Source organism: Dama dama, chromosome 2 (genome assembly GCF_033118175.1).
Source record: "Dama dama isolate Ldn47 chromosome 2, ASM3311817v1, whole genome shotgun sequence".
In the NCBI taxonomy this organism is placed as follows: Eukaryota; Metazoa; Chordata; class Mammalia; order Artiodactyla; family Cervidae; genus Dama; species Dama dama.
In genome coordinates, this window is record NC_083682.1 from 4788752 (window position 1) to 4904118 (window position 115367).

The 115367-nt window shown below is 48.2% G+C and overlaps 3 protein-coding genes, 1 non-coding gene and 1 pseudogene across 4 annotated transcripts in view; 2 read left to right on the top strand and 3 right to left on the bottom strand.

Annotated features, from left to right (window-relative positions):
- Positions 1–942: 942 nt before the first annotated feature.
- On the top strand, positions 943–59277 carry CPT1A (carnitine palmitoyltransferase 1A). Its single transcript, XM_061161901.1, has 19 exons — positions 943–1060; positions 18729–18882; positions 21935–22074; positions 26701–26872; positions 29391–29492; positions 30464–30601; positions 31863–31940; positions 33404–33511; positions 35222–35309; positions 36090–36285; positions 37906–38094; positions 40336–40441; positions 43504–43620; positions 45266–45430; positions 51359–51493; positions 53138–53290; positions 54778–54891; positions 55225–55317; positions 57210–59277. Exons 2-19 carry the CDS (start codon positions 18742–18744, stop codon positions 57294–57296), a joined length of 2322 nt encoding a protein of 773 aa, XP_061017884.1. The 5' UTR covers positions 943–1060; positions 18729–18741; the 3' UTR covers positions 57297–59277.
- LOC133041059 (U6 spliceosomal RNA) lies at positions 25993–26099 on the bottom strand. The gene has a single exon (XR_009689119.1). It is a non-coding gene; the product is annotated as a U6 spliceosomal RNA (small nuclear RNA).
- A 940-nt stretch (positions 59278–60217) lies between the features above and the next one.
- On the bottom strand, positions 60218–60519 carry LOC133065803 (cytochrome c oxidase subunit 7B, mitochondrial-like; annotated as a pseudogene).
- Positions 60520–62548: 2029 nt separating this feature from the next.
- On the top strand, positions 62549–101553 carry TESMIN (testis expressed metallothionein like protein). The gene is made up of 9 exons (XM_061156359.1): positions 62549–63025; positions 68988–69146; positions 71360–71480; positions 73379–73455; positions 76248–76342; positions 94854–94956; positions 97538–97675; positions 99443–99618; positions 101361–101553. Exons 1-9 carry the CDS (start codon positions 62549–62551, stop codon positions 101551–101553), a joined length of 1539 nt encoding a protein of 512 aa, XP_061012342.1.
- Positions 101554–110884: 9331 nt separating this feature from the next.
- Positions 110885–115367, bottom strand: part of GAL (galanin and GMAP prepropeptide) — a 5829-nt gene continuing 1346 nt past the window's right edge. Inside the window, exons 3-6 of the mRNA XM_061156360.1 lie at positions 115250–115304; positions 112484–112570; positions 112120–112197; positions 110885–111118 (exon numbers count right to left, since the gene is read on the bottom strand). Coding sequence (XP_061012343.1) covers positions 111048–111118; positions 112120–112197; positions 112484–112570; positions 115250–115304 — 291 coding nt within the window. The 3' untranslated portion in view covers positions 110885–111047. The remainder of the gene's footprint in view (positions 111119–112119; positions 112198–112483; positions 112571–115249; positions 115305–115367) is intronic.

Below are 115367 nucleotides of genomic sequence, written 5' to 3' on the forward strand. Positions count from 1 at the left end.
GAAGTGGTTGACCTTTAGGAAAGCCTGGTCTTTGTTCATTAAACGGGTTCTTTTACGGAGCACTTGCTGTATGCGGGACCACGAGCTGGGGCCTGGGGAGCAGTTCCGGCAAAGACAGGGAAGGGGCGGCTGACCCCGCGGGAAGCGCGGACCCCACGATGTAGCCGCCCGGTGGCAGCTGCCCTCGGCCTAGACTTAGACCCTGAGACCGGCCAGTGCGAGCTCAGAACCCATACAAAGTATACCGGTCACTTCGTCTCCACCCCCAGCCAGTTCTTTCCTGGTATCTACTATGCTTTCGGCATCTGAATAGTTTCCTAAATCTTACCAAAGCCTCGCAGTGGAGGAATTTTTATCCCAGTTATATGAAGAGGAGGCTCAGAAAGCTCACTGGAATAAGCATTAAGGTTTCGGCGCCAGGAGTCACGCGGCCCAAAGATCCTCTCAGCTCTCACTCCGGGTATAGGGTCCAGTTTGAGGTGTGGGCTCTAGGATCATACCCGGGCCCACAGTCGGATTCACCTTCTTAGTGTGATCTTAGTGGGCAGGTTAGTGATCCCTTCTCCAGCCCGGGCTAGGATCAGCTATTTATAAGAGTGCCCTGAGGATTATACGGGGCAATGCCTGTAAAGGTCGAGCACGAGCTAGGCACTGCGCTGAGCGCGTTTATGGGCATGGCCCTAATGAGCTGACCCATTTTTCAGATGAGGAAACTGAGGTTCACAGGGCGAGAAATCTCCCCCTAGGCCCCAGGCTTGCAGAAGCGGAGGTGGCGTGACTCACTCCCATCTCCGCACCCCCGCCAGCCTCAGTTTCCTCACGGGCCCAGCTGTCCAGGGCGCCCCGCCCCTGCGGATGCCCCGCCCCGTCCAGGCCCCGCCTCCGGGCGCCGGGAGTCGCCGCCCGCCGGGCCGCAGCCCCGCGCGCCTCAGCCAATCGGCCTTGGCCGGCGCCGGGTGCATTCAGCCTCGCCCGCGGTCCTCCCGCCCCCGGCTCCCGCTCGCCGCTCGCTCACTCGGCCGCCGCTGTCGCTGCCGCTGCATCTCTGTCCGCACACTCGGTAAGGCCGGGCTGAGTCCGCGCGCAGCGGGGAGGGCGGGCGGGCGCAGAGCACTGGCTGCGGCGGGGCCCGGGGCCGGGGGCGGACGGGGATGGCAGGGGCCCCGATCGAGGCGGGGCGCGGGGGAGGGGGGCACTTCTTGGGCTGGGGCCGCAGAGGGACTCGGGGTTCGTGGAGAGCTCGAAACTGGAGCGAGGAGGAACGCCACATCCCCCGCAGTGGACCGGGTATAGGGGGTCCGCGCCGGGGTCGCGATGCAGGAGAGCAGTCCGGTGCGGCTGCAGGTTAGGGATGCTCTCAGCCCTTCGAACTTAGCAGGACGTCTCCGGCCGGGGGCCCTTAAGGCCACCGGCTCCCTTTCTCTTCCTATTTCACCCTCACTTCCAAGGAGTGGGTAGTTTGGGTCTGGGGGTCAGTCCGAGAGTCGGTCGGCCTGGGGACAGGTACCGTGCGGGAGCTGGCGGGGTGCTTAACTCTCCGGACTTGGCACGATGCCCCTGGCCGGGGGCCACCAGGACCGCCGCCTCCCTCTCCCCTCCCTGTACCCCACTCCCCTCGCCGAAGGGGTTTGGGTCTGGGGATCCGCACGCAGTAGGGCAGCGGGAGTGATGCTTAGCCCTCCGGACCTGGCAGGGGACTTGAGCAGGGCGCTGCGGATCCTTTCTCGATCTCGCCCCATCCCTCCCCCTACTGGGGTGGATTGGGTCTGGGGTGCAGTCGCCGGATCGCAGGCCGGTCCTAAGCGGGAGCCAGAGGGACGCTAGGGACCCAGAAGGACGCCGCGGACCCCCCTCCAGGCGTCCGCCCCCGCAGTGCAGCCGTGGGGACACGCCCTTGGCGCTGGGACTCAGGCGCAGTCCGAGCGCCCTAGGTGCATGCGGAACGGGGCGCTGGGCCTGGGTCCCCGCTCGCGAGTGTCGTCCATCCCCGCGTGCGGCGCGCGGTCTTAGGGCAGGTGGGCGCGGAGGCTGCCCAAGGTCGTATCGGGGCAGGGAACTGTCTTGCGGGGGGGTGGGAGGGCGTGGGGGCCTCACGTGACCAGGCCCAGGCGAACCTGGCCTGCGAGCCCGGACGGCGTGGTCAGGGCGGTGGAGCATCCTGGGCTCCGTCAGTCCCTAACCCCAACTCCCTAGGCGAGCCGACAGCCAGTCCCTTTCGTTTTGTTTGGAAAGACCGTGGGTCAGCGTCTTTATTTTGTAAATCGGTGGTTGACTTTCATTAAAGCCAAAGAGAAGGATGATCATACTCTTCACTCCAAGAGTTAAAAATCTCGACTCTTCAGGTTAAATACAGAGCAAGCTTAATATTCCCAACTCGGAACTACTCCCGGTTCCTCTGCGTTCCACGTGATATTAAAATATTGAAGGGCAGATTTTAGTAGGAAACTGATAACTTTGTAAGCTACTTAGTAAAATGAAATTCAGTTTAACCTCTTGAAACGTGTATTTTGTTACACCTTTTGTTGTTGTTGTTACACCATTTTCTCACACAGGCGTCCGGTTTCTGGTCATTCCAGATATTCAAGCATGTTTACTTCTAAACCCCAAGCCAAATGAATAAAAAATGGTCGAGCACACTGGTCTTTTTTTTCCCCTTAATGCCAACAAGCATCAGCCCCCCCCCCCCCCCCCACCTTCCAAATTATTTAAGGTGATACTGTTTATCGCGGAGGCAGGGGAGTGTTCAGCTGTGATAGGAACTGGAGGCTGCGTTCTTGCCGAGTTTGGGGTGGTTCTGCCTCTGCGGGTCCCAGGGCTCCTTTTCGTATGTAAATGACCGGTTTCCTTCCGAAGATGTGTGGAGAGATCTGATCTTGAATGCTGAACTCCATCCGAACAGCTGTGAGAATCGGGAGAAGGGCCACCTTGAGCCGTGCACATACTCTGTATCAGACTGGCAGAAACGGGGCGTCATGCACCGGCCCAAATAACCTTTCGAGTCTGTACTGAAAACAAGAATTGAAGGGAATGCACCTGGCGTCGCTGCCGCCCTTAGCCCCAGGCCCGTGGTCACCGAGCGGTCAAGCCTGGGTGTCCGGGGAGTCCTGGGGCGAGGGCGCGGACTTACGCAACCCTGGCCCCGCGCGCCGGTTCATGGAAGCACCGTTAATTGTTCTCGGGCTTCGCGGTGAGCCCCTTCCGGAGGCGCCGTGCGCTCGCGGGGCGCGGTGCCGCCCTTCCTACGTGGGTTGTCTTGGGGGACACCAGGCTCCTCACTGTCCCCAAGGCTGACCACGCAGGCCTTCCCACCCAAAGGCGCTTTTTGTCGCCTGCTGCCTCCGGGGTGACCGCGCTGGCGACGCGCGCCAGCTCGTTCCGGAAGCTCTCCGGGCCGGGCCGGTGGAACAGGATCTGCGCGCGGCGGACGCGCCAGGCCGGGGGCGGGGCTCGCCGTAACCTTTCCCCTACTTTTCTCAGCCGTCACGTGACGCCCGCGGGAGGGGCGGGGCGCGCCGACCGCAGTTGCTGGCGGCCGCGGCGAGGACGCCTTCCAAGCAAGCAATTAAAGCCGCAGCCTGGAGTCTGAAGGCGGTGGGAAGGTGGGAGGCGGAAACGCGCTCCCGCTCCGGGCCCCGGGCTGTTTCTGCACTTTGATCGGATGCATTTTTTCCTTTGTTGGAAAAAAGTGTTTAGTCACTCCGCATGGTTGTTGTTGGCAGACCCGACCGAGTGCTGCTGCCGCTGGAAGCCTGCACTTTGAATTCCGGAAAAAATTGCTGCTTTTAAGAATAAAATTGTTGTTCCAGCTGGTCTGTTTCAAGTGTGTTTCGGAGATTCTCTGTCTCCCAACTTCAACGAGGCCTCTGCTCCAGCCCCTCTTTTGAGCGTTTCCTGCGAGGACGTTTCTGTTTAAAAAAATAGGTAATACAAGCCCAGGATGCAAAACGAAGTGGGTACCAATGGGAATTCAGCACACAGCTGACTGCCTCTCTCGTGCCCCTCCCGAGAAGCCATCCCTATTGTTCCTTTGACAACTGCAGAGATAGTCTAGGCGGTACAGGGCATTTAAAAGAAAATCTGCTAGTTAACACAAATAAGGAATATTTTCTGCTTGTTGATTTCTGATTATTTTGCTGCCTTTTGTGAACTTCACCTTTTGCCCCCAAGCAAATATTAGGTGGACACTGCGTTCCCAGCAGGCCCTGGACTGAGGCCAACTTGACCTCCTTGGATAAGGTGACTGGAATGCCCTTTACTTTTTTTTTTTTTTTGCATGTGAGTTGTTTTTATGTCCAACAATGTTTCGGGAAGTTAATAATTGAAAGTAGCTGCGGTACAGTAGGGCAATGGCCCCATGGAGGGGTGGGAAGCAGGGCAGCCAGGCTCAGCTTCTGAGGGCTTATCAGCTGACTGTTGGACACCAAGTTCTGTAGGTAGAAGGCAAAGGAATTGTTCCTACTCTGGATGTGGTGGTTCACTCCCATGTCCCAGGAGGTCAGGATCCTCCTAGATTCTTCCCAGCCGGCCCCTAAGCTGCACCTGCTGCTTCTGCTTCCTAAATGGCTCTTGAACTTGCCTTCCTCCCTATTTGCATGAGCCAGAGCAGGCATTCAGGTATTTGTTGTATGAGCAGGGAAAATTTGAGTCCCTTTCTTCCCTGGATTCTTGTGGAGTTTTCTTTTCTTCTTCTTTTTTTTATATTTGTTTGGGTGCACCAGGTCTTAGTTGTGGCACATGAGAGCTTCGATTTCCATTGCATAATTCGGGATCTTTCTTTGCAGCCTGTGAACTCTTAGTTGCGTCCTGTGGGATCTAGTTCCTTGACCAGGGATCGAACCTGGGCCCCCTGCATTTGAAGCACTCGAAGTGTTAGCCACTGGACCACCAGCGAAGGCCCTCCCCTGGATTGCTGCACCCTCCTAAGATGGTGAGGGACCTTTGGCACAGTTGGGTCTCCCTTGGGAAGCCTTGCTTCACCTCGTTATTACCAGGGTCGGGGACTCCTGCCAGCTCTGTCCTTCCCCACATCAAGGGGTCAGGATCCCCATCTCCCACCAGTATACTGGCTTCCTCTGGGCTCCCAAGGCTCTTGACCCCCAACACGCACACAGCATTCAGCAGGATATGTTAGGTTGTGTTCCAGCATCCTGGTAGGGAGGGGAGTCAGCTCCTTAAGGACAGGCAGTGACTTTCTAAGGAGTCACTCTGTCCCACACAATTAAACAAGTAGTACATGTTTGTACTGAAAGCAAACACAAAATAACCTTGCCTTTAAAAAAATTGTTTTATACCGTAGCTTGGACTTTGTTTTTTCTGAAATACTTCATTTGTAAGATTATGCCTGTATCACTGATTTTTCCCCAAGTGTCAGCTCATCTGTGCCCTTTTTAAAAGATTTCAGTTCAGTTCAGTCGCTCAGTCATGCCCAACTCTTCGTGACCCTATGGACTGCCGCACGCCAGGTTTCCCTGTCCGTCACCAGCTCTTGGAGCTTACTCAAACTCATGTCCATTGAGTCGGTGATGCTCAGAATTTTGGTTTCTTTCGACTATCACCAGCATACATTGTTGTGCAGAGTGAAGTATAGCAATGATGCTGTTAAATGTCAAAGACGTTTAGTGGCGGTATCAAGTACAGTAGCAAGAGGTGGGATGGGACCCACGTGGCGACCTACACTCTTAGAGGACTGCCGCTGGCCTGCGACTGCAGTTGGGAAGGTACAAAGTGTGTTCCCGCGCTGGAGGCCTGATGTGAGTTATGGGCAATGTGCATACTTTATTTGCCAGGAAACAGATCTTATGAATGATGATGACATTTGCTCTGGGCCACACACACACACACACACACATCTGAGTATGTGGCGGAGCTGGAATCTGAACCTCCGTCTGTGTTCTCCGAAGCTTGTGCCCCCTCCTCTGACAGGCTGCTTCCCAGACCCCTGTGCAGGTCGAGGGCCTGGGTGTTGGTGCTCCCCCACCTCTGGGCCCACTGGACATGACACCAAATCAGCTGTGTGTGTTTCTGGGTTTCCATTTCCTCCTCTCTAAGGCGGTACTTCCAACACCTGTCATCCTGTCTCACGGGGGTTTTATGAGGCTCCCTAAGGGACCAGATGTGAGAGTAGTTTCCAGCGTGTGAATCCCTTGGCTATAGGCAGGTTTTATGGGTACAGCTGCCTTCTGCAGTCCCCAGATGGGAACATGTGGTTTGACCAGTTCAATTGCCCTTTTGGGTGCAAAGGAGAAGTACACAGGTGGCAAATACAGGGCCCCCCTCCCCCTGCCAGGGTTTTGGAGGGAACCACTCCCTGGTGGGGAGGAGAGGTTCTGCAAACTCTCTTGGGTGGATGCGTGCCCCACCCAGCTGTCGTCACTCAGGCCCTTGTGCTAATGTTGGCCAGTCTGGAGGGGGTCCTTCTGGGTGGGCATCCAGAGAAAAACACCTGAGCAGGTAGCACAGTTAACTGGGGCCTGCCAAATTCTGTGTTTTCTTTCTTTCTTTTCTGTTGGCCACGCCTCATGGCTTGCTGTCGTTCGGTCGCTCAGTGGCGCCTGATTCTTTGGGACCCCGTGGACTGCAGCACGCCAGGCTTCCCCGTCCTTCTCTGTCTCCCTGAGCTTGCTCACACTCGTGTGCATTGAGTTGGTGATGCCATCCAAACATCTCATCCTCTGTCGTCCCCTTTTCCTCCTGCCCTCAGTCTTTCCCAGAATCAGGGTCTTTTCCAGTGAGTGGGCTTTTCGAATCAGGTGGCTAAAGGGTTGGAGTTTCAGCTTCAGCATCAGTCCTTCCAATGAAGGACTCTAGGATATTATTCCAGTGCCTGAATGCGTGCTAAGTCACTTCAGTCATGCCTGACTCCGTGCGACCCTGTGGACTGTAGCCCGCCAGGCTCCTCTGTCCGTGGGAATTCTCCAAGCAAGAATACTGGAGCGGGTTACCATTTTCTACTCCAGTGGATCTTCCCGACCCAGGGATTGAACCCGAGTCTCTTTTGTCTCCTGCATTCACAGGCGGGTTCTTTACCACTAGCGCCACCTAACAGTTCCCAGATCAGGGATCCAACCTGTGCCCCCTGCAGTGGAAGCACAGAGTCTTAACCCCTGGGCCACCAGGAAGTCCCCAAGACATTCTGTATTTTCCTTGTACAGATATGGCCCTCAATTCTTTTTCTTGCGAAGATTTATCTGATCAATCATCACTTGTGGATGTGGCACAGTATAAGGCTTACATTTGAATTTGCTTTATTTTCACAGCAGCTCTGTAGGCAAAAGCTGTTGTTTATCAAGAGCCACAGAAAAAAGGATAATGATGCAGAATTCCCCTGTAACCTGCCTTGACTCAGCATCTTTACCCTGTAAACGTGAATGGTTTATTATGATATACTTCACTGTGAGAAATGAACCATGTGGCCAGTTTAAATAAAGCGGTTATTAAATAATGCGGTTGTTCAGCGCTCAGTCATGAATTCAAGACGTAGCCCTTCATGAACGAAAACACCTGCCCCCTTCCTGTGCATGGAGCCCTCCCCAGAATTTACAGGGAGGTTCTGCGTTCTGAGTCTCACGTTCTTTTTTAAGTAATTGTATGTATTTATCTATGGCCATGCTGGGTCTTCGTTGCTGCCTGGGCTTTTCTCTAATTATGGTTATCGGGGGCTACTCTCTAGTTGTTGGCGTGCAGGCTTCTTGCTGCGATGGCATCCCTTGTTGCAGAGCACAGACTTAATTGCTCCACGGCTTGTGGGATCTTCCCGCATCAGGGCTCGAACCCTTGTCTCCTGCACTGGGAGGTGGATTCTTTACCTCTGAGCCATCTGAGAATCTCCCCTGAGTCCCATTCTTACCTCCATCAGATTAGGGAAAGAGTAATTTGTGTGTGTTTGTGTATACACTTACTGAAAAAACACAATAGCACAATTACAGCCAATCACGTCTGCAAGGGAACAAGGACGTGGCTCGTGACCGCACAGGGATCGGGTGCCTGCACTCAGGTGGAGAGGAGCCCTTTCATTCTGTCTTTCCATTACTGCTAAGTTTTGCCCGCACCTAAACTCTCACTCTTATCATCAGCCAAATGGCTGAATACTAGAGAGTAAGCAGGAATGGAAGAGTCGTGAACCCCCTAGGCTGGAGAAGCCTTCCTGAACCTTCCTGGCGCTTTCCTTGAAGTGCTCTGGGTCGCAGTGCTGAGGTCAGCCTGGAGACCGCCTTGGCCATCAAGCACAGCAGGAACACGCTTTCCCCAAGTCGGAGCCAGTCCTGGGGGGCAGAACCAGCTTTCAGGAGCCAAGCAGAACCCTCCCAGGCACTGGTTACCAGAGAACAGAATATGTTGTTGATGACAAAATAATTGCTCTGCTTTCAGCTAAAGATGATGCTACACATTCTCCACTTGCAGTAGCTTCTCTCAAGAGGGTTTCCAGGGATGTCCCTGGTGATCCGGTGGTTAAGAATCTGCCTTCCAGTGCAGGAGACACAGGTTTGACTCCTCATTGGGGAACTTAGATCCCACATGCCAAAACTAAGACCCAGGGCAGCCATAAATGTTGTTTAGTCGAAAAGTCGTGTCTGACTGTTTGTGACCCCATGGACTGTAGCATGTCAGACTTTTCTGTCCACGAGGTTTCCCAGCCAAGATCGTTGGAGTGAGTTGCCATTTCCTTTTCCAGGGTATCTTCCCAACCCAGGGGTCGAACCCATGTCTCCTGCACCAGCAGGCGAATTCTTTACCACTGAGCCACCAGGGAAGCCAGGGATAACTAAATTTTATTTTAATTTTTTTTAAAAAGGGGATGGGATGTCCTTCAGCCTCCCCCTGGTGAGGGATACCGGCTGTGCCCCTGGAGACCCTGCCTTGTATTCATGCTGCGCTCAGCTATCGCTTCCTGGGGGTGACCTCTTCTCAAAGGAGTCCCAGCTCATTTGTTTGCTGCTGGATGAGATGGGTTTTAACAGAAGGCAGGGCCTGCTTCTTTGGGCTTGTGAATTGTGCAATTCTAGCAGGAAGACTGGAGCATGGGAATAACTTGACAGTTGGCACCCGCCACATTTGCAGTTACTGTCCTTTTACTTCGGGTTGCAATCACCTCATTTTGGTTATGATAGAGTGACCTAATTTTTCTGTGTCATAACTCTAGGAATCTTAAGTGGAACTTTGTACGGAGTGCTTACCACTTAACTTGGAGTTGGACCTGGGCCTGATTCCCAGCTTTGCTATTTGCTAGCTGTGACCTTGGGCTAGTTTCTTGACATCCAAGACTTGTAGTAAATGAGATGGCATCAGTAAATCCTAGGATTCTAGTGGGAGTTAAATGGGTTAATGCAGATAAAATATGCATCACATTGTCTGGCATATGCCAAACGCTTTGGTAGAAAAAATGTTTTGTATCTTCATTGTTAATAGCAAAAAATTAGTCTGTATGCCCTATTTATCTCTCTCTCTACCCGTGAGCTACCTCTCTCCTTATCTGTTGATTTCAAGACTATATTGAAAGACTTCTTTGTTGTTCAGTCGCTAAGTCCTGTCCAACTTTTTACAGTCCCATGGATTGCAGCACGCCAGGCCTCCCTGTCCATCACCAACTCCCAGAGCTTGCTCAAGCTCACGTCCATTGAGTCAGTGATGCCAGCCAACCATCTCATCCTCTGTCACCCCATTCTCCTCCTGCCCTCAATCTTTTCCAGCACTGGGTCTTTTCCAATGAGTCATCTCTTTGCATCAGGTGGCCAAAGTATTGGAGCTTCAGCATCTGTTAATTTCAAGACTGTATTGAAAAACTTCTGACAACACATAATTTATTGTGTGTTGCCATTGCTATAAAGTTTTCTTGGACGTCTGCTGTCACAAGGCCAGTTTTTATTGTTTGCTTTGTATTATAGAGGTGATTTCACATCTCAGTTTGCCCCAGGCCTTTTTGAAGTCTTGACCTGCACTTTGCATTGGATGACCTTTCACCTCCTTTCCTGCCGCCTGTTGCAGAACCACAGTGGGGGGATGAGGGGGGGTTGGGGACTGGGACCGGCTCTGAAGGAAGCCAGATACCCTTGAGGGAAATAGAAAGTCTTATGAATGACTTCTTGATTACAAAACCAGTGTTAGGATTTGCAGGCCACTGGCTTCCGAGGTGAAAGGCTTTTGTTTGAAGGATTGGCTGCAGAGAAAGAGGCAAAGTGAACACATTTGGAAAACAAAGTACAGACCAACTCATAGGCTAAGAATCTTGGGGGCTGGCTTTGGGCAACACTGTTAAAATGAACGTAATTTTACCAAAATTGAATGGGACATGCAGCATTTTCCCCCAGATTGGAGAACTGTCTGTGGACTTGTTGTTTGTTCAGAGAATTCAGCAAGAATTTGTGTCCTGGGGAGCTTTACAGCTTATGATGAGAGATTAAATGAACAATTGACAAGTGAAAGTCATTTTCGCAGCAAGTACCACTGAAATTGCTGGATGTAACTGATAGAATTTCCTGTGCTTCCAGAATGTGGATTCCAAGGCAGGCACTTGGGAGAGGGAGCTGTGAGCCAGGTGTGAAGCAGGGAAAGAGAAATTAAAAAAAAAAAAAAAAACGGGCAGAAGTCACCCCAGCTGTAAATCAGAGTTCCCAGGCTGCAGAGCAGGACCTGTGGGTGGGCCTGGCCAAAGAGGAGGTGACCGGGGGCCTGAGCTTGGGAGGGAATTTAAGACCAGAGGTGTGAATTTTTAAAATGGCAATAAATAGGTTGTTATGCTCAACCGGGGCATCTTATTCTGGATCTTGGTGTTTTCGTGGAGCAGATTAGCGTAAGATGCTTAAGTGCCCTGGTACAGACCTTCGTGCCAGTCTCTCTCCTCTAGTGGCCCTCCTGGTTTCTAAGGTGGCACCGTCCCAGGGTTCCCATGTTCAGCCAAGGTGGGCGGGGCTGGCAGCAGCACCCAGGAGTGTCCCAGGTGGAGCTCCTGGTGGGCGCTCTCCACGTGATGCACCTGAAAGCGACTTCTGTCCTGCCAGGGAGAACAAACGGGTCTGTAGCCCCACTACACTAGTGGTAAGGAATCTACCTGCCATTCAGGAGACCTGGGTTCTATCCCTGGGTCAGGAAGATCCCCTGGAGGAAGGCACGGTGACCCACTCCAGTATTCTTGCCTGGAGAATCCCATGGACAGAGGAGCCTGGCGGGCTACAGTCCATGGGGTCGCAGAAGCGTCGGACATGACTGAAGTGACTTAGCATGCATGCATGGACAGCCCCCCTGCAGACAGGCACACACAGAGAGGGCTTTGTTTTCAGTGCGTCGGATCAGTCACTGGATGACTCCCTGCAGCTGAGGGCTTGCTGCCATCAGCAGCCACTTCCGCTTTACCCCTGAGCTGTCTGGGCACACATGGCAAGCAGTGACCTCGCATCAGGAATAGTCCCCAAGGGGCTTCTCCCGTCACCCAGCCAGACCTTGGGGGGAGGAGCAGCCAGCCTGTGCTCCCAGGCGGTGCTCCCGCTGTCCCTCTCTCTCTGTCCCCTCCAGCTCAGGGTTCTAGTCAGAGGGCCTCCAGTCTTTGCCCAGTGATGGTTTGCAGGAACAAGGGAATGACAGAAAAGGAGACTGTGCTCATGTCTTCTCCTCTCCTCCAGCCTCCCGGGACCCCGGGGCACAGCTGCACGTTCTGTGCGTGGGTCCCAGCGGTCATGCCGGAGTATACCTTGTCCCCAGGGAAGGCGCCTCTCTCCACCCAGGGGTGGGGCTGGGAGTGATCCTGGGGGGGCGGGGCATCCTGCCGCCCCCATATCAGCAGGTGGGGGATGGAGTGAGGACCACCCCAACACGTTCGTGCCCGGGCATGGCAGGCAGTGAGGTGTTTCAAGGAGTGATGGCAGGGAGGGTGTGGGAAGGATGCAAGATGGGTTTTCAGTTGACTTGTTCTGGCATCAGCGGGGCTTGAAGCGAGTCGTCCGCACAGATACAAGTCCAGGCCCCAGGCAGGGCCCTGTAGGTGACCAACTCCCGGTGCAAGGGGGCTGGAAGAGGACCCCCAGGGGATGAACCGGTAAGACAGTCTTCGTGCCCGGTGATCTTACTCAGGAGGGAGAGGAAGCTGGAGGTTGGGCTGGCACATGGGGTAGGCTGCACAAGGTGTGACCTGCTCACCTGACCCTGGGGCCCTGGAGTGCCTTTTGACTTCATCCTGGAAGGTTGAAGGGATCCAGAGAAGGAGCTGTGCAGCGTAAGTGGCCCGGATCCAGACACAGGCCCGGCCTGCCAGCTGGCCCCAGGGCCTTCCCTCTCGCGGCGTGTTGGGGTTCCCCGCTGTGCTCACAGAGACAGCAGGGCCGTGCCAGCCGGGTCGGGGGTGCCTCGGGGCTCCAAGGAAGCGGACCAGGCAGACAGGGCTGGGGACAAGGCGGTCTCTGATAAGCATGGCAAAGGATTAGTATCTGTTCCTTCCAGGAAGAGGGTGTGTAGGGGTGATTTCTTGCTCTAGTGTGTTGGCAGTCTCTCCTGCTTCAAGATAGAAAACATCCTGCTGTGTTAATATAGTAAAGTTGCTGCTTCAGTTCAGTTCAGTCGCTCAGTCTCCTCTGACTCTTTGCGACCCCGTGGACTGCAGCAGGCCAGGCTACCCTGTCCATCACCAGCTCCTGGAGCTTGCTCAAACTCATGTCCATCGAGTTGGTGATGCCATCCAACCATCTCGTCCTCTGTTGTCCCTTTCTTTTCCCATTCACTGGGGCTCCTCATAATTCCTGAGTGTCCAAGAGTTTATTTCAGCCTGCCTCCTTGCCCTGGAGCAGATCTTGCCTCCCCACCCCCACCCAGCCTCACCTGGAGGCAGTTTGCTCCCAAGGCAAGTGGAGTCATCAGTGTGGGGAGGGCACTCCTAGGTGACCCTGCCCCGGTTCAACTCCAGGCCCCTTTACCTTCATGGCAGGGCTGCTCACCTGATTGACTCTAGGTAAACATCCTGAGGGGCAGCTCAGCAATCTGTTGGCAAAGTCCCCACCACTCTGGTGTGTTCTTGTTTGGTTGCTAAGTCATGTCCAACTCTTTGCGACCCTGTGAACTATAGCCCCGCCAGGGCCCTCTCTGTCCATGGGATTCTCTAGGCAAGAATATTGGAGTGCGCTGCCATTTCCCTCTCCAGGGGATCCTCCTGACCCAGGGATTGAACTCACGTCTCCTGCATTGGCAGGCAGATTCTTTACCACTGGGCCACCAGGGAAGCCCCTCCTTAACCACTGGACCGCCTGGGAATTCCCAAGTCTTTATAGGAGGTGATTTCCATCCCATCGCATCCACCCATGTAACATGTACACATCAGTGATTTTTAGTATATTCACAAATGTGTGCAGCTGTGACCCCAGTCAATTTGGGAACATTTCATCACCCCCAAAAGATGTCCTCCCTGCCTTTACCCCCCACTTTCCCCTGGCCCTAGGCAGCCACTGCTTTCTGTCTCTGTAGACTGTGCCTGTTCTGGACATTTAACATACCGGGGATCATCCAACATGTGGTCTGGTGTGCTGCAGTCCATGGGGTTGCAAAGAGTCGGACACAACTGAGCGACTGAACAGCAGTGTCTGGCTGCTTTCACTCGGCATCAAGTTTTCAAGGTTCGTCCGCACAGGGGGCCGTGTCAGTGCTTCATCCCTTTGTGTTGCCTGTGAACAGCATCCCGCTGTATGGATAGAGCGCGTTTTGTTTACGCATTGTCAGTGGGAGGATGCTTGAGTTGCTTCCACTTTTTGCTTATTGTGAATAATGCTACTGTGAACATCCATGTGCAGGTTTGGGTGTGGGCATACGTTTTCACTTTGCTGGGCATGTGCCTGGGAGCGGAATTGCTGGGTCCCATGGTGACTACGTTTGGCCATCCGAGGAGCTGCCAGACTGACATTCCCCCCAGCCAGGCACAAGGGTTTTGATTTCTTTGCATCTTAATGACTGCCATCCTGGTGGGTGTGAAGTGGTCCTTTGCTGCATCTCTGCTTTGCATTGCCCTCACGGCTGCAGGGGGCAGTATTTACAATTCTAAATGTCTCCAACTTCAAGACTGTGAATGCCTGGATCCAGGATGGATTTTTCACTCATTAGATTTGCAGAGGGAACGTCTCAAGTCCTTGACATCTGATTCGCTAATTCCTGCTTGGCACCTAAGACACAGAGTTAGTTTTTAGCCTGAACCAAGCAACTCTCTAGTTAAATTCAGGGAGTTTTGTTTTGTTTTGTCTTTTTAATAATTTTTATTGGAGTATAGTTGATTTACAATGTTAGTTTCAGGTGTACGGCAGAATCAGTTATACACATATATATGTCCACTTTTTTTAAATTCTTTTCCCATATAAGCCATAATAACAGAGTATTGAGTAGAGTTCCCTGTACTATACAGTAGGTCTTTTTTTTTTTTTTTTTTTTTTGATTCATCTATTTATTTGGCTGCACTGGGTCTTAATTGCCATCATGCGAACTTTTAGTTGCAGTACCTGGAACCTGGGCCACCGGTATTGGGAGTGTGGAGTCGTAGCTACTGGACCACCAGGGAAGCCCCCAGTAAGTCCTTATTAGGTATTTGTTTTCAGAGAGTTCTGCTAATGCCACTGACTTCAGAAAACGAGGCTGCAAATACAGTCAGTCTGCCCCTGTCTAGCAGGGGTTAGGTCCACGAACAAACAGTGGGCACACCTTTGGGGAGAATTGACTATAAACACTAGACACTGTATTTAACTTACTGCCTTTAATAATCCCTTCTTGTTATGTGTAAAGCCCTTGAGAGCTCCAATAAATCATTGACAGGGTAGCCACAATTGTATTTGCTGTGATGCATGCCATGTAGAATTCTTATCTCTTGTAAGACTTGTGTTCACCCCAAGGCTTTGATGGGAGGACGGGCTGAGTTAACCTTCAGGCTCTGGAAGCATCTTCGAGCCCCCTTGGGTAGCTTTTTGAGAAATGGATTTGAGCTGTTGGTTGGAGTGCCCTCTTGGATGGTTTAAACTGGCTTGTAGCAAGCTTTTGCTTAGAGATCTTGGTGCTCTCAAAAATGGGACTTATGTCTTCAAAATTGGCCGGGCTGTGGACGTTTGCTCCATGCCAGGTAAACAGTGTGCAAAGGGTCATGTTTTGTGGGATGTGCCATGTGGCTTGTGGGATCTTAGTTCCACAACCAGGGATTGAACCCTCGGCAGTGAAAGCCCGGAGCCCTAACCACTGGACTGCCAGGAAATTGCCACGTGTAAATATCCTTGAATGCTAGGCAGGTGGCACCAGGCTAAGGTTACATGGGTGGATGCAGTTTTACTGACTTGCTCTTTTCTTTCAAGATCATCCAGGCAGAGCTCTCAGCTGCCCATCCCAGCCTCTCCTTTGGCCCTGACGTCCCCACCTGGGTGCCCCCCGTCCACTGCCCCCGGGGTGAATGCTCCACTCCCAGTCCCCGCCTCGCCCATCCTGCTCTGTGGCTCTTCTGTGTTGGGGAGGTTGGTGGAGCCCACACAGTCCAGGCCTCAGCCCCAGGGTGCATCTGAGACCTGTCTACAGGGGGTCCTACCCCCATTCCCACTGTGGGCCATGCTTTCCTTGGAAACCTGCCCCAGCTTCTTACTGGTTTCACTGCTCCTCCCAGTCCCCCTGCTCTCCATATAGCAGCCAGAGTGGTCTTCTTTGGGCTTCCCAGGTGGCACTAGTGGTGAAGCCCCCCGCTTCCCAGTGCGGGTAGATGTTAACAGACCCCGGGTTTGGTCCCTGGGTTGGGAAGATCCCCTGGAGGAGGGCTCAGCAACCCACTCTGGTATTCTTGCCAGAATTGGTGATGGACAGACAAGCCTGGCGGGCTACAGTCCACGGGATCGCAAAGAGTCAGACACGACTGAGCGACTTGGCATATATACCCGTGTCTTCTTTGGAACAGACACAGGAACTGACACCCCAAATCATGGCCCTTTATACTTTTCCATCACCCTAATCGTGAATCCCGGCTGCCTCTGGGCCTTCCTGTCTGAATTCAGCCCTGCCCTGATCCTGGCCAGCCTGCATCTCCAGCCCTTTCACAGGTCTGCCTTCGATCCTGAAAATCTTGCCTTCTGTCCGATCCTTCCTCTGGGCTTCCATGTCACTTGAGGGGTCCTCTCTGTCACTCCCGCTTCTTCCTGCCCCCCGTCTGAGCTGCGGGGTGACCCTTCCTGCCAGCATCTCCATCCTCTCCACGGCTGGCTGGCACGTAGGAGGCAGTCAACACACACTTGTTGAATAGACGAGTGAGTGACAGCCGGGATCACTTGTTCTGATTTCCTGAAGAAAAAGCAAGGGAATTCCAGAAAAACATCTACTTCTGCTTCATGGACTACACTAAAGCCTTTGACTGTGTGGATCACAACAAACTGTGGAAAATTCTTAAAGAGATGGGAATCCCAGGCCACCTTACCTGCCTCCTGAGAAACTTGTATGTAGGCCAAGAAACATTGGTTAGAACCAGACACGGAACAAGAAACTGGTTCAGAATTGGAAAGGAGTATGACAAGGCTGTATATTGTCTGCTTATTTAACTTCTGTGCAGAATAACTCATTCTAAATGCCAGGCTGGATGAAGCACAAGCTGGAATCAAGATTTTGGGAGAAATATCAATAACCTCAGATATGTAGATGACACCAGCCTAATAGCAGAAAGTGAAAAGAAACTGAAGAGCCTCTTGATGAAAGAGAAGAGTGAAAAAGCTGGCTTAAAACTCAACATTCAGAAAACTAAGATCATGGCATTCAGTCCCATCACTTCATGGTAAATAGATGGGAAGAAAATGGAAACAGTGACAGATTTCATTTTCTTGAGCTCCAAAATCACTGCGAACGGTGACTGCAGCCATGAAATTAAAAGATGCTTGCTCCTTGGAAGAAAAGCTATGACAAATGTAAATAGTGTATTAAAAAGCAGAGCCATCACTTGCCAAGAAAAGTCTGTATAATCAAAGCTGTGGTTTTTTCCAGTCATGTACCAATGTGAGAGTTGGACCACAAAGAAGGCTGAGCGCCAAAGAATTAATGATTTTGCACTGTGGTGTTGGAAAAGACTCTTGAGAGTCCCTTGGACTGCAAGGAGATCCAACCAGTCCATCCTAAAGGAAATCAGTCCTGAATATTCATGGAAGGACTGTTGCTGAAGTTGAAGCTCCAGTACTTTGGCCACCTGATGCAAAGAGCCAACTCAATTGGAAAAGACCCTGATGCTGGGAAAGATTGAAGGCAGAAGGAGAAGGGAGGGGCAGAGGATGAGATGGTAGATAGCATCACTGACTCAATGGACATGATTCTGAGCAAACTCCAGGGAGATACTGAAGGAGAAGGAAGACTGGCGTGCTGCAGTCCATGGGGTCGCATAGTCGGACACAGCTTAGCAACTGAACAACAACAAATCTTTGAAACCGCATTGCCCTTGATTTTGATGGGTTTGATGTCTGCGCCCAAGAGGCTTGCATGATGAGAAAAGGAAAAATAGCATGCGCTAGGGATGCACACACTCACAGTTCTGGGGTTTTATTCTGCTTTACTACAAACTTTGGCATCACTGACTCGATGAACATGAGTTTGAGGATGCTCCGGGAGTTGGTGATAGACAGGGAAGCCTGGCGTGCTGCAGTCAATGGAGTCACAAAGAATTGGACACAACTGAGCGACTGAACTTAACTGGTGAACTTTTAGCTCCTTTGTATGCAGCTGTGCTTGCTGGCAGAGGGTTTAGGGGGAGGTGGTGCCATCAGGCACTTTCAGCAGGTCGGGGGAGGGCTGATGTCGGGGAGGGTGAGAGGGAAGAGGTGAGTCAGGAGCTGATCAAGGAAGAAGGTGAAAGGAGGCAAATATTTACAGCAAGAAAACGAAATGCGCTCGCCTGGCAGAGGCTGGAAACCAGCCGGGAGGGCCAAGCCTGCAGGGGATGAGGGTGGCAGCTGTCTGATTTCCCAAGTCTCCAGGAGGGAGGCCTGCCCCAGGGTTCTGTGCATTGGGTTTTCCTGGAGTCTTCTGGAACCTGAAGTGGTTTGTGGAGTGGCTACCGCGCAGCCAAGGTGTGTGGTGTTGACTCCGGTTCCCACCTGAGATAAAGCATCAAGGCTTTTATGGATGTGTTTGAGGACTTTCTGTGCCAGCCTCCAGGCTGCCTGGTGGGTAGGGATGGGATTTGCCCCGGCACGGCAAGTTGCTAAACTGCCCTGGGATTCGGGATTCCGGTTGGGTGAGGCTCCGGCTGCCTGTTGCCCGGAGGCAGGGTTGGTGGGATGGCCAGGGGCCTGGGGGTGAGGGGTTCCAGCTCCTGGACTCTGCTGGCCACCCAGCGCCTCCAAGCAGAGGCAGCGATGGCTTGTCTGTATCCCGCTGGAGCAAGGGGGGGAGAGGTGAGGGGGCAATTACAACCAGGTGTGTTAATGAGTAACATTCAATTTATCAAATGGGAGGAAATGGCCAAATTCAGAATGGATCACACGTCTATATAGGGGCTTCCCCAGTGGCTGATCCATAAAGACCCCGCCTGCCAACGCAACAGAGACTGGTTCGATCCCTCAGTCGGGAAGATTCCCTCTAGGAGGAAGTGGCAACCCACTCCAGTATGCTTGCCTGGGAAATCCTGTGGACAGAGGAGGCGGGCAGGCCACAGTCCTTGGGGTCGCCAAGAGTCAGACAGGACTTAGTGACTAAGCAGCGACAACAACAAGGGATTTTCTAATGTCTGGTCAACACTCACCACGTTCTGTTCACCCTTGTCTTTCCAGGAGCTCACTGACCATGGCGGAGGCCCACCAAGCCGTGGCCTTCCAGTTCACAGTCACTCCGGATGGGATCGACCTCCGAATGAGCCATGAGGCCCTCAGGCAGATCTATCTGTCTGGACTTCATTCCTGGAAGAAGAAGTTCATCAGATTCAAGGTTTCCAGATCCTTGCTTCAATCTGTACAGTATTTGCTTTCCTATTTGAGAAGTCCAGGTTCTATTGAAGTTTCAGTGCGTCCGTGGTAATTGGCACCTTATGTATGTTTCCTGGTCCGTAAGGCCTGTGAGACAATTTTATATGTGTTGACTCACTGAATTCCTGGAGAAATTCTGTAAGGCAGGCGGGGTGAATTGGGACCCTTTGGGCAGATGAGGAAATCGGGGTTCAGAGAGGGTAAGTGACCTTTGGGGTAGAAGGAGAATAAATGTCTCTAGCTCCGAGTCTGGATCCCTCTACACTTCACAGGAAACCACAGAGAGTTTATTTAACAGACATCTCACCAATGAAATGGTCCACCACTGAAAAAGATGCACGTAAATGCAGATGCAGGCTTCTGAGCTGGCTCGGTGGTAGAGAATCTGTCTACCCATGCAGGAGATACGGATTTGTTTCCTCTGTCTGGAAGATCCCCTGGAGAAGGGAATTGGCTACCCACTCCAGTATTCCTGTCTGGAAAATCCCATAGATAGAGGAGCCTGGCAGGCTCCAGTCCATGGGGTCGCAAAGAGTTGGACGTGACACAACTGAGTGGCTGAGCAAATGCAAAGTTCTCAGTTCTGTTTACTGGCAAGAGTGGACCTTTATTCACTGTTTTAACCATGTGTCTTGTTTTCTTTAAATTTTACTGGAGTATAGTTGATTTATAGTGTTGTGTTGTTTCAAGTGTATAGCAAAGTGAGTCAGTTATACACATACAAATATCCACTCTTTTTAAGATTGTTTTCCCATATAGGTCAGCAGAGTGACATTTTTCTTAAGTCTTTATTGAAATAATTTGTTCCAACATTGCTTCTGTTTTATGTCTTTGGGTTTTTGACTGGCGGCATCTGGGGGATCTTGATTCCCTGACCAGGGATGAAACCCACACCTACTGCATTGGAAGGCGATGTCTTAACCACTGGATGGCCGGGGAAGTCTGATGTGCCTTGTTTTTAATTCATCTTATTTTAAAAATCACAGAAGTCGTGAATATGCACATACTCTTCGCTTGAAACTTCCTCAATTTTGCTGTTGAGAGAGATAGTGCTGGGAAAAGTCTCCAGGGTTCTCTTTTCTCACTGCCAGTAATGAAAAAATGAAAGTCACAGAAGGACAAATGCATGTTTAAAAAAATTCAAACAAGTTGAAAGTGTATCAAAAGTGTCCACTCCCCATTCCCCAACGAAACTGGGTTTGATGTCCTTTTCCTTTCAGAGGGCAGCTCAGAGGAGGGCTGTTGAGAAAGGCCCCCGAACTGGAGTGGGTGGGAGCAAGGACCAGGGAGACCTGGCCTGGCTGGACAGGTGTCCCCTGGCTCTGTTGGAGGGTCCTGGGGCCCAGGTTCACTTCAGTTCAGTTCAGTCGCCCAGTCATGTCCAACTCTTTGTGACCCCATGGACTGCAGCATGCCAGGCCTCCCTGTCCATCGCCAACTCCCAGAGCTTGCTCAAACTCATGTCCATTGAGTCGGTGATGCCATCCAACCATCTCATCCTCTGTCATCCCCTTCTCCTCCCGCCTTCAGTCTTTCCCAGCATCAGGGTCTTTTCCAATGAGTCAGTTCTTGGCATCAGGTACAGTCTTTTGCCTGAGGCCCCAGCTGCTGTGACCCTTTCAAAGTGAAGGAGGGCGCCACCTGCAGGGAGACGTGCCCTCTGCGCCCCTGACCTTGGGAGCTCCTTGTACCTTCCTAACCACGTGGTTTCCTCAGGGACCTAGGGGCAGGGGTAGGGGGCGGGGGGCAAGGCTGGCAGAGCTGCTGCAGGGTGGGGAGTGTGGAGAGTGGAGACCATTTATCTAGAAACTGCTTTCCCCCATTACCATTTAATGTGTCTTTATTTTATAAGAACATTTCAGAGAACTTCAGAGAACACCAGAAGGCCCCCCCTCCCTGCCCCTGCCCCTCACCCCCAACTGCTTTGTTTAAAATCTTCCATACCTCTCAATAATGGGAATAACATGGTAGTCTCTCCTAAGAAAATTCAGTAAAGATCTGAGAATGTTTTTAATCCGTTGTCTTGGTCAAACCAATCTCTTATTAACATGACTTCGGTATGATTTTTTTTTTAATTGGAAGTCTTGAAACATACACAAAAGTAAATAATAAAGGCACACCGCTGTAATAAAGTCACATTGCTCATTTCCACAACTGTCAACATTTTGCATTTTGAGGTCTTATTTCTTCCTACCCCTTCTCCCCGGCTACATTGTTTTTTTTTTAAGGGGCTGTTGCAGGGCTTTGGCTGAAGCATCTTTTGGGAGATTCTGGCCATGGAGTGAGGTCTTGTAAAATATTAATACCTCGGGTTAAGCAGTGTCTGATTCAGAAGCAGCAAGAGGGCTGATCTGAGAGTGAGGGTCTCGGGGCATCCTGGATGCAGCAGGTTGGGGAGAGGATGTCATGGTGGGCAGTGTCCTGAGTCAGTCTCAGGGGAGCTAAGGAATGGGTATGTTAACTTAAGGCTTCCAACCTAGAGTGATGTTCATGTCCTGGAGTCGTTCTCCAGGGAGACGATTTTCGAGAAGGTTTTGACTCACGTGCTTCCCCGGTAGCTCAGTGGTAAAGACTCTGCCTGCCACAGTAGGAGACCCAGATTTGATCCCTGGGTCAGGAGAATCCCCTGGCAAAGGGAATGGCCACCGCTCCAATATTCTTGCCAGGAGAATTCCATGGACAGAGGAGCTTGGCGGGCTACAGTCCATGGGGTCACAGAGTCAGACACAACCAAGTGACTAACACTTTGCTTCAGGTGATTCTAACGTCCTGGGGTTGCTCTTCAGGGAGACTGTTTCAGGGAGAGTTTTGGCCCAGAAGTAGAGGAAGGGAAGGAGCTGGGCAGAAGTTGAGCCGCTGAGCCTGGAGGCCCTGGGAAGCGTCGCCAGTAGCAACAGCGTGGTTGTTTAGCCGTCAGTGTGTGCATCCCCCACCCTCTCCACCGCCTGCCAGCTCACACCCCACCCCCCGCCAGCAGGAGGGGCACGGCTCATGGCGCTTGTGTCTGTTTCCAGAATGGCATCATCACTGGCGTGTACCCGGCGAGTCCCTCCAGTTGGCTCATCGTGGTTGTGGGCGTGATGTCGACAATGTATGCCAAGATCGACCCCTCTTTGGGAATAATCGCTAAGATCAATCGGACCCTGGACACGACGTGAGTAAGCCTCTCAAATCTCAAAGGGTCTAGGGAGTGACTCACTTTTTTGTTGCTGCCATTTTTCTGTCTTTTCAAACGTCATGACGGTCTGTTCTGGATATTCTCTTTGAGGCTTTTGCTATGATTCTCACGACAGCTTTCTCCCCATGTCCTGGACTGGTATGAAGGTCCCCTGGGGAGTTTGGGGTCCCTTGTCACTCTTTCTCAGAATCCCAGGTGTGTGAAGAGCAGCCTCTGCCCTTAGCCTGGCCAGGGGGTCCTCAGAACAAATTTTGTCCCAGGCACTGGTTCCAGACATGCTGTCTTCCTTGTACGGGGGGCCATCCTGGAGTTCTGGGACTCCGAGAGCTGACTGCTATGGAGGGTTCTGGAGAGACTTCAGCCGCTCAACTCCTTGTCTGAGTGACTTAGAAGCTGGGGAGGGACTCTCATCACTCTATCCTAGTGACTGTAGATTTCTAAGAGCTTGAAAATAGGCTTTTTTTTTTTTTTTTAATATCGTGAGATTTGGCCTGGAGACGCCTTTGGGTGACACTTTTCCTTCAAGGCGTGCGGCGCCTGGGTCCTCATGCGGGAGTGCTGGCCGTGCCCGCGAGGGTCTCTGTGGAGCACCTCTGATGTCCTTTCTTCCCTCCGGCCCTGGGGGTGACCCTGGCTCCCATAATCATCTCCTGCCCCGTGGCCCCTGCGCTGCCCTGACCTCTCTCACTGGGCTCTCTGATGTAAAGTGAGGAAATGCTCAAACTTGCAGCTTCCTGGGACTTCCCTGTGGGTCCAGTGGCTAAGACTCAATGCAGGGGGCCCAGGTTCAATCCCCGGTCAGGGAACTAGATCCCGCATGTCACAACCAAGACCTGGTGCAGCCAAATAAATTCACAAATAAATAGTGAGAAAAAAAAGACGTGGATTCCTGCCCAGAGTCATGGAGAGGAAATGGGGAGGTTGGGCTCCAGACCCAGCTCTGTGTGGTACCTCAGACCCCCGTGCTCCCTTCAGCAGGCCCTGAGCCTCCCCGAAGAGAACCTTCCTGCCAAACAAAGGTGGGAACAGCACCTCTGCATCATTGGCGTTTGAGGGACCCAGTGATGGGATCCACACGGTGCTAAGCCTACCCCACCCCCCTCCATTACACTCTTTGTGATTGCAGCTCTGAAAGACACATTTTTATTCTTTGGGCCATGCCGTAAGGCTTGTGAGATCTTAGTTCCCCGACCAGGGACAGAACCGAGGCCCTCAGCAGTGAAGTGCTGAGTCCTAAGCACTGGACTGCAAGAGAATTCCCCTGGGACACCTGTTTCTGTTTTCTGGTTGAAAAGGACTCCACCTTGGCTGTGGCTTGTCCCAAGCCAGACCTTTGATCCTGTTTGTGTGTTGCTTGTTTGCACTGGTGAACATTTTAGGTCTGTGACTAGAGAAATGATAATCCCCAAGTCCTCGTCCCATGTTTGGGCTTTCGCTTTTTGTTTTTAGTTTTTAAAAATTTTCTTCATTTTTTGACCGTGCCTTGGAGCAGGTGGGATCTTAGTTCCCTGACCAGGGATCAAACCTGCACCCTCTGCGGTGGAAGGGCAGAGTGTTAACCACTGGACCACGAGGGGATTCCTGAGCTTTGCTTTTGGAGTCAGGAGTTGTGAGGAAGGTGGGGGACGGATTGTAGCCCAGGTGTGTCCACCGAGTCTCTGGGCAGTAGCTTCAATGTTGGGGTTGGGCCCAAGATAAACAGATGAATTTCTGGGCCCTTTACTAAGTCAGTTGTTTGGATTTCAATGTTGCCTTCAGAAAAGGACAGGGAAATAAAGTGGCAAAATGTGACATAAAAGAAAGCTCACGGCGCAGGGCCGAGTTTGATTCTGATGACAGTAAAGAAAGGATTAAGCACTTTTCACGGAAAGGTCTGAATCTTCCCTTGTCTGGGCTAGTGCCCCTCACTGCCAACAGCTGCTCCTGTTCACCAGGCCCTGGGATGCTTGACAGCCAGTGTGATGCGCTGAGTCACCCACAGCCCCCAGCTGCCTCGGAACCCTGGCTCACACCTTTATCAGCATCTTCGAGGCCCTGGGTACAAACCCGTCCCCGTGGGGAACGCACACCTGGGCTTCGCACCTGCCAGACTCCTTGGTCTGCCTGGCCGCCCCCCCACTCCGGGAGTCCCAGCAGGGTCCCCGAGCAGGGACTCCGTCTCTCTCTCATCACCCTGCACATGTCTCTGCCCTCTATTTCCGGAGAGCCACAGGCCTACCCCCACCATAGACAGCTCATCTCTGCATCCCTGCTTGCTTGGGTTTAACACACTTTTTAATTTACTCCGGACCTTGGGTCATTTCTTTACACTGGATTATATTTAGAAGTGTTGGCTATTTAAAGCCCTTTCTAATCTGAGTCTTTATAAGATTTGTTTCTTCATCATTCTAAGCCAATTGCAGTAAACTGGGCCATCCCTGACCCAGATTTAGAAAGACCAGGTTAAGGGACCAGCAGCTCCCAGGGTCAAGGGTCAAGGGCTGTTCTGCATATTCTTGCTGGAGAGGATCCCCAACACCCTGAAGTCTCGGCCTCCCCCCAACCTCTGGGTGGCCCACCCCCTGCAGCCTTAGAAGGGGCACAATGTATAACAGAAAGCTTTTTTTGCTAATGCTTTCAGTTGAAGTGCCTGTAGGTGTACATATAGAAAATGCCAAATCCATCATTTGCTCGTTGCTGTTCAGTTGCTCAGTCATGTCCAGGCTTCCCTGTCCTTCACTGTTTCCCGGAATTTGCTCAAACTCATGTCTACTGAGTCAGTGATGCCATCCAACCATCTCATTCTCTGCCGCCCCCTTCTCTTCTGGCCTTCAGTCTTTCCCAGCATCAGGGTCTTTTCTAATGAGTCGGCTCTTCGCATCAGGTGGCCAAGGTATTGGAGCTTCAGCATCAGTTCTTCCAATGAATATTCAGGACTGATTTCCTTTAGGATTGACTGCTTTGATCTCCTTGCAATCCAACGGACCCTCAAGAGTCTTCTCCAGCACCACAGTTTGAAAACATCAGTTCTTAGGTGTACAACATAATGATTTGATACATATATTCTGCAAAATGATTACCACAAGTTTTGTTAACATCCATCACCCAATATAGTTACAAATTTAAAAAATATATATTTTTTTAGATTTCACATGTGAGACCATACAGTATATGCCTTTCTTTTTTTAACTTTTTTTTTAATTGAAGTATAGTTAATATTCCATGTTGTGTTAGTTTCCGGTGTATAGCACCATGATTCAGGAATGTGTATATGTATTAGTTTTCTATGTCTGTGAGTCTGTTTCTGTTTCATTTTTAAAAAGTTCATTTGTGTCCTATTTTAAATTCCACATGTGAGTGATATCATCTGGTATTTGTCTTTCTCTGTCTGACTTATTTCACTTGCTATAATGTCCTTAAGGTCCATCCATATTGTCACAAATGGCAGGATTTATTCTTTTTTTTTGCTGAATAATATTCCATTGTATCACTCCATATTAGTACCATCTCTTGTTTATCCATTCATTTGTCCATGGACACTTAAGTTTCCATGTCTGGTCTGTTGTGAATAATGCTGTAGTGAACACGGAGTGATTTCATTTCCTTCAGATAAATACTCAGAAGTGAAATTGTTGGATCATATGGTAGTTCTATTTTTAATTTCTTTGAGGAATCTCCATATTGTTTTCCATAGTGACTGCATCAGTTTCCATTCCCACCAACAGTGCATAAATGTTGCCTTTTTTCTCCACATCCTCATCAACATTTGTTATTTAAGTTATTTTTATTTTGTGAATATTTTGTGGTTTTTCAAAACAACTAAAACTACAGCCCACAAAGGTGTATGAGTGGCTATATTTCTTCTCATTTTTTAAGTCCTATCTTTTTTTTTTTTTTAACCAAATGATCAAACTTAAAAATATGGAACACTTCACGAATTTGCGTGTCATCCTTGCGCAGGGGCCATACTGATCTTCTCTGTATCGTTCCAGTTTTAGTATATGTGCTGCCGAAGCGAGCACTAAGTCCCATCTTCATCAGATCACTTTCCTATCTACATCCCTTTCCCTAGCAAATAAAAATATTTTCTAAGTTTTTGAGTGATCATTTTACAGCATCAGTTTCTACCTGTGTTCATGATAAATGTTCCTGCCCAGATCAAAAACAAGCTCTTTTGATATAAATAGTTGAAGTAATAGTTTTGTCAAGTGACCTGCATTTCTTATTTGTCATGATGAAATGCAAAGGTATGTTTAGGGGAAAAACATCTTGAGTAGCAGGAATGGAAGGCGCAGAATTGCAGCCAGCTCCCAGCCGAGAACACAGGTCAGTCGTCAGTCTGGGGCGTAGCTCCCATCATGGGCGAGCCAGTGCCTCACCCCTGACTTCCTCATCCTACTTGGACCTGGAGGAAGCTGTTTTCCCTGATTATGCCCGTTAGCCTGGGTTTGTTTTGAGGACCAGCAAAGCAGATGGGGCTGGTTCCTCTCACATCCAGAAGAAAGATGGCTGAGTCTTGGGAGAATCAGGTTAACACGGGTGGCCCCCTCTCTCTGATCAGGCTTGGGGTCCGTGGCTTCCTTCGCTGATGAACCCGTGGCTTGTCTGGTCTTGTCTCGGCAGTGGCTGCATGTCCAGCCAGACCAAGAAGGTGGTGAGCGGCGTCATCTTCGGCACGGGCCTGTGGGTGGCCCTCATTGTCACCATGCGTTACTCCCTGAAAGTGCTGCTGTCCTACCACGGCTGGATGTTCGGCCAGCACGGCAGGCTGAGCCGCACCACCAAGATCTGGATGGTAATGCTGCCCCAGCACGCAGCTGGTGGGGAGGGTTCTGTTTCTTTCTGCCGTGGCTCGAGGCTTGTAGGACCTTAGTTCCCAACCAGGGGTCAAACCTGAGTCCATGGCAGTGAAAAACCCACGTCTTAACCGCTGAACTGCCGGGGAGCTCCCTGGTAGATGATTCTAAAACTGCCTAACATAGTCACAGCCGTGGGTGTTTCACAGCTTGATGTGTTTGGAGATAAATATACACTTGTGAAACCCTCATCTCTACCAAAGTCACTAATATATCCACCCCGCCCTCCTTGAACCCTGGGCCCCACCCATGCCTTTTGCCTTTGAATGTAAGAGCATTTAACCTAAGCTTCACCCTCTCAGCAAATGTGTAAGGTCTGACGAAGGACTGTTTGTTCCATTCTCAGTGTCTAGCACATACTTTTTTCCGGAGTTCCCTGGACAGTCCAGTGGTTGAGACTCCACACTTCCACTGCAGGGGCTGTGGGCTCCATCCCTGGTCAAGGAACTGAGACTCCACATGCCCAGTGGTATGGCCCGAAAAGGAAAACAGAAAAAGAAAAGCAAAAAAACCCTAACCAAACAGAACATAGTTATGTCCTGTAACTGAAACCTTGTCCCTTTTAAGGGACACACCCACACATATATATGGGTGACTGATTCACTATGCCGAACTCCTGAAACTAACGCAGAAGTGTAAGTCAACTTGATTTACAACCCCCACCCTGTGTCCCCCAGCCCCTGGCAGCCCCCCTCCCTCCTTGCTGCTTCTGCGGTTCCACGGACCCCTGAGACTACCCAGGATATGTCCTTCTGAGTCTTGTTCACCCACTCAGCCTGGTGTCTGGTGTGGGAGACTTTCTCTTCTGCAAGAAGGGTCCTCACTGGGCCTTTTCCCCTTGGTGAATTTTTTAGAATTAATTTTTATTGAAGTCTAGTTGATTTACACTGTTGTGTTAGTTTCAGGTATATAACAGAGTGAATCAGTTATGCATACACGTGTGTGTGTGGGCTCAGTCATTTCAGTCATGTCTGACTCCTTGCAACCCTATGGACCATAGCCCACCAGGCTCCTCTGTCCATGGGATTCTCCAGACAAGAGTAGTTACTAGAGTGGGTTGCCATTTCCTCCTCCGGAGGATCCTCCCAACCCAGGGATTGAACCTGCATCTCCTGCGTTGCAGGTGTATTCTTTACCCACTGAGCCACCTGGAAAGCCTGTGCATATCCATATATCCACTCTTTTTTTAGGTTCTGTTCCCAAATAGGTCACTACAGAGTATTGCGTAGAGTTCCCTGTGCTATACAGTCCCCTTGGTACTTGAGCGTCGCCCTGTAATTGCCAGAGAAGTCTGACCCACTGTGACTCATGAGCTTGGGCCGGGGACTCGTCTCCTTTAATTAGTGTATCCTGAATATCTGGTGTTGATGTCTGCTGGGTTTGTCATCTAGGGCACCCGTCAAACACAAGTACCTTCCATCTACTTCTTTGTAGCCTTTCTGACTAACTCGGGCAGTAAATGGTTTCCCTAGCTGAGACCAGGACACCCTGACTCGCCCTTAGCTTCTGGTACGTTTCACCAGCTCACCTTGGTCCTTAGTCCAGCAGTCACTGACCTGCCGTGTGCATGGATATTTGTCCTTATCTCACCCAGTGATACCTCTACCTGTGGCTGACTGCCACCCCCTGGGGCTCCTGAAAGGGGTGGGCATCCCCATGCCAGAGCCCACCATACCACACCTTTCCTCTTTCCCAGACTTCCTGCTGTTGCTTGCATGTACGATTTCTGATTTCCAGAGAAATAGAATTTAACTCCCAGGAGAGATTCTGAGGTGATATCCACACTTTATTAAGCAAGAGAAATGACCTGCACCAGGGTGACCATCATAGCTGGTGTTCAGTTGAATCCCACCTGCTCTTCAGCATCAAGAATCACAGCACCCCCCCTCCCCTGCCCCAGAAATTCTCTGAAGCCAGGTCAGCATGAGGTGACCTGAGCCCCAGAAATTCTCTGAAGTCAGGTCAGCATGAGGTGACCAATTGCTAGACCATATTTAGATCATTCCAGACTTAAGCAGGGGCAAGTGTGTGCCCTTCACCAGACTTGTCAATGACCAGAGGGTCCCACTGCCTCTCCTGAGCTTGCTTCTGGGTCCAGGCCCCTCACCCAGCCCCCAGTGCCAATCTGGAAACCGAGGGCCTTGCAGAAGTAGGCACATGGAACTTAATCCCCTTGTGCAGAAGTGCAATCAGACCCCGTGTCAGGGTACCCAGGGAAAGGCACCTCCTGGACAGGGCAGGACTATCTCAGACACAGAGCTTCATTCACCCTGGGTTTTATTTGGGGTTTGCTGTTTGCTGAGGCCTGCGAGGGTTGGGGCAAAAAATGGACTGGAGGAGATGAACTGCAGTGGAGAATCAGTCACCAGTTGGCAAGTCATGTACCCTGAAAAACTGGTTTTGGGTCTTTGACACAATGTCGTCTTTCAGAACATACCTTTTTTCTTTTTTTTTTAGTTTATGGTCAAGATCTTCTCAGGCCGAAAGCCCATGTTGTACAGCTTCCAGACGTCTCTGCCGCGCCTGCCCGTCCCAGCTGTCCAGGACACCGTCAGCAGGGTAGGTCAGCTTCACGCTCCCTCCAGAACACCTGCCCTGAACCCCGGCATCTTTGCGATCAAGGCTTATGACTTGATGAGACTTCCCTGGTGGTCCCGTGGTTAAGACTCTGAGCTTCCACAGCAAGGGGTTTGGATTCTATCCCTGCTCGGGGAACTAAGATCCCTCATGCCCCCTGGTGCAGCCAAAAAATACACTGTTGATGCTGTTGAGGTCCATGAACTGCTACCTGCCTCCTCCTACCTGCAAGGACCAGAGCGAATCAAAGTGGGGGCCCTGAAAATTCTCAACTGGTGGCCTGGCCTCAGCTTGGTGATATGACATTCCCCGTCCCTGTCATTTTTCCGGCTCCTCCTTCCCGTCCTGGGGTCCTAAGCACCAGCCTTTAGTCCCACCCTAGGCTCTCAGAGCGCCGCCCCCCCCCCCCCCGACCCATCTCATTGGCACCTTCATAGCCTAGGTGAGAACAAAGCTCTTACGAAGGATCAGATGATGGAGAAAAACCCCACACATTACAAGCTCATTGTTGACCGAATCTTGATCTTGTCAGTCTAGAGTCCACTTTGGTGATTTTGTGCTGATTCAAGATCTGAGGAGCGTGCATGCCAGTAAAAGGACAAAAAAGTTTGTCTTTTTAAAATATAGTTAATTAATTAATTTGGCTGCTCCAGGTCTTAATTACAGCCTGTGGGGTCTTATAGTTGTAGCATGCACACTCTTAGTTGCAGTAGGTGAGACCTAGTTCCCTGACGAGGAGTCGAACCCAGGCCCCTGACACTGGGAGCTCGGAACCTTAGCCACTGGACCGCTGGCGATGTCCCCCCAAAAGTTTAGTTGTTGAGTTATCCCTGATGTAAAACATCCTTTAGTATTGAAGTTAGCTAACTTGAGTGAAGACTAGCCTTTTTCTAAGGCATAAGGAAAGAAACCTTCTATTTTAGCTGGGCTCATGTTTTCTCACTTAACCCCAGTACTTGGAATCTGTGAAGCCTCTCATGAAGGAAGGAGAATTTACACGGATGACGGCTCTGGCACAAGATTTTGCCGTCAATCTGGGACCGAGATTGCAGTGGTATTTGAAGCTAAAATCCTGGTGGGCTACCAATTATGTGAGTATACAAACATGCTGTTTTTCTTGGTGGAATTCTGTGTAGGAATATAATTTGTTCCTGAGCCAATTGAGCTTCCCTACGTATGGCGAGTGGAAGGAGACACAAGTGGTGGATGAAACAGGCAGAGGAGTTGAGGTTTGAGGAACAGCTAGTGTGGAAGACTCAGACCATAAAGAAGGCTAAGCGCCAAAAAATTGATGCTTTCGAATTGTGGTGCTAGAGAAGACTCTTGGGGGTCCCCTGGACAGCACAGAGATCAAGCCAGTCAATCCTAAAGGAAGTCAGCCCTGAATATTCATTGGAAGGACTGATGCTGAAGCTGATGCTCTAATACTTTGGCACCTTGATGCAAAGAGCCGATTCATTGGAAAAGACTGATGTTGGGCAAGATTGAGGGCAGGAGGAGAAGGGGGTGGGTGACAGAGTATGAGATGGTTGGATGGCATCACCAACTCAATGGACATGAGTTTGAGCAAGCTTTAGGAGACAGTGGAGGACAGGGAAGCCTGGAGGGTTGCAGACCATGGGGTCACAAAGAGTCGGACACGACTTGGTGACTAAAGAACAAGAGGGTGGAAGAGAAGGTGTGATCCAGACAGAGCTGGTGGGTGGGGCACACCAGGGGCGTGGCCTTGGGGCGAGTCCCGACCAGAGAGAGCAGTCAGAGTCCAGGGTGGGTGAGGCAGGTCACGTCAGGTTGTGATCCTGCGCTGGTTACACGGTATGTTGAGTTTGTGAACGTTTTCACAGGTACTTAGATTCTTAGGTGGGCACCGTTCTGTGTGTTTATGTACTTTCTTACACAAAGTGGAAGGATGGTGGTCCTCGGGTCCCGAAGGCTGTGGGTGTGGTTAGGACGAGACCGCTGGCCTCCTGGGGGATGCTGGGAAGACAGGACACGTGGCCCTGGGGGGGCTCCAAGCAGGGAGCAGAAGGGGAGAGGCAGTCTGTGGACAGTTACTGGTGGTGTTGACTGTTAAGAAATGTTAGAGCAGCCAGACATTTATCATTTCTTTCCCATTTGGTGTTTCTTTTTTTTTAAACCGTCTATGAAATGAAGGTGATGTACCCTGTAGCTGATGCTTGACTTGAATAAAACCATCTTCCGGCGCCCACTGTTTTGCATGTGGTCTCACCGGGGCTGACTTGACCCTGAGAGAGAGAAATGCTGTAAATGTGCCCTCCCTCAACCCTCGGCGCCCACGCCCGTCCCAGGCAGCCTGGTTAAGTCTTGGTCTCTCTTGCTTGCACCTGACAGGTGAGCGACTGGTGGGAGGAGTACATCTACCTCCGAGGACGAGGGCCGCTGATGGTCAACAGCAACTACTTTGCGATGGTGAGTCCCGCGGGCCCACGGCATCCGGTGGAGACCAGGCCCCAGGGTGGCCCGTCCCGGCCCCGCAGGCTGCCTGGGGATGCGCTGGGCCTCCCCTGGCCCTGCTTCCCCCACCCAAGGCCTCACCCCCCCCAGGACCTGCCGTCCACAGCGGAGGGCCCCCTGGAGGTCCTTTTGTATTTCCAATGAGGTTCCAGGGTGCCCACCGAGCTGCTGCAGAGGAATCTGGATTGCAGAAATGGTCTCGTGGCGAGTGGGACTCCTCACGCTGCAAACCTCTCCCTCTGTTTTCCTAACTGAGCCTGAGTCATGCTGAAGGCCCACATCCCTGCCCGCTCCCGACCTGTGGGTCAGCTGAGAGCTCGTCCACATACTGGGCTTGTCCTTCTGGGTCCTGGGGTGACGTGGGTCCCACCCCGAGTGTCATTTTCACATCTCTTTGGTCTTTCTTGCCTTTTGAGACATGGGTGTTCTGGAGAGCACACCCCATTGTTTTGTTAGAAGCACCTCATTGGGCTTCCCTGATGACTCAGCAGGTAAAGAATCTGCCTGCAATGCAGGGGATGTGCGTTCAATCCCTGGTTCGGGAAGATCCCTTGGAGGAGGGCATGGCAACCCACTCCAGTATTCTTGCCTGGGAAATCCATGGACAGAGGAGCCTGAAGGGCTATTGTCCATAGGGTCGCAAAAGTCAGACATAAGTGAGCAACTAACCACCACCATTGGTGTCTGACAACTGGCCTTAAATAACTGCTGAATCTCTCTTTCTCTTTCTTTCTCCTTGCCTTCTCTTATATTTTTTGCCTTCTCCTTTATATCTATCTTATTGTTTGCTTTTTCTGTTTTTCTCCTTTAAAATTTCTTTCCTTTAAAAATAATTGTTCTTGTCCTTTGGAAACAAGGTCAGACTTAGAGAAAAACTGTTGACATGGCCCAGAAAAATACTTTTTAGAGTGAACTGTCCACCTGATCCCCTTTTGTTCCCAAAGACTTTGGTGTCTATTTCCCACGTAATCGGGGGGCAACCCCACACATATAACTTCTCTCGAAGTAGAGTTGAGGCAAGCAACCCTTGGACTTGGAAAATACAGACACTTAGAAATGTGTTTCTAAAAAGTTGCCAGCACTTCTCTATATAGACGATTATCTTAACCTTTGGTTACTTCTCACTCAGAAAACGTCCTAATTATCTAATTGCTGCTTTTAATTTCCGCTTTCCTTTTATGCATTATATGAGGATATTTAGGATATAGTACTGTTATCTTTTTTTTAGACTTGAATTTATTTATTTACCATTTAATTTTAAAATATACTGTTACCTTTCGTAGCCCGAGAATTGCTTGGAGGCTTGAAACAACAGAGCAGTTGTCGTGAACACATGTGTAGGAATACATGAGCTGTGTATTGAAGTTCGCTCGTCTTTCCTGTGAACATTCCCCCTAACGCTGTGCATTTTGTGTCAGGACTTGCTGTACATCAAACCGACTCACATCCAGGCGGCAAGAGCTGGCAACGGGATCCACGCCATCCTGCTTTACAGGCGCAAACTGGACCGGGAAGAAATCAAACCGGTATGCACACAAACTGCTTTTTTCTTAAAAGAAAAAAATGTATTTATTTGGGTGCTCAGGTCTTGGTGGTGGTTTAGTTGCTCCGTGACACGGGGGATCTTAGTTCACTGACCAAGGATAGAACCCACACAACCTCCACTGGGCCACCGGGGAAGTCGCAAACTGCTTTTTAAAAAAATTCTTTAGAGCAGCTTTATGCAGGTGTAATGGATGCACAACGCACCTTCAGAGCATCCACTGTAATAAGTTCTGACATGTGTCTCTGTGCGTGTGAAACCATCACAGTTAAGTGAGTGAGACCCCCACCCACCTGCCCACCCTGGGCTCCTTTGTCCCTCTCTGCTCCCCACCATCACCCTGATCTGCTTTCTGATTAGCTTGATTAGCTTGCATTTTCTGTAAATGGATTCTTACAGCTTGTGCATGCTTGCCATTTTTTTTTTTTTTTTTTTTTAGACGTTATTGTTTGGGGCTTCCCTGGTGGTTCAGTCAGTAAAGAATCCACCTGCAATGTAGGAGGCCCAGGTTCAATCTCTGGGTTTGGGAAGATCCCCTAGAGAAGGAAATGGCCACTCACTCCAGTATTCTTGCCTGGAGAATTCCGTGGACAGAGGAGCCTGGCGGGCTCCAATCCATGGGGTCGCAAAGAGTCGGACACGACTGAGCGACTGAACCAACCAGTGTTTATTTGACTGTGTTGGGTCTCATTTGCGGCATGCAGGATCCTTGTTGCGACATACAGGATATTCAGTTGCAGAGCACGGACCCTCTAGTTGCGGCGCTTGGGTCTTAGTTCCCTGACCAGGGATCCAACCCATATCCCTTGCGTTGAAACATGGATTCTTAACCACTGGACCACCAGGGAATCCCCATTCACTTTTTATTATTTTGTCTTGACCTCTTTCACTCAACATAATTATTTTGAGATTTGGTTCTCTTCTGTAGTGTCCTAAATGGATATATGTCTGATGCACTTTAGTTCTGTAATTTGTCCTTTGAAGAAACCCTCTCTTGCTTGTGAAGGAAATAGTATAGATGTCAGGCCTTTAAAAGAATTCTTTTTGTTTATTTATTTATGTTTTTGACCATGCTGAGTCTTCGCTGCCGCACAGGGGCTTTCTCTAGATGTGGTGAGTGAGGGCTGCTCTTGGTTGCCGTGAGCAGGCTTCTCAATCACAGTGGCTTTTCCTGTTGCAAATGCAGGCTCTGGGGCCTCTGGGCTTTGGCAGATGCAGCACACGGATTCAGTTGTTTCTCTGAGGCACGTGGGATCTTCCCAGACCAGGGGTCGAACCCGTGTCCCCTGCATTGACAGGTGGATTCTTAACCACTAGACCAGCAGGGAAGTCTTGAGGCCTTTTTTTTTTTAACTACTCCTTTGACTTAAGCATCTGTTTCTTTCTCTTTTTTTTGGACTATACTATGCATCACTCGGGATCTCAGTTCCCAGACTAGGGGTTGAAAACGTGCTCCCGGCAGTGGGAGCGTGGAGCCTGCTGAGGACGTGTTATTTAAGAATAAGATGCAGGTTTCTGTGCTCTGGTCTGTTTCAGCAAACCCCAGGGTGCATGGTGTCCCAGGGAACCCCTGTTCTTACAGAGTTTAGAAAAGATTAGGTCCAGCCATGCGCACAGAAAACAAATCCAGAGTTTAAATGTGTGGACTTAATTTGCTCCTTGAATTTTTGTTTGAGACATATTTCTGTTACAGATTCTTCTTTTGGGGTCTACGATTCCGCTCTGCTCCGCCCAGTGGGAGCGCATGTTTAATACTTCCCGGATCCCGGGAGAGGAGACAGGTGGGTGGCCTGCTCAGGGCTCCTTTGGAAATCAGAAGTTCCCATCCTTGTGCTCAGGAGACATCGGAGAAGACCACACCAGTGGCTCCTGGCCTCTCCTAAGATTTCACAGAGTTCAGTCTCAAGAACCTTCCTTCTGTTGAGCTGACTTTGTCTTTCTCAGGCCTGGACAGTTAATTGATTTAACTGACTCAGTTTCTCTTCAATTGAAGGCTGTCTTACAGTAGTTTTTTTCCAGATTGGGTTAGGAGGTTTTTTTTTTTTGGCCGCACAGTGCGGCATGAGGGATCTTAGTTCCCTGACCGGGGATTGAATCCATGTCCCCTGCAGTGAAAGCACAGATTCCTAACCACTGGACCACCAAGGAAGTCCTCCATGCAGGGTTTATTGTGTTCAGGGGGAGCCAGATTTGTGGTCCAGCAGCCTGACCTAGGACCCCGACCCCTGCCTTCCTCACTGCCCAGTGAGGGGGGGAGCCTCATCTCTTCCAGCCAGGACGCCCTCAAGAATGCAAGGGTGCAGAAAGGCACCGCTTAGGACCGCCCCCCGCCAGCGGGGACTCTGGCCCATGGAGGGTTATGTCCTTTGGCCTGGGTGACACGTCCAGGGGGTGGCCAAGCGGAGCCAGCGCCCAGGCCTGTCCCAGCCCAGAGCCCCGAGCCCTCTGCAGGCAGACTCAGCGGAGCCGAGTGACGCGGGGACAGGAGGAGGTGCCGTCGAGGGTGTGTTCTCGCGTTCTCTAACCACGTGCCCCTGGATGCCTGCCCCCGCCCGCCGCAGACACCATCCAGCACCTGAGGGACAGCAAGCACATCGTCGTCTTCCACCGGGGCCGCTACTTCAAGGTCTGGCTCTACCATGACGGCCGGCTGCTGAGGCCCCGGGAGATCGAGCAGCAGGTGCAGCGGATCCTGGAGGACCCGTCGGAGCCGCAGCCTGGGGAGGCCAAGCTGGCGGCGCTCACAGCAGCGGACAGGTGTGCGACCCCTCCGGGATCCTGGGGGGCTGTCGGGGGGTGTTGGGGTTCTCTCCTCGCCAGGGGGGCAGACAGGTGTGTGGCCCTTCCGAGATGCTGTCGTGTTTCAGGGGCTCAGGGTCCTCTCCTCACCAGGGTCCCCCCTGGCGGGGAGGTGGGTCCCCGGCCTGCAGCGCCGGGCTCGGCTTTGTCCCCGGGTCCCCTTGGCCGTCTGTGTGACAGGCAGGCGTGCGTGTGCGTGGATCCTGGGACACATGGCCGAAGGAAGGAAGTAGGCTGACCAAGCATCACTGGGGGTAGCCAGTGAGGCAGCGAAGGGGCGGGGTGCAGACTCAGTGAGCAACCCCCCCGATGCGTCCCCCATGGGGCATTGCCCCACCTCACTTACCTAGGTGCAGGGCACATAGCAGCGATTCTCATGGTCACCATTGTCCCCAGGCATCAAGAACAGCAGTTGGAGCTGGGCCTGTGATGGGACCTGTTGTGTTTCTGGGCTTTTTGGCACCCCTGGGGGTCAGTGGGGAGCACTCGGTGGGGAGAAGAGGGCGGGAGACGGAGGCCGATGGCCCTGGCCTGGAAGGGTAAGGGGGTGGGGGGCCTGAGTGAAGGGGCCCAGGAGCTATCTGAGGAGGCCACAGCTGGGGTGCCTCTCAGGAATTGGGTGTCCCATCAGCTCCGTGCACCCCACGTGGGGCAGGATGGAAAAGAATCCCTGAATTCGGCTCCCGGGGGCACCCCTCATCACGGGGGTGTCGTGTGGCCGTTTGTAGCATGGGCGTGTGGACTCGGGGCCGGCTGGCCTGGGTAGCAGTCCCGACCCGCCACGAAGGCGCCGTGACCTCCTGTCTGTGCCTCGGTTTCCTCATCTGAAAGAGGGGACGATGGTGTCGGGGTCCGTGAGCTTGAGCTGGCCCCGGCACCAGGGCCGTGCTCTTGGCCCTCGCTATGGTTTCCAAGGGGCTGTTCGCAGGGAGAGGGTGAGAGAGCGGGGTGAGGAGGCTGTGAGGAAGGCCCTACCTTGCTGGGGCTCTGCTGCCCCAGACGGCAGAGCTCAGGGCCCGTCTGCCTTCTTGTCCTTCACCCGGCATTCGTGGATGAAGTTCCCCGCCGGTGACGTCCCTGGAGCAGGTAGAGGAGGAGGCGAGACCCCTGCCCTTTAACCAGGCGGCCCAGCCGGCAGGCAGGCAGGCAGTGGTTGCAGATGGAGAAAGTCTTTAACGCCAGCTGCTGCTAAGTCGCTTCAGCCGTGTCCGACTCTGTGTGACCCCATAGACGGCAGCCCACCAGGCTCCCCCGTCCCTGGGATTCTCCAGGCAAGAACACTGGAGTGGGTTGCATTTCTTTCTCCAATGCATGAAAATGAAAAGTGAAAGTGAAGTCACTCAGTCGTGTCCGACTCTTAGCGACCCCATGGACTGCAGCCTACCAGGCTCCTCCGTCCATGGGATTTTCCAGGCAAGAGTACTGGAGTGGGGTGCCATTGCCTTCTCCGTCTTTAACGCCTCGTTTTCCTTAAACCCCTAAAACACCGAGAACTGAAAAACACTGTCCTTTCACACGTGCCTCGAAGGAGACGTCACCAAATCGCTGCAGGTCTCATGGTATTAATCCTCACCGCAGGGTCCCCTGGGCCAGGTGTCGCCAGGCCTATTTTGGACACGGGAAAAACAAGCAGTCGCTGGATGCCGTGGAGAAAGCAGCGTTCTTCGTGACGTTAGACGAAACAGACCAGGGATACAGGGAGGAGGACCCGGAGACGTCAATGGACAGTTACGCCAAGTCCCTGCTGCACGGCCGGTGTTTTGACAGGTATCGCGCTTACCTTCTGAAACACAGTGCTTTGCCTGCGAACCTAGAAGAAGCCTGACCTGTGGCTGACACCCAGCCTTAAGTGTCCGCTGCAGTAAGGGGGATGTGAAAATATGACTGGGGGAGTTTCTTCTTTCCACCAAAACTGTCACACACACACACGCACACCCACGCACACGCGTAAGCAGCAGCCTTGAGATCTTTCACTCTGCACGAACTCCTCCACTTGGAGATGCTCGTGAGAAGGGGCTGCCCGGGACCTGCAGCAGGCAGGAGAAGGTGGTGCCCGGGGCCTGACCTGGATGTCGGCTTTGGCTCTGCTCACTGGTCACGTGACTGGGTGAGGCTGCTGCACCTCCTGGAGCCCCCTTCCCCCTCCCTGTGAAGGGAGGTCCTGACTGCCCGTCAGGCTGGGGGTGAGGGTTGGCCGAGGTGGGGGAGGGGTGGGGCAGGCACAGTTGGTCCTCCGTGTCAACTGTGTGGGTCAGGGACCTTGTGTCAGAGCCTCGGTGGTGGAGCCTGTGGCTGCAGAGGGCCCACTCTGGGTTTCCTTATCGGCCAGCGGGTCCCGGAGCCACGCCCCCAGCAAATACCCAGGGAGGACCTTGCGGCTTCCCGTCTCTGCCCGTGTCTTGTGCATCCTTTCTCATTATAACAGTATAGCCTGTTCTCCTTCTGGTCCCCAGTGCCTAAATGCTTATCTCTGTGTCAGGAGCAGGGGAGAAACCAATGAGTTAGAGTTCTATGTGTACCTTTTTTTTTAACTTTTTAAAAAAAAATTTATTTATTTTTGTCTGTGCTGGATTTTCGCTGCTGTTCAGGCTCCTTCCAGCGGCAGCGAGCCCTTGTTGCTCGGGTGTCTCAGTGGAGCGGCTTCTCTCTTTTTTTTTAATGTATTTGTTTGTTTGGCTGTGCTGGTTCTTTTTTTTTTTCTCATTTATTTTTATTAGTTGGAGGCTAATTACTTTACAATACTGTAGTGGTTTTTGCCATACATTGACATGAATCAGCCATGGATTTACATGTATTCCCCGTCCCCATCCCCCCTCCCACATCCCTCTCCACCCAATCTCTCTGGGTCTTCCCAGTGCACCAGCCCTGAGCATTTGTCTCATGCATCCAACCTGGGCTGGTGATCTGTTTCACCCTAGATAATATACATGTTTCAATGCTGTTCTCTCAAAACATCCCACCCTCACCTTCTCCCACAGAGTCCAAAAGTCTGTTCTGTACATCTGTGTCTCTTTTTCTGTCTTGCATATAGGGTTATCGTTACCATCTTTCTAAATTCCATATATATGTGTTAGTATACTGTATTGGTCTTTCTCTTTCTGGCTTGCTTCACCTGTATAATGGGCTCCAGTTTCATCCATCTCATTAGAATTGATTCAAATGAATCCTTTTTAATGGCTGAGTAATATTCCATGGTGTATATGTACCATAGCTTTCTTATCCATTCATCTGCTGATGGGCATCTAGGTTGCTTCCATGTCCTGGCTATTATAAACAGTGCTGCGATGAACATTGGGGTGCACGTGTCTCTTTCAGATCTGGTTTCCTCGGTGTGTATGCCCAGAAGTGGGATTGCTGGGTCATATGGCAGTTCTATTTCCATTTTTTTAAGGAATCTCCACACTCTTCTCCATAGTGGCTGTACTAGTTTGCATTCCCACCAACAGTATAAGAGGGTTCCCTTTTCTCCACACCCTCTTGTGCTGGTTCTTAGTTGCAACCCGTGGGATCTTTAGTTGCGGCATGCAGAATCTTAGTTGCGGCATGTGGGATCTAGTTCCCTGACCAGGTATCGAGCCTGGGGCCCCTGCATTGGGAGTGCAGGGTCTTAGCCACCGGATCACCAGGGAAGTCCCTGCAGTGGCGTCTCGTTGTGGAGCACAGGCTCGAGGGTGCCCAGGTCTCAGAAGTTGTACCTCCAGGGCTCTAGGGCACAGGTCAATAGTTGTGGCCCGTGGGTTTATTTGCTCCGAGGCACGCTGGGACCTTCCCAGACCAGGGATCGCACCTGTATCCCCCTCATTGGCAGGGGAGTTCTTTACCACTGAGCCGCCAAGAAGGCCCTTCCCTGTGTCCTTCTATTACTCGTGGAGAGTCGTCGCCTCTTCCAACCACAGGAGGGGCGGATACAGTCAGTTGAGGCCATCCATGAGAAAACAAACACGTCGTCTGGATTTGCTTTTGTCTTTGTAAACGTGTCAGTTACATAAACGTTTTTGTGTCGTGCAGGTGGTTTGATAAATCATTCACGTTTATCGTTTTTAAAAACGGCAAGATGGGCATTAACGCGGAGCACTCCTGGGCCGATGCACCCATCATGGGTCACCTTTGGGAGGTGAGTGTCTGAAAGTTGAACTTGACTGTAGAAATTGCTGCTGAAAAACCAAACCCCAGACTGAATTAAACTTCATAGTATCTGTCCAGTTATAATGTTTTCAGCAGGTGTTGGCACTGTCAACGTATGGCTGAGGTTCCTTAAATGCAAACATTTATTTGTCACATCCTGAAGGGGCCAAAATAATGAGATGGCCTTGACTCTGACGCAGTGACTTCAGGGCGGAACTGAAGCTCAGTTATTTTGAAAGCTGCCAAGTTTTAGGCCAAATAAAAGCAAAGGTATTGAAATCTTGGTTTATGAAAGGGCAGTGTGCCTTTTACCACTTTGCTTAAGTCTTAGAATTACCAAGTTACCGAAAAACCCACCAAGGCCTGTCATCCTCTCCGTCCACCTAATATTTTACATTTATTTATGTTTTGGCCGTGCCATAAAATGTGCGGTCGTAGTTCCCCAATCGGGGATCAAAGCCAAGCCCTCTGCAGTGGAAACGTGGAGTCCTCACCACTGTTTGTTGTTGATGTCCAATCACTCAGTTATGTCCAGCTCTTTTCAACCCCATGGACTGCAGCACCCCAAGCTCCCCTGGAGTTTCTCCTGGGAAACCTTTAAGAAGGAAAGAAAAAATTGCTACAGTCTGTAAGACAGCTGTGTGGTCCTAAGACATTAACAGGTGATAAAAGTAGCCAAGTTGTCAAAAAGGCTCTTCTTCATCACCCTTGTCTTTGCTGATGCCGACAAAGGCTGAGAGGTCCTTTCAACTAAAGATATGTCATAGATCAAACCCCCTTCACTGCTGAATGTGGAAATGAGACACTTTAAGTCTCTTTGCACTTCATAATGGTCCACACCTATTACACCCTGTTCCAAGGACTCTCCCAGTAATGAGAGCATCAGAGCAGTACTTTGGTGAAAGAGAAATCTCTGAGTCATAGGCAGCCTGGATCACATTAGGTACATTTATCAAGTAGAGAAATCTACAGGATACTGACAAGGCCAGGCTTGTTTTTTCAGTACTCTGGATAAGATAAGGGTAAAAGGATTTAGCCTTACATCAGGGTGACCAGTGGGATGCAGTGGTGTTTAACTGTTAACTGACCAGTGGACACAGTGGCCTGTGACTCCAGGGGTCAGACAGGAGCCCAGATGCTCCCTGTGTGGATGAGAACTGACCCACCGTCTTGTCCTGGAGGCCCACACCAGGGCCAGTTAACGGGCTGGTATAAAGATGCCACCTGTGCCAATTAAAAACAAATCTGGTCCAAGCTGAGTCCTATTGGCTCTCTGTGTATTTCTGGTGTTGGTGTTGGACTCGGAGGCTCTGATGCAGAGCAGACACAGCTAGGCTGGGCCCCTTCACAGGCTCCGCTCACAGGGGCACTGACTACACGTGCATGAAATGAGGCCCCCCTTACACTTCCCCATCCCTGAGCCCCTGCCCTCCCCACCTCACCATCCAGCAGTGTCACCATCTGACCTTGGGCTCTTTTTTGGTTCATTTTGCTTCCCCCACTGGAATGTAAGCTCCCTGAGGGCAGAAATACCTTTTTAAAAATATTTTTATTATTTTTTAAAATTCAGATGTCATTCACAAAGCATATAGTCCACCTCTTCAAGTGTACAGTTCAGTGTGGTTGTTCTTTCCATCACCGCTGTCTCATTCCAGGACACTTTCATCACTCCCAAAAGAAAACACCTTCCCCCACCCCCATCCCACCCCACCCTTGGTCACCACTAATCTCCTTTCTGTCTCTGCCTGTTCTAGCCATTTCATAGAAATGGAATCAGCACAGTACATGGTCTTGTGTGTCTGGCTAATGTTTTCAGGATTCATCTATATTGTTCTAGAGGGCTTCATTCCTTTTTAAAAATTTTTTTGGGGAATCTCAGTTCCCCAACTGGGGATTGAACCTGGCCCACAGCAGTGAAAGTGCAGAATCCTAAATAGTATTCCTTCGCATGATAATACTATATTTTATCTGTTCACAACTTGATGGACATTTGGGTTCTTTTCGCTTTTTAACTACTATAAACATTGCTTCTGTGAACGTCAGTGTATGTGAACAGTGTATGTCAGTTGTATGTAAACATGTGTTTTCATTTCTTTAGAGTACATACCGAAGAGTGGAATTGCTTGGTCACGGCCATCTTTAAACTTGTAGAAAGGCAGAAATCCCTGTCTGCTTTGTTCACTGGTGCTCAGAAGCATTGCTGACTCATAGCTGTTGTTCAGTCGCTCAGTCGTGTCTGACTCTTTGCTACCGCATGGGCTGCAGCACGCCAGGCTTCCCTGTCCTTCACCATCTCCTGGAGTTTGCTCAAACTCATGTCCATTGAGTTGGTGATGCCATCCAACCATCTCATCCTCTGTCGTCCCCTTCTCTTCCTGCCCTCAATCTCTCCCAGCATCAGGGTCTTTTCCAATGAGTCAGCTCTTGGAATCAGGTGGCCAAAGTATTGGAGGTTCGATTTCAGCATCAGTCCTTCCAGTGAATATTCAGGGCTGACTCATAGTTGGTGCTTAGTAAATACCATTGAATAAACTGGCTTAAGATTACCTGCCAGTGAACAGAAAGCATTCACACCTGGGCCACATCCTGGCTCCCTGAGACGTGTGAACTCGGACACTCTTCACCTCGCTGAGGCGGTCTTCTCATTTATACGAGTAAGAACAGGAGTTACTGCCTTACAGGGCCAGTATCCATCAGGGTAACACCCACAGGGTACCAGCTCACAGCCAGGACGTAAAAGCAGGCTCTGAGCTACTTTCTGTGCATCATACACTCAGCCTGAATCCTGGCTGTGCCCCTTACCTGTCCAAACACTGTCGAACCTCTCCAGGTCTATCTCTCTCGCCCTCAAAGCAGAGGTCAGACTACCTCATTAGGTGGCTGTTCCCAGGATGTCAAGTGCTCAGCAGACCATAAGCAAGTAGTTATGGTTAAGTCTTGATTGCATTTCTAGAAAGAAAAGGATGTGCTCTGAGAGGTCAGATGACTTGTATGTAACACCATTACCTGCGATGATCTCTGACTTAACCGATGTGTCTTTATTTTTGACAGTATGTCATGGCCACAGACAGCTTCCAGCTGGGTTACACAGAGGATGGACACTGTAAAGGAGACCCCAACCCGAACATTCCGTACCCCACCCGGCTGCAGTGGGACATCCCGGAGGAAGTAAGTCCCATTCCTCAGATGCTTGTCGATTACTTCGGATGGGAGACGTGTCTAAACTCTCACAGTCGACTTTTCCAGCGGTCCTTCCTGAGTGCTCACGAGCTCAGTTGAATGCCCCCGAGACAGAAATCTGTCCGCCTGGGCATTTCTTCCTGGGACCTCGAAGCTGCTACAGCTTCTATTGCCTTGGGAGCCCCAATCGGCAGTTCTTCTTTCACTGAAAGCTTTTGGCTGAGATTGTCAGTGAAATTCCTAGCTCAAACTTAGCTAGACATCACAATGAAAAAGTTAAAATTGCAATCATTTCCTTTGGAGTTGAAGTGCACTAAATCACTAATTTGTCATTTTCATCCCTCTGGGTGTTCTCCAATGCAGTTTACTCCGTGGAAGCCCTTTGGGGAAGGAATTTTAAGGCTGGAAATACCAAATCAAAGCCAAGCAGGAATTCCCAGGGCCTGGGAAGTCTTTTTCTTTTTTGAAGTCATTTCTGACGTAGAAAATATTGAATCCGTACTACAAGGTCTTATCCATCTGCATCTTTTTGTCCAGCCTGCATCCCTGCGGCTGGTATGTGGTCCTCAGAGAGGCATGACTTCTGCTGACGTATGTGACAGAGTCCTTCTAGCTGACTAAGCCACTTACCATTTATTAAAAAGATTTTTTTGATGGATTTTAGTTTTTAGAGGAGTTTTAGGTTCGCAGCAAAATCCGAGTGGAAGGTGCGGAGTGCTCCCACACGCTCCCCATCCTCACACACACACAGCCACCCCACCACCAGGATCCCTGCCAGCTGGTCCGTGTGTTACAGGCGAGGAAGCTGCTCTGACCCGTCAGCATCACCAAAGTTCGTAGCGCACATTCGGGTTCACGCTTGCTGTTGTGCGTCGATGGTGTGGACAGAGATATAGTGACATGCGGAGCAGTGTCCCTGCCCTAAAGCCTCCCCTCATCCCTCTCTTCCGCCTTGCTCCTGGCAGGCGGGATCTCACCGGCTCCATCATGTTGCCTTTCCCTGAGTGTCATAGAGCTGGAATTGTATGTGTGGAGCTGTTTCGATGACTTCTTTCCCTTGGTCATGTGCATTTAAGAGTCCTTGTATGACTTCACGGCTGAGGACTCACTTCTATTGTACAGTTGCCCCACAGTCCATATCCTTTTTTTTTTTCTTGTCTTTTTTTGGCTGTGCCGATTGGTATGTGAGAACCTAGTTCCCCAACCAGGGATCAAGGCTGCACCCCCTACAGTGGAAGCACAGAGTCTTAACCACTGCACCACCAGGGAGATCCCAGTCCATTTCTTTTTTAGAACCGGTCCCTCGACGGCTAGCATCTAACAAGAATGGATCTCATTAAACAAAACCTGTGACTCTTTGAAATGCCCTCTGGGGGTCCCACTGGGACCAGGAGTTCCTCCTGTGTGGGGCACCCCATTGCTGTTTGAGCGGTGAGGGGGAATGCCACATTACCAACTTACTGCGACTCTCAGGTTAGAAAGATTGGGAAAACCAAGAAGGAAGCGTGATGTATGTATTTCCAAGCAACAAGTCTATCTGTTAGCTGTGCTGAAAGTCAGCTTGCGTTTTCTTCAGTTTGTGTCAGAACTTCCCCTCCCATTAACGTGAAGCCTTTTCTCCTTTTCCCCCAAGTGTCAGGAGGTCATTGAGACTTCGCTGAGCAGCGCCAACCTCCTGGCCAACGACGTGGATTTCCACTCCTTCCCATTCCGCACTTTCGGTAAAGGGCTGATCAAGAAATGTAAAACCAGCCCTGACGCCTTCGTGCAGCTCTCGCTCCAGCTGGCTCATTACAAGGTGAGACCCCTCCCACCCAGCTGGGCTTTTTGTCCCCTGCACTCCTGGGGGCCCTGATCGCAGGCCCAAGCCTGCCCGCCCAGCGAGTAGGGGAGGACCCGTCATGCGAGCTAGTCGTGCCTGGAACGGCAGTGGGTTCCTGCTTCACACGGGAGGAGAGGCAGAATGTAGGGGGTGGTAGGCAAGTGAGATCTCCTTGTTCTACAAAGCAGGAATTAGACATGTAAGCTCCCAATCCTAGGATTTGGGAAAGCAGAACTACTTAGGGCAGGCAACTGGGGGTCTCTGACCCTTGACATCCTCTCCCATAGGAGGGGATGCACCAGCCCCATGGGAGGTATTCTGGGATGGTTGGGGTCCCTGTATGCACAGAAGCTTGTGGTGTTTCCAGGGCCCTGGAGGACCTCAGTGGGACTCTTTTCCACTGAAGGGAGCATTCCACCCTGAAAGGGTGGCCCTGGTTTCCAGGGGCAATGGAAGTCCTTGTGGCATTGGGTCAAGATACGTCCTGGCTTTAATGGACAATTTCTGTCTTCAAAGCTTGGGGGTTGTACACGGATACAGGACAGCATTTCTGGGTGGTGGTCCTGCTCTGTGAATTTCGCTTTGTGCCAGGCACTGGTCTCCGTGCTCTACTCACGTAGCTCTCATAGTCTCCTCACGAGGAAGTCTCTATAGTTGGCCCATTTTACTGGTTGAGAAAATCGGGGTTCACTCCAAGAGGTGAGCTGACCAGCTGCCAAGGTGATACTGGAGTCATGAATGGGTCCCGGGGGCAGCCTATAGCTTCGATTCCTCTACAACTCAGGTCAGGAAGATAAACAGATGCAGTACAGCACAAGAGGCAGTGTTAGTATCAGATAAATGACAACCGATGGGCCACGACTGTCCTTTAGGTCGACTCTAATACAGCTGATGGATGCACAAAAAGACAGCCACGGACCAGTTTTGCTCACAAACGCAAGTGCAAAAAGCCTAAATAAGGTAATAGCAAATAGCATCAAGCAGTATAAGGAAAATACAGCAGCCAACAATAGCTAACACCAGTGGCAGGAGGATGGTTTGCTTTAATAAAATAATAGATTAATCATGTTGCTAGCTCAGAGAAGAAGCCAGTCATTTGGACAGATGCTGACGAGGCATTCATAACGGAGCATCCCTACTCAGTAACTCTTAGCATCGGGGCTATCTCCTTAACGCAGTAAATCTCATCGTGTGCCAGCAGCCAGGGTCTTCCTCAAAGGTGGAGTGTGGAGGCAGCCCCATTAAAGCAGGAAGGATGAAGCAACCTCCAGGGGCTGTTCTTGAACGTCTTTGCATTAAAGGGTGTGAGTGCAGCTGTCAGGATCACTGGGCAGAAGAAATATTCGCATGTCTGCTCAGAAGATGGAGCGGGCGGGAAAACTTTTATGGTTAGGAAACGTGCTCAGTAAGGTGGTCTGGAGCAGAATTATACAAAGACCAGCATCTTTGTCTTATCGCTGTGATAGTCCAGCAGGAAACATGGTAGGAAAATGCGTCATGAACTAGAAGCAAAAACCTGGGATTCCCCAAGCCTCTCTTTATAAGGCAGACAGGACCTTTGGGAAAAAGACCCAGAGCCTAGAAGAAGGAATGGACCCTCGGAGAGGGAGGGAAGGCTGTGATTTTGGACAGAAAGGCTCAGCACCTTGGAGATGAATGTCCCCGGTTCACACATGCGCTGTGAACATCGTCAGAGGTCAGCAGAAGACTTTAGGAGAGGGGCTGGGCTGGTTTACCTTCAAGTTCAAATGGAGGGCTAACATTTGAGAATAACCGGTAATATTTTGAAAAGGAAAGGTTGTCAAGTGGAGATGGGGCAGGGTGAGGTGGAGACTTGCTCTTTCAAAACTGAAAATATTGAAATCAGAAGCTTATAGTGATTAACACAGTATAGTTTTGGTGCCAAAATAGTTCCATGGAATCATGTAACAGTTTATTTGACACTGATTATTTGTTTTAATAACCCAAGCAGTTATATTTATTCTTTGCAGTCTGGCTAGAAACAGCCAGAATTTCATTCTTGGCCTCCCACCCCTCTACCAATTCCTCACGTGGCACTCAGTCTATTAAAAATGATTGACCGAAGCCTATTAAGAGTTTAAAGCAGACTCCTCTGTTCAAAAGTTCTTTCCCGCAGGCCTGTTGGAAGGCCAGCTCTGTTAGGAACAGACTTCACTGCGGCCCTCACAGTCAGACCCGTCTCTGCCCAGCTCTGGGCTGGAGGGCCTCACGGGGGCTCCTGCACAAATCCAGACATTCTGGGTGGCCCTGGGTTGGGGGGGGTTTCTGCTCTAGCCACCTAACCTTCTTTGTGCCCTGGACCCCTTGGGCAGTTGGAGAAAGGCGTGGGGACCCCTTCTCAGAGTAATGTTTAGAAAGCATGAAATGAAATGCATAGGGTTACAAAAGTAACCAGTTAGTTTTCATGCAGGTGTCAAAACAGTAAGCGTCTACTTGTGGTCCAGCAGCTGTGATTCTTTTTTGGACATAATTTTATTTCTTTTATTATTTTTGGCTGTGCTGGGGCTTCTCTGCTGCGTGGGCTGCTCTCTAGTTGGTATGCGGGCTTCTTCGCGGTGGCTCCTCCTGTTGTGGGGCACGGCCTCTAGGGCATGGGGGCATCAGTAGCTGCCGCACGTGGGCGCAGTAGTTGCGGCTCCCAAGCTCTAGAGCACAAGCTCAGTAGTCGTGACGCACGGACTTAGTTGCTCCGCGGCATGTGGGATCTTCCTGGATCAGGTATCCAACCCGTGTCTCCTGCATTGGCAGGTGGATTCTTTACCACTGAGCCGCCAGGGAAGCCCTAGGTGTAATTGTTCATGCACTGACTCAAGCAGCAGGTCTGATAAGTGCCTTTAACTTGAAGCAGTGACAAGCTGAGATGCTATTTTGGGATATCTGCAGTAACCACATGCTGTGCGCTTAATCACTCAGTCGTGTCCGACTCTTTCCGACCCTGTGGACTGCAGCCCTCCAGGCTCCTCTGTCCATGGGGACTCTCCAGGCAAGAAACTGGAGTGGGTTGCCATGCCACCCTCCAGGGGATCTTCCCAACACAGGATCGAACCCAGGTCTGCCACAGTGCGGGCAGATTCTTTACCACTGAGCTGCCATAATTTGATGTGAAAATAGCTGTGATTTTTTTTTTTCTATTCAGCATCACAGGCACTGCTCATAACTCCTGTGATTTGTTGCCTATGCTTCTAAATGCTGCAATTCACTTTGTGGTTTAATTTCACTTTGTGAAATTTCACAAAGTGAAATTAAAAAACTATGCGTATTTTCCATCCAAGTTTACACATCCCCAGGGTTAGTCACCCTTGATCTGGTCCTTATACTGACCTTCTCTGGTGCTTCTCTGGGCCTGTTCCCTGCTTTTGCTGCTTTTGAATGTGCCGGGCTCGTTTCACCACAGGACCTTTGCACTTGCTTTGCACTGGCAATTAATAACTCCCAGATTTTTTTTTTTAATGGTTTTTTAGCATTGCATCATATGGGATCTTACTTAGTTCCCCGACCAGGGATAGAACCCTCATGCCCTGCATTTGAAGCACTGAGTCTTAACCTCTGGACTGCCAGGGAAGTCCTCACTACCTCCCAGATCAAGGTGGGGTTGCTTAGATCTCCTATTTAAAAGAGCCCTACTGGGATTTCCCTGGTGATGCAGTGATTAAGACTGTAATTCCAATGCAAGGGGCTCAGGTTTGAACCCTGGTCTGGGAAGTAAGATCCCACATTCTGTGCAGCACAGCCAAAAACTAAAAGAAAATAGCTATTGGCTTCCTGTTTTGGGGTCATATTTATTTCTCACTTGGAAAACAGAGGTGAAAGTTCCCCCCCCAAATGCCACCAATCCCAACAGTTAGCTCCAGGGCAGCAATCCAAGTGTGCCAAAGGTTTGTGTTCTCACGCCGTGTGTGTTAATATCTTTATAGACTTTGTCTTTTGATCCTGCTGGTTAGACACTGGAGATGTTTTGGCAATGGCTGCTCCCCCGATGGTGAGATGGTGGCTGGTCATAGCAGTTTAAGTGGGTGTAGCCATAACCCGGCTTGGGGTCTGAGTACACTAATATTCAGTGCATCGGCCATGGGGTTTTTAGATGGTCATTAAAAAATTGTGGATGTAATGCATGATTGCACTAACCACTTATACGATTAAAGTTTGATGTTGGAAAGTTGACTTCAAATAAATCATTGCATCATATACCCCAAGATAACCTGTATTAAATGACGAAAATAGCACGTTTGTAGTTTTTCCTCATCCCCTCCTTCCTTCCAGGCTCCCCAGTGCTTTATGATAAGACCCTTGGAAGGCCCCCCATAGTAAGCTCCCCTCCTATAGGGAATTCTCTGAAAGGCATATTTGGTAAAATGACCTTAGTTAGACTCTGTAAGCCAGATGAGGGGTTAGAACCTCTCAGACCCCATCCAAGGGAAATTTAATAGCCAGTGTGTTAAAGGATGAGTAGATTATGAGCCGGCGGGTCTTTGTGCCGGGTGTGGGGGATGCCCACCGGAGGCTGGGATGGCACTCAGAACCCGTGGCCAGCTGGCTTCCTCCGTGACCACGCAGGGTGGTGGGGACAGCCAGTGTTAAGTCTGCCGACCAGCCTTGGGGGTAAAGAGCCCTCCCAGCCGGGCTGCTCACAGGTCTGGACTGCACATCAGAAGTGCAGCTTTGCCAGCTCCTGAATGAACAGTATCAGCCTATTGAAGGTGTTCCCTGTCACCCTGGAGCCACCAGGACCCAAATGCCCAGAGGGACGTTGCCTGGTCAGAAATAACCTGGGTCCACAGTCTGCTGCTCAGCACTTTGCCGTCCCCACGGGGAACCCGGTCATCTTCGAGCTGGGGCTTTGCGGGTGGTTTCCGCCGGCATCGCAGGTGGTGGGCCGCCCCGAGCTCCCATGGACCTGTGCCTGTCCTCGTCATCCCCGGCCACCTCTGTCTCGGGCCCTTGCAGAACCGTCCGCACATCACCCAGGTCTTTCCATCATCCCATCTCCCCTCTGGCCTCTAACACCAGCATTCCTCATCGCAGTCTCCATCCTGCCCTGCCCTCTACCCATCTGTCTCGCCTCCCTTTTTGCCTCTCGGGCTTAGATTCCACAACCTGTCGCTATCACCCCGACCTCTGTCCTAGAGCCCCAAGCACAGCGGACACACCCCCGGGTCAGTCCAGTGTCTGCCTGCTTTGATGCTGCACTGAGAAGCTGACACAGTCCGAGAAACCCCCCACACCGCGGCTCATCTTTCTTAACCCATGAGCCCTGACTCTGGTGGCCCCAGACCACCCACTCTCTGCACCCCCAGAGCCTGTTTCACACCCCTTTGCTGACTCCTGGCACCTCCCCTCCATCCTCTGTCTCTTAGGAGGTGAAATTCCGTATTTCACCGAGAAAGTGAATGTTCTCAAGAGACCCCCGTCTGCTCCCCTCAGCGTCTGCCAGCCCCGCAGAGCCGTTCCCTCCTGCTTTCTCTCCCTCTTGTCTAGTGGCCGGGGTGGGGGACTCTGTGCTGCAGGCACTGGCCACCCACCACTTCCTGCCCCCTCAGAGGAGGACCTTCTGGACCTGGAGTTAAGTCATTCTCAGCTGCTGCATGCAGTTCCCGGTCCTGTACCGTATTCTTCATAAAACCACGTCTGTACTCGGGCAGGTGTGTGAGATCTGGAAACCGGGTCATGGCCCCAGTCGCATCTGGACATGGAAACCTGGACCCTCCCTCCCTTTTCAAAGCTAGTGATGTTTCCACCTGCGTGCTGCATAAGCCCGTGTGAAAACTGACAATGAATAAAAACTGCCTCTGCGATGATGTCTGCTTTTCCCGGCTGATTTCAACCGCTCCCCTCATGTCTTTGTCAACACGCCGGCCTTGTTTTAAAATATTTTTCCTTTCCCAGGACATGGGTAAATTTTCCCTCACCTACGAGGCCTCCATGACCCGGCTCTTCCGAGAGGGCAGAACAGAGACCGTGCGTTCTTGCACCACTGAGTCGTGCAACTTCGTGCTGGCCATGATGGACCCCACACAGACGGTAGGTTCTGCCTGGCCAGGAGGAGAACAGCCCCCCAGGGGCCGTCTCTGCTGTTCAGAGGATGACAACCAAGGTTGACATGCAGGCTTCCCTGATTAAATCCCATGCATACTTCTCCAGCGAGTCCGCATCCAGCATCTCCTTCCTTCCCTCCACCCATCTCTGGAGGACAGAGAGTATTAAAGGCAACCATCTAGACAGACAAAGGTTCATGTTTGCATCCATCCTGTTATTCTGTAACTTCTGCAAGTGAGGTTACACTTCATAGGAGTCTCTTAATATTTAATTATTTTTTATTATTTGGCTGCACCGGGTCTTAGTTGAGTCACGTGAGATCTTTAGTTGTGTCATGTGCGATCTACTTCCCGGACCAAGGATCAAACCTGGGCTCCCTGCATGGGAGACTCATAGCCACTGGACCATCAGGTAGGGCCCCCTCAGAGTCTTTAAATCAGAGCGGTGCACAGGCGGTGAACAGGAATGGGAGGGGAGGGGGCAGGACAGTGTTGGTAGTTAGTGTCTGGCTGAGAAAATGGTGACCATCCGTGGGCGCCTTCTTGTCTTGTTATTATTATTGTTAATGTTTTTTGTTGGCTCTTACGGCATGGGAGATCTTTTCTCTGACCAGGGATTGAACCCACAACTCCTGCATTGGGAGCGTGGATTCCTAACCACTAGACCGCCAGGGAAGCCCCACATGGACGTCTTCTGCCCGGGGTTCCTGAAGCCCACTGCCCACGCTGAAGCCCCCCGAGCAGGCCCAGGGCTCTGGGCTGTATTGCCTTTGACAGTCCTAGCGGCGGCTAGTGAAGCATTATCAGTTCGTTTTTGATAGATAAAGGAACAGAGACTTAGCAGAATCCAGCAAACTGCTGACCACACACCCAGTGAGGAGCTGAGGCCCATCCTGTCCAGGTCTGCTGACCCCCGAGGGGACACAGCCCAGGGTTTTGCTCTGCTCTGGGGACCTCCTTCCTAGAAAGGCTGTCAGTTCCCTGGGGAGGAGTTCGGCAGGTCTCATCACAGATGGCTCTGATCTGTCACTCGCTGCCTTCAGAACAGCCTGAGGGCTGGGTCTGGAGTGGACAGGCCTCCACATCCACGGAAGGGCTTGTGTTTCCTCGTTCTGAGATTGACCGACAGGGTCCTAAAGAACCTGGAGAGGCCTTTTCGGGTCCGACTTGTAGGCCCCAGAAGTGCTATTCAGCCCAGCTGACAGACCACCCTGGAGGGTTACTTAAAGGCCCACAGGAATGTCGCAGCCCCCTGAGAGGAAAGGGACTTCGTTCCACATGATGAGATGTGAAGGTTGGTGCTTTCCTACCTGCCTAGTGGTCTCATTTTTGTAAAAAGTGAAATGACGCCCAGTGGGCCGCACACAGGATCCTGAAACTGCCTCTCTAACCACCTGTCCCCTCCACAGCCTCGCAGCAGGAATCTGGGGCAGAGGCAGCCGGCCAGTGGCGTTTCTGGTCAGGTTGCCTTGGCAACCACCCAGAGACCACCCAGATGGCCTGCCCGTCCCACCGGTGACCTGCTGTCTCAGCACCCTGTTGGACTGCTGGGGAGAAGGGCCCGTGACTGTCATCTTGGAGCTTAGACTGTGCTGCATGACTCAAAACTGCCTATCCTTTGTTATTTCAGGTTGAACAGAAGCTCAAGTTATTCAAGATCGCATCTGAGAAGCATCAGCTTCTGTACCGCCTGGCGATGACCGGCGCGGGGATTGACCGCCACCTCTTCTGCCTCTACGTGGTGTCCAAGTACCTCGCGGTCGACTCCCCTTTCCTGAAGGAGGTGAGGCTCTTCTGTGCAGCCCATTTGGCTTTCTTGGCTAAACTAAACTTAGTCAATCTTAGGGCAAAACTTAGTACAACTTTGCCAGTCAGAACTGGCCTATCAGATGGGTTCCAGGGCTCAGCGGTCCTCACTCTGGAAAATCTGAGCCACATTTCTTCAACCCCTGGGATGCCATTGTTGCTTAGTCGCCAAATCACATCAGACTCCTTGCAACCCCATGGATTACAGCGCACCAGGCTCCTCTGTCCTCCACTGTCTCCCAGAGTTTGCTCAACCTCATGTCCATTGAGTCGGTGATGCCATTCAACCATCTCCTCCTCTGTTGCCCCCTTCTCCTCCTGCACTCAATCTTTCCCAGCATCAGGGTCTCCTTCATTGATTGAGTCAGCTTTTCACATCAGGTGGCCAAAGTATTGGAGCTTCGGCATCAGTCCTTCCAATGAATATTCAGGGTTGATCTCCTTTAGGATTGACTGGTTTGCTCTCCTTGCAGCCTAGGGGACTCTCAAGAGTCTTCTCCAGCACCACAGTTTGAAAGCATCAATTCTTCAATGCAAAGTCTTCTTTATGGTCTAACTCTCACATCTGTACATGACTACTGGAAAAACCATGCTTGTACTAAAATAATTATCAAGTGATGAGCTCTGAAAGACTGACGCTAAAGCTGAAACTAATACTTTGGCCAGCTGATGCAAAGAACTGACTCATTTGAAAAGACCTTGATGCTGGGAATGATTGAAGGCGGGAGGAGAAGGGGACGACAGAGGATGAGATGGTTGGATGGCATCACCGACTCAGTGGACGTGAGTCTGAGTAAGCTCCAGGAGCTGGTGAACAGGAAGGCCCGGCGTGCTGCTGTCCATGGAGTCGCAAAGAGTTGGACACAACTGAACCGAACTGATGAGCTCTGAGGTGGTTTTTTTTTTCCTGACCACCCTGCAGAGCATGTGGGATCTCGTGCTCTGACCAGGAATTGAAACCTGTGCTTCCTGCAGTGGGAGCCCAGGGTTGTAACCGTTGCACAGCCAGGGAAGTCCTGAGCTCTGAGTATTTACGTCTTCCACTTTTAATAGAGTTGCTTTACTTTTATGTTTATAAAATTCAATTTTTTAGCAGTGGCTGTGTTTAACGGGCAGCTTGGAAAATTCCTGCAAGTTTGACCCTCAGCTTAGGGAGCTGGTACCAGCCTGCTCCAGCACACAGCCACTGCACTCCACATCGTACTCCATGTATCTGCCACCTTTTCTGCCCAAGACCCCGTCAGCCAGTGTTTGCCTCTCTAGTCCAGGTGTCCTTACCCGCTCCATCCCTCTCCGAAGAACCCCTGCCCCGAGAGCCAGCAAGGCCCCCAGGGACATAGCCTTCTGGTGTCTGAAACAGTCCAAACACCAAGCAAACCTTTCCTCATCTCCTAGGCTCCTTGGGGGCAGAAGAGGATGGAGCTGGGAAGTATCATTAGAACGTCCCCTTGTTTAACTCCCCAGGTCCTATCTGAGCCTTGGAGGTTATCCACCAGCCAGACCCCTCCACAGCAGATGGAGCTGTTCAATTTGGATAGGAATCCGGACTACGTGTCAAGCGGAGGAGGCTTCGGGCCGGTAAGTGGCCGGGCATCTGAGTTCACAAAGCAGCAAGCGCCAGGGCAGGACGGGCCTGTCTCAGTTATAAGCACCCCGCCCTGAAGGAGCTCCTACTGGTTATTCATGCCAGTATGAGTGGCAATCTCATTAAAGGTCCGAAATCCCCTTTGCCCGTGGCCTCATTTCTACCATTCTGTTGATTCATTCACTCACCACGCCACATGGTATGTGGGATCTTAGTTCCCCAACCAGGGATCGAACCCATGTCCCCTGCAGTGGAGGTGCAGAGCCCTAGGCACTGGACCAGCAGGGAATTCCCCCCAAGTTCAGTTTGAATGTGCTTTTCTATAGGTTGCTGATGACGGCTATGGGGTGTCGTACATTCTCGTTGGTGAGGACCTCATCAGTTTCCATATATCCTCCAAGTTCTCCTGTCCTGAGACGGTAAGTACAAAATTCCCCCCTTCCCAGGATGGAGTATTTGTACTATTTTCTTTTGAAGGGGGTGGGTAGGGGGCACATCCCTGATTTGACAGAAAATTTAAATTCAGTTGTATACTCTTTCTTGGTTGGGATGTTTTCAAAGCAAGGATTTTGATAGTTTTAAAGGGATCCATCTTATTTGATTGAAAGTCTTCATCTTTGCTGGTAGCTGTGGTTTCAAATCTAAATGTTGCAGTGCTTCTGCAACTTTTAGATTCTCTGTAACATTGAATGGTTGGCTTCCCACCAGTGGCGCTAGTGGTAAGGAAGCTGCCTGCCAATGCAGGAGATGTAAGAGACATTATTAGTTAGATCTCTGGGTTGGGAAGATCCCCTGGAGGAGGAAATGGCAACCCACTCCAGTGTTCTTGCCTGGAGAATCCCATGGACAGAAGAGCCTGGCGGGCTACAGTCCATGGGATCGCAGAGTCGGACACGACTGAAGTGACTTAGCAGGCACGAAACATTGAAGGGTAGAGTTAAGATCTGAGCTGAGTAATTCACACGCATAATGCAGCAGTGGTCTGCGGTGTTCTCTGAATGGAACCCGTGACCGCCTTCCTAGCATGGCACATTCAATCCTTATTTATATTCTCACCTTTCCACATTGTACGTCGCCTGACAGTGAGTGCCAGGTTCACCTTTAACAGAGACGTTTGGAATTCACTTGCTTATTATGTTTTATGTAATGCATTGACATTAGGGAAAAAAGGTAACATGCATCCCAGTGTTCACAACAGCACTATTTATAGTAGCCAAGACATGGAAGCAGCCTGAATGTTTATCAACTGATGAATGGATAAAGAGGTGATATATATATATACACACACACACATATATACATACACACACACACCACTAGAATATTGCTCGACCATAAAGATAATGAAATAATGCCATCTGCAGCAACATGGATGGGCCTAGAGGTTATCACACGAGATGAAGTCAGACAAAGGCAAATATCATATGGTTATCAGTTATATGTAGAAATAAAATGATACAAATGGACTTATTTACAAAACAGAAATGGACTCACAGACATAGAAAACAAATTTATGGTTACCAGTGGGGAAAGGGAGTGGGGAGGGATCAATTAGGAGTCTGAGGTTAACAGATACACACTATTGTATATAAAATAGGTAATCAACAAGGACCTACTGTATAGCACAGGGAACTCAATATTTTATAGTAACCTATATAGAAGAAAATCTGAAAAAGAATGGATATTTTTGTTACATATAACTGAATCACTTTGCTGTACAGCTGAACTTCACACAATGTTATAAATCAACTGTACTCCAATATAAAATAAGAATTAAATTTTAAAAATAACTATTAAAGCCGTTTCCCTATGAAAGATAAGGTGTTGGGAGCTAATGGAAACTTCAAAAGGTGTGTGACAATTAACGGAGGCATAGAAGTTCTGTTTGCTCTGTGAATTGTTATATGACAAGAATAAGACAAGTACTGTTCACACTACCCTTCATAAGTTGTTTTTTTTTTTAAAATAAAGCACCTTACATCTCAAAACAAATACAACCATATATAAAATAGGTAAACAACAAGGTCATACTGTGTAGCACAAGGAACTATAGTCAGTGTCTCGTAATAATAACCTACTATGGAAAAGAAAAAACACGCACCCACACAATCACGTAAGCTGTTATCTTTATGAACCCTTAACATCTCACCAGACTCTGTAACTTAATGATTCAATCACCGAGTCAAAGCTTAGAGAACTGGCAAAAAGAAATGTTAGTTCTTTGAGTCAGATTACAAGTGAAAAGGCTTGAAATGTGGAAAATTCCATGTTGTAACCAGTTTCTTTTTGTTTCTTTGTTTTTAAATGAAAGGACTCTCATCGCTTCGGGAAGAACCTGAGAGAAGCAATGACCGACATCATCAGTTTGTTCGGGTTCAGCCCCAATTCCAAGAAGTAAATCCCTCAGCACTTCCGGGAAGGAAAAAAAGTTCTTCTGATGAAAAACCAAATGAAAAATAGCTCTGTATCCTGACTGTATTTCAGGATGAAAATTTGTTTCCTTCCAGCGAAGGTTTGGTGTTTTTGCTTTTCTAGGACAGCAGGCTCCACACCATGAAGTATAACCCTACTCCTTCTAAGCAGTTCCTAACCTGGGGGACATTGGATGAAGTCCCCCCTAAAGTCTTCCCATCACCTTACATTTCTTAAGGGACAAGCGATTTTTGGAATGAGTGGGGTTGTGGCTTCATACTCGCTGGAAACAGACCGGCACGCTTCCTTGGCTGCCACTGGACCCCTGGTGCTTACGGGCATTTAATTTTATCAGAGCAGTGTAAACATCTGTTTCCTTCCGAGAGAAAAGCGTCTTTTAAGTTGCAGGTGTTAGCAGCTAATGCAATGCACTAACCAAGAAGAGTTTTCTGCTTTTGGAATCTGTTCTGTCCTGTGGTCACTCTGTCACTGTCTAGTTCGGTCATCTGCATTTGCCTCTACGTGTTTGAAGTCTTCAAAACCCAGTGCCTTAAAAACAGAAGGCCCTAAGTGTAAGGGAGACCACACAAGAAATTTATTTTAAGTCTTTCGGTGGAATTGTGGCTGTCTCACTCCCATCTCAATTTATTGGGTGGATATCTCTATGTAGGAATTTTCCTGTGGTGTCCCCATGTCCCAGAGGGACCAGTCCCCTTACAAGGGCAGCTGTGAGCCAGATTCCCTTCCATCAGACTGCCTTCCTCAAGCTTCATTGTTAAGCTACGAAAGAAGATGTGTGTCAGAAATGGGGAGCGAGGGATGTGATGGTTGAAGATAGTGTGTCCAGAGAGCACACATCCTAGGTGCTTTGGGATTCCTGCTTACCCAGCCTGACAGCAGGGAGAACATGACACTTGCCACGGAGAAAGGAACAAACTTGAGAAGAGCGAACCTCAGGCAGTCAGGGCTGGCCATTCCACCTGGTGAGAGAGGAGATCCACTCCTGTTTCTAGGGAGACAGAGGGAGATGGGTCATCTCAGTGACCTCCTATAATGTTGCAGGTGACGGTGCTGAGTTTAACACAGCCTACCCTTCCGATGCGCGTGCCTTGCTCGAAAGAGTGATTGACCAAAAAGTGATGATATGCTGTATCGTCTTCAGTATTTAATGCAAAAAGAAAGAATCATGGAGTGAAATAGACCCACTGCCTCTGGGCTGACATGTATTTATTTTTCTGACCACTCTGTTCTGGTGGGGCTCGTGTCTCTGAGGCCTATAGTCCAGTGATACAGTGATGAGGCTGAACCGATGGAGCAGGAGCAAGGCACTGGCCGCAGAGCGCGTGCATGTTTTATTCGTGTACATGTTGTGATGTAAAACCCCGCCTAAATGGGCCAAAGACTCTTTCTGCTAAAAGCAAGTGGAAATGGGAACAGACAAAAAAAGCAAAAAAGGACATCTAACCACCATAGCAACAAAAGACCCCGTTCATCTGTGGTATGTAGTCTGGGGGACGTCGGAGGATACGGGAGTCCCCCTGCCTCAGCCAGGCATGGCGTCCAGTTAAAGCCAGGGCCCCCAAATCATCCACTGTTGACCACTGACCAGTCTGTATTATGATTCACAGGTGAATTTGAGAGCAGACGTGTTAGCACTCAAACCTATTTGGGCTTGTCTCTCAGGTTTTAAATATTTCAGATGTAATCATCACTAATCCATGCAGTCATCAATGCAATTTTATATTCCTTAAAAGGAAGAAGACTGGGTTTGTACTGTACGTGTTGAAAGCAAGAAGTAAGAGTATTAATGTATTTAATTTAATTTGGAACAAGCCATAGTCTTAACGGAGCTGTGGTCTGAATTTGTTATCTTGGACTGGCCATTGCATGTAAATACAAGATGCCCTTTGGATGTAAATCTTAGATATGCAGTATGAATGTTACCATTAATAAAAATATTAACCACAGGACTGCTTTCTGTCTCTTTTGTTATACTGATAAGGAGGCTAAAGGTCAGGCACTTGGGACAAACGTGACCGAGCAAGATATGCAGAAGAGGCCTCGGGTTGGGCAGAGTGGACCTCACTAGATTCACGTGCCTGTTGGAGAAGGGCTGCTGCTAAGAAGGGCTGTGGGTTTCACTCTGCCTTCATTTTGCATCTTCTATGCCTTGGGGCCTGGAACAGTGCTGACACAGAGTGAGTCGGGGCTCAATAAATGCATTTCCATTTTCTCCAAGGCTCTTATTGAGCACCTACTGTATGCTAAACTCTGTTCTAGGCACTGGGAATACAGCGGGAACCCCACCAGTTCTGACTGTTGTGGGAAATAGTACAGACTATTTCTGCAGTGCAGAAATAGAGATGCAGGCATAGAAAAGGGACATTTGGGTGGGGGGTGGGGTGAATTAGGAGATTGGGATTGGCATGCACACTCCCAGGTGTGAAGCAGCTAGTAGGAGCTGCCGTATAGTGCGGGGAGCTCAGCCGGGTGCTCTGTGACGACCTAGAGCGGGTGAGGTGGGGGTGGGGTGGGAGGGAGGTCCAAGAGGGAGGGGATGTATGTGTACATGTGGCTGATTCACTCACAGTGTACAGCAGGAACAAACACAACACTGTAAAGCAGCTATACTCCAATTAAAAAAATACTCCAGTGGGAGGAAGTCAAGAACCAAGAGAATCTCTCCAAGGATCTTAAGGGTTCCTAGACATGTGTGTGTGTGTGTATGTGCGGTGAGAATACCTGGCTTTTGAAGGGTGCTGATTTAGAACTGAGGCCTAAAGGACAAGCTTTCACCTTTTAAAAATTATTATTATTTTTAAATTTATTCATTTTTTTTTAAGGTTTCAAGTATACGTTATTTCTTCAACATGCCGTATGGGTACACAGTACTTTTACTTGGCATTAATTATGAGTTGATTTTGAAACAATTCAGTATTAAACCAGCTAGGATGACTACTGTTCTCTCCATTCCTCTGGGGTGACTCTGCCAACAGGTGATGGGTTCTACTCTATTCCAGTTTGTGTTGCCATATATACCCATAAAACAACACAGAAAGTGGCTCCACTAGCTAATACAGCATATTGCCGTACTTGTCATGGAAACCAGGTGCCCGCTTCTGGTGGATCTGCCTTGCCACTGCTGGCTGAATGCTTTGAACCCTGAGACGACTTAGTGCGTTTTTGGCCAAGGGAAACATTCTGAGGTTGAACACCAAAGGGCGGCAACTATAACTGCTGGCCTCTAACAATTCCTCATCGAGTACCCTTGCAGAGTCCTGGAAAAATAAATTTATTTATAATTGAAGGATAATTGCTTTACAGTATTGTGTAAAGCACAATTCTGCCAGACATCAACATCAATCAGCCACAGATTTACCCACGTCCCCTCCCACTTGAACATCCCTCGCTATCCCACCTCTCTAGGTGGTTACCCAGCCCGGGTTTGAGTTCCCTGAGTCCTACCACAAATTCCCATTGGCTATTTTACATATGGTCATGTATGTTTCCATGTTACTCTCTCCACATATCCCACCCACCCCCACCTCGTTTCTTGATGAAGAGGGCGTATTTAGCTCACCACCCACCCTAAGTTTGCGCTGTGTTAGTGTGGTTGTCTTTGTTAGTTCTAGGTCTTGACCACCTCCCTCTTCCCCAGAACGTCATCAGTGTTGGGTTGCTTATGTCAACGAGGGACGCCTAGTCTTTGTCTGGAGCTCCAGCACCATGGACCTCAAGTGCACTCTGGGTTGGGAACCTACCTGCCTGTGTGGACCCCTGGCCTTCCACCCACTTGCGGTCTTCTATGGCCGGGCGAAAAAGTATGTGGTGAAGTCTGGGGGTCTGAAGTCACTGCCTCAGACTGACCTCAGTTCCCCCACCTGAGCCTAGAGCTGCTGGCCCCGGGAGTGTCCCTCCCTGTCCACCTCAACTGGCAGGTCCTGGGCCCCAGCCCAACATTCCCCTCCAGCACTCCACGTGCCCTTCCATAGTTCAGTTCAGTCGTTCAGTCGTGTCTGACTCTGCGACCCCATGAATTGCAGCATGCCAGGCCTCCCTGTCCATCACCAACTCCCAGAGTTTACTCAAACTCATGCCCATCGAGTCGGTGATGCCATCCAGCCATCTCATCCTCTGTCGTCCCCTTCTCCTCCTGCCCCCAATCCCTCCCAGCATCAGGGTCTTTTCCAATGAGTCAACTCTTCGCATGAGGTGGCCAAAGGATTAGAGTTTCAGCTTCAGCGTCAGTCCTTCCAATGAACACCCAGGACTGATCTCCTTTAGGATGGACTGGTTGCATCTCCTTGCAGTCCAAGGGACTCTCAAGAGTCTTCTCCAACACCACAGTTCAAAAGCATCAATTATTCAGGGCCCTGCTCACTTCTGCTCCCCGCCTTCACACCTCACCCCCAACACGTCCCACCCTCTCACCCCACCCCACCTATGCCACGTGCCCTGCCACGGCCACGCCCACCGCCGCGAGCCCCGCCCCGCCCCTCCCTGGCCCCGCCTCCTCCCAACGGCCAACCCAACGGCTTGTCCCCGCCCCGCCCCCACATTTGCGCTAGGTGCTCTGACAACTCCAGCGGGCCCAGGTGCGTCGGTCATCTCTCCAGCGCCTGACACTCCGGTCGTCGCCGGCTTTCCCCGCGGTCCCGGGCCCGACCTCAGGCTTGCAGACAGGAGGGGGACCGTGGGCCCCTAGTCAGCCTCGAGGGGGGGGAGGGACCCCCCTTCTCCTTTTGTCCCTGTCAGGGACGGCGGGACCTCCAAGTCAGCCCCTCGGAGAACCGCAGGACCCTGCCTCCGTCATTCCTCTGGGAGCGGCGGGACACTGCTCCTGTCAGCCCGTCGAGCCAGCAGCGAGCCCTTCTCCGGTCGTCCTCGCCAGGGACGTTGGGACCCCCGGGCCAGTCCCTGGGAGTGGCGGCCCCCGACCCCGTCGGCCCCTCGGGAACGGCGGGACCCTTCCCCTATCATTCCGCAAGACCCTTTCCTTGTCAGCCCCTGGGAGCGGCGGGCCCTCCGGACCAGATCTTGGGGGCGTCGGGGCCCCCGGTCAGATCCTGGGGGCGGGGGTACCCCAGACCAGACCCTGGGAGTGGCGGGCGACCGGATCAGATCCCAGGAGCCGCGGGCCCCTCGGAATGGCTGCAGGGCCCTTTGGGGGCCGCCGCTGACCGGGCCGCGTCGTTGCAGGTGCAGGGCGATGCCCGGGCCTCGGCGCCCCCAGTGGCCATGGAAGACGCCCCTCTGCTGGGCAGCATGTCCAGCCCCGAAGACGAGATGGTGACAGACCTCTTCAGCGCCGAAAGTCAGTTTGTTCCCGACAACCTTCCCCTGAAAACTGCCGTGACGGTAAAGCACGAGGAAGACGATTTTCACGTCTTCAAGGACGCATACCTGGGCCCTGCGGATCCCAAAGAGCCCCTGCTGCACGCGTTCAACCCCGCGCTCGGCGGGGACTGCCAGAGCAAGGTCAAAGTGGAGCTGCTGGTGGACGAGAACGAAGACGAGGGACTCCTGGGGGAGTACCCGAACCTCCCGGAGATCAACCCCCTGGAAGACGCCGTTCTCCCTGCCGCCCCGCAGCCGCAGGCCTACAACGTCCACTTCCTGTCCTCCCTGCTCACCCCGCACAGGAGCTCTGCCGTTGTGCCCCTGGGCGCCTGGGCCAGGGAGGGAGCTGCCCACCCCGGTGTCCGCGTGATTCCAGTAAGATCCACATCGCGCAACTCCTCCTGCTCCCCTTCCCCAGTAGAGAGGGAGGACTTTCGGCTTTTACCTCGATTTTTCCTGTGTCAGTAGCATCGTTATTGGACTCACCATTCCCAACAAGGCGCATCCCTTGCTAAAGCGAGATGTATTAGCCAGCCAGGCATCCTCCCTGATGGTGAATTAGGTCCTTCATCCCCAGGTCAGATCTGGCCTGACTCAGGGACTTCCCTGGTGGTCCAGTGGCTAAGACTTCACACTCCCAATCCAGGGGACCTTGGTTCAATCGTTGGCCAGGGAACTAGATCCCACATGCCGCAACTAAAGATCCCAAGATCCCACATGCCGCAAGGAAGATCGAAGATCCCACGTGCATCAACTAAGAACTCGTGCATAGCCAAATAAATATTTAAAAAACAAAAAATATATGGCCTAACCCAGCAGGGATTAAAAACAAAAGAGGGAAACAACTAGAATTTTTTTTTTTTTTTTTTTAGCTCTGAAGGCAGGGATCAAATTGTGCCCCTTGCTATGGAAATGGGAGTCCTAACCACTGGATCACCAGAGAAGTCCCTAGAACGTTTTAAAAGCAGCTGTAGGAAAGAAGCCCTAGTGTCTGTGAAAACAAGTGCAGTATGAGTTTTCATGCACTGGCCTTTTACATATTTTCCCCTTTAGATTTATAAGGGTTGTAATTCATAGCTCAGAGCAGTCGCTCAGTCACGTCCGACTCTTTGCAACCCCATGAACTGCAGCACACCAGGCTTCCCTGTCCATCACCAACTCCTAGAGCTTGCTCAAACTCATGTCCATCGAGTTGGTGATGTCATCCAACCATCTCATCTGCTGTCATCCCCTTCTCCTCTGGTCTTCAATCTTTCCCAGCATCAGGGTCTTTTCCAATGAGTCAGTTCTTCAAATCAGGTGGCCAAAGTATTGTAGTTTCAGCTTCAGCATCAGTCCTTCCAATGAATATTCAGGACTGATTTCCTTTAGGATGAACTGGTTGCTGGCTGATCACCTTGCTGTCCAAGGGACTCTCAAGAGTCTTCTCCAACACCACAGTGCAAAACCATCAATTCTTTGGTGCTGAGCTTTCTTTATAGTCCACCTCTCACATCTATACATGACTGCTGGAAAAACCATAGTTTTGACTAGACGGACCTTTGTTGGCAAGGTAATGTCTTTGCTTTTTAATATGCTGTCTAGGTTGATCATAGCTTTTCTTCCAAGGAGCAAGTGTCTTTTAATTTCATGACTGCAGTCACCATCTGCAGTGATTTTGGAGCCAAAAAGTCTCTCACTGTTTCCATTGTTTCCCCATCTATTTGCCTTGAAGTGATGGGACTGAATGCCATGATCTTAGCTTTCTGAATGTTGAGCTTTAAGCCAACTTTTTCACTCTCCTCTTTCACTTTCATCAAGAGACTCTTTAGTTCTTCTTCACTTTCTGCCATAAGGGTGGTGAATCTGTGTCTGAGGTTATTGATAGTTCTCCTGGCAGTCTTGGTCCCAGCTTGTGCTTCATGTGCATCTCGAATGATACATCATATAAGTTAAATAAGCAGGGTGACAATACACTGCCTTGACATACTCCTTTCCCAATTTGGAACCAGTCTTTTGTTCCATGTCCAGTTCTGTTGCTTCTTGACCTGCATACAGATTTCTCAGGAGGCAGGTAAGGTGGCTTGATATTCCCATCTCTTTAAGAATTTTCCACAGCTAGAACTCGCTGCTAGGTAGGACTTACAGTTAGTACCTTTGTTTGGTGAGCGGTGAAATCACGATGTTAGAGCTTCCCTCTGCTAGTAAGTAGCTGTTCCTCAAGTGTATGTAATATAAATCAGAGTCTACATGAATTCACGCTAATTGTCAGCCAGCTACCCTATTTTGCTGTGAATAACCACTGGTAATTTTCTGCTTTGTCCTTATTTATTTATTTATTTTGAACCTGGGCTTTGGGTAGTGAAAGCACAGAGTCCTAACCACTGGACCACCAGGAAATTCCCCTTTTCTGTTTTTGTTGAAAGTAAAAAGTCAATTTTTAAAGGAAGAAAACGATTTCCAAGGAAATGTGTACTGGCCCCCCAAAAGGATCTAGTTTGGAAAATTAGATTACTCAACCACTAACTAATTTTAGTAAGTTATAAATTAAACCTGTGTGGAACATTTTTGAGTTGGTATTAAGATGGCTGGAACCTGACTTTGTTTGTATATCATAAACGATAGCAGCAGGAGCTTAGATTCCTGTTTTCTGGTTTTCTTTTAGTGTAATCACTGCTCCTTAGCGCACAGGAAAACTGGGGAAGAGAGGCTGAGGCCTGGAGAAACCAGTGAGCACACCTTGTTCCTCCAGACTTCAGTCAGCACAGAGGTCTTTCCCGGAGTCTTTTTCAGATGGCTTGAAGTGTGGGACATTCCATCTTGCTACCAGGCCAAACTTGTGCCCCAGCACCTTTCGCCTATTCGTCCAAGCACAGTTCCCTTCCTATGCTGAGTGGACTCGGTGTTCACCAGAACGGGAAGCGAAAATAGGGACAGGAAGGGAAAGAATAGGGAAACAGGAAGGGAAATTAAAATAGCAAATTCTCTTTTAATGTAATTCAACTTTAGCAAAATAAAGGAGGTACTACTTGGATGATATTTCTTGTTGTTTTTTTTAAATTTTATTGACAAATTCCAAGTGTTGGTCGCTCAGTCATGTCTGACTCTTTGTGATCCTGTGGACTGTAGCCCACCAGGCTCCTCTGTCCATGGGATTCTCCAGGCAAAAATCCTGGAGTGGGTTGCCATGCCCTTCTCCAGGGTATCTTCCCAACCCAGGGATCAAACCCAGGTCTCCCACATTGAAGGCAGATTCTTTACCATCTGAGTCACATGATTCTATTTTGACAGTTTCCAAATTTATTAATAAAATGAAAAAGATTTAGCACAAACATGTTTATCATTTAAACGGAATGGAATTATTTTTCAGTAAATATTCAGGGTCAGTTGCTAATTTCCTTTTTCTAGAAATTCATTTTCACATATTGACCTCTGTTTATTCTGTAAAAGTAGGGTTTCACTATACTATAAGTAGTCCAGGTATCAGTTGCATGGGGTTGAGGAACTGATGTATTTACTGTATAAGTATCTGTTAATTACAGGAAGATAAGTTAAATCTAAACTTTGATAAATTTAAAAAATAAAATTATTCTTCCCTAAAAACCAAAATCTAAACTTTGATGACATGTACATGACAAATTCTCCAAAGCAGAAAGCAGAAGAAAATTGAAAAATTCTACATTTCTGTGAAATTTGAAATGTCTAAAAAAAGTTATAACTTGAAATATTGTTAAACTTTCCTATATCTTTAAAAGGATTTATACCTAGATACTAGTCTGCTGTGTTAAGGGATTTGCCAGTCCATGAAAATAATTAATTGTTTGGGTCCCAGATTCTAAGTCAGATGATCTTCAAGTCTGTGTCAATCCCCACACTTTGAAAGATAGTTGTCTCTGTTGTGATTTTACAGAAGGTCTTCAGAATGTTACCTTAGAATCACTATCTTCTTTGAAGGACTTTATGATCTGCCTCCTGGCCTTTGGGAAAATTCACCTGTCCTAACAGGCAGTCTGTGCAGATGGAGGTTAAGGGGGGGGAGACCATGTATTCTGGGCTGACTGCTATTTCCCGATCTCCTTGCATTATCACATGTTAAAAAGAAGCACTTAAAAATATATAATATGTAATATACATTACATTTATTATATATTTATATGTTGTATATTTATTATATTTATCATCTATATTATACTTGTTATATATATTTATATTATATATTATATAATATAATTTGTAATAAATAATATATATTATATATAATTAATGTATACTGTATATTACATTTTATTATATATTATATAATTTAATATATACCATAACAATGTGATATAAATATATAATTATATATAGTATATCTATAGTATATATATAAATATATATGTATATGATATATTTACTATAATATACATTATATATATAGTCAACTAGCTGACTTCAACTAGCAAACTTCTATATATAATATATATAATACACTATAGATATAATATATAATTATAATTATAAATATTATAATATAATATATTATATACTTATATATAGTAATATATAGCATAATAATAGTCTATAATATATAATAATATAATATATAGATATATAATTATAATTATATATTATATCTATAGTATATATATAAATTTATTATATATGTATATATTTACTATAATATATATAATATGTATGTAGTCAACTAACTGATTTCAACTAGCAAACTTCTATATATAATATGTATATAATATATATAATACACTATGGACATATATAATTATAAATATTATATATATTATATGTTATATATAATATATATAACATATATTAATATGTAATTATAGTAATATTACTATAATTATATAATAGAATATATTATTATATCAATAGTTGATATAATTGTATATAGTATATCATAAATAATACAATTATATAATATATAAATATATAAATATATAATATATAATATAACTATTACATAATATATATTATGTAGTATATATAATGTATTATATAATATATAATAATATAGTTATTAATATAGCCAATATATTATATAATAATTGGTATAATATTGATATATTAATATTATAATATATATTGTATATTTATTTATGCTATATTTATATGTGTTATTATAATATATATCACAGTGTTATTATTATATATTATATGTTATTATTATATATTATATATAATATCATATATAATAATATATTTATAATTATATATATTATATCTATAGTGTATTATATATTATATATAGAAGTTTGCTGGTTGAGGTTGGCTAGTTGACTATATATATACTATATATAATATATATATACTATATATGATATATAATTATAATTTTGAAACACTTTAATTGGTCATTTTTTTAAAACATCAAGACTACATAGTTTTTTAAATTCCATTGATTTTTCAATGACATCATTGGTGTTTCTCCCTAGTTTTGGTACTTTTTTGCTGGTGTATAGCTGAGTTGTTGCAGAGGATAGCTTAAAAAATAAAGCTGGCAATTATTCTCTACCCTCCCTGTTTTCATGTTAATTATTGTTCTACCATTCAGTGAGGGAAGCTCTACTGTTTAACTGTAAACATTTCTATAAATACATTGTAAGTTACAATATGCATGTGTGCTAAGTTGCTTCAGTCATGTCCCTGACCCTTTGCTACCCCATGGACTGTAGCCCGCCAGGCTCCCCTCTCCATAGGATGCTCCAGGCAAGAATACTGGAATGGGTTGCCATGCCCTCCTCCAGGGGATCTTCCTGACTCAGGGAAACCCACATGTCTTATGTCTCCTGCATTGGCAAGAGGATTCTTTACCACTAACACCACCTGGAAAGCTCCAAGTTAAAGTAGAAGTATCACTAAAACATCAGCAAAGATTTCTGGCTTCTTGAGGAAAAAGCAAAACAGACTAGAACATTAACACAACTTAATGAGCGTGCTCTGAGAACGATGATTAAGGAGAAGCATTTTAGGCAATTTTAAGGAAGGTCCCAGGAGGCAGCCAGCTCTTTTGTAGTAGGGGGTTGTCAAGAAGCTCAAGGGGGAGCTGACCAATCACAGAATCTTCTCAAATTACCCACACCATGTTTTTCAAACAGCAAGAGGGTTACATGGAAGTCACATCCCCACACCTCATGGGCAGATGGTCCTGATCCTCTGGATGTTCTCGATCCCCAGCTAGGATGGTCAGATGACTTGTCGCCCCAGAGGACAAATTAATAGTGGGGAAGAGAGGACGCTAAGCATAAGGATGTTCTTTACTCTAAAAATGTAACTTCTACAAAGAATTTTCTCTATTATGCAACTGTAAAGTGTAGTGTCCACAATGTGATTTCTAAGACCACGTTTACTTTTTTAGGTTGAAATCAAGGAAGCAGGTGGTTCTATCACAAGTAACAGTCTGGAGGAAGCAACTTTTCAGCGTCCTCTGGCCCAGGAGTCATGTTGCAAGTTCCCATCATCTCAAGGAGCAGAGGATGCCTCTGGCTGCTCTCATAAGAAAGAGTCTAACCCAGTGGTAATTATGCCAAAGAAAATGTGTCTGACTAACATTGTGTTAAATGTTTGACCCTTATCATTACTAAGTCAACAGTAAAATATTTTCATTGTTCTGCATTCTGTTTACTTGTTGAGTCAGCATTTTTGGTTGTCTTATCTATGAAAAGAGGTATATAATCAGAGTCTTTCTAATGTTTCTTTCACATCTAAGTTTCTCATTTCTACTCGATCTTAGTAAATCAAAGATTATGACACTGCTGTACTCATTAAAGAGAGAAGCCATAAGTCACCTCAGTCCAGGCAGACCCAGGGTTGGCCCAGGAAAGGAGCAGCTGCTGACCTGTGTGGTTTGGCATGCTGGGGGGAGGGGGCAGCTGCGGTTCTGTGGCTGCAGGGCAGAAGCTGCTGTCCTCCCTGCCTGCCTCCAAATCCCTCCTACCAACTGACACTCAAGTAAGACAGGAATCAGTAACAGTTGTGCTTTATGTGATAGGTTTGCATGTTTGTCATTTTATTTATTCTATCAAATCTGCTCTGGTGGCTCAGATGGTAAAGAGTCTGCCTGCAAATGCAGGAGATCTGGGTTCGATCCTTGGGTTGGGAAGAGCCCCTGGAGAAGGAAACAGCAACCCACTCCAGTATTCTTGCCTGGAGAATCCCATGGACAGAGGAGCCTGGCAGGATACAGTCCATGGAGTCACAAAGAGTCAGACACGACTGAGCTACTAACACACACACACTCTGTAGGGTAGACATTATTTTTATCTACATTTTATGGATCAGAAAACAGAGATGTTTCGTAGTCTGCTTGTAAGTGGTGTGTTGAGGACCAGAAAGGGAGGGAAACCAGGGAATCCAGCCCCAAGCATTTATTTGGCAAAATGTCCAAAGAACAAATTGCTGTCCCCACCATCAGCTCTCTATTCCAAGAAAGGAGACCTTAAACCTAAGGTGTGTACTTTAACTGGAAAATACTTGAGAATGAGCAGAACTTTTCTGGGACACTTAGATAGGGTGAACAGGATGAGAACTCTTCCAGTTACACCGGACTCGTGAGTAATGTTAGAATGCTCACAGGAGGGACAGGATTGTGTCCTTCAGGAGTCCAGAATTGTGCAATAGGCAGAGGCCTGGACAGTCCACTCAGCCAAAGCCTATGCCCCTGTGCCTGTGTGGCTATAATTACCCTCTAAATACAAATAAACCCCAATGGAGCATGAACGCTGGCCTCTTACCCAGCGTCAGGGTGATATGAAGGTGCGAGCTGGTGATCGGCACCTCATTAGTATAGGTTGTGTGTGTGTTGCTTTGGTGACATTGATCCTTTACGCTTGTTTGGGTTTTCCTGTCGAGGAAACCTGAAGGCAACCTGACAACAGAAACCATAGCTTCTCTCGGTATTTGTGGTTTTAACATCAGAATTAGAAGCTATGTGCAGTCAGAAAGTGACTTCTCTTACCTTCATGTTCATGCTACATTGTTATGGACAGGCTGCACACAGGGAGGGCTGAGTCCATGCTCGGCTTGACTAGTGTGGTGGACTGGGTGACTCACCAGGCTTGCTGAGGATTTACATATGGTCAGAATCCAACTAGATGATCTCAGGGTACTGGTCAGGCCCAGAAAGATTGACATGGCTTCTTGGAATTTTCCAGAACTTGGATTAAACTTCCTAAACTGTACTTGTAGGAAATGAAATAAATGGATATCTTAAAAACACAGTAGATGGTAAATAATAACATGTGCATGTGGCAGGAGAGAACAACTGTCATAAATTTAAAGATTATTCTAAGTAGTTGACCAGCTACAGAGATGGAGTCAGGGGGACAAAGCCCTTCATATAGTTAACGGATTTCAATGGGGCCAGGTTGGGCAAATCAGCACACTCTCCCCATTCCTGAAGACTGTGGACAGGTAGCAGAAGCTCTGGCTCATATTCACCTGTTCCCTACCCTAAGCCTATGCCTGTAGAGAAAGGCTTGAGCAGGAACTTCTGTTAACACACTGAACACATCTCACAAGACATTTGCCCAGGGAGTTTTTGGCCCTGTGATCCCTCCAGAGAGCATGTTATTGTAGAGTAAAAAAGCGAGAATATATCTATAGTTAACCATTTTCCATTAAAACTTAAATTGTGGATTAAAACTGTGGTCTCAGATTTAGGTTTACTTAGGTTCATATTACTGGATATCTTTTTAAAAAATGAAACCTGATCATTATTTTTCATTTTAGGTGATATGTCAGTTGAAAGGGGGTACGCAAATGCTGTGTATAGACAGTTCTGGCACAAGAGAACTAAAAGCACTTCATTTGGTTCCTCAGTATCAAGACCAAAATAATTATCTACAGTCAGGTACAAAGTAAATTAATAGAAAAATATGTCATATGTCACATGGAAGTTGGTAAGTGAATATGTTTGGCTTTGTATATAAAGTGAAAGTGAAATAGGCAGTTAGGCAATTTGGCAACCCCTGCAGCCCATATTAGTGAGTTAGATTAGAAAAATATATCTTTATAGGTTAATTTATGTATGTTGTTCTGACTATCTCAAATTCTTAGATAGCTGTCCTCTCCTTCTGCTAGCTGTAGAGCTTTGTGATCCTAACAGGCAACAACTCGTACCCATGAGTGGTGTGGCCAGAGGTACCTCGGTTGAAACAAACTTTCCCAGATTAGGCAGTGGGTTGACTGTTCAGATGTGGCAAAAATTATATACATTTTAATGTAAATGTTTTCATGCAGTCAATGAGAACCACCACTCTGCTTTAATCATCATGAATTCTGAAATAACTATCAAATGCTGACTTATCTGCCACTGGTTTATTTAGAAACTTCTTTAAACTGGTGCAATAATAATAAATAATCTATAACTACTTGATTACCATCAAATGACTTATGGATGATTAAAGGAAGGTCAAATGACATAGTTTTAAGGTTGTGTTTACAAAAGTTAGACACACTCGAGAACTGGGCATCTCTGTGTACTATGTACATAAAACTGGGCATCTCTGTGTACTATGTACATAATTGTGTTACCCTAAAGCTTGAATTAACCAGAGTATTTCATTACCATATGATTCACTGACCTTGTCATAATTTAAGTCAATATTAAGTCCTGATGCCATTTCAGTGAGCCTTTGGAGCCCAGGGCAAAAAGACGGAATGTGACTCCTGAGAGTCTCCTTACCCAGGGACAGGCAGCATGCCTCCAAGTCATTCACTTTTCTATGATGCAACGCGCCTCCAGGGGCACTCTGCTGCACACCAGCCGTGGGCTTTCTGGCTCCAGTCCCCGTGGGTCAGAGCTGCCTCTGATCCTCTACACAGGCAGAGAAGGCTTCTTTCCCAATTCCCTTCCTTCTGGAACACGACAAAATCCTAATGCCTTAGATCATCTCCAGAAGGAAGATTTACATAATGTTCTCCTCATCTGTTTCCTTGCATATCATCATAACTGCTCAGCCCCCAGCCTAGTTTCCTTTGTCGCTGTGTACACATTAAATATCACCATGAAATAGATGCATTCAGTTACGTAAATCTCAAGGAAACACCACTCAAAGGAGGCATAAGCCTTCAGCAGGTGGGCAATCAGGAGACTTCTCCTGTCACTCCAATTCAAACATGGAATTTCACAGGGACCATAGTCTCACGGGTGTTCTTCATGTCACTCTTAGACCAAAGAAATAGGTATCGGTTCCAGTCTTAAGTAGTTTGCTCCCAATGAGCAAACTATGAGTTTTTACACCCTGTGAGTATTTACATAATCCTAATGTAAATCCTAATGAGTATTTACACCCTATTGAGTTAGCAGCAGCAGCAGCAAGTTAGTACCTGAGGAAGAAGGCACATGAATTGCAAGTAGTTCATGTGTCATCCTACAGATGGTGCTGTTGCTTCCTTTGGAAATGTGACGCATCTAGTGCCTCCCCGGTGAGTGCTGCAGCACCTGAGGGCACCGTGACCTGGGCACTGACGTTTCATAGCATATCATCCCTGAAAGCTCAAGTTAAGTAGCATTATGAGAAAGAAAAAAGGTGTAATAAGTAAAAACAAACAAACAAACAAAAAAACCCAAGCTGAAAACAGTGACCAGAAAGGTTTTATAGAAAACATGAATAGGATCAAGAGAAGTATAAATGACTTTGCACATGCTAAACTCATGATACCTTATCATTTTTGTACTTTCTTCCATGTGCAAGTGGAAAAGGAACAATATATGCTATCAATTAATTATAATTGTCTTCCTTACAGATGTCCCTAAACCCATGACTACTTTAGTAGGAAGATTTTTGCCAGTACCAGCAAAATTAAATCTCATTACACAACAAGTGAGTTATTGCTTTAATAAAAAAACATACAATAGGGTATTATTGTCTCTTGAAATTTTGATTGCTGAAGTTTGAATTACTCAGAAAGTATATTTATCCTCTGTTTTACAATCAGTGGTTAAACCGAGTATCCAACACCTTCACCCCATGTCAGGCACTGGGAGTAGCAGAGTGAGTCTAAGACCCCCTTCTCTGCCAGCTCTGTGAGAAGGCCTGGCCATCCCTATGGCCTTTGGACCCCGGTTCTGCCCCATTTGCTGAGTGTGTCCTTTGTGGTCCTGACCCCATCAGCATGTACCCCTCACTTGGTCTAGAATGTATTTTCCACCTTCCTCCACATCAGGAAAATGCTCTTTAGTTTAAAATGCTTTTATGATTACACCATAATGTGCATAGATTAAATATAAGACAAATGTACTCTTTTCCTTAAGTGTTGATGTAAGAAGTCCCCTCTCCAGAAGAGCCTTCCGTACGTCCCCAGTGTAGACGGCCACTGGACCATCTGTTTGATTCTCTGCACAACACTGTCACTGTCTTGTGTTCTTCAGTTTGTTTGTTTGCCTATATCCGCCCACAGGAATACACGCTCCATAGAGCAGAGATCTTGCAATTCTTGGTTATATCTGTGGACTGAGGGCTGGAACAAAGCTAACATGTGTCAGGCCTTTGTAGAGGGTGGCCTTCAATAGGGCAGCATGCCTGAGCACTTGGGTTATATCAGTGAGCCAATATTAACTGAATCCCCCAAAACAAATCAAAGCAGAACAAGTGGCTCTGCCCTCCCGCAGCTTACATTTCAGTGTGGGAGACAGACAATGAGCAAACCTAATCAATAAATAAATTATACTATACCCTGCTAGGAGAGCAGAGGAGGGGCACTGGAGGTGGGAGCCTAGGGAGGAGGAAGGCAGGTGGCGAGTTTAAGCAAGGTGGCCATGTCAGCGCCACTGAGACGGTGACCCTTGAGCAGTCTCGAGAGAGAGGAAGAGGTGAGCCTTGTGGCTGCACGCGGAAGAGCACGCACAGTGTGGGCTCCGCGGCCGCCTCGGAGACAGGCAGGGCTGACAGGGCAGGGGTGCGGCAAGTGAGGGGGAGGGAGCCGGAGAAGACATCTTACTGAAAAGACCTCTCTTTTTCTCTGCTTTACTTTGGGGCCAAACAAGAGAGAAGGAGAGAAATTATATCTGGTTTATTCAGAGAATTGTCTCAACTTCAAGAACTGTGAAATCATTTCCTCAAAAGAAGGCAAAAGTCCAGAGTAGTCTCCTCCTCGTGGACTGCCACGAGGAGATGTGGGCCCATTGACTGGGCGTCTGGGTGCCTGTAAAGGGAACAGTTGCAGTCACTGGTGAACACTTCCCTCTAGCAAAGTGGGGGAGAGGGACGCAGAGCCTCCCAACTCCCCCAGGACCCATGAGGGTGGTCCTGGCAGTGACTCCCCTGTGAGACTGTGGTGGGGGATTTGTCATGAAGGAGTTGGACCCTGGGTGGTTTCTCAGTATCTTCAGGCCCCACCAGGGAATGATTACACACAGTGATGAAAGAAGCAGAAGAGAGAAAAGGAAGATAGATAAATTGTGTTTTCCCAAGATCATGCTGCTTCTTTTTTATTTTTTTTTTTTATTTTTTATTTTTTGGCTTCATTGAGTGGCTTGTGGGATTTTAGTTACCCGAAAGTGAAGTCGCTCAGTCATGACTGACTCTTTGCGACCCCACGGACTGTAGCCTACCAGGTTCCTCCGTCCATGGGATTTTCCAGGCAAGAGTACTGGAGTGGGTTGCCATTTCCTTCTCCAGGGGATCTTTCCAACCTACAGATCGAACTCGGGTCTCCCACATTGTAGGCAGATGCTTTACCGTCTGAGCCACCAGGGACGTTCCCTGACCAGGAATCAGACCCAGGTCTTCAGCAGTGAAATTACAGAGTCCTAACCACCGGACTACCAGGAAATTCCAAAACTGTGTTTCTTACATAAAGCTTGTTTTAAAATGTCAAGTTTTCAGGGAGGAAGGGACAAGGATAGGATGTTTGTGATATATACAAATAATTTCAAAATCTAAACTTATTCAACAGTTAAAATTTCTTCAAGCTTCTTTTAAGAAAATAAAGGTCAGTGTTGATTTTGCTACCCTTTCCTTTCCCTATAAGCCATGTGAATGGATAATATACAATAAAAGAACATGAGAACCAAGAAAGCAAAGGACGTGGATAATGCAGAGATTAGGATACTGGTTTTTAATATGCTAAAATTGATTACAAAATTTTTATGATTAGATGAAAAAGTAATGGTTGCCAATGAGATTTCAAATGTGTTATACTAAGAACATAATAACTAAAGAACATGTTTAGTTTATATAAATATGTTATTGAATTTATTTCCAAATTTGTAGCTCATAAAAGTGAAAAAGAAAGATGTCTGTTGCAATAACACTGGGCAACCAGCTCACAGCTGTGTGAACTGCTTGTCAGCTTGTAGATGCCTTCGCCCTGAATCCTTGGCCTGTTTCAGTCTTTGCCCACAGTCAGGCTTTCTCACCCCAGGGCGTCCTGTGGTCTGGTGGGTGAGGTGATTGGGGCTGGACTCCTCTCACTTCTAATGAAACCCCTGGCTGGAACCTGCTCAGGTGTTAGCAGAACCATGGTGATAACAATGCCTGGATGTTGCTGTAAAGGGATCGTGGTATAAATCTCCAGAAGAAAATCATTTTTGTCTGTACCTGGGAGGGCGAGGTATAATAAACTTTTAAAATGTATACTAATTCAAATTATGCTTGCCTTTGACTTGACACAGCTTGACAGTGGGGCCTTACCATCTGCACTCAACGGGTCTGCTTTCCCCTCAGGATCAACTCTTCCAGGACCACCACCAAAAATAACTTTGGCTGGGTAAGAATTAAAAGCAATTGTCACTTTAATGTAAGAGTTTAAGAGGCTCTTGGGTACATTTGTGATTTTCTTCTGAGTTTTAAAATTAGCTTTACCTGCAAACCTTCATGACTTCTAAAATAGGATTTTTACGTTCAGCAGCGCACTGCCGGTGTTGCTGTGAGTATCTGGTTTGCGGTTGCTTGAAAGGCTGTCTGTAACCTTCATTTACTCCCACTCTCTGCCCAGCGTCTAGTGTCAGTGTTTCAGAGGCTTGCTGCCGGTCCTAGCTGTCTTGAGAGCACATTGGTTTAAACTTGGCTGCTCTCTTTCTGTTTTGCTGTCATCAACACAGGTAATGGTGTGGCAGTCACTTAACGTTGACCGCAGCCTCCGTGCCTTTACGGCAGCCTCTGCCCGCTGCCTTTGCTCATGTTCAGTGGCAGGGCCCGAGGCACATGATCTGCAGGTGGACATGGCTGCACTTATCTGGGACCTTGTCTTGCCATTTTAAAATCATGTCTGTAATTGTAACTAATTAAACTAACCAAGCGGGTTGAAACTTTCTTGAGTTCACACTCACGTGCTGTCAGTGAATAGAGCAGCCCCCTTTGTTCATGGAGCCATCTAGTTGGTTATGGAGGGGTCATCTCTTCCTGCCTCCAGATGTTGGGGCACACAGCCTAATGAAAAAGTACATTTGAGGGCCTGAAAGAAATCAGGCCAGCAATTTAGGAAATGTAGGCTGGTCTCTAGTGCCCCCAGCCTCCTGAAGTGTCTGCCTTCAGGCACGTCTTCACTGTGACCTTGATGATGGTGAGGAGAGTGAGATGCTTAGGTGAGCCGCTTAGTGGCGTTCTGGTGACCTGGTGGGATTCAGTTAACACATACCTCTGCATCGTCGCCCAAGAATGTGAGTTGTTCATGTGATTTGCTGCTTCAGTCTTAGCAGCTGGTCGTGGAGCTGTTTGTAATTCTGTGCCACCTCAGGTGTTGACTCTCATTTAATTTGACTGACTAAGGCTATGGGAGCCATTCTCCTGGCTTCACTATCTTGGCATGATGGATCAGTGGTTGCTGTTGTAACTGGTTCTGTAATCATGACTCATAATGTTTGTGGACCAAACAACTCTGTGAGCAACTTCTAGATTTGCTGATGGTGTTACATCTTTGGTTACACCATATGACCCAGGATTTTCAGATCCTAAGGATACGTACTTTACCTTGCTTGTAATCTGGGAGCATCCAGCCCATAGTATTGCACACAACGTGCGTTAGCATGTCTACCACACCCAAGGGCACTCAGCGCTTCTAATACTTTATTTCATGTGTGCTCTCAGAGTTAGAGTGCCGTTTGAAATTTCTCTGTGTTGCAGGTTTTATACTTCTCCACAGAGGAGCGGCAATGAGGAAATGTTCATTCAGTGTATTTCCCCTTACTCCCACCCTCCCCCTGCCTTCTTCCTAGTCTCTACAAGGTTTTCTCTATTGTGAAGTAATTACGCAGGCCATAAAATATTTTTCTATTATAAATTATGTGCCAGGAAGGTTTGCCAGGAACAACATGAGCTTGGTTTTTGTATTTTTTTGCTGCAAATAATTACTTGATTTGATGTCATGCCACTGAATCAGCCAGATGATTATTATCTCTATATCCACAGTACTGATGGCATACTGGAATCTCTACCAACTTGTTAATTTGTGGCGCGGGAGCTGTCAGAAAACCGTTTGCAGGCTGTTTCATTCTGTATGAGTTCCCAACCATGACTAATTTGCTAGACCTCTTTAGATGCTTTGTTAGGCTTTTTTTTTTTTTTTAACTTTCACTAGACAACAAGGTCAAACAAAGGTGTCTTCAAAGGTGTGAAAACATTCTTCAAAGGTGAGAAAGGACATTCTGTCAGCCCATATGGTTTAAAAGTTCTGAGATAAATGACTGAGATGCAGGCCAGCTTGGGCCTTACAGCAAGCAGTCCATATGAGTTCACCCCGTCACTATTCTTGAGATACAGGTGGTAAACTGGCTGACTTATTAAGTAGTTTATCACATGAATAAAAATTCATGTCCTGTAACTCTGCATGGCTTTAATAATCAAATTATCAATCAGACATTTACTGTGAATTCTGATATGTCCTTGATGTCTTTATTTTTGCTAACATAATGAACATTATAAAATTCAAGAGTCTGATTCTCTGGAAATTTTTTCTTAAAGATGAGGTCATATCTCATGGTGTTAGTTTATTTATAATGCTTTTCTGAGGCAGAGTTGTCCAGATCTCCTCTAGTCCTTTAATTTTCAGGTTGGCATAGAAGAGTAGTCAAATATTATTAATATTAGAGCCATGGACATTTTTTCCAGTTTAATCCACTGCAATGAACTTGTCCCTTTACTGTCCCTTCAGGCACTGTTTGCTCATCCCTGATGTGGTATCTGTGCTTGTGCTGTTATTTCAACTGAAACATCCTTTTGATAAATAACAAAAAAACTTCACACCCTCGAAAGTCAATGTCAAGTTCTACTTCTCTCAGGAGTAGTTTTGTTTTTTCATCTCTATTAAACTGTCCTCGAATTTTATATCATTTATAATCTATATCATATAATTTGATAGTTGATTATATAATATCTTTTGTTCTCTAATTTTTCAATTGTATATAGCTCATGCCCCAAATTATTCCTCTAGAACAGGCAGTGTAAATTAAAATATATGTGTATATACGTATTTTGGTATTCCCCTGAAGCGCTTATGACAGTCTGGCCACAAAGCGATCTCACAGTCAGTGCCTGTTGGCTCCTTCCTACACCATAAATACTCATTGAATTGCACTCTCTCCTTCCATAATTATGGTAGGTCACCATTGGAGTGTCTCCATGGGCCCCTATCCCATTTTTAAAGGGAAGAGTTTTGGTTCCTCTGGACAGGTAGTGCCAGGCCACACCACGCCCCATTTTAGAGGCAAGGCTGAGGGCAAGAGTGGTGACACGGGTGCCCATGTCCCCCTCCTCTGAGCAGCCCACTTCTGATCCGGGCTGGGGGACCAGGGGCAGTGTAGCCAGATCTGCCACCCTCAGGCACACATGAGGATAGAAGGCTGCCACTCTCCTCTCTGTGAAGGGGAAACCAGACTAGATGAAGGATAAGTTAGTGAAGATTCAACAACATAGTGTGGCGGTATGATCTGAAAAATGGGAGCCATCTCCAGCAGAAGAAACACAGTAACTCAGCCAGGAGTCGGTGACCATTTCCGGTTTCCAATGGGAGAGGGCAGGGCTCCTGAAACGGAAACAGACAGTGAGAAGAGAGGCGGGAGCCTGATGAGCGAAGCTTCCAGAGCATGGGGGCGGGGGGCCTGAGCCGAGGTTAGACTGCCCTCCCTGACTGAAGACAGCTGCATGTGTGAGGGCACGGCACACAGGCAGAGGGTGGCTCCCGGCTCTGCAGGACGCCAGGAGGCTGTCGGCAAGACTGTGTGTGCCAAGCCCTGCTGTAGCTCCCGAGCAGACCAAGACCAAGATGTGGTCTTAGAAGTGGCCAGTGCTACAGAGGCCAAGCCTGTACACACAGTCTCGGGGAGCAGGAGGCTGAACTCGAGGGCCACGGGCCCCAAGGAGGGACAGCCCCGATCACAGCCGGTGTTTGGGCATGAGTGCTGCTCCTCATCGCCAGGATCTACCCACCACCTCACAGTGCCAACATCCCAAGTCCCCCAGGCAGCAGTGCTTCTGAGCAGCACTTGGGAGCTTGTCCGTTTCTTAGCCCGCAGTTTAGCAGTATCCAGCACACATTCACCTCTCCCCTTCTGATGCCCCTGAAGATGGCTTCTGGGCTAATCCCCAAAGGAACAGTTAGGAGGGCAGTCCCCAGTACCCACATGATAACATTCAAAACTGATTTGAAAAATACAAAATTAAAAATCTATTTGGTGTTGGGGGCCACACACAATAGAGTTTTAAACAGATCAATGGAAGCAGCTTGGGGAAGGTCCAAGGCCCCAGTGATATGAAATATCTCTCCCTCCTCTGCTCCCCAAAACTGTGTGTGTCATAGTTGTAAAGAGCCTGCCTGCCAGTGCAGGAGACATAAGAGACACAGGTTCAGTCTCTGGGTTGGGAAGATCCCCCGGAGACGAGCATGGCAACCCACTCCAGTATCCTTGCCTGGAGAATCCCATGGACCGAGGAGCCTGACAGACTACAGTTCATGTGGTTGTGAAGAGTCAGACATGACTGAGGGACTAATGCTTTCACTTTCACTTTCCCTGGGGCCTGCGCCCTCGAGTTCAGCCATCTGCTCCCCGAGACTAGGTGTGCAGGCTTGGGGAGGGAGCAGCAATAGGGTCCCTGGGCATGCAGCTGGACCTGGCCAGGCTTGCTCCTCACATCGTGAATGTGCATGCCGCTCCATCTTATGACCTGGCACTGGTAAATGATACCTATAACTCTCTGGTGTTGAGATTTTCAGTCTTTGTTCAAAAACACCAGCTGCTTAGCTAATTCTCTTTTTGAAGAGTAATGATCTGAATACATTTTCTTTTTTAATCTTTATAGAGTAACTCTTAGTTCATTGGACACAAAGTCTAAAAAGCCATGTAACTGTACCAAATCCCAGTGTCTGAAATTGTAAGTAATCGCAAATCCTTCATTATTAAATAGAAATAAGGTTGTTTAGAAGTCAGTAAGTGGACAGGGTCCAGACAAACATGAACAGCTAGTAGCTTATATGCTGCAGTTAAGACTCAACAGCCATGTCCTCCTGCTCCTTGTCAACCTGAGCGACAAGAAACAGCACTTTCTGCATAAGCCTGCTTGGGATCTTTCGGTATTATCTTGACCAACTAACTTAGTAAAAGACTCTGCCTGTGCCTCCAGTGGTGTGATTTTCTTGGATTTTGGTTTACATTCTCCAGCCCCTCCGACAAGTGCTAAACATGGCATCCTTGTTGAGCATTAACTGTAACATTTCCACGTCTTAGTTTTTTAAAGCTGGATGAATTGGTTTACTCTATATTGAATTCTTCTCAGAACATTTCTCCCCCAGGGATGCCAGCTCCCGTCAGGGGTGTGGTAGGTCAGGTTGTGAAGCAGAATCCCAGGCTGGGGTGGACTGTGTGGCTGGAATAGGAGGTGGACTGGTCACCATGACTGGTGGCACCATGCCCTTGAGCTCCCATCCCCACCTGTCATATGGAGATTCATTCATGCGATCTGTCTGCTCTCAGCTTCTGCCCTGAGGGCCCGCCTAGCTTTAAGTTATGTGATGGAAGGGGAGAATACTGCCTTGTGCCAATGTCTAACAACCCTAACCACGATCTCCACATGATTTTTCCATTGCAGAGCTCCTGCTGAAGTCACTGAGAGCTCCATTGATGGGACAGTGATGTGGGGGTGCAGAAGTGGGTTAAAATCCAGAAGTCTGTGAAACTCGGTTCACAAAACAAAACTAAACAAACAAATTGATTTTTTAAGTTAATGTTAAAATCTAGGGTTGACTGTATGTGAATACTGAGTTGTCGTTGGTTTAGTCTGTGAATGCAAGTCCTATACCTCTCTGAACATTGGACACACCATGAGACTACTGATAAGTTCAGTTCAGTTCTGTCGCTGGAATGTGAAGTCAAGTGGGCTTTAGAAAGCATCACTGCGAACAAAGCTAGTGGATGTGATGGAATTCCAGTTGAGCTATTTCACATCCTGAAAGATGATGCTGTGAAAGTGCTGCACTCAATATGGCAGCAAATTTGGGAAACTCAGCAGTGGCCACAGGACTGGAAAAGGTCAGTTTTCATTCCAATCTCTAAGAAAAGCAATCCCAAAGAATGCTCAAACTACTGCACAATTGCACTCATCTCACACGCTAGTAAAGTAATGCTCAAAATTCTCCAAGCCAGGCTTCAGCAATACGTGAACCATGAACTTCCAGATGTTCAAGCTGGTTTTAGAAAAGGCAGAGGAACCAGAGGTCAAATTGCCAACATCCACTGGATCATTGAAAAAGCAAGAGAGTTACAGAAAAACTTCTATTTCTGCTTTATTTGACTACGTCAAAGACTTTGACTGTGTGGATCACAATAAACTGTGGAAAATTCTTAAAAAGATGGGAATACCAGACCACCTGACCTGCCTCTTGAGAAACCTGTATGCAGGTCAGGAAGCAACAGTTTGAACTGGACATGGAACAACAGACTGGTTCCAAATAGGAAAAGTAGTACGTCAAGGCCGTATATTGTCACCCTGCTTATTTAACTTACATGCAGAGTATATCACGAGAAACTCTGGGCTGGAAGAAGCACAAGCTAGAATCAAGATTGCTGGGAGAAATATCAATAACCTCAGATATGCAGATGACACCACCCTTATGGCAGAAAGTGAAGATGAACTAAAAAGCCTCTTGATGAAAGTGAAAGAGGAGAGTGAAAAAGTTGGCTTAAAGCTCAACGTTCAGAAAACTAAGATCATGGCATCTGGTCCCATCACTTCATGGCTAATAGATGGGGAAACAGTGGAAATAGTGTCGGACTTTATTTTTGGGGGGGGTCCAAAATCACTGCAGATGGTGACTGCAGCCATGAAATTAAAAGACGCTTACTCCTTGGAAGGAAAGTTATGACCAACCTAGATAGCATATTAAAAAGCAGAGACATTACTTCGTCAACAAAGATCCATCTGGTCAAGACTATGGTTTTTCCAGTGGTCATGTATGGATGTGAGAGTTGGACTGTGAGGAAAGCTGAGCACCAAAAAATTGATGCTTTTGAACTATGGTGTTGGAGAAGACTCTTGAGACTACTGATCAGGAACTCTTAAAAATGCAGCTGGGTGAGGAGGAAAGAGAACAGAGGGAAAGGCCTGGACCATGTGACATTGTCAAGCCAGAGGGGCCAGCCCAGATGGAAACTTCTGACGCAGTGGAGGGTGAGGTGGTAGAGACTAGAGTGGACAGAAGTGGGGATGAAGGGGTTCCTGTGGACAAGGGCTGCCACGCTGCTGGCTGGGTCGGCGGCTAGGTTGCCCAAGCCTAGGGCAAGGTGTACACTATGCCTGGGGACAGAGTGAGGCAGCTCTTAAGGACATGGAAATAGGATATCTCTGAGGAGGGTTACTTATTGATTACCTCATAATGGAAAGACCCAAGAAATAGCTTCTTGCCTAGAAGCAGCTTTCCAGATTAATCGGTGACTAACGTGCTAAAGAGAGATTTCATCATCACAAGGGGACTTGGTCAGCATTGGAACAAATGAGAAGGCGGTTCAGAGTGTTTGTGGTGCTGTCCCGGGAGGGGAGACACTGTGTCTGGGGGCTGCGGGGGCCGCCTCCTCCAGAGAAGTGTGGGTGCCATGTACAGGGGTTGTGTAGCCCTCCCCGTGTGCCTCTGTACCTCTAAATTCACACTCATCACCAGTGACTTCGCTTCCTCAGTAGCAGCATCCTGAGAAGCAGGGGGCCCTGAGTAAAGGCTGTGAACATTAGAGGCAGTGGAGGGGATGTTATTTCCACCAAAAATTAACACGTGGCACTCTGAACAGTGCATCATCGTTTGGTTGGTGTCAATCTACCACTGAGAAACCAATTATCTCCAGGAATTACTGCTTTTGTTTGGAAAGGCTAGAAATGGGCATATCAACCCAGTGGGCCTTGTCGGGGAGATCTGTGCCCTTGTGCTGGTGGCAACACCACTCTGGGTCTCCGTGTGCCACAGGTACCACCCTGATGCCAGTCGGGGTGGCTTCAGCACTGTGGCTTCACTAGCAAGCATGCCATCTGCACCAGTTAGCTTTCTACTCCCCGCAGCTGTCTTGTTCAAAGCAATGGAATCTAATTTTCTTGGACTCCATTTCTCCTACATTATTGGGAATCTCTCTTGGATAAATGTTAAGAGAGATTAACTAATTGGCCATTAATAAAGAGAAAACCACATTATTGTATTTTTTAAAAATCAAAGTGATGCATACATATGAGTAAAAATCAGTAACTATATCTGATTACAATGGAGAGAAATCCATCATAATCCCCATCCCTCCCCACTCTCCAGACTTCTCCCTGGAAGCCACCACTTCAGTGACTTCTGTTTTCCGGCTTTCCAAACTTTGCTTCCATGTCTAGAAAGATCATCTACTGTCATCTTGCTGTGGGAGAGGAGGGGACACTACACTCAACCCCCTTGGCTAGAGCCACCACTTTCAGTTCCTTAGCTGTTTACCCTTGAAACTCAAAGTCATATATTTGAAACTTTTGTTTTTATTGTTGTTCCAAAGTTTTAAAGTGTTGGTAGCCAGGGATTTGCCAGGATGCCAATGAACAAAGAATGAGTTTAGAATATATATCATCTCAAGTCTTTTCAGGCACTACAACTAAAATTCTAGGATACTATGTACCTGCGGGAATTGAACGTACCACAGATCATCATGGGTATTTTCTTGAAGAGTATTGTCACTTTCTTGTTAAGTGACAGAATAAGACTACCCACAGAGGGTGGGAATGTTGCTATCTGCCAGCACTGAAGCAGTCTGTACCTCAAGGACAGTATCTTTAACAGATGATGCACTGGTGTTTCACAGCCAAGAGAGGGGCCACAAACCTCAAATGAGGGCTGTAGGCATGGTTTCCTGGGCAATGTGAGAGTGGGCTGAAGAAGGACGACAATACAAACACCTCATACGAGAATACCTAGACTGTGGACAGCACTGGCGACACAGCCTGAGCTCCTAGCAACGACGCATGCCCTGAAACACCACCGCCCACTCTCGTTCATCAACCTGCAGGCCGCTGGATTTTCCCCCACTGAAGACTGGAACCCTTATGTCTTTCCCAACCGACCCACCAGGCGGAGGAGCCTGAGACCAGAGAGGGCGATGCTTTGCCAACTCTCATCTTGCGGCTGCCATTACAGCTGTTACCAGTGGGGCAGATCAGTCTGAGCTTCCTAGGAGGAAAAGCGATTCTGCTTAGAGGGGAGCCCACAGAGGTAACAGAAAAGGAGTGGAATTTGGGTTGGGAGCCAAGGTGTATATCCTGGCCCTAGACATGGGTTTTTGACCCTGTCTGACCCTCATTCTAACCCTGAGAGAGAGCATGTGTGCACAATTGTAAGTCTCATGGTGAGGAGGTCTTTCTTACTTCCAGTGTCCAGTGCAAGGTTGATGTCTGCTTGGCACTTAATACACATGGCAGAAAATGAGTAGTGACTTTTGTTGAACAGAAGTTTTCAATTTAATATAGTCAAAATTATCAAGTGTCTTTATTGTTACTGCCTTTGTGTGCCTTGGCCATATCCCAAGGTTAAATAGATGTGCCATTAGACTATTTATAATGGTTTAAAGGTTTGCTTTTTGTCATTGAGGCCTTAATGAACCTGGAATTGATTTTTGTAAATGGCATTAGGTAGGAATTAATTTTTTTAGGAATTAATTTTTTATCATATGCACAGTTAATTTTCTAGCACCATTTATTGCAAAACCCAAATATGGTCACCCATAATCTGCAATGCATTCCCTGTCAGCTGTCAGAGTTTGAAGTACACATGTGGGTCTGGTTCTGGGTTCTTAATCCTGCTCATTTCATGGGTCCCACTTCTTAGTTGTAATGATTTGTCTGTGAATTTCCTTCATCTTTGTATTTAGCCGATCATCTTGTCTGCAAAGTGTCTTTGATGATGTCTCTCCCATCATTTCCTTTTCCTTGCCTTCTGGTCATAGCTAGGATGTCTGCTGCTGTGATAGGGAATGCTGGTGCTGGGCACTGCCTTGCTCCTGATTTTCACAGAAACACTTCTAAAATTCCCTTACCTAAATTTTATTCCCTAAATAAGATATTTGCTGTAGGTTTTTGAGAAATGCACTATAGTATATAGAGGATATGCTTAGACGCTGTAACAAAGACTCTCAATGACAACCAAGGCTCTTGTGGTGGCTGATGGGTATTAGTGTCTCCGCCTCCTTCATCAGTTGCTCTGCCATCCTTGAGTGAGTGATTCTATTTTGTGGCTAAGAGGGCTGCCCCAGCTCCCACCCTCACATTCGCATCCCAGCCACTGGGGAAGAGAAAAGAGCAGGGTGAGGTTACACTCCTTGCCTTCTAAGGCATAAGCAGTAATTGCCACAGCCACTTCCACCCAACTTCCCTTGGCCAGAACCTTGTCGTGTGGTCAGACCATGTAATGTAGGAAGCTGGGAAGTGAAGCAGAGTCAACCACATTCTCAACTAGAGTTGTGGCAAGGGGCAGAGTGAGGGGCGTGTGGGGTGTTTTCTGCTGTATGCCCACCTCGGACTCAGGAAGTGTCCTTCTATGTATACCTGGTTTCCTAAGTGGTTTTCTTTTTTAATTTTTAATATAAACGAGTGGTGAATTTTATCAAAGCCTTTTTGCCTGTATTCTTTTAAATGATCAGATTGTTTTCCTCTTTTAATCTTACAGTTTGATCTATGACAAATTTTCTAATGGTCATCCACCCTCGTAGGCCAGAGATTAAACCCAATTTGATCATGACATATTGATTTTATCTTTCGTGTGCACTGCTAGATTTAGTTTTCAATATTTTGTTAGGATCTTTGTATCTTTTTCATGAGTGAGATAGATCTGTAATTTTCCTTTCTCATGTTTTCTTTCTTTGAAATTGCTATTAGTGCTGAATTGCCTAATAAAATGCATTAGCAGTCTTCCCCATTCCCACTGGACCCTCTTTTTCTCTAGCCTCTGGGAAAGTTGGGCAAGATAGGACTTATTAGTTCTTTGAAGTTTGATTAAACTTTGTGCATAAAGCTGTCTGATTTAATGTCTGGGATTTGGAGTGGGGGTAAGAGATGGAGTACTCATTCACTTTCTTTACAAGTTGCAGTCGTCTCTAAGTTTGTGTTTCTTCTTGAGTCCATTGTATTTTATATTTTCTTGAAGATTATTGATTTCTTTACATTTTCAAGTCTCAGTATATCTCTGTTCATGTACTCTTTTGTTATTTTTAAAAATTGTCTATCTGTAGTTAGAGCCTTTAAATTTTCCTAATTTTAATTTCTACTACTGTTTGTTGTATCTTTTCTTCTCCTTGATCAGTCTCATGAGAGATTTGTGTGTTTTGTCAGTCATTTCAGAGCAGCAACTTTTGGTTTTATTGATTTTCTTGCTTGTATTCCTGTTTTAAAAACATTACTTCTTACTCTTTACTCTTTTCTCCCTCATATTATAATTATTACAATGCATGCCTGCATGCCCAGTCATGTCTGACTCTGTGACCCCATGGACTAAGCTGCCAGACTCCTCTGTCCGTGGAATTTTCCAGGCAAGAATACTGGTGTGGGTTGCCATTTCCTTCTCCAGGCGATCTTGCTGACCCAGGGATCTAACCTGAGTCTCTTGTGTCTCCTGCATCAATAAGTGGCTTCTTTACAACTGTGCCACCTGGGAAGCCCATTTTCTCCCTCATACCTTTATCATTTTGTTCCCTTGTTTTAATAGTTGTTTTGTGTTAAATACTTATTTATTTACAATCTTTTTTTTTAGGAAATGCATTTAAAGCTGTAAATTGCTCTGTGTACTGCTTTACTGCATCCTCCAAGGGTTATGTGCTGCCCTCATTGTCATTCACTCAGAATATTATGTAATTGTCATTGTAATGTTCTCTTCACTGCATGAATTATTTAGGTGTACATTTCAAAGTATCCAGATATATATGTATGCATATATGTGCATGTATCTGTGTATGTATATTTTAAGCAACATTTTTATTGTCAGTTTTTATGTTGAATTGTAATTTGGTGAGATAATATGGTTTGTATGATAGCAATGCTTTGAAATTAATGAAGATTGCCTTCTGACAATGTTTGGTCAATTTTTAATATATTCTATATTAACTTTAAAATGTATATTCTCTATTTGTTAGATGCATTTACTATCCACTAGTTCAAGTTTGTTAGTTTTTTTTTAAATCTGCTAAATGCTTATTAAATTTTGTGTGATTTATCTGTTTTTGATAAAAGTGCATTAACACGTCTCATTGTGATTGTGAATTTGCTTATTTTTCCTTATAATTCCATTTTGGTTTATATACTTTGAGTCTATAGTGAAAGGTGTACCAATTCATGATTGTCGTATCTTTTCTGCGAATTACTCCATCAGCTGTGAAGCGTGACTCTGAGCCCTAGTGCCTTTTGCCTTTTTATTCTTTTTTATGTTACTGCTACTACACTGTGTTTCCTTTGGTCAGTAGCAGCAAGCTGTGCTCCTAACATCCTCTGTGTCCCTACTTGGTGTGGTAGAGTTTTAGGTGTGTCTTCTGTCGTCTAAATATAGTTGGGTTTTTATTTTTGTTTTATTTACTTATTGTATTACTATTATTCTTTTGGCCATGCCACGCAGTGACCAGGGTTCAAACCCCCCAGTGACCAGGGTTTGACCAGGGTTCGAACCCTCCTGCAGTGGAATTACAGAATCCCAGCCACTGGACTGCCAGAGAAGGCCTGTAGTTGGGTTTTTAAAAAGCAAGTCTAATAATCCATGTTTCAATAGACTTTAAAATATATTTGCATTCTTTGTCTCATTATTGACATATGTGGACTTATTTGTATCACAAATAAGTAAAATTTATTTAAGTTCTTTTCTTTCCCCAAATGGCAGCATTTCATATGTGCAATCTGCAACTTGCTTTTTTTAAATCATGGTAAAATATGCAAAACATAAAATTTACTATTTTAAAATACACAATTCAGTGGCATTAATTGTACTCATGATGTTGTGCAACCATCACCATTACCCGTTTCTGGAACCCTTTTGTCATCTCAGATAGAAAGTCTGTATCCACTAAACAGGTTTCTGTTACCCCCAACCCCTGGCAAACCTCTGTTCTACCTTCTGTCTCTTAGTTTTCCTGTTCCAGGCACCTCATATAGGTGGATTCATACAGTATTGTGCTTTTGTGTCTGGCTTTTTTCACTAACATGATATTTTCAGGGTTCATCCATGTTGTAGCATGTATGAGTACTTTATTCTTTTCCAGGTTGATTAATATCCCACTGTATCATAGACCACATTTGTTTATCCACTGATTGTTTGTCCATCATCTGTTGATAGACACTTGGGCTGTTTCTACCTTTGACTATTGTGCATAATGCAGCCATGAACGTGGGTGTGCAAGTGTCTGTCTGAGTTCTTGCTTTCATTTCTTTTGGGTATATACCTAGAAGTGGAATTGCTGAATTATATGGTAATTTTTTATTTAACTTTTTGAGGAAACACATTATTGGTTTTCACAGTGACTACACCATTTTGTATTCCCACCAGAAATACAGAATACCACTTTTGTGTTTTCTGATTACTGTTTTTTCCTTGCTTCCTTTTGCCTGATAATATGTTTTAAAAAACTATTGCCAAAGTGGAGGAAGTTGAAGGCTAGGAGACTATCACAACAGCATAGACAAAAATGATGATGACCTGAACTAGGGCAGAGATCAGGATGAGGAAAAACCCACAGATTTAAGAGACATTTCAAACTGTATATAAAAAGACATATACATTTTTCACTCTTATTTATCCATTCCACAAATATTTTTGATTCCTATGATTTCAGGGATAAAGAAAACAGAAATTAACAAGATAAGTTATGGTCCCTGCCCTCTCAACACTCACAGTCTGGCTGGGGAGACAGACGTGAATAGAGCAGTCACATACGTAGAGGTCATGGTGGATGTGTGGCAAAGCAGCAGCAATGGGCAGAGGGTCGTGGGGGGATGACCACGTACGACACCCGGGAAGGTTTTCCTGAGGAAGGAAGGGGTTTTGGATGAGGAGGAGTTAATCAGGAGTTAGTGAGGCAGAGGTGGATTCAAAGCAGGTCAATAAGAGCATTCTAGGCAGAGGAAATAGCAGGCACAAAGGCCATGTGGCAAGAGAGAGAGGGCACAGGGTTCTGGGGACAGAAAGGAGCCCAGTGCCATTTGCATAGTATTGTTCTTTATACCAAAATTTACAAAATAATCTGAATGTTCAGTTTAAGGGGGATTATTAATCACTCTATAGTGATGTTACTATAGAGTGGGATACAGTGTAGTCATTACAGTGGCATGAATCTATTTACATGTAATATTAACTCTCATATTGATAAGTAATAAAAGCAAGCTGTCATATTGATTACTGACTTTGATACATAGTAGAATCACATTAAAACTGTATAGAATATGTCTTGTTTTTATTTATGTATTATATGTAACCAAGCAGCATGTAGTTATTGATAACATGCATAGTTTTGCAATATTCCCTGGTGGCTCAGAGGGTAAAGCGTCTGTCTGCAGTGCGGGAGACCTGGGTTCAATCCCTGGGTCAGGAAGATCCCCTGGAGAAGGAAATGGCAACCCACTCCAGTACCCTTGCCTGGAAAATCCCATGGACGGAGGAGCCTGGTAGGCCACAGCCCATGGGGTTGCAAAGAGTCGGACACGACTGGGTGACTTTGCTTGCTTGCTTGCTTGCATAGTTTTACAGAAAAACTCTGAAATATATTCACCAAATGGTCATCTCTAGGGAGCAGGATTCTGAATTATTTTAATTTTTTCTTTTTATTTATATTCTAAAAAACTACAACAAATGTTATTTTCTTGTATCAAGAATACAATTAGCAAAGACATTTCTGAGCCAGAATCAGAAGACTTGGTAACCTCTTGGATATGAGAAAAGAGAGAAAGGCAGTCATCAGACAAGACTCAGGGTCATGTCACTGGGTGGGTGATGACACCACAAATGCAGCGAGACTACAGCAAGAGCGGGGTGAAGACTGAAGGTGAAGGTCAGGAGTTAAGGTGTGGACACCCTAGGTTGAAGATGGAAATGTCTGATAGACAGTAGGGAAATTGTTCTGGAGGCTAATAGTGTCACACACTGCTGTGAGGTAAATGCAGTGCAGAGGTCCTTGCATTTTCTGGTTAAGGAGGCTGTTGACCACCTTTGAGAGTTAGAGGGAGGCAGGAAGATGGTCCAAGAGCCGTAGGTTAAAGAATGAATGGGGATGAGGAAGGATGAGCAGCAAGTGAGGAAACCCTTTCCTGATGTTTGGGAAAGAAGAAAATGAGACTTTGGTGACACAGGTTTACAAATATTCTACATAAACTTTTTAAAAAGAAAGTGAAAGTCACTCAGTCGTGTCCGACTCTTTGCAGGCCTATTCTCCAGGCCAGTAGTGGGTAGCTGTTCCCTTCTCCAGGGGATCTTTACCTGCTGAGTCACAGGGAAGCCCAAGAATACTGGAGTGGGTAGCCTATCCCTTCTCTAGTGGACCTTCCTGTACCAGGAATCGAACTGGGGTCTCCTGCATAGCGGGTGGATTCTTTACCAACTGAGCTACCAGGGAAGCCCAAAGTTTTAAAAAGTAGCCAGTAAATAAAATCACCCAGCAAAGTGTGTAGAGCAGTAAAAGAAGTGTGTGTAGCTTGGATCTCAGTGACTAGACATAGCTTGACTAGGTATAAAATTCTAGATTGTCAGTTTTTCCTCTCCATGCTATAAAAATATTGTTCTACTGTTTTCCATTATTTCTAACACAAAGTCAGTGGTCAGTCTAGGTAATGTCTTTTCTCTCTGGTGTTTTTACAATTTTCTTTTCATCTTTGATTTTTCTTTTTATTTGCTTTTTTGAGGTTCATTAGTTTTCTGAAATCTGAGGACCCACAACTGGGAAACACAGGTATCCTCACTCCAAGAATAGCTCTCTTCTGTTTCTCTTTTCTGTCCTGTAATGCTTATCAGATACACATGACCCCCTAACTAACGACCATTTCTCTTCATCTCTCCCATGTTTCTAACTTCTTTGTCATTTTATGCTGAATCTGGATCTAACTCTATCTTTCAGTTTATCCTTTCTGACTTTTAATTATTGCTTTTATCCAGGTCATATGTACATAGTTTAAAGAGCCAAATGGGGAATTCCCTGACTGTCCAGTGATCAAGATGCTGCATTTGCACTGCTGAGGGCCTCGGTTTGAGCCCTGGTCAGGGAAGATCCTGAAAGCTGTGTGGCTCAGTCAAAAAAAAAAAAAAAAAGTCTAATAATTATACAAGGTTTATGACAAAAAATGTAGTTCCTGATAATTTTTCCTTATTTTCCGATCTCCAGACACTTTCAGCCCTTAACCAAATCTTTTAGTATTTGCCTCCATAAATCTAAATAACTTGCCTGTATTGCTGCTTCTTGACTTTTCAGTTTTGGCATGATCTCTTGTTTTTGTACCATGAAAGATGTGGATTTAGTTGTTTCCTCTTCCTACTCACACCTAACCCCCTCCCAACATGCACGTGGCCTGTTCCCAGAAATCAGATGTACTTTGTTAGATCAGTAGTGTTTTTCTGACTATGAAAGCATGTCTGAGGCTTGATTAATGTTCTTCCTCAACTTCTTTCTCTTCTCCCTCCCGTTAACACTTAGCTTTTAAATGCACCTAACACTAACTTAACCCTTCACTCTCCTCTGCTTGCGTAAGTGCTTTCTCAACATGTGCGAGCACACAGGTATGCGGTGACCTGGTCTGGAGGAAGCCTTTCCTGTGGCTGTCAAGGTCCTGCTCCTGAAGGGCTGGTTCCAGCCCTAGGTACAGTTCTCCTTGTGGACCCTCCTTCCAGCATCGGTCCCAGGGCTTCCTTTGCTTCTTCCTCATATCTGACCCCCTGGCTCCTGGATAGCATTATCTTCCTCATTCTTGATTCACTGCATTGTTTTCAGGCAGCATGTCCTCCAGCAGCTTCCCAACCAAGAGTGCTGGGAGAGAGTCTTTTCAGACTGTGCTTGTCTGAAAGTGTCATGTCTCTCCTCACACTAAGATGATCACTTTGGATGGGTGGTAGGATTTTCAACTTCAACTAATTAAGTTTTCCTTTAGGATTTGGAAGGCTTTGCTGCATTTTCTTCTAGTTTCTGGTGTTGTTATGAAATTTTTTCTCACCCTTTGTATGAAACCTGTATTATTTTTTCCAGAACCTTCTGGAATCTTCTTTTTGGTCCCTGTGCTCTGAAATCTCCGTGAAGTAGATTTGTGGGAAGGTTGCCTTTCAAGGACTCACACTTTATAAGGGGTCTTTTGATCCAACTCCCACCTTCTGTAGCTCAGACGCTGTCTCCTGCAGGAGTGGCCAATTTGAACCCAAGCTTCAGGTCACTAGGGACCAGCAGAGGGCCCAGGACAACACTTGGCAGCTACAGAATTCACCCCTCTGGACTCATAGCTTCTTTTCACATCCGACAATCTCCTTTACTCTCTTCTTTGTTTGGCATGAATTTTGACACATTATTTAAAATATTAAAATAATAAATGTTAAAATAATTGTACTTAGGAATTCTATAACAGGAAGGTTTCTGCAAGCATCTAGTCCACCACATAGCCAGACGCAGAGGCCCTCCTGGCCTTCATGCAGCACTTTGTCGGAGGAAGCACACCAGGGCTTCAGGCCTTCCCTCAGCAACTCTGTGAGACCAGGCAGTCAAGTGGCAGAATCCCCATGTCCTGGCTCTAGACGCTGACATAAATAACTTGGATCAGGTAACATGGGAAACTAGTAGCAGAGCTGATATTAAATCTGCATACGAAGCTCTTTTCCATGAACTGCGCTCAGGAAGAGAACACTATGGGTCCTCTCTAGTCACAAGCTAAAGCCGTGGGGTGGCTGATAAGCCTCCCAAAGCCTCTCAGGGGTGCAGATTACAGGTAGGTTGTTAGGAGTCTTTGACCAGACACTGAATTCTTACATGATTTGAGGAAAGTGTCTTGTCCCTCTTCATACTGAAAAACCTCAGGCCTATAAATGCCTCGGTCGTGCGGCACGAGAGGAAGCTCCTCCAGGAGCATGTGAAGCAGTTCATGGTCATCAACGCTGAGAGTTCTTCAAGGATGACACAGCAGAGAAGGTGCTGGCCACTGCCCTTGAGCCACAGGGTACTGCCTGTCTGACTCCAGGGCCTCAGGGTGGGAGGTAGATGCTCAGACAGGTCTACTCAGCCTGCTATTTTGTGGATTCTGAGCACGTGGAAGACCTGGTTATCACGTGTGGCAGCACTCACCTGTGTCTCTGCCCCAGTCGTGTCTCCCGCCTCCACATGCTGACATGGAATGAGAGTACGACAGAGCCTGGGGCCGCCTCTAGGTCCCTTAGGCTTTTCTCACAGGCAGGTCGGCTGAGAAGTGAACTGGATTCTGTGGTGTTGGCTGGGTTGGGATGGTTGATGGGAAAACGGCTCTGTGCTCACCAGCTTACAGCTGTCCTGGAACAAGGGTGGTGGGCATTAAGGGAAGGAGGTAATGGATGCCCATGGACATTGACTGGGAAATTGTTTATTCTGCCAACTGCCGTGTTATGAAACCAATGATTTTCCCTAGTCTGTCTCTCTTCTGTGTTGGTCACTGGAGAACGTCATCCCAGTGAATCTATTTACACAGAAAGAGAAGAATCAGGTAACTAAAGGTCGTGTTTGACCCAGCATGCCGGCCAGCCCTCTCTCTATAGGTATATGCACGCTTGTCTTCATCTCCTCACTGGGTGGCTTTGACACGCTGTGTTGTTTTATCCACAGGTACTGTGATTGCTTTGCTAGCGGGGACTTTTGCAACAACTGCAATTGTAATAATTGTTGCAACAATTTACGTCATGAAATCGAACGGTTTAAGGCCATTAAGGTAAAAATTTCCTTTAAATACACTCATGTTGACACATATATGTGGAATCTAGAAAAATGGTACAGATGAACCTATTTGCAGAACCAGAATAGAGATGCAGATGTAGGGAATGGACATGTGGACATGGGCGGTTCGGGAAGGGGAGGGCGGGACAAACAGAGATTAGGATCGACGTATATACACTGCCATGCGTAAAACACATGGCTAGTGGGGACTTTCCGTACAGCACAAGGAGCTCAGCTTTGTGTTCTGTGATGGCCTAGAAGGTGGGGTGGGGAGAGGGAGCGGGAGGGAGGCCCGGGAGGGAGGGGACATATTATGCACACAGCTGAGTCACTGTGTCGTGCAGCAGAAACTAACACAACGTTGTAAAGCACTTAGACTCCAATTTTTAAAAATGCATTTAAAAGTTCCAGGAATATTCACAAAACAATCTCTACAGGTTTCTAATTTCAATATTGGGGAAACCCAAAAGTGTTGAAGAGTATACACTAAATAGGACTCTATTCATGAAGGTGGGGCACTGGCCATGACCAGAAGCTGCTACGAGAGTGGCAGCCAGAGGAAGACCTTTATTCTCCACTGGTATCAGGAGGCTTAGAGGGGCAGCAGGCTCCCAGAAGTTTCCGGTTTAAGGACATACAGATATCCATTTTGTCTTAATTTGGGGTTTAGAAATTTAGATTGTGTTCTGTAGCAGATAAACCTAAGTTCAAAGGGTATAATCTGAAAAGGTATAGATGGTTCACTGTGTGAAGAAACCTTGATGAAAGCTCTCAGCCGTTGTTAGTTTTGGCTGATTTTTATTCTTCTTGGCTTTCGGGCGAAGGGAGAATCTAGAGGTGAACAGCACCTTGGAGAGCCCCTCAGGCCACCTGCTAAAAGACTAAATGCAGAAGCAAGGTTAACCGCCCCCCCAACCCCTGCTCCCAGTGACGAAGGACCACCGGGAAGGGAGCACAGCCCCCCGCCCAGGCTGCGTCTTGGCGCCCCTCACTCACCAGAGACCTGACCTCAGGCTTTCATTCTGTGCCATGGTCTGTCTGGTTTTTTCTAAAATAATTATTCTAAAATAATAATTCTAAAATAATTTAATTTGCCTCGATTTATAGATAAACCAATTGAAAATCAGTTTTGACACAGGCAGATCCACAGGACAGAAAAAAATAGTGATTCATCTGAAGTTCAACATTGTTGTATTTTCTTTAAAGAAAATATACTATCTGCAATGAAAAGTATTAAAAGTTCTGGTAAAGAAAACTATCTTCAATTAAAAGTATAAAAAGTTTTATTTAAAAATTATGGAAAGCTGCTAGCAATGTAAATTGGTGCAAGCACTTTGGAAAATTGTTTGGTAATAGTTACTAAAGCTAAACCTCTGTGTGTGCTGTGACCTGGCAGTTTCATTCCTGAAAATACAACCCCTAGAAATGAGTGTACATGTCCACCAGGGACTTGTACAAAAATGTTCACAGCAGCTATGTTCTTAATAGCCCCAAACTGGAAGCAAGCCGTGTGCCTCTCTGTGGTAGGCTGGATAGGCCTGCAGTATATAGTATAATTCTTCTCCACACATCATGGAAAAGAAAGACCTCCAGATCCGTGCCGCAGCCTGGAGAGCCTCACAGACACTGCACTGATGGAAGAAGTCAGATGAACAAGAGCACATGCGGAGTGGTTCCACTCAGCTGAAGTTCCAGAACAGCAAAATTAGAGCAGCCTAAGTCAGAAGACAGGTTCCCACTGGGGGTGTGTTGATGGGGAGGAGACATGAGGGACCTCGGATGGGGAGCTGGACTATCCTCTGAGCTGGCCTGGGTGGGGGTCACACAGGGGTCACAAATGCCCAAATTCAACATATTCCACCATCCCTTCTGCTTCACTAAAAACTAGAACACACACCAAAGCATCCTCACTGCAAAGGCCCTTCTGCAGAGCCAGGCTCTGGTGTCAGAAGGGTCTCCCTGCTCATGGTGAGGGGAGAGGAAGCATGAGGCTGCCGCTGTGATGTCCATACTGCCCCAACTCAGCTTAATAAAGAGCACAGTGTCATCTTGTTAGAGAGGTGGTTGAGACCTGGAGCTGGCTGTGAACTCGGAGACCAGATGCCATCCCTGGGCCACAATCTTCTGACCCCTCAGCGCCTCAGCTTCTTCACCCATCAGGCCCCAGGAGAAGGGGCGGTGTTTGCCCCGCAGGGTTGTGTGAGGGTTCAGTGAGAGAGCGCACACATTGCACAGAAGATCCCTGGAACACGGTGCATGTTAATAAATGCCATCTGGTAGCAGAGTGCCGTGATCCCAGCTATTAACATCTCCCGAAGCAATGCACACAGGAGCCGGGAAGGAGCTGTGTTCACGTGGACACCATGATTTTCTTTGCATCTTTACCGTCCGCTATTCCACCTTTAAGTATTCAAGTGAGTGAAAATGGAACAGAACAGGGGTAGAGGCCCGCTGCTCGTTATGGCCACTTCTAAAGTAACAGCTAGACCCAGTTATGGCAAGCCAGATACCTGGCACTAAGCATTGCTTTAAGTAGTAAAATATATCTTGATGGAGTTTTGCATTTTCTGTCTTAGGCATGTCTTGATAGAAATCCAGAAGCTTTCCAACCAAAAATTGGGAAAGGAAAACTGGGTGATGTGAAACCTCGACATAACAAAGGATGTAATTGCAAGAGGTCGGGCTGCCTTAAGAACTACTGTGAGTGCTATGAGGTCAGTCAACAATTGCCAAGCATTATTTTTAAAAGCCAGGTAAATGGGCTAAGTAACTTTGTGGTTAAAAATTTAATTAAGAATTTAACTTTCTTCCTTCCAGGGCTTCTAAAGAACACTCATCAATCTACCTTAATGTCTCAAATATAAATTTCACTTTATGAAGCAAGGGCTCCTTTGGGAGCATGTTGTCCCCACTGAGCTCACCCCAATTGTCCTGGGAGGGTGCCCAGTGCCACAGCCTTGCCTGCTCTACGGCTGCTGATCTGATGCTGGAGCCACCCTCGGGGGCCAGCAGTCTGTTGGCTCCCAGAGGTGGGCTTCTGCCCTGCTGAGCAGAGCAGAGATGCTCTGGGAGGGGCAGTGAGGGCACCCTTGTCCCCAGACGAGCCTTCCCCTGGGTGCTTTGAGGGGGCAACTTCTGAGTGGACAGAGACCAGAATGCACAGTTGCCTTTGCTGCTGGAGAGATGCTGACCAGTTCTCAGACAGAGCTTTGTTTTCTCCCTCAAAAGATTTAAAGGCAGTAGAGGGACTGGTTTTCTCCTTTAGGTTCACCCCTCACTCACCTCCGTTTTCTGTCTCTCTCTGTCTTTCTTTGTGTTGAAGGGAAAGGAAGAAAGAGGGAGGAAGGGAACCCTCAGGCCCTGTCAATGAAGCAGCCGAGAAGCCCCTCCTGCAAAGACTCTCTGATTTGCTTGAGGTCTCTTGGGGATGTTCCTGTGAACTTTATTTTTAGAAGATTGTCATAGAAGGTCAGGCTTCAGTAAAGTCTTCCTGATTCTGGAGATCCAGCAGACCTAGCAATCCCCTAGCTCACATTTTGAAAATGAGGCAAAAATACTGCAGAGCTGGAGATGCAGGGAGGCAGTGGCTTCACCCCAGGGGGGCTGCTCTCAGACATCCTCACGGGGTCTCTGCTCTTCGTGTCCTTGCTGCCGCGCCGAGGCAGTGTGCCAGGCTGCTTTCCTCAGCTGGGCAGAGGGCCTGCAGCGCCTGATATTACAGCAGACTAGAAATTCCGAAAAACCTCCTGCTCAAAACTCCCAGAGGTGCAAAAGAAAGCACACTCCTTTAGATGCAGGTCTGAGTTTCTCTGAGGCAAACCCCCAGGGCCTGAAACCATGAAGGGGCCAGAAACGAGCCAGGCTTCCCACTGCCCCAGGTCCGGCTGGCTCAAGGGGTTGGCCCCCGGCCCTGAGTGTCACACGACCATATGACAAGAAGCAATGTCCCCCCATAAGGAAGAAAGAAGGCCCTCCCCCTAGAATGCCCACCACAGGCCTGGCCTCGGGTGGGTTTCATGTTTTACCCACGAGCACGTTCTCTGCAACCACAGGGCCAGCACCACACTCTCAGTGCTGAAGGAGAAGGGTGGCTGGGCTCCTGCAGTTCTAGAATCGGCCAGGGCAGGCTTCCTGCAGAACAAGGGTCAGGTAGAGTCTTCACTGTGTGGCCCCTGGGCAAGGGAGAGACCCGGCTGTCTGCTCAGGGCTCATGCCCACACCCACCCACCTGCCTTCAAGAGCCCCTCCCTCCCTCACCCCTGGTGGCGGCAACGGGGATGGAAATGTGCCTTTCTCTTCACATCACCATCACTCACCCATCTTCACTGCTCCCCTCTCCCTTTTTTTCTGGGTATGAATATTGCAACTACTACTTGTGTGCACACACAAATATAAACATTATTTAAGATCCAAATAGTTTTTGTCAGTTTTTGATGAATTGTAGGGCAAGCTGATTTTATTAAAGCATTTTATGTTACCAGGCCAAAATTATGTGTTCTTCTATTTGCAAATGCATTGGTTGCAAAAATTATGAAGAAAGCCCAGAACGAAAAACACTAATGAACATGCCAAACTACATGGAAATTGGAGGTTTTGAAGGCGGCCATCATTTGTCACCAACGAAATTTTCAGGACTGCCAAAATTCAGAAAAGATAGGTAGGTACTCTGAATTCAGCCTCCTAATAAGGGAATTCAAGGTTAACTTAAGAAGAGAGTTGGGACTTCCTGGTGAAACAGGGCTTAGGACTAAGCGCTTCCACTGCAGGAGGCATGGGTTCGGTCCCGTCGGGAAAACTAAGATCCTGAAAGCCTCACCTCACCGTCAAGAAAAAATTTAAGAGGAGAGTTAAAATAGTTTCCACACTGGAAGGAAAGCAGTTTTGTCTGCGGGAGGGCAGGAGATGAGGGACAGGGAAGGGAGACTGCAGCTTCTCTGTCTTGACCAGCCCTTGATCCCACACTGTGTTACCCCATAGGTGCCCCTGCTTCCGAAACCCCTTGGTCCTATTTGTCCTCTTAGCTCAACCTTTGAGTCCTCACTGTCTGAGTCACCCCTGTTTTGCGCGAGAGCAGAGGGCCTCCAGGACCAGGTGGCAAAGGCCTGGTCCCTAGACAGCAAATGCCTGAGCCGCTCTTCACACAGGGAGGGGCTGCGGAGAAGCGCTCCGTGTGTGCTGTACGCTCACTGAAGGGCTTATGGAGTCCACTTTAGGGGGACGTCTTCCCATGTGATTCTTTTGAGGCCATTTTTTATATTTTGTAGTAATTACAAAAAATATTTGTAATTATTATACTCCTAGGAAGTCTCAAAAGTTTACTGATAATTTTATTAGATATTGGACTAGATTCATCCATTTTAAAAAATTTCCTTGAGTTTGATGGGATGGTCATGTTGTGATAAACTACCAGATGTCATTAATTAATTGATAACATGTAGAAAAGACAAATCCATGCTTTGTTGGCTAGAGATATCAGAAACACTCATCACTATGACCTGCAGAGGTCTTTATTGGTAAAAATTCACTGAAACATGGCTGCATCTCCTGTGAAAATACATGTGGAAACATTATTGCCTAACATGGTGATGCTGAGTGTCCGACAGAATGTGACAGGAACTCCATACTCGGGAGTCTGATCTCAAAATGTTAAGACTCTCAAGCTGAGGCCAGCCCTGTTCATTCATCTGCAACAAAAGTTATTGTGTATTGCCTTGACAGATTTAAACCAATCCCAGCGTCTGTATTTTCATAATCTATAGTTCTGCTAAATTTTTTCAGTTTGAGCATGACTTGGGCAACTATCTAGCTAAGTCACAGTTGCCCCTGGAGCCCAGTGAGGAAGTGACAGGTCCTGTATGACATGGTTCAGCTGACTTTCAGAACCGCTTTAGGGGTCCAGGGGGTGTTGAGAGGCGAGCTGACAGTGTGCCCCCCAGGAGGCGACTCCTCAGAGCCACCGGGCTCCTGGGGAGGAGGGCCCGGCGCCCAGAGCCCGCTGTGCTGTGGCTGCTTTCCTCAGGCAGACAGACCTGTGCAAGGAGCCCAGGCCACGGCTTGTCTTAGCTACGACTCCTGCTGCTTCAACCCCTGCCCAGCCTGCAGACTTGATGCTGCAGCCCAGGTCTCCAGGCTCTTTTGTGGATCTAAGTTTGAGACAATTTAGAATCTTCAGGGAAAAGGATGTCTAGGAGCTGACAGGCTCATCTGTCCTCTGCATTCTTCTTCTAAAAGCAGTCCTTTATATGGTCACAGGGCATATCATTTCCAGTATTAAGAAAACATTAGATTTTACCAGTGGCATTCTTTAAAGTGCTCTAACAAGCATGTCCCCTGGACTGTGAAAGGTATTTAAAACAGTGGAGTGACTGAACGTGGCCTTCAACTGGTTTGCTCTGACAGGCGGTCGACCTCGTGCATCTCCTGGGAGGTGGTGGAAGCCACGTGCGCCTGCTTGCTGGCCCAGGGCGAAGAAGCGGAGAAGGAGCACCGCTCCCAGTGCCTGGCGGAGCAAATGATCCTAGAGGAGTTCGGGAGATGCTTGTCACAGATCCTCCATGTTGAGTTTAAATCCAAAGGGCTGAAGATTGAGTAAAGCACAGCATGGTGAAATACACACGCGTGTAGGTTTTGTGTCCGTATCCTGAAGGAAATCTGTAGTTTAGCAAGGTTGTTTTAAGGAGCATGAGGCTGGGTCTGCACCAATAGCTTCATCATTAAGAACAAATTTTCTCTCTGCATCAGGACACTGAGGGGCTTACTCAGAGTCTCTAAGGGGTTTGGTGACTAAAATCCTGCCCCACTTTTTGAGGAAGTGCATGCCCCTACTGTTGTTGTCTGGACCCAAGGAAACAGCGTGGGTTCCTGTAATCCTGAGAGAATGGTCTGCACTAACAGTGAGTAATGGAGGGTGGAAGCAGGCCCTGGAGAGAAATACAAGTCCTTTCCTATTGACTTCACCCTCTCCAGGGAATTTTCCTCCTCTGGAGGCTTCTCTGCATGAAAAGCCATAATGATTTTTCCCCTAAATTGTTTAGAAATAAATTCCCCAGACAGGCTGCTAAGGTACAACGTAAAATCTGTAGAGAACTACCAAAGACCTTGGAGAATTTCTGAGTGTAAATATTTCCCTGGAGTCTCAGAAATTACTAGTCTCCTCTAGGGTCACCATGAAGTGCAGACAGTGGGGTTGGTTTGATCAGTAGCATTTTGAGTTGTGGGGCTGAAATTATCTAGTTTCTTATATGTTTCCATTTAAATTGTGGAAAAGCTCTATTATCCAATTAACTTCTCCATAATTACTATTATAATATTACTGTTGTTTGTAAAATATGGTTAAAATAACTAATTTGCAGAAGTCAGCAGGAAAAATAAGTTATTAAGTTGACTCTCTTTTGGTTCTATTGTAAAAGCAAAGAGGAATAAAAATTTCAAATGTCTTCCATTATTGCAATTAACAACCGAACATATATTAGTTATGTTTCTGTGTTTGTTAAGAGTGTTGGCCCCTTGGAGAATGTTTAAAAAGCTCGCTTACAAACACACCACTTAAAGAAGTGGGGTCTTAGGATATGGTCACTGGGCATATCAGTAAGCAAGAAGCCAAGGAGTAAGTTGAGATTTGTAGAGCTGTGTTTGGAACAGCCTAGTTCTGATGGGGAACCAAAGGGGGAATTTGTTGTTGTTCAGTCACTTGGTTGTGTCTGACTAATTTGCAACCCTGTGGACCGCAGCAAGCCAGGCTTCCCTGTCCTTCACTATCTCCCTGAGTCTGCTCAAACTCATGTCCACTGAGTTGATGACGCCATCCAACCATCTCATCCTCTGTCACCCCTTCTCCTCCTGCCTTCAATATTTCCCAGCATCAGGGTCTTTTCCAGTGAGTCAGTTCTTTGCATCAGGTAGCCAAAGTATTGGAGCTTCAGCTCAACATCAGTACTTCCAATGAATATTCAGGATTAATTTCCTTTACAACTGACTGGTTTGATCTCCTTGCAGTCCAAGGGACTCTGAAGAGTCTTCTCCAGCACCACTGTTCAAAAGCATGAATTATTTGGCACTCAGCCTTCTTTATGGTTAAACTCTCACATCCATACATGACTATTGGAAAACCATAGCTTTGACTATATGAACCTTTGTTGGCAAAGTGATATCTTTCTTTTTTTAATACACTGCCTAGATTTGTCATAGCTTTTCTTCCAAGGAGCAAGTGTCTTATAATTTCATGGCTGTAGTCACTGTCCACAGTGATTTTGGAGCCCAAGAAAATAAAGTCTGTCACTGTTTCCATTGTTTCACCATCTATTTGCCATGAAGTGATGGGACTGGATTCCATGATCTTAGTTTTTTGAATGTTGAGTTTTTAGCCAGCTTTTTCAGTCTTCTCTTTCATCTTCATCAAGAGGCTCTTTACTTTAGTTCCTCTTCACTCTCTGCCATAAGGGTGGTGTCATCTGCATATCTGAGGTTATTGATATTTCTCCTGGCAATCTTGATTCCAGTTTGAGCTTCATCTAGCCCTGCATTTCGCATTACACTTGTGTCTGTGATCCACTTTGAGTTAATTTTTGTGAAGAATATATGGTCTGTGTCTAGGTTCATTTTTCTGCATGCGGATGTCCAGTTGTTCTGGCACCATTTGCTGAAAAGACTATCTTTTCTTTATTGTATTGCCTTTGCTCCTTTGCCACAGATCAGTTGACTATACATAGTTTTTCTTTTTTTTTTTTTCCCTGTTTTGTTTGCTTGTTTGTCTTTTGGCCATAGCACACAGCTGGTGGGACCTTAGTCCCCCAACCAGGGATCAAACCCCAGGCCCTGGCAGTGAAAGCACAAGTCCCAACCACTGGACCACCAAGGAATTCCCTGTCAGTTGACTATATTCATGTGGGTATGTTTCTGTCTCTCTATTCTGTTCCATTGATCTGTTTGTTAATTTTTCCCCAAATATCACACTGTCTTGATTGCTATAGCTTTATAGTAAGTCTTAAAGTCGGGTGCTGTCAGTCCTCAAACTTTGTTCTTCTTCAATATCATGTTGGCCATTCTACGTCTTTTAGCTCTCCATGTCACTTTAGAATAAGTTTTTTGACATCCACAGAATAACCTGCTGAGATTTTGATTGGGATTGTGTTGATTCTATAGATCAAGTTGAGAAGAACTGACATCTTGGAAACACTGAGTCTTTCTCTCCATGAACATGGAATGTCTATTTAGCTCGTCTTTGATTTTTTTAATGTTTGACTGACTGTGTTGGGTCTTCCTTGCTGCACAGGCTTTTCTCTGATTGTGGAGAGCGCGGCTCCTCTTTAGTTACGGCGTGTGGGCTTCTCTCACTGCAGTCGCTGCTGCTCCGGGCTCCAGGGCACAGGCTCAATGGTTGTGCCGTAGGCACTTAGTTGCTCCTACCTCTGCTTTATTGACTGCTAAAGCCTTTGACTGTGTGGATCACAACAAACTGTGGAGAATTCCTCAAGAGATGGGAACACCAGGCCACTTGACCTGCCTCTTGAGAAATCTGTATGCAGTTCAGGAAGCAACAGTTAGAACTGGACATGGAACAACAGACTGGTTCCAAATTGGGAAAGGAGTACATCAAGGCTGTATATTGTCACCCTGCTTATTTAACTTATATGCAGAGTACATCATGAGAAACACTGGGCTGGATGAAGCACAAGCTAGAATCAAGGTTGCCGGGAGAAATATCAATAACCTCAGATATGCAGATGACACCACCCTTATGGCAGAAAGCAAAGAACTAAAGAGTCTCTTGATGAAAGTGAAAGAGGAGGGTGAAAAAGTTGGCTTAAAGCTCAACATTCAGAAAACTAAGATCAGGGCATCTGGTCCCATCACTTCATGGGTAATAGATGGGGAAACAGTGGAAACAGTAACAGACTTTATTTTGGAGGTGGGGGGGGCTCCAAAATCACTGCAGATGGTGACTGCAGCCATGAACTTAAGACACTTGCTCCTTGGAAGAAAAGTTATGACCAACCTAGGCAGCATATTAAAAAGCAGAGACATTACTTTGCCAACAAAAGTCCGTCCAGTCAAAGCTATGGTTTTTCAAGTAGTCATGTGTGGATGTGAGAATTGGACTATAAAGAAAGCTCAGCACCGAAGAATTGATGGTTTTGCACTGTGGTTTTGGAGAAGACTCTTGAGAGTCCCTTGGACAGCAAGGAGATCCAACCAGTCCATCCTAAAGGAAATCAGTCTTGAATATTCATCGGAAGGACTGATGCTGAAGCTGAAACTCCAATATTTTGGCCACCAGATGCAAAGAACTGACTCATTGGAAAAGACCCTGGTGCTGGGAAATATTGAAGGCAGGAGGAGAAGGGGATGACAGAGGATGAGATGGTTGGATGGCATCACCAACTCAATGGACATGAGTTTGAGGAAACTCCTGGAGTTGGTGATGGACAGGAAGGCCTGGCGTGCTGCAGTCCATGAAAGTCACAAAGAATGGGACACAACTGAGCAACTGAACCAAACTGAACCACATGTGGGATCTTCCTGGGCTAGAGATAGAACCAGTGTCCCATGTATTGCAAGGAGGATTCTTACCCACTGGACCACCACGGAAGCCCCTCGTGTAGATCTTGTACATGTTTTGTTAGATTTATACCTAAGTATTTTATTTTGGGAGTGCTAAGCTAAGTGGTATTGTGTTTTTAATTTCAAATTCCACTTGTTCATTAGTGCTATATGGGAAAGAGATTAATTTCTATATATTAACCTTGTATCCTGCAACCTTGCTATAATTGTCTTTCTGTCCGAGGAGTTTGGGGACTGATTTTTAACATAGTTAATTGTGTCATCTTTGAACAAAGGAAGTTTTATTTCTTTCATCTCAATCTGTATATTTTTGATTTCCTTGTCTTTTCACATTAGCTGGAACTTCCAGTGTGGCGTTGAAAGGTGGTAAGGAGAGGGGACATCCTCATCTTGTTCCTCATCTTAGTGGGAAAGTTTCCAGTTTCTCAGTGTTAAGTGTAATGTGGTAAAGAACCAGCCTGCCAGTGCAGGAGACTTAAGAGATGCAGGCTTGATCCTTGGAGGAGGTCATGGCAATCCACTCCAGTTTTCTTGCCTGAGGAGCCTGGCAGGCTGCAGTCCATAGGGTTGCAAAGAGTCGGAGATGACTGAAGCGAATTAGCACGCATGCATGTAGGATTTTTGTTAGATATTCTTTATCGATTCATTGTTTACCAAAGGCTTATTAATTTTTTAATCATCTACAGGTATTGGATTTTGTCACATGTCTTTTCTGCATCTACTGATAAGATCCTGAGATTTTTCTTCTTTAGCCTATTTATGCGATGGATTGCATTAAAATTTTTCTTGTTTTGGCTATGCTGGTTGTTCATTGCTATTCTCGGGCTTTGTCTAGTTGTGGCAAGCAGGAGCCACTCTTCCTTACGGTGCTCGGGCTTCTCGCTGCAGTAGCTTTTCTTGCTGCCGAGCGTGGGCTCTAGGGTGCTCGGGCCTCGGTGCTTTCGGCTCTCGGGCTCCAGAGTGCCGGCCCAGTAGTGACGCATGGGCTCAGTTGCTCCTCAGCATGCAGGATCGTCCTGGAACAGGGACTGGACCTGTGTCCCCTGCACTGTACGACCAGGAAAATCTTACCTTAACTGACTTTTGATTGTTGAACCAGACTTACGTATGTAGGTTAAATTCCACTTCGTTGTGGTGTATAATTTTTTTATACTCAATCGGATTTGACTTGCAATACTTTGCTGAGGATTTTGGCGTTTATGTTCGTCAGAGATATTGGTCTGCAGTTTTTGTGTAGTGTTTTTGTGTGTATGGGTCTTCTTTAGGGTAACATTGCACTCACAGGATGACTTAGAATGAGTTAGGAAGTATTCCCTCAGCTTCTGTGTCCCAGAAGGGATAGTAAAGAATTGGAATAATTTTTTCCTTAAATATTTAGTAGAATTCACCAGTGAGCATACCAAGGCCCCAAAATATATTTTAGTAGCTTTTTTTAAATTTAAACATTTCATTTTAAGATAATTGTGATTTATATACAATTGTAAGAAGTAATACAGAGAGATATGTACCCTTTATCTAGTTTTCCCTAGTGGGAACATCTTGCAAAACTTTAGTACAGTATCACAGCCAGGATGGTGACATTGACACAGTCAAGATGCAGAATTCTGTCACCTCAAGGCTCCCTCCAGTCCCTCTCTGTATTCACACCCACCTCCCTCCTATTCCCACCCCCTCCCAGACCTTGGCAACCACTAGTATGTTCTCCATTTCTGTACTTTAGTCGCTTCAAGAATGTTATATAAGTGGAGTCACACAATATGAAACTCAGAAGAATTCTCTAGACATGCACCAGGTTGTTGTGAGTCTTAATAACCTGTTCCTTTTCATTGCTGAGCTGTTTCTAGTTTTTGGCTGTTATGAATAAACTACTGTGAATATTTGTGTGTGAGTTCTTGTGTAAAGGTAAGTCTTCATTTGTCTGGGGTAAATGCTTGGGAGTGCAAAGGTTGGGTTGGATGGTTGTGGCATGTTTGATTTTTAAAGACGTGATCAGCGCTCTTCCCGAGCAGCTGAATCATATTACTTTTTCAGCAGCGGTGTGAGTCATCCACTTTCTCTGCATCCTTACCAGCAGTTGGCGCTGTCACTGTTCCTTCAGCCGTTCTAATGGGTGTTTAGTGACACTTGGTTGTGGTTTTAATGTGCAGCCCCCTAAACATTAATTATGCTGAAAATCTCTTCCGGTGCTTTTTTTCCATCTCTGTAAGCTGTTCGGTGAAGCGTCTGTTCATGTATTGTGCTCACTTTAACTGGATTTCTTGCTGAGCTTCGAGAGTCCTTTATATGTTTTAGAACCCAGCCCTTGGTAGGATATGTGGTTTGCAAATATTTTCTCCCCATCCTTACCTTGTTTTCATGCTCTTTCTTGATGAGCACCGTGTTGTCTGTGTATCGATTCAGGGACAGTCGACCTCTTCCCACTGCTGAGGAGGCAAGAAGGGACCAGGTCTCCACACTGTGTCATCCCTGGGCCCTGATTTCCCTGCTGACTTTGAGTCTCCTGGTGTTTGTTTTATGTATAATGTCCAGGGCTTTTCACTGTACTGACAGGGGAATGAGAGAAAATACACCTACTTTCAAAAGGGCAAGTCAGCAAACATCACATTTTAAGCTTAGATCAGAGATGGTCAAGCTTTCTGCTTTCTAGAGCCTTCTTTGTTGTTACCACAGATAAAATAGGGTTAAATCCAGACTTTAAAGTGGACCACTAGTATCTCTCTCTTTTTTGCAATGTGTTAAAAACAAAAGTTGAGTTATATGTTAGAACGTTATGAGCTGCGATTCTTGTCATCTTTCTGAGACTTCACCACCCTACCCCGAGGCCTGCCTTAGCCTCCCAGTACCTCTCTCCCCTCCTCTCAGGCATCACCTTCTCCTCCGCTTTCTCCTCCCTCCTGGAGGAGCTCCCCAGGGAGGCAGACTCGCCCTTCCTCAGCCTGGTCTCCGTCTCGGCCACCTCACCCCACGCCGAGTGCGGCCGAGCAGCATGGCTCTGTGCAGATGGCGGGGAGGCCCCCTGTCCCTGGACTTGGATCACAGCCCTCGGCGTTCATGACCGCTCCTGGCGGGACAGACAGCCTCGCCGAAAATCTCCCCATGCTCTCCTCTTCCACCTCTCAGCTGGGCCCCGGGGTGGCTCTCAGGTCTGTCTGTAAATTCTCCACTTCCTCTGGGGTCTGGTGAACTCTTCTCCTTGGAAATACTGGCCATGATTGGCAACTGATTTACCGGGCATGGCCATGGCCAGCTCCAGCCACGTTCTCTCCGGGAAGTGAAGCGTCTCATCCACAGCCTTCCTCCGAGCAGGGCCATCGCTTGTGACCAGCAGGTGGCACACAGCTGCTCCCCGCCCCTCGCCTCTTGCTGCCGCCGTCTCTCCCACTCCATTTACACCTAGACGGGGGAGAGGTTTGGAGCAGGTGGGGCGGAGGGGCTGAGGTCGCAGAGCTCGTCTGGAGCCCACACGGCTGCACCCGCACCGAGGCCCGAGAGGCTCTCCTGCCCGCCAGGCGCGGCCCCGGCTCGCCTCTGCTCCTCCGGCAAGGGTGGTTTCCGGAGGCGGTTCCAGCGTGCTGAGGAGAGACGGCCGCAGACAGAACTCCGACCGGGGCGGCGCCACACTCGCTGGGCCTGCCCACAGCCCTGCTCGGGGAGGATGACCAGGAAGGCGTCCTGGGGGAGGCCACTAGAGAGCGGGACCGTGTGGGATGTGTAGGGAGGGGTTTACCAGGCACCGGCAGGGAGGCGTGCAGAGGTTCTAGGTGAGAGAGACTGGGCCAGGGGCTGCAGCTGGCAGGATCTGGGGCTCGGGCACAAGGAGGCCAGCAGAGCAGGCCGGGTGGTGCCCAGTGTGGAGGGAAGGGGGCACAGCCAGAGGCAGGGCGGGCAGACTGCAGGCGGGTGCGGGAGCAGCGTGAATGAGGGATGTGTGGTCCCCACCAGCCGCTGATGCCGGGCGCTTGTGAGGCGTTCAGGCTGTGCGCATCTGGTCCTCCTGAGTCAGCGCTCTGGGCAGGGGCCTGGCCCCCCAACTCTGACAGGGCTTCTGGGGATGCTGGGGCCCCCGCGAGTCTGGGGGAATTAGAGCAACACAGAAGAGCAAGCTGAGGACGGTGAGGGCGGGAGGCAGACGGCCTGGCGCCCGTGGGACCTCGGGTGGCACTCCTGCAGCCTGAGCGGGGATGGCCCACCCGGGCGTGCGCAGGGCTCGTGCCAGGAGGAAGAGTGGCAGGGGGCAGGAGGGAGAGTTCTGAGTCACAAGGAGAGGAGGACGGGCTGCGCTCCCACCAGCGGGCCTCGGAGAACCAACCAGTGTCTACTTCGTCCTGGAAGCGGGTGGTCAGCGCCACGCTTGGCCACGTACTGCAGTCACCTGGGGAGCATGGGGACACGGTGGGCACCGGACTGACTCAGGGGTCTGCGGGGCACCTGGGCCCCAGGGGTGAGAGGCGCTGCTGGGGCGGACATCGCGGGAAGACCACCCCGCTTCCTCCTCAGGTCTGCTCGGGCTCCTGAGAAAGAGCCCACGAGCTGTCACTGAACGACTGTCTGGCTTCTCGTCTCACCTGTTTCCTTTCTGGGTCTTCAGTAGGAAGACCAAGGTTTCTACCCTTAGTCCCCATGTGCTGTCCTTAACTCAGCATTAACCCAGCACATCCCTGACCCAAAGGAAAGTTAGTTTTTCTGACAGTTACCTCCTAACCCAGCCACATGTTTAACGCTCTGTGTTAATCCCCACCTCACCGTGGCCCCCGCGCTGCTGTTCCTCACCACGCTTCACCTCCACGAGCCCCTCACATCCACCTTCACTTCACTCCTCATCCCTCAAGGTCAGGGTTGCTTTAGGCCATTTCCCCCCATCTCCCCCTATCAGCTCCATGAGGCCAGGGTTCTGTCTGCCTGTGGTTCTGTCTCAGAAACAAACTTAGCTTCATAGTTATCTTTGACTCAGCTTCATATTAAGACAACTTTGTTCCCTAAACATGAGTGACAAGAATAGGTTTCTCACAAGTGCTCGGGGCTGGTGCCCTGGGATGACCCCGAGGGACGGGATGGGGAGGGAGGCGGGAGGGGGGTTTCAGGATGGGGAACACATGTAAATCCATGGCTGATTCATGTTAATGTATGGCAAAAACCACTACAATACTGAAAAGTAAGTAGCCTCCAACTAATAAAAATAAATGGAAAAAAAAAAAAAAGAATAGGTGTCTCAGAGATACTCTAGATAGTGGAATTTGAGGGTAAAGGTTTTATCTAATACCCGTGATTATAAACAACCATCACCTTTTAAAAACACACTGGTGGCCGTGGTGACAAGACAGACACCTGGAAGAAAATGATAATCACAAGCCATTGCTGTTGTTTTTTTTTATTTTGCCACTCAAACTTATGACCAAGGGGGAAAAATCTGAAATGGTAAGGACACAGCTTCAGGGCAGTGGGGACGGGGTGGTTGCCACATGATGGGCATCCTCTTCGAGCACGACCGCGAATGACAACGGGGAGCCCGACACCCCGGGAGCCTGCTCAGGACTGCTCGGCGTCTTCTGCGGACTCTGCCGTGGGGAGACCGGGCAGGCGCTCCAGGGCCCCAGCGTCTGCAGGCGGAAGGGCCACACTCACAGATTCCCCCGCATCAACCCCAGAATCAGGCACGCATCACACTTAACCCCCACACTGGGTATGCATTTAGGTGATAAAAATCAGTGTCCCCTAAGGAAAGGAGTTCCGCGTTGCAACATTCCAAACAGAACAGATAAACCCGTAAGTGTCAGTCTGCCCTTGCTGGAGAAGTCACCACTTTTCTCCACAGAGGTCTCCCCAGAAGCTCCACTGGGCTCTTGTTTCTGAGGTTTCTAAGTCCTTCTCCCACAGTCCCGCTGCCCATGGATGGTTCTGAGGGAAAGCCGCAAGCTTAAATCTCCCCCCAACTCCTCCCCCGCTAAGCCCCCCACTAAAGGCTGTGGAGCCTGAGAGCAAGTGGATCAAGACCAAACCCAGAAATCGTCTTCACTCTTCCAACCAGACAAAACTGTGACATCCCTGGTGTCTCCCTTGGAGCCTCGGAGTGGCCCGCGTCCCGCTGTGTCCCCAGGCCACCTCCCGGCGGGGACCCGTCAGAGCCCCTTCCACAGGGAGGCTTTGATTAAGGCCCGACTCTCACTGGGGCATGAGCGGCAGTCACGCGCACAGACGTGCTGAGGTCGGATGGGCCACGGGGAGGCTCCCTCGTCTGCAGTGTCCACGGACGAGCCTAGATCCCAGGCTGCAGAGCCGTGGGGGTCAAACGCAGCCTGCCCCCCAGGAGACTGCAGGGGGGTGAAAGTGCAACCAGGACCCTGGGTTCCAGGCGGTCTGCAGAGAGCCTGGCTGTGTCAGTGACTGCGGCCCCACGGGGAGGGCCCCGTCCAGGAGTCTGGGTCGGCAGCATGAATGAACCCGGCCCCCCTGCGGCTGGTCCCAGCCCCGGCCTTGTCACCCCTCCGCCAGCGTGACCAGGTGTGGGGTGGACCTGGCTCCTCCCCGGGAGAAGGCCATGGAATCCTTTCTCCACAGGCTTCCAAGAGGTGGGGTTTCCCCTTGGTGGTACCTCACGTACCTTTGAGATGCAAGAAAGTCAGAAACTCGATTATCGTGCGCACGACGTCGTTCTCCGCCAGCGGTCTATCAAAGCTTCCTGGAAACCAGAGGGGGCAGTGTTGACGACCGTGGTGCCCGTCCTAGACCTGGGCACCTGGGGGCGTCACCAGGACGCCCCTCCCTCCCCCCCAGAGCCCGGTTCAGCGCAGGGGAGGCCCTGAGACCCCGCAGCCGCCCCAGGATCTCACTCTCAGGTTTGGGGCACCTCGTTCTGGCGGCTGACAGATCTTGCTGGGCCCAGCTCAGGCTCGGCTGTGGACCCAGGGTGGCAGGAGACCAATACCCCCGGTGCCCTGCGTGCCCTGGGATCAAAGTCCTCTCACCTGGCCTGGCTTCGTCTTCAGGCTTGAGCTCCCGCTTGCCGGCGAGGCCATGCTTGTCAAGAAGTGACCTGTGGTTATTGATGGCATCTGTCGGCAAGTCAGAGAGGAAGGCCCCTGAGAGTTGTCGCCACGACAGGACATGCGCTGCGTTCCGCCCCCAAGCAACACAACCAGACTGCACAAACCGAGCCAGCCAGGGGCGCCGGGGAAGAGGGAGGGCTGTTCTCCGGGAACCAGAGGAGGGGACTCACGCCAGCGCCAGGGCACCGCTCTCACCCAGGGGCAGCGGGCCCTCAGAGCGGGGGGAGCCGCCGGTCCAGAGGGGGCCAGCATGTGGCTAGTGGGGGGCACGGGCTCCAGGCCTGGTCAGCAGGGGTGTGCCGACGGCGCCCCGGGGGGGGCTGGCATTTGAACTGGGTGCCTCCCAGGCAGAGGACAGGGGCTGGGGTCCTATGTCCCTGAAAACAGGGGCAGGGGGAGCCACAGGCTTTGTCCTTCTGATGAAAGCAGACTTTATCTCACTAAGACCACTGGCTGCTGTGAGGAGATGGACTGGAGCCAGGGAGGGAGAGGCAGGAGGAGGAGGAGGGAGGGAGGTGGAGTGTGTGCGTGTGTGTGCGTGAGTCTACACGTGGGTGAGTGTGCACATGCATGCATGCTGGCTGGAGTGAAAAGCGGGAATGGAGATTGCAAGCAGAGAGATCCCCTAAGAAAGTATTGGACGGAGTTCCCTGGTAGGCCAGCGGTTAGGACTTTGCAGTTTCACGGCTGAAAGCCCGGGTTCAATCCCTGGTTGGGGAACTCAGATCTCATAAACTGCAGAGTGTGGCCAAAAAGATAAAGCACAATAAAAAGAACTGGAAAGAATGAATGAGGACTCTGCGCCAAGCGGCCTGCAGTGAAGGGAAGGACCTGACCTGGGGCTGTTCGGGGCAAAGGAAAAGACCTGGCCCATGGTTTCTGGCTGCCCGGCCTGATGCGCCAGATCGCCTCCAAGCCTGGGCAAGAGCAAACTGATTCATCTTCCCACAGGCAGAGTCCTCGGCCTTCGGCGTGGAGGGATGACAAGCACCCGGTACTTCAGGAGGCCGCTGGCTGCCTCCAGGCTCAGACCGTCCTCGGCAGCAAGCACAGTCTCCTGTTGCCGTTTTCTACGCTGACGACAGAAGCCGGGAGCACAGTGTGACATCGTAAGGGATTCTGACAAACAGCTAGTCTAGGTGGACAGCTTCTGCTGATCCGACTTGATGGTGAAAAACAGCTTGTTTTCTGACTCAGGATTTTCTGGCTTATGGGATGTTAGCTCCTCAGCCAGGGACCAAACCCAGGGCTCCGGCAGTGAAGGCGTGGCGTCCTAACCACCGGACAACCAGGGGAGTCCCCAGATGCCCTTGATAAATACATTTTCAACACAGGCTCCTCCTTTCTTTGGGGCCAGAAGCACCAGAGATGAGGGGCTTTCTTGGGAGGAAGGGACTCCGGGCTGCAGAGGGCTCAGGAAAACTCGTGAGTTGGTGTCCCGCAGGCAAGACCACTCCACCCACAGTGCCCAGACCCCTGGGGACTGGCCGCTGCTTTTGTTCCGAGACCAGAGGTGCCCAGGGGACCCTGCCTGTGGCCCCATCTTGTTTTTATTTCTGTCTCTGTGTTTCTCAAAGCCCAGCTCTCAGGAACCCTGCAGGTGATCAGATAACCAACCACGTGCAGTGGAAGAAGCGTCTGTACTTAAACTCGGGGGTTAAAAACTAAAAGCAGCTTCCCAGGGTCACTTAAATGGGGACGGCTCTTTCCAATGACTCTGGAAGGATTGGGACATGAGCTATCTGCTGTTTTCCTCCTTTCCTGTGGGAAAACAGAAAATAAACAGAGGATTTTCTTCAAGGCTGATGGCTGTCCCCAACGAAACCATGCCTGCAAATCTGAAAGTAGGGGCGGGCTGGGATGGGAAGTGAAAGGTCTCCCCTCACCCCTCCTTGAGGACAAAACCTGAAGGGATCACTGCGGACAGGGGACTTGCAGGAAGCGGAGTGGGGGCGGGTGGGCGAGGGGTCCGGAGTGTCCCCTTGAGCGCCTGGAGGCAAGCCACTTCCCACCTCTGCCGCTCCCCACGCCCACTGAGGAATTCCATGGCAGCGAGCCGGTCACTGAGCCCCGGGGTCTGTGTGCTTGCCCGTAAACGCAGCAGTCGAACTGGGGGTCTCTGAAGGCCCCCACGGGTTTACTCCCACTGGAGTCTGCATCCTGAACGGAGTCAAATTACTCACACCAAGTGCAGGCGATTCACATCAAAGACAAGAGCCTGAGGGTCAGTCACCCCGCAGGACGGCTCCAGGAACAGATTCGGAGCAGAAAGAGAACCCTCGACATTCAGTCTTGGCCTCTTGTCAAGGAATGGATGGAGCATCCAGGGAGAGACAGAGGGACCCGAGAGAGGGCCCAGAACAGAGCCCCAAGGAGTGTCTGCCTTCTGAAATACTCACCCGGGGAGGCCTGAACAGGGGCTGAGGCTGGGAATCCCAGAGGAAGGCGAGGCCTCGGAAGGGCCTGGGTCTATCCCTTCAGTGAAACCTACAGAGAAACCCACCCTGCCTCAAAGTCTCAGGGAAAACTCCCCTGCGTCCCTTTATCTGACTCGCAGTGGAATATCAAGGGCTCAGAGCAATGACGGGCGACCCCCACATTTCAGGAAGAGCAGGGTCAGCACCAAGGCCGCAGCCAGCTCGACCAAAGCAAATTTGCCGGAGATGCCGGCCCGGCCTCACTCACGTGGTCCGAGAAGGTAGCCAGCGCTGTTCAGGGTCCAGCCTCTCTTCTCCTTCACCTTAAACGGGAGGGCAGGGGTCAGAGGGCAAGCATCCTGCCTGGTACAGCCTGTGAAGGCTCA

Bases quoted from the DNA above. Each gene is read 5' to 3' on its own strand.
- CPT1A (XM_061161901.1), top strand. From the start codon at position 18,742: ATGGCGGAGGCCCACCAAGCCGTGGCCTTCCAGTTCACAGTCACTCCG. The intron at 18,883-21,934 runs GTTTCCAGATCC...GTCTGTTTCCAG, and splicing joins AGAAGTTCATCAGATTCAAG to AATGGCATCATCACTGGCGT. The intron at 33,512-35,221 runs GTATGCACACAA...TTTCTGTTACAG, and splicing joins ACCGGGAAGAAATCAAACCG to ATTCTTCTTTTGGGGTCTAC.
- TESMIN (XM_061156359.1), top strand. From the start codon at position 62,549: ATGGAAGACGCCCCTCTGCTGGGCAGCATGTCCAGCCCCGAAGACGAG. The intron at 71,481-73,378 runs GTACAAAGTAAA...TCTTCCTTACAG, and splicing joins AAATAATTATCTACAGTCAG to ATGTCCCTAAACCCATGACT. The intron at 73,456-76,247 runs GTGAGTTATTGC...GACTTGACACAG, and splicing joins TAAATCTCATTACACAACAA to CTTGACAGTGGGGCCTTACC.